At 51.2% G+C, this 142,294-nt stretch overlaps 2 protein-coding genes across 5 annotated transcripts; one reads left to right on the top strand and one right to left on the bottom strand.

The window, feature by feature from the left end:
- Positions 1 to 46,341: 46,341 nt before the first annotated feature.
- On the bottom strand, positions 46,342 to 65,643 carry LOC144929317 (butyrophilin subfamily 1 member A1-like). Of its 4 annotated transcripts, none has more exons than XM_078848497.1 (10): positions 65,395 to 65,643; positions 63,911 to 64,020; positions 57,740 to 58,087; positions 56,234 to 56,365; positions 52,458 to 52,742; positions 50,657 to 50,761; positions 50,006 to 50,026; positions 49,789 to 49,809; positions 49,635 to 49,661; positions 46,342 to 48,362 (listed from the first exon to the last, which is right to left on the bottom strand). In XM_078848497.1, exons 2-10 carry the CDS (start codon positions 64,008 to 64,010, stop codon positions 47,842 to 47,844), a joined length of 1,560 nt encoding a protein of 519 aa, XP_078704623.1. In that variant the 5' UTR covers positions 64,011 to 64,020; positions 65,395 to 65,643; the 3' UTR covers positions 46,342 to 47,841. The 4 variants fall into 4 exon arrangements, with proteins under 4 accessions (XP_078704623.1, XP_078704624.1, XP_078704626.1 ...); XM_078848498.1 differs by having other exon boundaries at positions 63,911 to 64,014; XM_078848500.1 differs by lacking the exon at positions 63,911 to 64,020.
- Positions 65,644 to 83,965: 18,322 nt separating this feature from the next.
- LOC144929316 (E3 ubiquitin-protein ligase TRIM39-like) lies at positions 83,966 to 112,110 on the top strand. The gene is made up of 6 exons (XM_078848496.1): positions 83,966 to 84,448; positions 88,938 to 89,033; positions 92,275 to 92,505; positions 92,999 to 93,021; positions 93,121 to 93,224; positions 110,731 to 112,110. The coding sequence occupies exons 1-6, from the start codon at positions 84,029 to 84,031 to the stop codon at positions 111,288 to 111,290; spliced, it is 1,434 nt and encodes a 477-aa protein (XP_078704622.1). The 5' UTR covers positions 83,966 to 84,028; the 3' UTR covers positions 111,291 to 112,110.
- The last annotated feature ends 30,184 nt before the right edge of the window (positions 112,111 to 142,294 follow it).

The following is a 142,294-nucleotide window of genomic DNA, read 5'->3' as shown; positions in this document are numbered from 1 at the left end:
GGTTTTCACAAGTTAGTTGACTTTATGGCCAGAAGCAACCGTTAGAGCATTTAATCTGATCCCCTGCGTATCCTAAGGCCTCCTGTATATCAGAAGAGCTGGGCTTTTCTTTTACTCAAATGTTTTCCAGAAAGGCATCTAGTCTTTATTCGAAGAGATCAAGAGATGGAGAATCCATCATTTCTCTTGATAGTTTGTGCCAATGACAAATCACCCTCTTACAAATCCGGGTCTTATTGTCATTATACTTTTTCTGATTTCTGCTTCCATCCATGGGGTCTTGTCATGCCTTTCTCTGCTACATAAAAGAGCCCTTTTATACTCAACATTTTCTCTCCATGAAGTCAAGCAACTCACCTCTCATTTGTCTTTTGTGTATACTAAACAGATTGAGCTTTTTCAATGTCTCATTAGAAGGCATCATCCCCATCACTCAATTACGAATCTTTTCTGTACCCTCTCCAATTGTTTTAACATAATATTCAAAATGTGGACACAAGAACTGGATTCAACATTCCAGCATCAGTCTCACCAATGCTCTTTCACTTCCCTTTCCATTCTCACTACTCTATCCATCCAAGAATGGCTTTAACCTTTTTTACCACAGTTTCATATTGACAGACCATGCTGAGCAGCTCGTCCACTATGGCCCCGAAATCCTTTTCAGGGTCAATACTTTCCAGCGGATCGTCCCCCATTCTGTAGGGTGCCACCTGACTCCTTTGTTACTGAAGCTATGGGGTTGCATTTGGCTTTATTAAAACCTAATTATTTAGTAAGTATTTTAGAAGAACTAGCCCATTAGAGAGAGAATCGTGAATTACTCAAAGACAATGAATGGAGAACAGCGGCAAGAGCAATCAAATACATGTTTGGTTATGGCTTATTTCCTTGGTCTTAAAAGAGAGTAACGAGGACCTGAGTCTCCTCCCTCACAATAGCCCCAAACTCCCCCAATCAGCACTGAGACTCTGAGAAGCACAAAGCTGAGAGTCCTCACCAGATGTCCCAGGCCACCACCGGAGGGAGTCACTCTTAGAGCACCATTCCAGCCACATGTCTTTGGGAGGGCCTCCCGCAATGAGAGTTGGAGTGCAACCCCCCATCCCCAACTCTACAGGCACAGACAGGTCCTGGTGGTGAAAGGAAAGCAGGGGAAAAGGACAAAGATGCAAGAGAAGACAAGAAAGGAGGGAGAGGCAGGAAAAGGGAAAACAAAAAGGAGAAACCCCAATGTCCCCAGTAATTCTAAGGGACAAAGTCCTAGGTCGGAAATAAAATGCTGCCCCGACAATCTAATGTTTTCCTTTCCTAAAAATCAGCTGGCACCTGATGGATCAGACTGGTCAGGTTCCAAACCTCTCTGAGGCTCTTACCTTCTATACAGGGACGTCTGTTTTTGAGCAAAACCACTACAAGAAAAGGAGAAAACTCCAAAGAGGGTCCTCCTTGCGCTCACGAATGTGAAAGGGAATGCTCTCTCAGTCCTCCAGGAGAGACCTCGAGAAGGAGACGTGCTGAAGCAAAGCCACAGGGATCTCCGAGGTGGCCCCTGTCCTGCACCCCTGTCCTGCCTGGCTGATGTCAAGATCTCTCTGTGAGGTCATCGCCTCCCCACCACCTTTGTCCAATAAGCTGAGGTCCTGCCAAAGGCCCTTGTGATGTCACTGCCACACCCACCCCTCCCTTGCAGTGCTGATGTCCTGCCCCTGTCCAGCCACATTGGATGTTTCAGCTGCTTCCCCTGGATCACCCCACGCAATGAGCGTTCATTGTGGGCTCAAGCCCAACACAGTAAAACGTCAGAGGCTTCTCCCCATGCTACGCTCAGTTTTTCATAAACTAGCAGACTTTATGGACAGAAGAGACAGTTAGAGCATGTCATCTCACCCCCTGCCTATCACATGCTTTCTGTAGAGCATAGTAGCTAGTTTTTGACTACACACGTTCCAGAAAGCCATCTAGTCTTCATTAGAAGACATCAAGAGGTGGGGAATTCCCACCACTTCCCTTTCTAGTTTCTTCCTTTGGTGATTCATCCTCACGGTTGAATATGTGTGCCCTCTTTCTAATATGAATTGGTCTCTTTTGAGTTTCCAGCCACTGGGTCTTGTTATTCTTTTCTCTGCTAGATTAATGAGCCCTTTCATACCCGATATTTTCTCTCCATGAAGTCACTTCAACGACGTCACCTCCTGATCTTTTTTATCATCGAAACAGGCTGAGCTCTTTCAATAGCTCACTCGCAGGCATTTTTCTCCAGCCCACAAAACGTTTCATTGCTTTTTGCTGCCCCATCTCCAATATTTCCAAATCTTTTTTCAAAGGTGGACGCCAAAACTGGATGCAGGATTCCATGATCAGTCTTCCTCATGGTGTGTCACCTCCCTATGCTCCTCACTGCTCTTTTCATACATCTAATGATGGCTTAGCCCTGTTCACCACAGCATCACCTTGGGTGCTCATGTTCAATGGCTTGCCTAGCATAGCCCTAAATCCTCTTCACACTCAGTGCTTTCCTGGATACACTTCCCCACTCTGTAGGTGTGGCCTACATGCTTTGTCGCTAGCTATAGGACCCTTCATTTGGTTCTTTTCCAACTTGTTTTCTTTGAATGGCTCCAGCTTACCAAGGGATCCGATTGCTCTGTGTCGCTGCCCTTTCCTCATCATTAATTACCACTCTGCTACTATTTTATCACCCACCAATGTTAGCAGAAGTGAAATTTTATTTGGGTTGCGGTTCATTGATATTTATTTTCAAGAAATAGTCCTTGAGAGCCTCTTCATATCCCTCGTGCCCATAACCTGCTCCACACAGCACAGTGAGAAAAGGCCGCCCAGCCCAGCTCTGCCCTAGGGGCTAAGCACAGAACAAACGTAGGAGCTTGTGTCATCCATAGCTTCAGAACAACATGTGGGGGTCATCAGCTTACAAAGACACTCTAGACCGGTAGCGTAGACAGGCCCCAAATGTATCTAAGTGTCCCGCCTTGCAAAACAGGAGAGAAAAAAACATAACCTTGAGTAGCTTTATTTTATAGTCGTGGAAACTGAGGCACACAGAAGCAAAGAGATTTGCTCATGGTCAAAAAGTCAGGAATAGAAAATGGCCCATCTGCTGATAGTCAGTCCTGGGCCCTAGCCGTGTTTGTCCTGGCTTCTCTGCTTCAGCTCCAGTAACAACCCGAGTTGAGGTTTTCTTCCTCTCTGTGTCCTTTAACTTCACGTCACTGGAGAAGAAAGATTGTTTCTGACCAGCTGGGTCTAATGCTTAAAAACCTTAATTTTTTTCTTTCGCTAGGATAACGCTGGGCATTTTCTCTCATTCACTTTCCTTTGGAATAATTTCAATCCAGTCCAAAGGATTTCCTCTTCCATTGTGTCTTCAGCACCTTTCCTAGCAAACAGTTACTGTTCAAGCCCAGGTTTCCAGTTTCAGGCTGTCCCAGGGTGAGATGGCCATGAAAGGGGTAGTAGCTCAACTGAACCTATCCCCAGGTGAAGGGAATAAGTGCAGGGGTCACATGAGAAGGAGCAGGATGTATCTAGGGTCCAGGCCTGTTGGGCGATATAAGAACAGCCTGTGCTCAGCCAGGAGAGAGACCCGCAATGGGGGCAGGCCTGGGAGGGGCTTGGATAGTCCTTTCAAGTCAGTTTCGGTACACATTAGGGGATGGAACAGCCAAGCTGCTAGGGTTGGGAGCTGGGCCTCCTGGCAGTGTCCAGGAACGAAAGCACAGCACCTGCCAGGAGGGGAGTCCCCACAGAGGGACACCGTCATCTCCCAGGAAGGGAAAAGGCTCTCACTGCCATTTCTTAACCTCATGGGGTGTTCTCCTGCTCCGCCAACCCCACCCCTATTTCAGCATCTCCAGGTGCCTGAGGGAGCAGGAACCAGAGGCCATCCTGCAGCTGGGACAGAGATGGAGGTTGATGACCTACCTGCCCGTGGTGACCATGGTGCAGGACAACCCTCAGGACATGCAAATGCAGCTCCAGATCTACAGAATGCAGCTTCCCTTTGCTGGCACGAGACCTTGCAGGTTGCGGGGGGTGAGACAGGCACTAACTTTTGGTAACCCTCAGTGGGATCAGAGGGTAATGGTTTGTAGAAAGTGGTGTTGGAGAGCGTTACAAAAACTAGGCAAGCCATTTACAACACACACTTTGTTTCTCTACAAAAGAAAAAGGACACTAAACTCTCTAAACTACTACATGCCACAAGGGGCTACAACAGTGGTTCTCTTAACGCACCCACCAATATTGTTAATGTATCCACCCATACTTTTAGCCCAGCAGAAGAATCTGTCCTATCTCGGGTCCTCTCCTTCTGCCCCTCCACCCCCATGAATATGATACCGTTCTGTGGTGACCTAGAATCCTATTTTCGACGTCTCCGACTCAAGGAATATTTCTAACACACCTCTGAGCAACATACTAACCCACAGAGACCTTCCTACCAAGACGACAAAAAGAAGGATTCTGGGTGGACTCCTCCTGAAGGTCGAAACAACAGACTGGACTTCTACAGAGAGTGCTTCCACCGACGTGCACGGGCTGAAATTGTGGAAAAGCAGCACCACTTGGCCCATAACCTCAGCCGTGCAGAACACAACGCCATCCACAGCCTCAGAAACAGCTCAGACATGATAATCAAGAAGGCTGAAAAAGGAGGTGCTGTCGCCATCATGAATAGGTCAGAATATAAAAAAGAGGCTGCTAGGCAGGTCTCCAGCACCACTTTCTACAAGCCATTACCCTCTGATCCCACTGCGGGTTACCAAAAGAAACTACACCATCTGCTCAAGAAACTCCCTGAAAAAGCACAAGAACAAATCTGCACAGACACACCCCTAGAACCCCGACCTGGGATATTCTATCTGTGACCCAAGATCCATAAACCTGGAAATCCTGGATGCCCCATCATCTCAGGCTTTGGCACCCTGACTGCAGGATTGTCTGGCTATGTAGACTCTCTCCTCAGGCCCTACGCTACCAGCACTCCCAGCTATCTTCGAGACACCACTGACTTCCTGAGGAAACTACAATCCATCGGTGATCTTCCTGAAAACACCATCCTGGCCACTGTGGACGTAGAAGCCCTCTACACCAACATTCCACACAAAGATGGACTACAGGCCCTCAGGAACAGTATCCCCGATAATGTCACGGCAAACCTGGTGGCTGAATTTTGTGACTTTGTCCTCACCCATAACTATTTCACATTTGGGGACAATGTATATCTTCAAACCAGCGGCACTGCTTTGGGTACCTGCATGGCCCAACAGTATGCCAACATTTTTATGGCTGACTTAGAATAACGCTTCCTCAGCTCTCGTCCCCTAATGCCCCTACTCTACTTGTGCTACATTGATGACACCTTCATCATCTGGACCCATGGAAAAGAAGCCCTTGAGGAATTCCACCATGATTTCAACAATTTCTATCCCACCATCAACCTCAGCCTGGACCAGTCCACACAAGAGATCCACTTCCTGGACACTATGGTGCTCATAAGCGATGGTCACATAAACACCACCCTATACTGGAAACCTATTGACCACTCTACTTACCTACATGCCTCCAGCTTCCATCCAGGACACACCACACGATCCATTGTCTACAGCCAAACTCTACGATACAACCGCATTTGCTTCAACCCCTCAGGCAGAGACAAACACCTACAAGATCTCTATCAAGCATTCTTACAACTACAATACACACCTGCTGAAGTGAAGAAACAGATTGACAGAGCCAGAAGAGTACCCAGAAGTTACCTACTACAGGACAGGCCCAACAAAGAAAAAACAGAATGCCACTAGACATCACCTTCAGCCCCCAACTAAAACCTCTCCAACGCATCATCAAGGATCTACAACCTATCCTGAAGGACACCCAATCACTCTCACAGATCTTGGGAGACAGGCCAGTCCTTGCGTACAGACAGCCCCGCAACCTGAAGCAAATACTCACCAGCAACCACACACCACACAACAGAACCACTAACCCAGGATCCTATCCTTGCAACAAAGCCCGTTGCCAACTGTGTCCACATATCTATTCAGGGGACACCATCATAGGGCCTAATCACATCAGCCACACTATCAGAGGCTCGTTCACCTGCACATCTACCAATGTGATATATGCCATCATGTGCCAGCAATGCCCCTCTGCCATGTACATTGGTCAAACTGGACAGTCTCTACGTAAAAGAATAAATGGACAAAATCAGACGTCAAGTATTATAACATTCAAAAACCAGTCGGAGAACACTTCAATCTCTCTGGTCACGCAATTACAGACATGAAGGTCGCTATCTTACAACAAAAAAACTTCAAATCCAGACTCCAGCGAGAAACTGCTGAATTGGAATTCATTTGCAAATTGGATACTATTAATTTAGGCTTAAATAGAGACTGGGAGTGGCTAAGTCATTATGCAAGGTAGCCTATTTCCCCTTGTTTTTTCCTACCCCCCCCCCCCCCCGCCCCCAGACGTTCTGGTTAAACTTGGATTTATATTGGAAATGGCCCACCTTGATTTTCATACACATTGTAAGGAGAGTGGTCACTTTGGATAAACTATTACCAGCAGGAGAGTGAGTTTGTGTGTGTGGTTTTTGGAGGGGGGTGGGTGAGAAAACCTGGATTTCTGCTGGAAATGGCTCACCTTGATGATCAATCACATTGTAAAGAGAAAAGGAGTACTTGTGGCACCTTAGAGACTAACAAAATAAATTGATTAGTCTCTAAGGTGCCACAAGTCCTCCTTTTCTTTTTGCGAATACAGACTAACACGGCTGTTACTCTGAAAATTGTAAAGAGAGTGGTCACTTTGGATGGGCTATTACCAGCAGAAGAGTGAATTTGTGTGTGGGGAGTGGAGGGTAAGAAAACCTGGATTTGTGCTGGAAATGGCCCAACTTGATTATCATACACATTGTAAGGAGAGTGATCACTTTAGATAAGCTATTACCAGCAGGAGAGTGGGGTGGGAGGAGGTATTGTTTCATGGTCTCTGTGTATATAATGTCTTCTGCAGTTTCCACAGTATGCATCCGATGAAGTGAGCTGTAGCTCACGAAAGCTCATGCTCAAATAAATTGGTTAGTCTCTAAGGTGCCACAAGTCCTCCTTTTCAGTTTGAGAACTGCAAAACTAAGCATCTCTGATGGTATCTTCTAGACTGAGCACTGAATCCCATTGGGTAGATAGAAAGATTAACCTCCATAATCTATACAGAAGCCTGTGGAACCCCATAAGATTGGGTCCTTAATCCATGAAGTATTGGAACTCATTTACAGAACTTTTCTTAAACGTTACATGAATATATTGTCTCGTACTATAGAATTAGAATTTCTCATCCCTATTCCATGATGAGAGATCTTTGAGCTATAATGTATCTTAATTAAAACTATCTTTAGATAGCTTTCTGAGGGGCAAAAAACATTTTATCAAACAAATCCAATTTTTTTTTTTTAAATCATTGATTTTTATCCACCCTGGTTGCAAGTGAATAGCAAAGCTGGTCCCAGCAGGGAGCCAGAGTGTCCCAAATCCTTAGCGGGTGGGAGAGCCTCTCTGTGAGCCTCTGTAAAGCATCTCACTTCAACAGTGACTGGTTGAACGATTTATTGTAAGGGACGCCCTTTCTCAGACCCTTTCCCTTTATTGTCTCCCAACCCTCCACGTCAGTCCCTGACCCAGGATTGCCAAGCCAAACTCAAATACTACTTGTTTGAAATCTCACAGCTCGCCAAGATTACCTAATTGTCCAGGTGGCTGAGCCCGAAGGCAGCTCTGTGAACACCTCCATACCGAATGCCAGCTCCATTTCAGAGACGTCTTTCTTCGTGCAGAAATAGAACACCTCCACCTCTTCGTGGGAAGATGTCGTTTACTCCTCTGATGGGGGCTCCCAAACAGTCCTCAGTTCCGTCAAGGAGACACTCTCCTTTTCCAGTGGATACTTCAAGATGGAGAATGTGAGCAAAGGGGCTGAAGGAGTTTACAGGATTCAAGATGAAATGTACAGGAAGTGTGTGGCTGTCGTAAACTTTACCGTGGTGGGTAAGTTGTGCACTCAGTGACCCCAGAAAAAACTCTGCTCCCCTTGCACTTCTCAGGCCATGTAAAGCCTGTGGAAACATCCTATAAACTCACAGAATATGGAAGACCCCAGCAGATATTGAGCTGGGAGAGCCATCTCCTCTGCAGCCCCAGCCCAAGGGGTGTGTCACATGGGAATGCATGAGGAGAGGGACTAGCCAGACCACAATGCACTCTGGCTCTTCTCAGTGGAAGGACGGTCCCTGAGGGCCCCCTGCCAGCCGGCACACACTAGAGCAGCCCCCAAGCTGCTATAACCAATGACGGGACTGGCATTAGAGCTAGGGCAGAGAACCAGGAAGGTGTAAATCCTGTTGTGCCAGAGCAAGAGTCTTCTCTACACTAGGCCCACCGATGTTCCGACCACTGACTCTAGTAACAATGAACATTTTTTGCAAACATGGTCAGCTAGTGACCCAGCTGCCCCGGGGAGGCTAGTCCCTGGCCCCACCCCTCCCTTTCTGCCCCCTTGCCCCTGCAAGAGCCCAAAGCACCCCCACCGTGGCCCCCGGCCCCAGTGCCGGGCAGCTGTCAGGGAGAGGCCCCAGGCCAGCACGGTTGCTGTGTCCTCAGGCCTGGCAGGGCAGAGCGCTGGGAACAGCAAGAGGGGTCCTGGCCTGTGGCGGAGCGTGGGCAGAGCCATGGTAGGCTGTCTGGCAAGTCACAGGCTCCCCCTGCCTACGATACCTGCTGCCCATATTTGCAAAGTTTCTGCAGTGCAGGCAAGGTTTCAAGCACCCCAAGGGCTCACAGGGAAAGTGGCATGTGTTGTATAGGCCATGGGGTAACTTTTATTTTTATGGTGCCTAGCAAGCCTTTTGTTCATCAGGCTGCTCGTTAACATACCCCTGGCTCTGTCTGACTGCGGGATCAGGAGCAAACATTCATGAAGGGTCTGCGCTGAAATCCCTGGGAAATACGTAGTATGCCGTGACCTGTTTTATCTCTGGCCACTGTCACCCTAGTCTCTGAGGCCCAGATCTTCAAAGATCAATGGGAATCGGATACCTAAATACCTTGTAGGATCTGGGCCTAAGGGCCAGATTGTCAAAGGTATTTAGGCACCTAAAGCTGCAAATAGGCACGTAGGGGAATTTTCAAAAGCATGCAGCTGCCTAACTCTCACTGAAGACGGTAGTTAGTCACTTTTGAAAATCCCATTAGTGACCTACCTGCATCTTCAGGAATGCAAATACCTTTGAGTAGCTGGCCCTAGATAATCAAAGGGCTCCAGGGCAGAGGCTGGAATTGAACCAGGCACTTATGGCTCCTAGATCAGCACCTCCCCCTTAGGCCAACCTTCTGCAGTGCAGGCAAGAAGAGGAGAATCAGGCATGTGGTATACGGAGTCCTCACCAACACTTTCCTCCTTCTTTTCTCGTTCCAGAGCCCAGCTCATTCCCACCTACTGTGTCTGGGACCTCCGGTGCTGAGGAGGAAGCTCATGATGAGACCAAAGGGGATGGGAAGTAGCTTGTGATGGGAGATTTCCTTCCCCAGTAGCCTCTCTCCTCCCAGCCTGAATTTCACACGCCCGTCCCAGGTCCCACTGACATCAGGGTGAGCTTGAGGGCAGTGTCCAGTTGTTCCAGATCTTCTCAGGTGGCCTGAGGGCTTGGGCCACAATTGGCCAAAAATGGACCACGGGGAGCTGGCACAGCAGAGTTGGCTATGGCCAAGGACAAGCCCTTGGCTGATTGAGGAGCCGTGTTTGGGGCCTCTCAACGCGAGTGCAGAGTGTCAATTAAGGGGATGAGTTCAGGGGCAGAAAACTGTGATCCCCAAAACCCAGCATGCTCTGGGGGGGAGCCACCTATGCTAGCCAATGGGAGATGTTGATGAGAGGGGTGTGTCCTAAGCCCTGCCCCTCTCTGTGTTCGATGCTTGTTGTGGCTTGTGATCCTGAGAAAACCCCTCTCTTGCAGTCAGGTGATTTAGATGCTGCTTAAGTCATATCTTGCAGGAATAAGTTAGGTACCTGCCTTGCTCCATGCAAAATGGCAGAGGGGCCATCCTAACCCAGCCCTGTTGTCAGAGCACTCAGCTGGGAGAGTCCCGTTCAATTCTCCATCATTAAAAAAAGAAGTCAGTCCATTCTTCTGAATGCTCTCAGACAGGCAACTCCTGTTTGTCTGGGTTCGGTGAGGGAGTTGCTTAGTCACAGTCAAATAATTTACTTAACAGTCCAATTCATCTAAGTATTATATTTAACGGGTTTCTGGAATTTGTAACCGCTTTAGCAAGGTCATTGCATGACAGGCTGGTGCACCGTTAAAAGAAACAGGTGCTAGGCGGAAGTAAGCAGCAGCATCTTAAAAGCATTTGTCAACCATTCAGCTTTCTTCAAGTTGCAAGGAGAGAGGCTTGTAGATGGCCTAGAGAAGAAATCGCTTTGCATGAGGATTCTGTCGGTGTTTAAACCGAAGGGGTGTTTTCTGCAAAGGGAGTAGGTGGGAAGGAACCTGCTTTATGGCTCAGGCTCTGTCTGCACTTAAAACACGATAGCTGCTGCAGCCCTTCAGTACAGACACTTCCCACAGCAACGGGACTCCGAGTCCAGCGCTCTAGGCCTCGCTGCCTCCATTCGACAGCTGCAGCGGCACAGGAGCTAGCAAACAGAACTGTAAACAGGGGAGTTTGAGTGGGAGTTCTGTTGGAGGAGAAGGTATTTGTGTGTGTTTGGTTTTGTATTGGTAATATCTGTATGTGTAGAGGCTTGTAGGGGCTTTGTGCTGGGAGAGAAGCTGAGCCCTGATTAGGGGGCGGGGCTTCACTGACTAGGGGTCCTATAAAGGTAGCAGCCAGTCAGGCAGCGGCACAGGAGCTAGCAAACAGAGCTGTAAACAGGGGAGTTTGTCTTGTGGTGCTTGTGTGGGGTTTGGTTTTGCTGTGGGTGGTGGTGTTTTGGTGTGGTTTGTGTTTCCCAGATTAACAGGATTTAGGTGGGAAGGCTATGACAGATTCAGAGGTGGCAGTGGGAGTGACCCATGTAGCAGATGACACAATGAAGATGACTGGATGTGGAAGCTGTGGTATGTACATGATCCTGGAGGGGGCACCTGGTAAGAGTTTTGTCTGCATGAAATGCCGTCTGATAGAGCTGATGGAGGAAAAGATCAGAGGTTTGGAGATGCAGGTGGAAAGTCTGGTAGAGTTTAGGAAGGGGTTTGAGCAGATTATGGAGCAAAGACATGAGGTATCTGAAGGGAAAAGCTCAGACTTGCAGATGGAAGCAGGACTAGGGAATTCTGAGGTGAGACTGGGTGAGGAAAGTGGTCAGTGGAAGCATGTGACTAAAAGAACTAGGCAGAGGAAAAGACGGGCTAGTGAAGGAGAAATAGAGCTTCAGAATAGGTTTGCAGAGTTGGAAAATGAAGAAGGGGCTCAGCAGGTAGTCACTGAAGGTGACAGGGCAAGGAAGAAGAGAAGAGCGGTTAGTCCTATAGGAAAAGGGGAAGAGTTAATGGAGATTACACCAAATATGAGCCCCAGGAGGATACAGGATGGGTTAAAAAGGATTACAAGGGAGAATGGGAATGGAAAGAACTTGCAGCCAGAGGGAACAGGGGATAGACTGGAGAATAGCACCGTCACTAGGAAAAGGCAGGTCTATGTGATTGGGGACTCTTTACTGAGAAGAATAGATAGGCCTGTAACCAGAGCTGATCCAGAAAATAGGAGGGTGTGCTGTCTTCCAGGTGCTAAGATACGGGATGTAGACCTGAGGTTGAAAAGGATTCTAAAGGGAGCGGGAAAGAATCCCCTAATTATCCTTCATGTGGGAACAAATGATACGGCTAGATTCTCGCTGGAAAGTATTAAGGGAGACTATGCTAGGCTGGGGAGGACGCTTAAGGAAATTGAGGCTCAGGTGATCTTTAGTGGGATTCTGCCTGTTCCTAGAGAAGGGCAACAAAGGTGTGACAAGATTATGACTATCAATAGATGGCTTAGGCAGTGGTGCTATAAGGAGGGCTTTGGGATGTATGGCCATTGGGAGGCATTCATGGATAGAGGACAGTTCTCTCGGGATGGACTTCATCTGAGTAGGGAAGGAAATAGACTTCTAGGATGGAGGCTGGCACAACTGATTAAGAGAGCTTTAAACTAGGAATTTGGGGGAGATGGTTGGGAGATGTCCAGGTAATCTCCACGCCAGAATTTAGCATAGAGTGGAAAGAAAATGAAGTAAGAGTGGATACAGCTGTAGGTAGGAGGAAGGGCAGTGTAGATACAAGTCTAATAGGTTATACTGGTAGTAAAATAACCGTGCCTAATAGGGTACAGAATGTGAGTGAGGCCAAACAGCAAAAATTAAGATGTTTGTACACTAATGCAAGGAGCCTAGGTAACAAAATGGAGGAACTAGAGTTACTGGTGCAGGAAGTGAAACCAGATATTATAGGTATAACAGAGACCTGGTGGAATAGTAGTCATGACTGGGCTACAGGTATTGAAGGGTCTGTGCTGTTTAGGAAAGACCGAAATAAAGGTAAAGGTGGTGGAGTAGCACTGTATATCAATGATGAGATAGAATGTAAAGAAATAAGAAGCGATGAAATGGATATGACTGAGTCTGTCTGGGCAACAATTAAATTGGGGAAGAAAACTATTAGAGCCTCCCCTGGGATAGTGCTTGGGGTGTGCTATAGACCGCTGGGATCTAATCTGGATATGGATAGAGCCCTTTTTAATGTTTTTAATAAAATAAATATTAATGGAAACTGTGTGATCATGGGAGACTTTAACTTCCCAGATATAGACTGGAGGACGAGTGCTAGTAATAATAATAGGGCTCAGATTTTCCTAGATGCGATAGCTGATGGATTCCTTCAGCAAGTAGTTGCTGAACCGACTAGAGGGGATGCCATTTTAGATTTGGTCTTGGTGAGTAATGAGGACCTCATAGAGGAAATGGTTGTAGGGGATAATCTTGGCTCAAGTGATCATGAGCTAATTCAGTTCAAACTGAATGGAAGGATTAACAAAAATAAATCTGCAACTAGGGTTTTTGATTTCAAAAGGGCTGACTTTCAAAAATTAAGGAAATTAGTTAGGGAAGTGGATTGGACTGAAGAATTTATGGGTTTAAAGGTAGAGGAGGCCTGGGATTATTTTAAATTAAAGCTGCAGAAGCTATCGGAAGCCTGCATCCCAAGAAAGGGGAAAAAATTCATAGGCAGGAGTTGTAGACCAAGCTGGATGAGCAAGCATCTTAGAGAGGTAATTAAGAAAAAGCAGAAAGCATATAGGGAGTGGAAGAAGGGAGGGATCAGTAAGGAAAACTACCTTATTGAGGTCAGAATATGTAGGGATAAAGTGAGACAGGCTAAAAGTCAAGTAGAGTTGGACCTTGCAAAGGGAATTAAAACCAATAGTAAAAGGTTCTATAGTCATATAAATAGGAAGAAAACAAAGAAAGAAGAAGTGGGACCGCTAAAAACTGAGGATGGAGTGGAGGTCAAGGATAATCTAGGCATGGCCCAATATCTAAACAAATACTTTGCCTCAGTCTTTAATAAGACTAAAGAGGATCTTAGGGATAATGGTAGCATGATAAATGGGAATGAGGATATGGAGGTAGACATCACCATATCTGAGGTAGAAGCGAAACTCAAACAGCTTAATGGGACTAAATCGGGGGGCCCAGATAATCTTCATCCAAGAATATTAAAAGAATTGGCACAAGAAATTGCAAGCCCATTAGCAAGAATTTTTAATGAATCTGTAAACTCAGGGGTTGTACCGTATGATTGGAGAATTGCTAACATGGTTCCTATTTTTAAGAAAGGGAAAAAAAGTGATCCAAGTAATTATAGGCCTGTTAGTTTGACATCTGTAGTATGCAAGGTCTTGGAAAAAATTTTGAAGGAGAAGGTAGTTAAGGACATTGAAGTCAATGGTAAATGGGACAAAATACAACATGGTTTTACAAAAGGTAGATCGTGCCAAACCAACCTGATCTCCTTCTTTGAGAGAGTAACAGATTTTTTAGATAAAGGAAACGCAGTGGATCTAATTTACTTAGATTTTAGTAAGGCGTTTGATACTGTGCCACATGGGGAATTATTAGTTAAATTGGATAAGATGGGCATCAATAGGAAAATTGAAAGGTGGATAGGGAATTGGTTAAAGGGGAGACTACAACGGGTCCTACTGAAAGGTGAACTGTCAAGTTGGAGGGAGGTTACCAGTGGAGTTCCTCAAGGATCAGTTTTGGGACCAATCTTATTTAATCTTTTTATTACTGACCTGGGCACAAAAAGTGGGAGTGTGCTAATAAAGTTTGCAGATGATACAAAGCTGGGAGGTATTGCTAATTTAGAGAAGGACAGGGATACCCTACAGGAGGATCTGGATGATCTTGTAAACTGGAGTAATAGGAATAGGATGAAATTTAATAGTGAGAAGTGTAAGGTCATGCATTTAGGGATTAATAACAAGAATTTTAGTTATAAGCTAGGGACGCATCAACTAGAAGTAACGGAGGAGGAAAAGGACCTTGGAGTATTGGTTGATCATAGGATGACTATGAGCTGCCAATGTGATATGGCTGTGAAAAAAGCTAATGTCGTCTTGGGATGCATCAGGAGAGGTATTTCCAGTAGGGATAAGGAGGTTTTAGTACCGTTATATAAGGCACTGGTGAGACCTCACCTGGAATACTGTGTGCAGTTCTGGTCTCCCATGTTTAAGAAGGATGAATTTAAACTGGAACAGGTACAGAGAAGGGCTACTAGGATGATCCGAGGAATGGAAAACTTGTCTTATGAAAGGAGACTCAGGGAGCTTGGCTTGTTTAGCCTAACTAAAAGAAGGTTGAGGGGAGATATGATTGCTCTCTATAAATATATCAGAGGGATAAATACCAGAGAGGGAGAGGAATTATTTAAACTCAGTACCAATGTGGACACAAGAACAAATGGATATAAACTGGCCACTAGGAAATTTAGATTAGAAATTAGACGAAGGTTTCTAACCATCAGAGGAGTGAAGTTTTGGAATAGCCTTCCGAGGGAAGTAGTGGGGGCAAAAGATCTATCTTGCTTTAAGATTAAACTCGATAAGTTTATGGAGGAGATGGTATGATGGGATAACATGGTTTTGGTAATTAAATATTCATGGTAAATAGGCCCAATGGCCTGTGATGGGTTTTTAGATGGGGTAAGATCCAAGTTACCCGGGAAAGAATTTTCTGTAGTATCTGGCTGATGAATCTTGCCCATATGCTCAGGGTTTAGCTGATCGCCATATTTGGGGTCGGGAAGGAATTTTCCTCCAGGGCAGATTGGAAGGCCCTGGAGGTTTTTCGCCTTCCTCTGTAGCATGGGGCACGGGTCACTTGCTGGAGGATTCTCTGCTCCTTGAGGTCTTCAAACTACAATTTGAGGACTTCAATAGCACAGATATAGGTGTGAGGTCTTTTTTAGGAGTGGTGGGTGAAATTCTGTGGCCTGCATTGTGCAGGAGGTCAGACTAGATGATCATAATGGTCCCTTCTGGCCTAAATATCTATGAATCTATGAATCTATAAGTACAGAAAAGGATGAGAAAAATGATGAGGGACGTGGAGCAGCTTCTGTATGAGGAGAGATTAATAAGACTGGGACTTTTCACCTTGGAAAAGAGATGACTAATGGGGGATACGATAGAGGTGTATAAAATCATGACTGATGTGGAGAAAGTAAATCAGGAAGTGTTGTTTACTCTTTCTCATAAGACAAGAACCAGGGGTCACCCAATGAAATTAATAGGCAGCAGGTTTAAAAGAAACAAAAGGAAGTATTTCTACACACAATGGAGAGTCAACCTGTGGAACTCCTTGCCAGAGGATGTTGTGAAGGCCAAGACTATAACAGGGTTCAAAAAAGAACTAGATAAGTTCATGGAGGACAGGTCCCCCAACTGCTATTGGCTAGCATGGGCAGGGATGGTTTCCCTAGTCTATATTTTCAAGAAGCTGGGAATGGGTGACAGGGGATGGATCACTTGATTACCAGAGCTCCTCTGATTCTGGGTTGTTTTTTTTTTTAAATCTCTCCACAATTTTGGTTGCAACTGAAACTTCTAGTTAAAGCGATCAGTGGAGGGGGGGGGCGGGGTCTGGACGCTCTGTCGCCTTGCGCTTTGTTTGTGTCACCTTTACACTGATGCAAAGTGAGCAAGAAATACCAAAAGAACTGCAGGCACTAGTGTAAATGACACACACCAGGATCAGGGTAAGGCTGGATTGGGGCCCAGAACTCTTCCCTCACCCACCCATCACGGCACAAGGAGTTTGATCCTGGGCCTCATGCCAACTGCCCATAAGGGGCAGCTTAGAAATTCTTCGGTTGTACAAAGCTGGTGTGTCTCCCTATGTCACCTGCCTCCTTCCAATCTTTAGTCTGGGGACGTGGTGTGGTAGCAAAGAGAGTGTGGTGCAAAATGCTGGCTCAGAACTGCTGCCACGACAGCCAGTGTAACTTAGAGCAGCCTCAACAGTGCTCTAAGTTTTATGTCAGGTGCTATTTCAGGCACCAGCCAGCCGAATCTTGGGGGAACAAAAGGGTGACTTCAAGCCCCCTTTTCCCATCCCTCTCTGCTGAGCCAAGTGAAAACTTGGCACTGCTGAGAATTCAGACCCAGGCATAAGGCAATGGAGAACCCCAATCTTTCTTCTGCTGTGGAGAGTTGGTAAAACTCAAAGCCCAGATGGCACCGTTATTAAGCCCATTATTTTTTTCTCTTTGCTATTTAAAAATAATGAGATGCAAAACCAATATGAGTGCAGCAGTAATGTTGTATGGTTCGGACACACAAGTTAAATTTCCTGTGACAACACGAACTTGATCAACTTGCATGTGTAGAGCATATTTCTCCTCTTCCTGTTTTTCTTGATGTATTTCAAAATTTACCACCCAGGGTTCTTTGTGGCATGTAATGCGGCTTGTATTAAACACGCCACAAACCCAAACTTACAGGAATGGGCCAGAACTTGACAGCTTACAGGAGTGGCCGCTAGAGGGATCGGGGCTGAATTTAGAGGGCACAATTTTCAAAAGCATCAAAGTGACTTAAGTGCACTGGGAAATTTTACCTCTAGTCTTCCTTATGAATTAATTTTTTATTTTATTTTTTTTTAAAGGGAGCTGTAGCCTGTTTTCCACAGAGTCAGTCTGAGTTCAAGCCAATGCCGTAGGGCATTTCAGGCTGCTGTCCTGTCTGATCCAGCCCAGGGGACAATATCTGATGCTTCCAGGAAAAGCAAGAACCCGCTGTAACATACATGGCTAGTTTTAACATGCTGTAAATGCAGGTGGGGAATTAATTACTGACCTCGGTGGCATTCAGACTATGTCCTGAAGCATGGGATTGGGCCAGAGGGACAGCTAGCGCTGGCCACAGTGTCTAGGGTCTCGGAGTGGGAAGTTCCATGGAGAATTCCACTGGGTGGGAGACTCAGCTGTGAAGGGAGGGGGCGGGCAGGAGCATCTCATCAACCCAAGATTGGAATAACTGAAGTAATGTTCCTTTTACACAGAGCCTCAGCTCCCTGGAACCTCTGCAAATGCTTTAGCCACGTGTTTAACTCCATCCGTAGGAGTAGCCTTGGATCGCAGTGGGAGGGCTCAGGTGCGTAAGTGTTTGCAGGATGGGCGCTCAGGGCAGTCCCTGAGGCCAGGGCAAAGTGGATGTGACGTGCCACTGTCTGGATTTGGGAGCCTGCCTGCACACCAAACTCACTAGGCACTGGGTGCATGACTTCAAGGTGCTGGGCCGGGGAAAATCAGCCCCGGGTGGTTATTTCGAGTAGAAAACCAGAGCCACTTCTGGGGTCTTTCAGCTTCTAATGCCCTTTCCCTTCTGCAGCTGGATTTCATCCTATGATAAAATCCCTCTCAATGCCAAGTCAGTGCCATAAATCACTGGCCTGGGTGCAGGAATCAGTAGGCGACGTTCTCTGGCCTGGGTTATGCCAGGGCTCAGACTAAATTATTCTTCCCAAAACTTTTAAAAGCTGAGCCCCCTCCTCAAGGTAAAGAAACCAATCGTGCCCCTCACCCGTCAGCAATGTGTTAGCGACCCCACCCCCCATTTTCATGGATACGTCTTCAAACCCCACCCTTCCCACCATGGCTAGCCCTTCCCCACGCTTCAGGAGATGCTGAAGGAGATGATCCTAACCATCCCCTCTAACCTTAAGACTTGAGGGATCCCATCATGGAGCATCTTAAAAATCACAGTTTCCAGACTCTGGAACAGGGGCTGCTTTGCCGGGCTCACCTTTCTCCCTGCGTCAGGTTGGCCGATGGGGATAATGAGCCTGGAGATCTCATTCCCGCTGCTCTGAGTGGTGCCCATGTGCACATGACTCAGCTCAGCTCATCCTGTATCCCAGGAACGTCTTCATCTTCTGGGATCCTCATGGCAGCAGTGGGATGATTTAACGGACTCCCTTAGCCATGGGGCCTTTCTCTCGCTTTTGTTTCAGAGCCAGCGTCCTGGAATCGTCTCATGGTGCGTGGAGTGGTGGCAGTGGTGGGGGTGATAGTCTTACTGTACCGATGTGGGTTTTGGAAAGGTAGAGGAAAAGTGTTTGCCGACTCGCAACTCGTCTTCAGGAAGCTGCTGACTCATCCCTCCCCGCAGGATTCCCAGGAATCTAAGCTCCCCGCAGTGTGTGACAGGGACGGGGACCAGGCCCAGGGAACCAGAAACAGGAATCGAGACCCAGCCCTGGAGAATGGGGAAGGAGACCTGATTGCGAATTCGTATCCGGTCTGCTGAATTGCTCACGTCCAGACCCTCCCCACAGTTCTTAAAAAGTCAAAGCATTTCGTTTAGACGCTTTCCAAACAAACCATTTTGATTTTTCAGTTTGAAACAATTTTTTGTTTAAAAATGTCCTTCAATTTTATTTTAAAAATTCAAAAAGTTACAACCCTTGAAATGTTCCTGGGTCTTTTTTTTTAAAAAAAGCTTTTTGGTTCATCAAAAATTTGGAAAAATGTTAATTTTGTTCAACCTGAAACCGGTTTTTTTCCATCTCTTTTTTGGAATTGCCAGGGACCAAAAAATTCTGTTTGCCCAGCTCGAGGGGCAGGTGAGGATTTTGGCAGTTATATTGTGGGTCTCTAAGTCTCCTTGTTGCTCAAAGTTTTCTTACTGCAAGGATGAGGGCAGGATGGGCAAAAGCTTCCTAAAAGTGGGGGGGGCTGCTGGCACCCAAACTGTGGCCCAGCCCCTGTGCCACCCCTTCTCCTCGAGGTCCTGCCCCCTCAAACTACCCCTTTCCCTGAGGCCCCCCTTCACACCGCCTTTCTCCCTGAGCTCCCACTTCATGCCGCCCCTTGCCCCCAAAACACTGCCCCCCGCCCCTCCCTTCTCTCCCCCATCATCCAGTCGCTCACACTTATGGCCAGTAAAAAGTGGTGGGCCCTGGTCTCCCCTGTTCCGGCACCCCTGGATGAGAGTGGGAGAGGATGAAGAACTCATTTCAAATATAACTCCCCCCGCCCCTCAAAACAGCACAATTTGACAGAAACAGCAAAACATGCACCTAACCAACCCGGGCCAGTCACGCTGTGTTGTGTGTGACATTCCCGTCCTGGGGCGGTTTATGTCTTGGAGAATGTGAACCCTGCAGGCCTGGGTGTTTCTCTACGTAATGTGACCTCACTGCTCCTGATGAGAGCCATTGTTTGTAAATGTTTCAGGAGCAGACATATTTATCATTCATGGACAGACAGACATTTATTCATAATTAGAACTGGTGAAAAATGGCGGGGGTGGGGAGGGTCATGAAAATTGAAGAAGAAACCACTTCCTTCCCCCTTCCCCCCATATTCTTCAAACTTATTTGGAAATGTTTTTCATTATCAAATTTTTGTTTTGTTTTGGTGGGAAAAACTCCATGTTCTCTCTCAAGTGGGCAGAGAAATCCAAAATGTTTTTTTTAAAGAGGGAACTTATTTCAAATGATCAATGTAATCCAAAGTGGCATTTTTAGTTAAAAGGTTGCATTGTCAGTGTAAAACCCTTTTGAACCAGCTCTGTTATTGTATAACAAGATGAGTTTACTTTTCCTGATGCATTGTTTGGGCCAGGTTTCCTTGGTCCTGGAAACACTTACATGCATGTTTAACTTTAATTACTGCTGTGAATAATTCCATTTCAATGGGACAACTCTGAGGTCGGGTTTACGCTACGGCCGTATATCGGTGTAACAATGTCTTTTCTTTCTTTTATATGTAAAAGTTCTTGAGAGGTTAAAGCAGGTAAAATACATGAACAGGTTCGGACAGTCCGAGTTTGTCCGTGCAAAGTGACAGCAGAGATGTGGGATCTGCTAGTTTTCCATAAGTCTCTCAGGGTTACCCAGGATAACTTTGGGGATCTCTGTCTCGCATCGGGAATGTTCCCTGAAAGTGTCCAAACAGCTCAGAGATACAGAACCATTCCCTGGATCCATTCTTATAGCTGTCTTCCCCGGAAAGCAGTCTGGCAAGTGTTCCTGTCAGCTCATTGCTAAGTTATCTGTCAAAACACTAGAGTTTTCAGGTGCCTAAGTAGCCCCTGGAATCAGGGTGAAATTATCCTCCCCACCACTATCAAAATTGGAAATGGTGCCCCGGAGTGCACGGTACCCTACCGTAGTTCCCCCGTAGGAACTGCATGAACAGGCAACTCTGCAAGTTATCTGCATGCCTCTGCAAGTGACCCCCATGCCTCTCCATTTCCTTGGCCACATGTATCCTGTCCCCATGCTGGCGGCGAATCCAGAAAAAGAGGGAAAGAGCTCACCACTGCGACCACCTGAGGGAGGTGTTGGGTTGAGATCAGCTGGTCAAAGCAGGCAATAGGGACAGAATCTGAGACTTGAAGCTCCTCGAGTGACCTCTGACCTTTCTAGACCTGCCCTTCAATGAGACACAGCGATTGTAAAGTTGAATGTGATCGTAACTAGACCCATTTGAAACCCTTCACCACAAAAGACAAAGCCCGTAGGATTCATTATGAATTATTTATTTCTCCTCCCCTGGATTCCTGCAGCCACCAGCCACCTTGGAGCTTTCCCTCCTCTCTCCCAGGCTGGGCTCACTTGATGGCAGGAGCTCAGCGCAGGGTCCAGCTTTGCTCTTTCGCTTCCATTCTTCACGTCTTTGGACGGCTGCATTTGCAACTGAGCAGCCGGATGGAAACACTGAGTCCTCTGTCTCGGCAGGTAGGCCCAGCCGCCAAAGCCAAAGACTCCCTGAGAACAGGGGGAGGTTCGCCTGAACTCTCAGGAGTGGCGGCTGGGCCCATAGGGTAGGGTTACCATATTTGAACTTTCAAAAAAGAGGACACTCCGAGGGTGGGGGGGGAGTTGTAGCCCTGCCCCCTATCTACTCCCTCCCACTTCCTGCCCCCTGACTGCCCCCCACAGAACCGCCAACCCATCCAACACCCTCTGCTCCTTGTCCCCTGATCGCCCCCTCCCAGGACCCTGCCCTCTATCTAAACCTTCCGCCTCCCTGTCTCCAGCTGCCCCCTCCTTAGACCCCTCCACCCTAACTGCCCCCCTAGAACTCCACCCCCTACCTGTCCCCTGACTGCCCTGCCCCCTATCCGCACCCCTGCCCCCTGACAGACCTCCGGCTCTCCCACACCCAACCAACCACTCCCTGTCCCCTGACTGCCCCCACAGAACCCCCAACCCATCTATTCCCCCCTGCTCCCTGCCCCTGACTGCCCCCCCGAACCTCTGCCCTGTCCAACCCCCCTCCCCGCTCCCTGTCCCTTGACTCCCCCGACCCCTCTTCATATGCTCACCCTCTGACAGGCTCCCCCCAGAACCCCTCACCCATCCAACCCCTCCTGCTCCCTGTCCCCTGACTGTCCCTTGGGACCCCATGCCCCTTCTCCAGCCCCCCCAGCCCCCGTACCCTGCTGCTCAGAGCAGTGTGTCTGGGGTGCGGAGCCAGACACAGTGCCGTGCTCCCCCGCAGAGCGTGCAGCTCCCCCTCCGCCCCCAGAGTGCTGCATTGGGAGGGAAATCCTGGACCTTTTCAGAATTTTACAAATTCCTCCCGGAGGGCGATTTAGAACCCCAAAAGCCGGACATGTCCGGGAAACTCCGGACGCATGGTAACCCAACCACAGGGACTCCAGGATCTGCAGCTGCTGCCACCTGTATGGTGAATCCTCCGACTCATCACCAAACCAGCTCTTCCCCATTCTCCAACCTGGCCCCACGGTCTGACCGTGCAGGAGAACAGAAACCCTTTGGGACAGCAGGAGAGTCTCCTCAATGCCGCACTCTTCGCATGGCTTCCTGCGGTCACAGTGAAACACGACTACCCTGCCCCCAGGAGTCTCTCAAGGAGCTGCCGGCGCAGTCACTGGGCACCCACTCGTAATGGTCTCGGGCAGTGGCATTGCAGAGGGAGCTGAGCAGACCGTCCCTTCTGTGACTTCCTGAATTGCTGCCAGGACGGATTCTCCTCTGCGCTAGGGAGAGTCCCCGAGGACAAGCAGCTGTGGTGGGGGAGGGGGCAAGACAAGCACTCCCCCTGAGCCCTTGACTAGCAGGCAAGCAGCACTCTGGGAGCCAAGGCATAGGTGTGTCTTGCTGGGAGAGCAGAGCTGGAGAGCAGAAAAGGGCATTGGAGGAATTGTAGAAAAGTCATTGTCATGGCCGGGTCATGGGCAGCCAGACCTAGTGGTCAGAGGCAGAGTCCACACTCACAAGACAGGAGTCGAGAGTCAGCTGGGTGAGGACACTGGAAGAGCAGAAGCAAAAGACCAAATTGTGTTCAGAACCTCAAGTCAGGTGAGTCACCCTGAGTCCGGATGCCAGGAAATCAAGCCTGGGGAGTGGGAGCAGGAACAGCCAACACACGGTCCAGAGCCGGGGAGGAGCTCGGCTGTTCAGACAGCTTCTTCTTCCTGCTGCTGGTTTAAGGAGGTCCCGGGGGCCGATTAGCTGCTCTGGGACTCTGCCAATAGGAGCCTCAAACTGGGTCTGGACTTCGTCAGTACTAGGTAAGCAGTTTTTCTTAGGCTTCCAGGTGGCGTGCTGGAGGGTGGCTGCTCCCAGGAACCCTGCAGACCGGGGTTAATGACCCATCGGTCAGAACAGTGAGTGATCTCTCCCAGCTCAAACCTCCTGCACGAAACAGTCTCCAGGGTCCCGGATGCATCCTCTGAGAAGAAAAAAACACAGTCATGAGGACAAATAGGCTATGGAACAGGAGCCCCCTCTTTGTTGCAACAGCCCCAAGTGTCCAGAAGAGTGGACGGTTCTTACCTCCAGGAGATGCCTGGGATCTTCCATCTAAGCCTCAAGGGGACCCCTGTTGCTTGGTCTGACAGGAGGAGATCATCTGTCCCCACTGCTCCCTGCGCTGGGCTGGCTGCAGCACACATCTGTGTAAGAGGCTGGGCCAGAGAGATGTTACAATCAGGGTCCCCAGAAGGAGAACAGAGGCTCTGAAACCAGAAGACGAAGCAATCAAATCAGCGAATTCGACAGAGAAGTTTTCTACCCTACAGGGACATCAAAGAAGGTCTGTTAGGAAAGCTGAGATGTTAGTCTGGAAACTGCTAAGATAAACATTGTGACTTATTAAGATTCAATTTTAGTCACTACAAAGTGTGTTGTGTTTTGTGTGTCTCTTTGAAATGTGTCTCTTTCTCTTGCTTAGTATCACTTAAATCTCTTCTTTGTTACTATGCTTCCCAAACCACCTCAGTGTTGTGTGTTCCAGTGAAGTGTGAGTCTCCAGCCTACCCAACAGGCTGAGCTGTGCCCTGTCTCTCTGAAGGTAATGAATAATTTCTGAGCGGTGCTGGGCCCAGAGTCCAAGGGCAGTTCACCAGACATCTCGTGGGAAGCCCAAAGAGACCAAAGGAGCAGGAGAGATTCCGGCCCCACTGACCCATGGGAACTTGCCACAGAAGAGCCTACACAGGGCTCCAGACACAGCCACTTTGGGTGTGTACCAGAGTTCACTCACCGCTAGATGCTGGCCAGGCCTCGTGTCATTGCTTTCTCGCTGGGCTAGCAACCCCGCTGATACTCACTCTTGCAGTTTGTCGGCTGGGAACTCAGCCGACCAACCAGGTGACTGTTCTTTACTCCACTCCTTCCTGGGTCGTGCTCCTTGCAAACAAAGTCCCAAAATGTCTTGAACAGAAACAAGGCCTTCCACCCTCGTGGGGAGTTCTTCCTCAGCCTGATTTCGATTCGGCCTGCCCTTCTTGGGTTTCTATGGTCTTCTATGTCCCCTTCCTTAGGGATGGTGAGAGAAGCCAGTCCTACCCTGGACTCCAGGGTTTGGCCCAAAGCCGTCTACTGAACAGCTCGCTCTGCTTCTGGACTTTTGCTGCTGTTTTCCCTTCTTTCCTCTCCGTTGGGGCTCACTTGGTCATCATTTGGCTTAGCCCCAGGCTAGGCAGCCATAGGCCAAGCCACCCTGTTAGATACCCTCCTCCTTCCAATCCTCTCCAGCCCGGCTGACAGGTTTGCTGAGGGGATGGTGAAACCCCATTGCTGATCAGAAGGAGGTCAGAGTCTGTTCTCTAGGAGCTGAAGGTCCATTTGTCCTGCTGCGGGAAGTGGAGCTGGAGAGCGGAGATGTTAGGTGAAAGAGACTGCATGATGGAGTTGGAGACTGAGGGACGGGAGCCTCCTCCCAGAAACGCTCCCAGGAGAACAGGTTTGAGGAGGAGTTCTCTAGGGAGCCTCTTGCTTGGAAAAAAACAAGGGTGGCACATTGATGAAGATGTCTCTGTCCCAGGGATGGGGGAAGCTCCCAGCCAGGCTATGCAGCAGGGATCCCATTTCTCCCCCAAGAAACCCATTTTGCCCAAAGAAGTCAATGGCTCTTACCTCCAAGAGGGAGCGGGCTCTTCCCTCTCAGCCTCTTTGAGAACTACCACTGCTTGGCTTTTTTAGGATAAGGGACCTGTCCCCACTGCTCCCTGAGGTGCTTCAGCTTCTGACTGCACCCATCTGGGAGGCTGTCACATATGCCAGGGCCTAGAAGAGATGCAGGGAGGAGGCTCCTCTTCATGTCAGACTCTGAGAGCCCAGAGAAGGGCCAAAGGAAGAAAAAAGGGCAGGAGATGAAGCTTGCCCGGAGCCTCTGTCCCATCCTCACCTCCTCAAATGTGGAGCTTCCTGAGCTTCAGTTGGGCAGACAGTCTGTAGCCCTGACACAAAGGTCCTTCTGCGCCATATGGGGCAGGAAGATCTCTGCCTGGGAGCACCGGAAATGGGATGGGGGTGAGATCAAGGAAAGAGGGGAGGGATATGGGTGTGAGGGAAAGAGCTCCTGCCCCAGATGAAGGAATTTGGGGGGCCGAGGGAAGGACACAGCTCCACAGAGAGGAGAGAGAGTTTCTGTGAGTGCCAGGGGCCTCCATTTGTGCTTCCACTAGCCCCCCATTTACAGTGAGACAGAGCAGTACCTGCAGCAGGGAGCGGGACTTGCTGAACAGGGAGGGGAACCTTGAAGAGCATCAGATGAACCACAGCCCTTGCAGCGCCTCGGGCATCTGGTGCAAGTGCCGGATGATGTGAAGCTGGCCCATGACCTTGGCTGTGACATCCTCATGCTGCAGGGGAACGAGAACATGTCAGAGACTGAGACACTCCCCAGGAATCAGGGAGGATGAAGGGCACCTGGAACCAGTGCCATCATTTCCACCCAGCAGCTGCTCATGTCTGAGTGGTGGATTCACCCTCCTGACCCCCAGGATGGAGGCTTGCTGTCCTCTCTAGTGACCTCCAGTGCCAACCCCCCTCCTTGTCGGGTGAGCTCCTGCCACTTCCCCATCAGTGCCCCGACAGCTGTTCCACCTCCAACCCACCTGGGGACACCGCTCAAGTTCGGAGAACCCTCTCCTCCACCCCCACCTCCATCCCCACCCAGGTAGGGCAGGGAGGAGGCTCTAGAAGGGTGGCGGGGGGAGGGAGGGATTCTGGCAGCAGTGAAGTGGGATGGGGAGAGCTTGAGACCTTTCCCCAAGACACCCCAGTGCCAAAACCTGAAACCACAGGATGGCAGCCCTGGGGAACGGGACAGGTCAGGAGCCCCTGACGACTGAATCCTCCCAATCTCTCAAGAGTGGGTCCAGCCCTACCAGCAGCAAGACCCGCTTCCCACGCCCATGTGCCTCAGTCAGTCACCATCACCAGTCAGTCCTTGGCCTCCCAGGATGCCAGGGATGGGAGCAACTCTCGATGGTGGCTCGGGTGACATGGACACTAGGCCGTGGGGAAATGGGTGCAGCTCTGTGGGGCAGGAAAGGTTCCCAGAGGGCACTTAGGGGACTCAACTGTCCTTCCCAGGAGTGATAGCAGAGCACCACATCCAAAGAACAGAAGTCCATGAAGGCCAGAAGTCCCCACTAGGCTCCTTGCTACCAGGCCAGCGAATGGCGAGAGGATGGGAAGAAGGCCCTGGGCCCCACCCCAAGCTTCTGAGTCGATTGCAGCTGCTTACCGTGTCCCCCATCAGTTGCTGGGCTTCCCCCAGGAGGGAGTAGACCAGCACCAGCCCAGCCTGGCTGACACGCAGCAGGGGGTCGTGGATGGCCAGCAATGCTGTCTGTACGAAGGATCTTCTCTGCCCGACGGAGAAGAATTTTCCAAAGACCTAAAACCAAGAGGACATGAGGCTCGAGCAGATTGCCCAGAGCCAGCCTCCAAGTCCTGGCGGTACAATGGCATCTCGTGCCCCAAAGGGCGGGGAAGAGAGCTGCTGTGGCCAAGGCACTTCATTCCCTAGGAGGCTTTCAGGGTCCCAGGGCTCAGGGAAGCCCCTTTATTAAAAGGTGGCAGATGCTGAGGGACCAAAGCCTCCAGTGGCTCTTTCGGGAAGGCAATTTATGGCAGGGGCCAGGATGGGCTGGAAATGGATCTCTAATGTGTGTGAGCAGGCCTACTCTGCTGTGCAAGGCACAGAGATGACAGGGGACCCTGTCTTGCTTCCAGCAGAGAGATCTCCTGCACCTCAGTGGCTAGAGGAGTGTGCGTGTGTTGTTACGGGGGGAGGGGGTTGGAGCTGACAGACCAAAGGTCTCTTCCCCCAGCTAAGTGATTTCTCTAGTTGCTGGCTATGGCCTCTGCAGCTCCTTGGTTTCTTCAAGGGGAATCCAACCTGCAGCCTGACAAGAACAAAGAGACTCCTGGCCCAGTCCCAGTGTGGGACCTTTAGCACCAGCGTGTCCCACTGGTTGCTGGATGAGGAACTCTGAGCTGGAAATAAGGAGCGGGCTCTTTTCCTGTCTCCAGGAGGCATCCACTGCAGGGAGCCCAGCCAGCCCCACTCCCTGAGCTGTGTCATGCCCTGGCACAGTGCCCTTACCTCCCCCACTCTGGCTGTGTTCTTGTAGCCCAAGAGCCTGCTGTCCTGGTGCCAGTCATAGCACCAGAGATCTTCCACGTCATGTATGGTCAGGCCTGGAAGAGAGAGAGAGAGAGAGAGAGAGAGAGAGACTTTTCTCCTCATTCTGGTTGCAGTTTCTGTGTCCTTCCAATCGCATTGGTGTCTGCACAGTGGAGTGGAGAAGAACAGAGGCAGAGAGAGACTTGTCCTCCGGCTGGGGTCAGTCTGAGAGAAATGGTCTGGGGTCCCATTATCAACCTGTGGTCACTCTCAGTCCCGTATTGGGTTCCGTCTCCCAGCTGGGTTCCTTACCCCTCTGTCGGAGCAGCAGTTGGTAGAGCCGGTAAGTCCCCTCCCTGGCCTGCCGGCTGATGTCCTTGTCTGGATCGCTGACCAATAGAGCCAGCTGGGCCACATGGTGACCCATCTGAGGGAACTCGGCTGAGATCTAATGGAAGGGAGAGCAGAGGGGACTCCATCAGCATTTTCCTCTCAGCTCCCTGTCCCCCCTGGGCCAGAGGGCTCCTTCCTCTTAACCCCTCTGCAGGAGATGCTGGGGGACAGGAGCTTGAGATCGACCCTTCATTTGCTCTGCTGCCAAGGGAGCCCGCAGCTGCTTTGGGATGCCAAGCAGGGGCTGGAGCATGGTCCCCTTAAAGGCCCAGGGACAACACTGAACCAGGACAAGAAGAACTTGACTCAAGCCGAGCTCAGTTCTGCTCTGACTCTGCCTCCCCATGAAGAACCCTCCTAACCCACAGCCCCGGCAGCAGCAGCAGATCCTGCAGCCCGCTGGAGCCAGCCCGCCTCCGCCTGGAGCCAGCAAGCTGGGCTCGGAGCTCACTTACATCAAACTCAGGGAGGGTGACTGTGTATCTCAGCAGGGCTGTGCTGCTCCTGATAGCCCTGGCTCGCTCCTGCGACACCCGGGACACGACCCAGAGGTTGACATGCTGTGGGGAAAGGAGGCAGGTCAGACTCAGTGGCCAGCTGCTCCTGCTTTGCAAATGAGCCCCATGCCTCCAGCCCCAGGGGCCTGAGACATTCTGCGCAGTCATTGATGGCAGAGCTTTAGAAGGGGATTCTTTCCCCCAGGACGCAGCTTGTACCCTGCAGGTCACAACTTCTCAGCGTCTCTTTAGATTGGGACAATGTTCGGGGTCGGGGCTGGTCCCATCCTCCCAAAACTCCTGATTCCTGAACAGTTCACCAGAAAGACGACTGAACTCTCGGCCCTTCCCTGCTATGCAAATCCTTGGGGGGATGTAGGGAGTGACTGAGAGCACAATCCCCCCAGGAATTTCAGAGCACATCAGAGGGAAGGGCTGATTCCCTGGGCTCCTCCTCTTTCTCTAGGAAGGAGCATGTGCCTCTTCTCTGAGAACCATCTCCCCAATCTCATGGGCTCTGTGTGTTGGAGGGGTGGAGGAAGGGTGGGTTTTCAGACTCTCACTCCCCAAGACAGCCAGGAGCCCTGTGCTTAGTGCTCAGCAGAAGCAGGCAGAGCTCTGGCTTGGAGTCCCAGCTCCTTCCTCTGTCCCTCAAGAAGGAAGGACCTGACACTACATTGCACTGACCTCCCCAACCAAGGACGGCCCACTGGGGACCCAGCAAGGAGGACAGAGTAGAAAATGCATCTTCCAGTCTCTCCTTACCAGTCCCCCAAAGAGTTACGGTCAAATGGGGCTCACCTCCAAGATGAAGTGGAGCCTGTCTGTGTCAGGGTACTCTGCCAGCAGGTTCCCCAGCATGGCATCCAGGACCTCTGGGATGACTTTCTGCAGAGTCTGCAAAGCATGGGTCAGAGTTAGGGAACCTGGGCCTACACCTGCCACAGGATGGGAAGAGGGGTCTCTGGGAAGCACTGGGGAGACTCCCAAACACATCTCCTGGCCTCTCTCCTTCACATCCCACTGCAGGCAATTTGCAAGAATTGATGACCCCTGGACCTTTAATCCATGAGCTTAGCAGGTCTCTGCAGAGGGCCTTGTAGGCAGAAGAGTATGAAACAGCCAAGTTGCTATGGATGGAAGCTTGGCTTCTGGGCCAAACACGGCTTATGAAAGAAAGAAAGAAAGAAAGAAAGAAAGAAAGAAAGAAAGAAAGAAAGAAAGAAAGAAAGAAAGAAATCCCCCAGGGAGGGGTAATCTCTTCCCTGCTGGAGGGAAGGATCCAACCCTGCAGCTTGTTCCATCTCCGCTACCCCACCCCTAAATCTGGAGCTCCAGCGAATCAAGGGAGCAGGGACCAAGGACTGCTCTGGAAGAGGAGGAGGATGGAGGAGGAGGAGGTACCTGGATGCCAGTGGCGTCCTTCTCCGTGCCCAGGGTGAAGACGGAGTGAAGGGCAGCTCGCAAGAGGTGGGTCTCTAGGGCTGGCTCCAGGGCAGGTTTCATGGTGCTGACAAGAGAGAGGAGCTGGTATTTGACTGTGCAGTACGGGGGTGGGACTGTCGCCAACACGGACATCAAGCCACAGGGATAGAGGCACAGGCTGGCGAGAATGGAAACTGAGGCACTTAGCTAGGGAATGACAAGGCCAAGGCGTCCCAGACAGACAGTGGCAGGACAGGAATAGCTCCTGTTCCCTGGAGCCTGCTGCCCCTCCTGTATCTGAGCCCGGGAGTGAGCCCCTCCCCAAGGCCCCTGTCATGTTATGGGAGTGAAAAGAAGAGCCCCGCCAGGAGAGAGTGACCCTCCCCACCCCACCATCTCTGCCAGAGGCACCACTCTTGGGAGGTGACTTGGGAGGGACAGTGACGGTGACTCCCAGCCTTGGGCCTGAGCAGCACTGGGGTGAGAGGAGCCGGCGGGGTGGGGGGGTGGGGCTGTCTCGGTACCAGAGGTAGCCCACTGCAGCCAGGGAGTGGGCGAGGACGGCGCTGGGTGACGAGTCATTGGGAAGCTCCTCGATGAGCTCCTGTGAGAGGCGAAAGAGACAAAGGAGCGTGTGAGATTCAGGCTCGACTGATGCCTCCCAGTGAGGAGATGACACAGCCAGTGCCCCACATGGCCAGCAGGATCCCCCACCACCTCCCGCTCCTCCGATTCCTTCCTGCCCATCAGACTTGTTCCCCTTCCCGGATTCCTGCCCAGCTCACTCCCAATCCCCTTCTCTCCTCCTCCCTGTCAAAACTGCCCCCATTCAGCCCCATCCCGACGACCGAGCTGGGACCATGAGATTCCTTGTCCCCTGTGACGAAGTGGGACTGTTCTTAATGTTTCCTCCGAATATTGTGGGGGGTGCCTCAGTTTCCCCTATGCAGTTCTTAAGTATCTATGTAGTGGGGTAAGGGTGTGTGATCATTGCAGAGCCCTAGAGGGCAGGTGTGTGCAGGGGTCTGGACACAGGGAATGGCCGACACCCTGTTTCCTGGCAACTGATGGCCTGGGCCCTTCCCCCCCCTTGCAAGGTGAAAGCTAAAGGGTTGGAGAACAAAGGAATCAGGTGACCACCTGGCCCAGGAAAGGAACAAAGCCCAGAGGAGGAGGGGCTGGAGGGAGTTTCAGTTTGGGGCTGGCTGGGACATGGAGTGAAGGGCAGACGTGGTTGTCTGGCTCACTGCCCCCCAAAATGGACCCAGCTGAGGGGTCCTGTTCTCTGCGCCTGCAAGCTCTGTTTTAGACCCTGTTCCTGTCATCTAATAAACCTCTGTTTTACTGGCTGGCTGAGAGTCACGTCTGACTGCGGAGTTGGGGGCAGGACCCTCTGGCTTCCCCAGGAGCCCTGCCTGAGCGGACTCGCTGGGGGAAGCGCACGGAGGGGCAGATGATGCTGAATGCTCCAAGGTCAGACCCAGGAAGATGGAAGCTGTGTGAGCTGCGTGTCCTGAAGACAGGCTGCTCACAGAAAGGCGACTGCCCCAGAGTCCTGCCTGGCTTCATGGGGAGCAGTTCCAGAGCATCACCCAGGGACTCCGTGACATCCCCCACTCTCAGCTGCCCCCCAGCCCCACAATTCTCCCCCTCCCTCCAGCTGCCGTATGGCGTGTCTCACTCACCACGATCCTCTTCACCACAGCCGCCTTGCAGCAGCGCGGCTCCAGCGTGTCCTCCCCTCTCTCCCATGCAGCCAGACATGCGGGGTAGATGGCCTGAAGGAACAGGAGCTGCTGCCCCTCGTCCTGGACCCACCGGGAGTGGGGTATAGTGAGAGAGAACCTGTTAGCTAGGGACCTTCCTGCCCCACCCACACCAGCTTCAGGGCTCAGGCTTCAATGGGGGATTGTGGGGACCCGCCTATTGTCCAAATCCCCCCCCCACTCCTACACAAGCAGGATCAGGAACTGGGACAGTGCCTGTGGGGGGAGACGACCTCAGCTGTTGTGGGACACCCCCATCTTGGGGGACCCACATCATGGATGTAAAAGGGCCCTATTGGGGTGGTGGATCAGGAGGGACAAGACCCTTGGCAGGGGGTGGGGATGCTGGGAAGGGACAGGGCAATCTTGGTTCCAGCCCAGGTGGGGAACATTTGTACCTTATCTCTGCACTGGAGCTGCTCTCGGATGACTTTGAGAGCAGCTTCATCTTTGGCCATGTCCACCCCTTCCTCCTGCTCTGAATCCAGGGGGGTCCCTGCACCAGGGAGGGAAGGACAGGGGCGTGGTGGGCAGAGCAGGATTCAAGACCCCCCTTCCCACCTCAGGCACCCAGGGCAGATCGGGCCTCATATCTCCCTCTCAGGGATGCCTTCAGCCCCCAACAGCTGCAGAAGCCCAGAGCAGAGCCCCCCTCCACTGCCCAGGACTCCAGGGGAGGTGCCGATTCCCCCGGCCCCGGAGCAGCAAGGACCAAAGTGGCAGCAGCTCTTCACACCCCCACCCCCAGGTCCCCGTGCGGAAGGGGCAGCTGTGTGACGGCTGCTGCTCTCAGTGGGATTCACGTGGCTCAGGCCAGACACCTGGGCTGGGGACCTCCCCCGCATATCCCTGGGAGAGCGTCTGGGCCCAGGGTGTTCACATCCCGTCCTCACCCCTCCCTCAGCCCAGCCTGGCTCCTCACCTGGAACAAAGCAGTGGCCTCCATCGGCCTGGCTGCTGCCAGAGGCCCAGGTGCTGCCGCTGTCCCAGGCTGAGCTGCCGGTGCTGGGACAGGGACCTTCCACCTCCTGGCCGGCGGGGGCTGGAAGGGCCTCAGAGACCGGGCAGGGCGATGCCTCGTGATGGGAATGAGGGCTGGGCTCCTGGGGCCGCTGCTGCCCACACAACCAGCCCCAGAGCCACCCTGCCCGGCGCCCCTCCTGGGCTGGGTCCTGTCTGCAAAACCGCAGCCTGGGCCAGCTCCACTGGGGCCTGGTCGGGGCCTCTCCCAGCTCGGCGCCTGCGCCGGGAGCTGGGTTCCTTTTCCAGAAGGCCGGGCACTTCCGCCGTCTGGCCTGGACGGGACCTGCTTCCCCGCCAGCAGGGACGCAGGGGTTGCTCTGCCCCTTGGGAAGGTGGCAGCTTCTTCCCTCAGGCTCTGGGGCCACCTGCAGAGCCTTCCTCCGCAACATCCGCAGGAGCCTGGCCATCCTGGAACCGAGCGGGGAGCAGGTGTGAGTCTGGGCTCAAGGCAGCCTTTCACTCCTGGCCCTTTTCCGTCCCTCCTCCTCCCTGCTCCAACCACAGCAGCCCCTTCTGCCCCCACAGGAGTTCAGGGAGTGCCATCTGCACACACGGGCAGGAGTTCATTGCATGATCTGCTCCCAACGTTCCCCCTCGTAATCCCTGCTGCTGCAATATCCAGGAAGTCTCATCCTTTTCCAGCAATGAGGTCAGTCCCAAAGACCATCGGTTCCTCTGCACAAGCAGCCCCCTCCTGTCGTCCCAGGCCACTCTCCCACCCAGGCTAGAGAAGGAACAGAACGCAGGAGTCCGGACTACTCCTGGGAAATCATTCCCCACGTCAAAGACACAAAGACCCTAGGCACAGGAAGACCAGGGCCCTCCTCGTTCCCCATTGATTTCCAGGCTCAGCAGCTCACAGGGTCTGGCCCAGTTCTGAGACTCTCAGCCTGGGGAACAGTGTCCCACAAGGGAAGGGCTGGGAGCCCCATTGCTGGAACCTTTCCAAACACACTGGAGACGGCTCTGGAGAAGCCCCTGCCTGGCCTAAGAGGGAGGGGCTCTTGGGGGCTGTTTGCAAAGGAAATCCCCCTTTGGAGATAGTCTCTCCCCCAGACAGACAGGGGAAGCCACCGAGGAACCTGAATGCCACTCACTTGCTCTCAGTGATGGTACGATGGATGGCGGATGTTCAGGGTCAGCAGACGTCCCACGCCCTCCTCCTCACTCTCCAAGCCCAAGGCAGGCTGGAGAGGGTGGTGACCTCAGGAGTTACCCTGCCCAGCCAGCAGGCAGGGTGATGACACGAGGGCGATCGACTGGCTGTGAAAACAAGAGTCTGTCTGATTGCCAAGGGACGGAGAAACTCAGCCAGCAGCAGGGGGTGCAGAACACGGCCCTAGGGCGGAGGTGACAGCGCCTCCGGGATCCTGACATCCCAGCACTTTACTCACCTTCCTGGAGCCTCCCAAGCCCACTGGGCTGTAGCGACGGGACCCCAACCCTACTGACGGCAAACGGGCCTCAGCTACCGGCTCAGGGTCACATCGAGTGTCAGAGCCATGGATGGACCCCTTCACTAACCACGGCCACACACTGCCTCCCACAGCTGGCAATTGCAACCAGGCCCTAATGTCTGGTCCCCCTGCCTTTGAGAGAGAGGGTCACTCCTGCTTCCATTGCTGCCTATTGATCTGTGGGACTTTGGGCAAGTTGCTCCCCCTCTCTATGGCTCTCTGGGACTCACATCCCTGAATGGGCTTTAAAAAAAACAATGGTTCAAGTTTGGCCCTAACTAGTTCTTGTTTCTCGAGACTAGCCATTTCAGCAAAGTTTAGAATTCTTGACATTCAACACCTGGAAACATCCCTTTCTCCTTCGCAAACGGCCTTAACATCCCTTATCTCACCCAGGCTCCCTGCTGCCTGGAGTTAGAGAATTGACCCTGTTCCCATTGGACCTACCCAAGGTGTCACACAGCAAAGCGGTGACAGAGCCAGAAAGAGAAGACAACAGTCCTGACTCCGGTTCTGACTAACAGACAACAACCCCCCGGAGGCAGGGATAAAGCCCAGGAAATAAGGTGTGAACATTTGCATGGAAACCGTTTTCTGTCAGAAAATCCATTCAGACAAAACCACTTTGTTTCTTGAAATCATAACAAGTAGGATGAAAATTCTTTGCAAAAATATTTGTTTGCAAAACAAGAGCATCTCCTGTTTGTCACAGTGCAGTCAACTGTCTCGTCGTACACAAAGGGGACACACTATGATCTAGCAAAAAGTAAAAGGAGAACTTGTGGCACCTTAGAGACTAACGAATTTATTTGAGCATAAGCTTTTGTGAGCTCCAGCTCACTTCATCGGATGCATCTGTAGCTCTCGACAGCTGTAGCTCACGAAAGCTTCTGCTCAATTAAATTGGTTAGTCTCTAAGGGACCACAAGTCCTCCTGTTCTTTTTGCGAATACAGACTAACACGGCTGCTACTCTGAAACCAACTATGATCTAGAAAATTGTATGAGATGCTTCAGTCTGAGCTAAGTAGTTGCTGCTCTTCACAATTTCAAAAGAATAAAATACAAAGAAAAGAGAATATTAGGTCATAATCGGATATGGCTCAGTGTGATCGGACACCTCCTAGTCTGCACTGCTACGAGTGACACTCTTTAGTGGATCCCCAGCATCCACCCATGGCGAGGTAGGTGGGAGAGGATTGTTCTTTGTACTTGACAGAAGGAGAAACGAAGGCTGAGAAAGGGGCAGGGACTTGTCTTAGCTGATGCAGCCAGTCAGTAGCAGAGTTGCTCTCAAATGAGCTACAGACCAGCAATTGTTCATAGTAATTCTGCAGCAAGTATTTGAGAAGAATTGGAATGTTCGAGAGGATCATGAACTGCTCCGAGACAATGAATGGAGAGCAGCATCCACATTGGTCAGACATATAACTGGTTGTGACTTATTTGCTTGGCCTAAAAGAGAACAACAAAGACCAGAGTTTCCTCCCTGTCAATAGCCCCCTCCTCAGCCAATCAGGGTTGAGACTTTGAGGGGTGGGAGGCTAAGGGTTCTCATTAAATAACCCAAAGAATGGCCCTGGTCACCACCGAGGCAATCACTCTCGGAGCCCTATTCCAGTCTCCTCTCTGTGAGGGCCTCCCACAACCCCCCCGGTCCCCGCTCCACACACACAGCTCCTGGTGGTGTGAGGAGAGCAGAGGAAAAGGACAAAGGAAGCAAGAAGAAAAAGGTAGGAGGGACAGAGGAAAAGGGAAAACAAAAAGGATAAACCCCAATGTCCCCAGTGATTCTAAGGGACAAAGTCCTAGGTCGGAAATAAAATGCTGCCCCCACAATCTAGTGTTTTCCTTTCCTAAAAATCAGCCGGCACCTGATGGATCAGACTGAACAGGTTCCAAACCTCTCCGAGGCTCTTACCTTCTATACAGGGACGTCTGTTTTTGAGCAAAACCACTACAAGAAAAGGAGAAAACTCCAAAGAGGGTCCTCCTTGCGCTCACGAACGTGAAAGTGAATGCTCTCTCAGTCCTCCAGGAGAGACCTCGAGAAGGAGACGTGCTGAAGCAAAGCCACAGGGATCTCCGAGCTTGCCCCTGTCCTGCACCCCTGTCCTGCCTGGCTGATGTCAAGATCTCTCTGTGAGGTCATCGCCTCCCCACCACCTTTGTCCAAATAGGCTGAGGTCCTGCCAAAGGCCCTTGTGATGTCACTGCCACACCCACCCCTCCCCTGCAGTGCTGATGTCCTGCCCCTGTCCAGCCACACTGGATGTTTCAGCCGCTTCCCCTGGATCACCGCACGCAATGACTCTTCCTTGTGGGGTGACACCGACTACACAGTAGAACACAGAGGTTCTTCCCCAGGCCGCAATTAGGTTTTCACAAGTTAGTCGACTTTATGGCCAGAAGCAACCGTTAGAGTATTTAATCTCATCCCCTGCGTATCCTAAGGCCTCCTGTATATCAGAAGAGCTGGGCTTTTCTTTTACTCAAATGTTTTCCAGAAAGGCGTCTAGTCTTTATTCAAACAGATCAAGAGATGGAGAATTCATCATTTCTCTTGGTAGTTTGTGCCAATGACGAATCACCCTCTTACAAATCCGGGTCTTATTGTCATTATACTTTTTCTGATTTCTGCTTCCATCCATGGGGTCTTGTCATGCCTTTCTCTGCTACATAAAAGAGCCCTTTTATACTCAACATTTTCTCTCCATGAAGTCAAGCAATTCACCTCTCATTTGTCTTTTGTGTATACTAAACAGATTGAGCTTTTTCAATGTCTCATTAGAAGGCACCATCCCTATCACTCAATTACGAATCTTTTCTGTACCCTCTCCAATTGTTTTAACATAATATTCAAAATGTGGACACAAGAACTGGATTCAACATTCCAGCATCAGTCTCACCAATGCTCTTTCACTTCCCTTTCCATCCTCACTACTCTATCCAGCCAAGAATGGCTTTAATCTTTTTTACCACAGTTTCATATTGACAGACCATGCTGAGCAGCTCGTCCACTATGGCCCCGAAATCCTTTTCAGGGTCGTTGCTTTCCAGCGGATTGTCCCCCATTCTGTAGGGTGCCGCCTGACTCCTTTGTTACTGAAGCTATACGGTTGCACTTGGGTTTATTAAAACCTAATTATTTAGTAAGTATTTTAGAAGAACTAGCCGATTAGAGAGAGAATCATGAATTACTCCAAGACAATTAATGGAGAAATGCGGCAAGAGCAATCAAATACATGTTTGGTTATGGCTTATTTCCTTGGTCTTAAAAGAGAGTAACGAGGACCTGAGTCTCCTCCCTCACAATAGCCCCAAGCTCCCCCAATCAGCACTGAGACTCTGAGAAGCAGAAAACTGAGAGTCCTCACCAGATGTCCCAGGCCACCGCCGGAGAGAGTCACTCTTAGAGCACCATTCCAGCCACATGTCTTTGGGAGGGCCTCCCGCAATGAGAGTTGGAGTGCAACCCCCCATCCCCAACTCTACAGGCACAGACAGGTCCTGGTGGTGAAAGGAAAGCAGGGGAAAAGGACAAAGATGCAAGAGAAGACGAGAAAGGAGGGAGAGACAGGAAAAGGGAAAACAAAAAGGAGAAACCCCAGTGTCCCCAGTGATTCTAAGGGACAAAGTCCTAGGTCAGAAATCAAATGCTGCCCACACAATCTAGTGTTTTCCTTTCCTAAAAATCAGCCGGCACCTGATGGATCAGACTGAAGAGGTTCCAAACCTCTCTGAGGCTCTTACCTTCTATACAGGGACGTCTGTTTTTGAGCAAAACCACTACAAGAAAAGGAGAAAACTCCGAAGAGGGTCCTCCTTGCGCTCACGAACGTGAAAGGGAATGCTCTCTCAGTCCTCCAGGAGAGACCTCGAGAAGGAGACGTGCTGAAGCAAAGCCACAGGGATCTCCGAGGTGGCCCCTGTCCTGCACCCCTGTCCTGCCTGGCTGATGTCAAGAACTCTCTATGAGGTCATCGCCTCCCCACCACCTTTGTCCAATAAGCTGAGGTCCTGCCAAAGGACCTTGTGATGTCACTGCCACACCCACTCCTCCCTTGCAGTGCTGATGTCTTGCCCTTGTCCAGCCACACTGGATGTTTCAGCCGCTTCCCCTGGATCACCCCACACAATGAGCGTTCATTGTGGGCTCAAGTCGAACAAAGTAAAACATCAGAGGCTTCTCCCCGTGCTATGCTCAATTTTTCATAAATTAGCAGACTTTATGGACAGAAGAGACAATTAGAGCATGTCATCTGACCCCCTGCCTATCACATGCTTTCTGGAGAGCATAGGAGCTAGTTTTTGACTACACATGTTCCAGAAAGGCATCTCGTCTTCATTAGAAGACATCAAGAGGTGGGGAATTCCCACCACTTCCCTTTCTAGTTTCTTCCTTTGGTGATTCATCCTCACGGTTGAATATGTGTGCCCTCTTTCTAATATGAATTGGTCTCTTTTGAGTTTCCAGCCACTGGGTCTTGTTATTCTTTTCTCTGCTAGATTAATGAGCCCTTTCATACCCGATCTTTTCTCTCCATGAAGTCACTTCAACACTTCAATGACGTCACCTCCCGATCTTTTTTATCATCTAAACAGGCTGAGCTCTTTCAATAGCTCACTTGCAGGCATTTTTCTCCAGCCCTCAAAACGTTTCATTGCTTTTTGCTGCCCCATCTCCAATATTTCCAAATCTTTTTTCAAAGGTGGACGCCAAAACTGGATGCAGGATTCCATGATCAGTCTTCCTCATGGTGTGTCACCCATAACTATTTCACATTTGGGGACAATGTATACCTTCAAACCAGCGGCACTGCTTTGGGTACCCGCATGGCCTCACAGTATGCCCATATTTTTATGGCTGACTTAGAATAACGCTACCTCAGCTCTCGTCCCCTAATGCCCCTACTCTGCTTGTGCTACATTGATGACACCTTCATCATCTGGACCCATGGAAAAGAAGCCCTTGAGGAATTCCACCATAATTTCAACAATTTCCATCCCACCATCATCCTTAGCCTGGACCAGTCCACACAAGAGATCCACTTCCTGGACACTACGGTGCTAATAAGCAATGGTCACATAAACACCACCCTATACTGGAAACCTATTGACCGCTATACTTACCTACATGCCTCCAGCTTCCATCCAGGACACACCACACGATCCATTGTCTACAGCCAAACTCTACGATACAACCGCATTTGCTCCAACCCCTCAGGCAGAGACAAATATCTACAAGATCTCTACCAAGCATTCTTACAACCACAATACACACCTGCTGAAGTGAAGAAACAGACTGACAGAGCCAAAAGAGTACCCAGAAGTTACCTACTACAGGACAGGCCCAACAAAGAAAATAACAAAATGCCACTAGCCATCACCTTCAGCCCCCAACTAAAACCTCTCCAACGCATCATCAAGGATATACAACCTATCCTGAAGGACACCCCATCACTCTCACAGATCTGGGGAGACAGGCCAGTCCTTGCGTACAGACAGCCCCCCAACCTGAAGCAAATACTCACCAGCAACCACACACCACACAACAGAACCACTAACCCAGGATCCTATCCTTGCAACAAAGCCCGTTGCCAACTGTGTCCACATATCTATTCAGGGGACACTATCACAGGGCCTAATCACATCAGCCACACTATCAGAGGCTCGTTCACCTGCACATCTACCAATGTGATATATGCCATCATGTGCCAGCAATGCCCCTCTGCCATGTACATTGGCCAAACTGGACAGTCTCTACGTAAAAGAATAAATGGACACAAATCAGACGTCAAGTATTATAACATCAAAAAGCAGTCGGAGAACACTTCAATCTCTCTGGTCACTCGAACTCAGACCTAAAAGTGGCAATTCTTCAACAACAATAAACTTCAGAAACAGACTCCAAGGAGAGACTGCTGAATTGGAATTAATTTGCAAACTGGAGACAATTAATTTTGGCTTGAATAAAGACTGGGAGTGGATGTGTCATTGCACAAAGTAAATCTATTTCCCCTTATTTCCCCCCCTACTGTTCTTGTCAACTGCTGGAAATGGCCCACCTTGATTATCACTACAAAAGTTTTTCTTCACCCCTCGCCCCCTCCCCCCCCCAGCCCCCGCTCTCCTGCTGGTAATAGCTCACCTTTCCTGATCACTCTTGTTACAGTCTGTATGGTAACACCCATTTTTTCATGTTCTCTATGTATATAAAATCTCCACACTGTATTTTCCACTGCAGGCATCCGATGAAGTGAGCTGTAGCTCATGAAAGCTTACGCTCAAATAAATTTGTTAGTCTCTAAGGTGCCACAAGTCCTCCTTTTCTTTTTGCAGATACAGACTAACACGGCTGCTACTCTTCCATGCCTCCACCCACTTTAACCCAAAACAAACTCAGGTTTTGGGTCAAAGGGGGTAGAGGCATGGAAGAGAGTATATAGTGACTAAAAAATTGATTTTAAAAGTGTCAGAACAATATTGTGAAAACAGGAAATTCCTATAGTCTTGACAATCTTTCACGAAAAACCCTTGCATTCCAAAAATAGTCACTTTTCTACAGACAATCCTTCCTTTGGAAAAAGATTTTCAACCGTGTCTAGAAATCGCTCCCAGGTCAGTGTCTCTCTGAGTGTGGGGTGCACTCGTTTGCCCTCCCCTTCCCCTGGGGATGTGTATGAAGCACTAGTTAGAGGGGTACAGAGGAGGTATAAATAAAGATGATTAGGTCTTGATGAATACACATGTGGAGGGTGTTGGGGGAGAGAGATATGACTGATTGTATTGCCCTGAAGCAGTGCACAGCTTCCAAAGATTTGGTGAATGCTTCTCTGGGGGTCTGATTCTGCAAACCAACTTCCAGGAGCATCAGATGTGCATCTGACAAGGCCCTGCTCCCTCCTCATGTCCAGGCCACCTGGCCAGTGGCTTGGCATGAGCAACTCTAAGGCTGGACTGCCATTTTCCTACCCCTGCCTCTATGTGCATTGTGAGCAGCTGCACTGCAGCACATCCAAGTGGCTAAAGAACAATCAACAGGCTTCACTCTTCTTCACTCTCTCATGTCTGTACTCGCGTGACCAAAGTTGCAATATTACAACAGAAAAACTTCAGAAACAGACTCCAACGAGAGACTGCTGAATTGGAATTCATTTGCAAATTGGATACAATTAACTTAGGCTTGAATAGAGACTGGAAGTGGTTGAGTCATTATACAAGGTAACCTATTTCCCCTTGTTTATTCCTCTAAACCTCCCCCCCCCCCCGGTTCCTCAGACATTCTTGTTAAACCCTGGATTTGTGCTGGAAATGGCCCACCTTGATTATCATACACAGTGTAAGGAGAGTGATCACTTTAGATAAGCTATTACCAGCAGGAGAGTGGGGTGGGGGGAGAGAAAAGCTTTTGAAGTGATAAACACCCATTTTTTCATGATCTGTGTGTATAAAAACATCCTCACTGTATTTTCCACTTTATGCATCCGATGAAGTGAGCTGTAGCTCACGAAAGCTTATGCTCAAATAAATTGGTTAGTCTCTAAGGTGCCACAAGTCCTCCTTTTCTTTTTGCGAATACGGACGAACACGGCTGCTACTCTGAAACCTGACTACACAGAGTGCTGTCAGTTGCACAACGATAAAATGGAGAAATGTTGTGTGTGTTTAACCTCTTTCAATCAGTGGGCTCTTAAATGTTGCAAATCATTTCTAGCTCAACCAGAAGTTTGGGTCTTGAGGTAGGAGTCTCCCAGGCATTGTCTTCACTGCAAAAGTGTGTTTACATGGAAATAGCTATCTTGATGTAAAATCCGAGTGGAGACAAGGCACAGGTGGCTTTAACCTCTGTGTCACTTGTCCAGGTAAATTCCAGGCTGAGTGAATAGCATTCCTGGACTAGCTACACCAAGGTAAAAGACACCTCTCCCTCACCTCTACTAGTACTTTACATTGAGTTCGCCAGCTGAGTGTAAACACATACTTTTTGAGCTGGGAGGCTGATTTTTTTTGTTTGTTTTGCTGCTTTTTGGTGGTGCGGGGGGAGGGCACTGAAGCCATAATAGTGACATTCTCTAGCCTGTGTTATTTGTATTACTGTAGCACATAGGAGCCCCAGTCATGGATCAGGACCCGATTGTGCTAGGTGCTGTACAAAACAGTACAAAAGACAGTCCCTGCCCCAAAGAGTTGACAATCTAAGTATAAGACAAGAGACAGATGGAGACAGACAGACAGGGGAGTGCAAGGAAATAATGAGACTGTATTGGTCGGTATGATAGGCAGTGATCTCAGCACCCCAGGAGACAGGCTGTTGAATTTTTGGTAGACACCAGGGCAAAGAAGAGCTTTGATTTGGGAATTGGAGATGGATAATGAGGTAGGTTTGCGAATGTTTAAGGGGCTCTCCTCCCAAGCATGTAGGGCATGTAGCAGAAAGCATGAAGGTGGTTGTCTGAAAATTTAACAAGTAGGTGTTGCTGGCAGCATGGACCGATTGGAGGTGGGAGTCAACACCTTGGTACGGTGAATGAGAGATGTCCGGTTGGGAGAGGACAGTATGTGAAGGGCCTTGAAAGCGAAGACAAGCAACTTCTGTTTGATGCAATAGAGAAGGGGGAGCCGGGTTAAATGGAGGCGGGACTGAGGGCGGGGCGCACGTGGATCGGCCGCTGTTGTGATGACATCGGGCACTGGCGTCTCAGCTGTTCTCTTAGGTCGCGCTGTGGCTGTGAACTCACCCGGCGGGATCCGGCTGTGAGCCGGCCTGGCTGGTGCGCGGGACCTCAGCTCCTTCCCCCCGGCTGCGGCGCTGGGCGCTCTTCCCGCAGGGTGAGACGCTCCCAGTCCCAGGGGTCCCTGCCCGGGCCACCCGGGGCGTGGGTGGGTGGGTGGGTGGGTGGGGGTGCTGCTCGCTGCTCCGCGGTGACTCGCTCGCTGCGCGGCGGGTTTTGCGGGCTGGTTACAGCCGCAGGTGGGCTGGGGCAAGGGGGCACCGCGGGCCCGAATGGGAGCCGGGGCTCGGGCGGGGGCTGGGGACCGCATGGGGAAGGCAGCGCGGTGGCGGGGGCCGGTTCTTCGCCAAAGGGCGGGGATTCTGGGCCAAAGGGGGGCGATTCGGGGGGCGGACCCCGGGCCGAAGGGCGGGGGGGCGGGGTTCACATGTGGCACCAGGAAAGGGATGAACAAAATACCTGAAAGGAGGATAGGTGTGTTACTGCCTCAGTTTCCATAGATCCAGGTTTTTTAGGTCTACTTCTGAGTCCTCAGCTTGCCTAATCCCTATGGTATATCACAGCCCCAGTGCATGAAATGCAGCCACCTCTGGGTTGGGGCAGCTGGTAATAGTCATGCAGCAAGGTTGCCCAGGGATTGCTTGCCAAGTACTGAAATATAACTGCCTCTGGGGTTGGGTGCAGCAGCTGGTTGACAGCCATATAGTAACAATGCGCAGCGATCGCTCGTCCAGTGCCGAAACGCAGCCATCTCTGGGGTGGGACTCATCAAATGTTTAAATGTATATCAACGTTTTTGCAAAAAATTTAGTTGCATTTTTTCACGTAGAACAAACTCAGGTTTTGGGTCAAAGGGGGTGGAGGCATGGAAGAGAGTGATTTTAAAAGTGTCAGAACAATACTGTGAAACCAGGAAATTCCTACAGTCTTGACAATCTTTCCTGAAAAACCCTTGCATTCCAAAAATAGTCACTTTTCTACAGACAATCCTTCCTTTGGAAAAGATTTTCAACCGTGTCGAGAAATCACTCCCAGGTCAGTGTCTCTGAGTGTGGGGTGCACTCGTTTGCCCTCCCCTTCCCCTGGGGATGTGTATGAAGCACTCGTTAGAGGGGTACAGAGGAGGTATAAATAAAGATGATTAGGTCTTGATGAATACACATGTGGAGGGTGTTGGGGGAGAGAGATATGACTGATTGTATTGTCCTGAAGCAGTGCACAGCTTCCAAAGATTTGATGAATGCTTCTCTGGGGGAAGCAGTGAAACTGACTACACAGAGTGCTGTCAAAAGAAAAGGAGGGCTTGTGGCACCTTATAGACTAACCAATTTATCTGAGCATAAGATTTCGTGAGCTACAGCTCACTTCATCGGATGCATTCAGTTGCAAATACAGTGGGGAGATTTATATACACACAGAACATGAAACAATGGGTGTTCCCATACACACTGTAAGGAAAGTGATCACTTAAGATGAGCTATTACCAGAAAAAAAAGCGGGGGGGGGAGAAAACCTTTTGTAGTGATAATCAAAGTGAGCCATTTTCAGCAGTTAACAAGAACATCTGAGGAACAGTGGGGGGGGGGGAGAATAAACATGGGGAAATAGTTTCACTTTGTGTAATGACACACCCACGCCCAGTCTTTATTCAAGCCTAAATTAATTGTATCCAGTTTGCAAATTAATTCCAATTCAGCAGTCTCTCCTTGGAGTCTGTTTCTGAAGTTTTTTGTTGTTGAAGAATTGCCACTTTTAGGTCTGAGTTCGAGTGACCAGAGAGATTGAAGTGTTCTCTGACTGCTTTTTGAATGTTATAATTCTTGACGTCTGATTTGTGTCCATTTATTCTTTTACGTAGAGACTGTCCAGTTTGGCCAATGTACATGGCAGAGGGGCATTGCTTGCACATGATGGCATATATCACATTGGTAGATGTGCAGGTGAATGAGCCTCTGATAGTGTGGCTGATGTGATTAGGCCCTATGATGGTGTCCCCTGAATAGATATGTGGACACAGTTGGCAACGGGCTTTGTTGCAAGGATAGGATCCTGGGTTAGTGGTTCTGTTGTGTGGTGTGTGGTTGCTGGTGAGTATTTGCTTCAGGTTGGGGGGCTGTCTGTACGCAAGGACTGGCCTGTCTCCCAAGATCTGTGAAAACGATGGGTCATCCTTCAGGATAGGTTGTAGATCCTTGATGATGCGTTGGAGAGGTTTTAGTTGGGGGCTGAAGGTGATGGCGTCCAGGATTCCCAGGATTATGGATTTTCGGTAGCAGATAGAATACCCCTGGTCGGGGCTCTAGGGGTGTGTCAGTGTAGATTTGTTCCTGTGCTTCTTTAGGGAGTTTCTTGAGCAGATGGTGTAGTTTCTTTTGGTAACCCTCAGTGGGGTCAGAGGGTAATGGCCTGTAGAATGTGATGTCAGAGATTTGTCTAGCAGCCTCTCGTTCATATTCTGACCTATTCATGATGACGACAGCACCTCCTTTGTCAGCCTTTTTGATTATGTCAGAGTTGTTCCTGAGGCTGCGGATGGCGTTGTGTTCGGTACGGCTGAGGTTGTGGAGCAAGTGATGCTGCTTTTCCACAATTTCAGCCCATGCGTGTCGGCGGAAGCACTCTATGTAGAAGTCCAGTCTGTTGTTTCGACCTGCAGGAGGAGTCCACCCAGAATCCTTCTTTTTGTAGTGTTGGTAGGAAGCTTTCTATGGGTTAGTGTGTGGTAAGAATTCCCTGGGAATGGTGGGTAGAGCTAGACATTAACTAGGGTGTCTTGATAACTTTTTCCCTTAATTTTGAAATGCAACTTTTCTCCTTTGTTCTCACTGGACTGAGCCTATTTTCTTGGAAAAAAACAATGTGGCCAGATGCCGCTGCCCCATTCTGGGAGTGTGAGGTGCCCATTTCCCACCTAAGCCCCCAAGTGAGCCATGGACCGGGGAAGATTGGCATTCAGCTGCCGATCTTGCATGTGAGGCCTGATCCTCCCAGCATGGCTACCAGATTGGGTCCCATTCAAACAGCTGTCCAATGAAAGAGGTGGTGGTGCCCACCTTATAACTTCTAGCCCAGTGGTTAAAGCCCTGAGCTGGAATATGGGGAACCCAAGTTCAGTCCCACCTCCCTACCAGGAAGTATTTGAACTGTGTGTCTCCCACCACTCAGATGGGCATGTTAATCACTGTGACGGGGTCCCCAGACTATGGGACTGCTGAGCCCTCTGTCCCACCAACCTGAGCTTCCCCTCACACCGTGATGCTGATGAGAAGCTACAAACCTCTAGCAGGTGCTGCCCTTACTCTGCCATCCACCGGCAGGGACTCACCCAACCGAGTTACACGAATGCTTTTGCGAGCAACTCATGAACCAACAATAGAGAGGCTCCAGCTGATTCCTCCAGTTCCTCAGCCTTGCACCGCAGAACTTTACCATCTTGCACAGAAGCCTGGCCAGTGTCAGTTCATTTCACCCAGTCCGTCCCCCCTTGATGTGGAGAGGACATACACTAGCCTTTGTAAACTGACCTGAGATTTCCCAAGCACTTCAACCAAAACACACTGTTTTAGGTAAAATATAAAAGAGATTTATTAGCTACAGAAAGATTATTTTAAGGGATTATAAGTAGCAAGTGTACAGATCAAAGTTGGTTTCTCAAGAAATAAAAATAAATTTGCAGTCTGAGTTCTACAAACTAAATAGGATTTCAGTCAAGCAGTGTCTCACCCTGACAGATGGTACAAGCAGGCTACCGATCCTCACTACACAGGCTGGAATTGCTGTCCAGCCCGGGACCCTCTTCCCCCATTCAAAGTCTTTGCTCTTCAAATGTTCCTCCAGGTGTCAAGTTGTTTGGGGGATGTGGGGGTGGGGGGGAAGGAAGAAAAGCCAAGTATTAGGATCCTTCAGCCTCTCCTGTTATAGGTGTTCCACTTGGGATAAATAATGAGAGTGATGGGAACAGAGGGGTTGGATCCGGGGTCTCCCCCTGCTCAGGTGGGTGCCCCAACCATTGGACTACAGAGACATTCTCTTTCTCTCTCTGTCCCAGGGACTGTTCCATGGTAGATAAACACTTAAATGGATACTGGCCAGAAAGTGAGAATGACTCTGGGGTCCTGTGGTCAGGGAGCCCATCTGAGGGGCGGGAGCTCCTGGGGCCAGTCCCCCAGCTCCAGTCGCTCCTTCATTATTTACCCACCGTGAGCCAGCTGCCATAGGGGAGACTGAAGAATCCCACCTTCAGTCTGTACCATAGCTCAGTGGTTACAGCACCCACCTAGAAACTGAGTAACCCCAGTTTAAATCCTTTCTCCTCCTGTAGCAAAGATGGGGGCATTGAACCTGGGTCTCCCACGTCCCAGGCAAGTGTGCTGTCACTGGCTTATAGTTATGAGGTGGCCAGCAGCACCAAAACACCCCCCCTCCCGCCCTCCACCCACAAGTTGTGTGCAGCGCAGCAGGGGCCTAACTCGTTCCCAGAAGAAATGCCTCAGGCGGTGGGTTCCCATTCGTGGATTGCTAAGCAGAGACGGGGGCCCCCCAGCAATGCAGACTTAGGCACTTATCTTTGTGAGAGGGGCGGGGCTTAGGACACAACCCTGTTGTTCGCATCTCCCATTGGCTAGTTTAGATGGCTCCCCACCGAGCATGCCGGCTCTTGTGGATGGCATTGTAAGGTATCTGTCTGTCTCCGTTCATTGTATAGGGAGACTAGGTGCCTAAGTCAGGCTTTGTGGGTCATAGTGTTGTTCTTGTGATGTTCTAGGCACCTAAAGATGACGTGCAGTGACGCCCAGAGTTGCAACATCTAAGTCCCTTCATGGATGCCACCCCTAGTCATTGAAATTAGAAGCTCACAGAAAACAAAGTCACAGCCCTGGCCAAGAGTGGGGTGTCTCCCTTTAGATCCCATCTTTGTGCTGCGGGGAAGGAGGTGGGAGGAGGTTCCAGGGGACATAGAATTAAGAGGCCATCGGACTGGGTGGACAGGATGATGCCAAGATCATAGATGCTTGGGTGTGTGAGGCTAGACAGGCTGATTTCAGGGTCCCCACTGGGATATACCCCCCGTCTCTCAGGGACACAGTTTGAGCTGGCTTTCCATCCCCAGCCAGAGCCAAGGGCGGATTCTCTCCCCAGGGACGGAGCCCGGCGGGAAAGTGAAGATCGGGGCCTCATCTCCAGCATTGATAAATGTCACCTGCCCCTGTTCACAGTCCAGACAAACCCGGATCCTGCTGGGGGCCCGGCTCAGGTCTAGGGGGGTCATAGGGGAGGTGAGAGCCTGGTACTGGCCCTGCCTCTGATCCACAGCCCAGATCCCCTCCTCAGGGCTAAGGCTGATCCCTCCCTTCCTCCTCACAGACTCTCTGGCCACCCCCACGGCCCAGAGTAGCCCCACCCCCACCTCTACCTCCCAGTAATGTCTCCCTGAGGTGAACCCCTCACAGCCCAGCACACAGCGCTCAATGTCAAATCTCTCAGGATTCTTGTGGTGGGGCAGATCCTGCCATGTGTCTGCCCATCTCACACTTTTCCGATCCTTAGACAGGACAAGTTGTGGATGAGCCGTGTCTGGATCCAGCGTCACATTTGCTAGGGGGAGAGAGAATCAGAGCGTTAGGGGCACAGCTCCGCCCTGCGGGAGTGTCTCATCATATCAGTGACAGAATCTGTCCCCGCTGGAGTGTGAACCAGGAAATCTCCTTCCTCCAGGATTTACCCAGCTCTGAATGGGGAGCAGCTCTGAGATCTCAGCATTCACTCCTGAGTTTCACTCCCCAGTCAGAGACAGGTCAGTGACAGAGCATAAAGATTTACTGACCCAGTCCTGAGATAGAATCTTTCCCCTCGTGCACCCATCTATCCCCAGAGTGGGGATTAGAGACCCTGGAATCACAGGGAAGCCCTAGGAGATTTCCCCTCACATCATTCACATGGTCACAACTATCTTTTCTCTGATGTACCCTCCCTCCCTTGTATGTAAAGTCCTGGAGCTTGGACGTCTCTTGTTGACACCAGCCTGACGCCTGCTCCATCCTGCCACAGGTCGGAGATCTGTCGATAGTGACATGATTCCATAGATTCCCTAATTAAAACTCTGTAACTAGTCATCAGGGCCAGACAAAGAGAATTATCATTCTAGATTTTATTTCTAACAGAGAGATTTTTATTTATGAGCAAGGCGCTTCTACAAGAGAAGAGAGTTGGGGTGGAGGGGCTGATATAAATGAATGAATGGAGAACGTGGATGAGATGGTTAAAAACAGCAGAAAGTTGGGATCTGATGGAGAGAACAGAAAGGGGAGATCACTATGAATGGAGAAAAGAAGCACAAGCTGAACACTGATCACAGGGACTCCTTGGTTTGAACTCGTGTGTCTGGTCAGGGCTCTTGTTCCTCTACCTGACACTAGGGCGGGGATCCTAAGAAACAGTAAGTGCTCAGGTTTCAGAGTAGCAGCCGTGTTAGTCTGTATCCGTAAAAAGAAAAGGAGGACTTGTGGCACCTTAGAGACTAACAAATTTATTAGAGCATAAGCTTTTGTGAGCTAGAGCTCCGATGCATCCGATGAAGTGAGCTGTAGCTCACAAAAGCTTATGCTCTAATAAATTTGTTCATCTCTAAGGTGCCACAAGTCCTCCTTTTCTTTTTAGTAAGTGCTCAGTCACTTGGAGCAGGGACGTTTCCAGAGTTATGGGAGCAATGTGAAAGCAGGACATGTGAGGATGGTCCATTCCTCTCCCTCCTTTGAACCTCAGCAACCTCCCTTCTTCCACCTGGGAAATATTATAGTTTTCTCCTTGTTTATTTGCACAGCGAAAGGGAGCAGGATCCCTCATTGACTAAATATGATTTTTAATTACCTGCATCACCCAGGGATCTCCTCCACTCTGGAAGCAAACACATAGATAGGGATGAGAATTAAGCCAGACAAATGCAGTATCAATAGGATTCATTATCATAGAAAAGGCTCTATCAGTGACAGACATGAATAATAATAAAAAAAAACACCCTTACCTAGCTCTGTTCGAAGTTTACCTAAATAATAAACAAAAAAAAAATGCCACACTCAAGACACATGTACAGTACTGGCTTCCTACCCGTTACCGACGTAACAAGTTATGCAATTAGTATTGGTTGTGTCGCTTATGATTTTCAAGTTGACATTGTCACAGTCATTGAAAAATCTTTCATAACGTAACATTGGTTCTGCCAGGAGAAAAACTGAACTTACTGATAGTGTTGAGATGTTTCCCTAAAAAAAGAAAACATAAGTACAATTATTAAGAGACATTTTCAGTGACTCCAGATTTCAAAGGATCTTTTCATTATGAGTCCTCAAGTAATAATAATGTTGCCCCTCCACCAAGCTGTTGCAGCTCTCCAGGGACTTGCATGTTGGGTTCCCAGTGGAAGAGAAATCAGTGACACAGGGTCTGGGTACCTTCTTAGTGTAATTTGATTATTTACATACATAGACCTGACCTAGAACACAGATGGTCACAAACAGCACACAGGCAATCAAAAACCCCATAAGGCAGGGATTTTCATAGGAGCCGAGAGGAGTAAAGAGCCAAAGCATATTGAATTCCAATGGGAGTTGGGAACCTAACTACCTCAGGCCCCACGGAAAATCTAGTTAAACTAGTGCAAACCTAGTTTTAGGCTTATCTTAAGATGAATAGGAACAGTTTTAAACTAAACTGAAGTAAGGTCTTCTTAAATTCATATGTGTCCACATAGGAGCTTGCTCTGGCTTAAAAAAAATCCATTTAAATTCACATCTTAAGCTGGTGTAACTTTCTCATGTAGAAAAGTCTAAACTGTCTGTTCTAAGGAGAAATCTCATTCTGATTACACAGCATTTTCCCCTTTGGAGCTTTACCTTTTAATTTGAACAGAAAAAGAGTAAGGCCGACGAACACCAACAAAATCACCAAAGTCACACTCCAACCCACCATCCAGGGAGATGCTCTTGGGAAAAAAGAATCTGAAACACAAAGCCCACCATTAGTTTGAAAACAGTAATAACCAAAAGTACACTTTTATTGTAGGAAAATGCGTCACATCAGGATTTGCGTCAAATATGTGTGGAAAAATTTGCTCCCTACAATATAAAAACTGGCAGAAACCAATTTTAAAAAGAGGTTCTGGTCACACTCTTTTGGTAGTACTGAATGATGTATTAAATACTAAATACCACCCTACACCTCATCCCCTCCTCTCTCTCTCTCTCTCTAGGTGGAGCTAGTCACATCACTTGTTGTTAAACACATTTCCCATTATAGGGTCTTCTTTTCCTTTGCTCATTACTTTGCCGAACTTTACCATTTGGGGAGAAAATTTTCATGCTGGGTGTCTGCCTCAGGCTGAACTTTTCTTTTTGAAAAGTTTCAGCCAAAATGGTTCCACTATTTCTGAGAATGGGGTTAGGGAACAACACATTGTTCTGATCCTTAAAAAAAGAAAAATCAGTGTGTGTGCACACATGGGTATGTGTGTGAATAATTATCTATATAATTAGTAGTGGGCTTGTTTATATTTTAATTCTGCTTCCCTTACACATGTTCTTAATTTTGTTGACTAACCGGGGCTTCTGACCCCATCACCCAACCCAGGAGCCAATTCAGGGAAAAGTGATTCCTTCTTTTTATGAAATTACTACTACAGTTAAAACATGTAGGAAGAGAAATCATAATTACTCATCAAATTTCCCAACAGAAAACTTACACGTAAGTAAAATTTAAACTTTTGTAACACCGGGGAATTTCAGAGTAAAAGAAAATCTGAGGCTTTACGAGTGGAAATCAATAATTAAGGGAGAGCAGATAAATATCCAAATACTCTTCACTTCAGCACAGGAATTCCTGGCATAGGAACTGATCCACTAAATGGGGGCATAGGAACTGATCCAAATCTTATTGATGTCTTTAACGGGCTTTGGATCACGCCCACAGGGTTTTGTTGTTATGGCAACCCCTTTCCCTGTGAAGTTTGCTAAAGGGTGAGAAATCAAACTTCATATTAAAACGTGGACCTTTTAGTGAGTGACACACTCAAATGATTGTTCCCGGGGCTCCAGACTTTCATGGCCCTGCCTTGCTTCTGACCTGCCATGAGCAGAGACTCAACAAATCTCCTCTGTGTTGAAGAGATCACAGCATATCACTTCTCCCTCTGCATATTCACTGGGGCAAGAAGCCTAGTCCTTGATCCATCAATCCACTAGGAAGCAGAAAGTCCAACCAATCAGTAGGGCCCCCAATATATCTTACCACTGCCCTGTGGTGACTGGATGAGAATGAAAATCTAATGTGACTTTAAATATCCATTTCATGTAATATGGGACTACAAACACTAATCATCCTGTTCGAATCACAATAACATACATATATAGTGTTACTGCAGGGCACTTCCATTCATTAACATGTTTGGATTTCTTTTACATTTAAGCTTAACCCTGAATCTACTGGGTTTAAAATGCTTGTTTTGGGGAGAACTACAATATCCCTGGAATTACAGGGATTCCACTTGGGATAAATATTTTTTACCCTAAAAGTGTGCTCTCCACCTAAACTTTATCTTAACGTAGCTTTTTGTGAGGGAGTATTTTAACTTGTGTATTATTTAACCATCTGATTTCTTCCTGTTGGATATTACAGCGTGGGGTTTTGGTGGTCACTGACCTGATATATAAAATGTTATTGATTCTTTTTCTCGGTTCAGGTGGGTGTTCCTTATGGCACAGGACAAATTCTTGTTTGAATTTTCTGTTATAACGATAGAATTTTTTATTTCAAAGAGACCATGTTGCTCTTCAGATTTGGTTTCAGTTGATGAAGATAAAGGCTGCCCTTTGAGATTTCTCCACAGCGCCTCGGGCTCTGGGTACCATCCGGCCGACTGACACACCACTTGGATCCCTCCATCCTGGTGACCCTCAACAGAGATGCGAGGTGCAGAGCCTGAAGCTAAAATGAATCCATGTTAAATCAGATAAATATACAGCCCAGCATATAAAAGTTTACATTTTCAACAAAAGGATTGAATACACTTTCTTTATGGCTGATATTCATGGAAACATGTCTTCAACGGGACTTGAGCACTTGTTAAACCTTTGCTTAACTGTGCTGCAGTCCTGGGGTCTCCGAGGTGGAAGCGAAAGCCTTACAGAATGTTGGAGCGTGTTATCAGCAGTGTTGTCGGTGATGTGAAGGGAGCAAGGAATTCAAGAGATTTTCCCTTTGAGTTCTGATTTTATAATGTTGGAGGCATATTTGTTATGCTTATGACCTCTGGGTGGCCAATGTGAGGTAGCTATTTGCTCTGAGACGCCTTAATGGTGCTCCGGGGAGTTGTGGCGTACGTGAAGGAGTTTCTCAAGATGGCAGCTCGGTTAGTTGTCACTGTGAACATGTACCAGAATAAAAGATCCCCTTTTTTAGTTCTAATCTCTTTTGGGTCTCCATGTCCACTGAAGACAGGAGAAGGAATGGGCTTAATCTGCAGCAAGGGAGATTGAGGTTCGATATTAGGAAAAGCCTTCTAACTGGAAGGATAGTTAAACTCCAGAACAGACTTCCAAGGTCGACTGTTGAATCTCCGTCATTGGAGGGGTTTTTTAGACCAGGCTGGACAAACCCCTGTCAGGGACGGTCTAGAGTTACTTGGTCCTGTGTCAGCATAAGGGGGCTGGACTTGAGGACTTCTCAAGACCCCTTCCAGCCCTACAAAGGCGATGAGGATAAAATGAAAACAACAGGCACCAAGTTCTACACATTGCGTGAGTAAGTGAAAACCTCTTTTTTTTAATTGTAAAGAAAAAATGGCTGCATGTGGAAAAAATGAAAGAGCATAATGTATTCCAGGAGGACTGGATTCAGTACTCAGAGACAGACTCTCTCTGTACTTCATCACAAATGATACAGATGATGATAACAAGAAACACGCCATTTTATTGAGCGTTTGTGGAGCAAAGACCTATAAACAAATCCTTTCGAGGCCTTTTAAATTATTATGGTAATTTTTTTCCCAACTTGACATCTATATTGGCTCCATTACACAAACTGTTATAGAATGGAAGAAATTCCAGTGGGGTCAAAAAATAGCTTTTGCAGAAGCAAGGAAATTACTAAAGTCATAAGACTGGCCATACTGGATCAGACCAATAGTCCATTTAGTTCAGTAAGCTGTCTTCCAACAGTGGCCAGTGCCAGGTGCTTCAGAGAGAATGCACAGAATAGGTGATCATCAAGTGATAAATCCCCTGTCACCCATTCCCAGATTCTGGCAAACAGAGGCTAGGAACACTTCAGAGCATGGTTTTACATCCCTGCCCATCCAGGCTAATAGCCATTGATGGACCGATCCTCCATGAACTCATCTACTTCTTTTCTGAACCCTGTTATAGTCTTGGCCTTTACAACATCCTCTGGCAAAGAGTTCCACGGGTTGACTGTGTGTTGTGTGAAGAAATATTTCCTTTTGTTTGTTTTAAACTGCTGCCTATTAATTTCATTTGGTGACCCCTAGTTCTTGTGTTATGAGAAGGAGTAAATAACTCTCCCTTATTTACTTTCTCCACACCTGTCATGATTATATAGACCTCTATCATATCTCCCCTTAGTCGTCTCTTTTCCAAGCTGAAAAGTCCCAGTCTTATTAATCTCTCCTCATACAGAAGCCGTTCCATACCCCTAATCATTTTGGTTGCCCTTTTCTGAATCTTTTCCAAGTCCAATGTATCTTTTTTGAGATGGGGTAACCACATCTGCATGCAGTATTCAAGATGTGGGCGTACCAGGGATTTATATACAGGCAATATGATATTTTCTGCCTTATTATCTTTCCCTTTCCTAATGATTCCCAACATTCTGTTAGGTTTTTTGACTGCTGCTGCACATCGAGTGAATATTTTCAGAGAACTATCCGCCATGACTCCAAGCTCTCTTTCTTGAGTGGTAACAGGTAATTTAGACCCCATCATTTTATATGTATAGTTAGGATTTAGTTCATTATGATAGTCAGAAAGGACTAGTATTGTCTGGTGACACGTCACCATACGAGGTGGGTGCGGTACTAGCCCACCAAATGCCAGCTGAATCTGAGCGTCCCATCAGTTATGTACCAAGGTCACCAGCTTCAGCAGAAAAAAAATACTATTCCCAACTAAAATGAGAAGGGCTAGCTGTGGTTTGTGGGGTAAAGAAGTTCCACTCTTACCTATATGCCAGGCATTTTTTTATACACTCAGACCATTAACCTCTGAAAGGTCTGTATGGTGAGAGCAAACCTGTACCCCAATGGCATCTGCCAGAATCCAGAGATGGACTCGCTTATCAGCTTATGACTATGAGTTTGAGTATAAACCTGGGAAAGCATTCACTAATGTGGATGCTCTGAGTAGATACTGAATAGCCTGGCCAAAGTACCTCAGCCTACAGAAACCCTCCTGCTTATTGCACTGCTGTTCACTTCTCTAGTTGATGCAGCGCAGATAAGAAAGACAGAGAGGGACTGTAGTGGGGTGGCTGCCCCACTCCTATGCTAGATGGGGCTTCAGCAGGCCAGAGAGGCTGCGCAGGTGGGCAGCCAATCAGAGAAGGCCAATCAGAGAACTTTAAAAGTTTTGCTTTCAGAGAGTCATAGATTGTAATGCCAGACAGGACCACTGTGATCATCTGATCTGACATTCTACCGAACACAGGCCATAGGGCTTCCATTAATTCATTCTGTTTGCCAGAAGCTGGGAATGGGCGACAGGAGATGGATCACTTGACGATTGCCTGTTCTGTTCATTCCCTCTGGGGGCCCCTGGCATTGGCCACTGTCGGAAGACAGGACACTGGGCTAGATGGACCTTTGGTCTGACCCAGTAGGGCAATTCTTGTGTTCTAACTGTTTAAGTCCATACGCTGGGATTCAGCTAGAGCACATTTGATAACCACAGGTACTGGAGCGGGGGCAGTGTGTCTTGATGCCAATGGAACCGTCACTAAACAAAGATTTTTTTTAAATTATTTTAATGCAATTGAGGTGAGGAAATGTGCTCTCTTCACTACTGTCCCAGCCGAGACCAATTGCAGATCAGCTGATACCTGCAGCAAAAAGTGGCATATTTTGGGAGCAAACTCATCTTTAGGCCTGCCAGAAGCCTGTTGTGGATTTTCAGAGTTTGTTCTGATAACGTTTAACAGCATAAGCAGAACTGCATATGTGTAGTAATCATGTTTGTGAGGAGAAAAAAAGATAAAAGTAACAAAGCAAAAAAAGAGTGGTTTGAAGTAACCCTAAACCTGTACTGACAGAGGAGGAGAGAACATGGAAATGGGAGACTAATTGTCAAGGCTAATTCCCACTCTGGCACTTCGAGTGCAGAGGGTGGGGGCCCGCAATGACTCTAAAAATTAATACTTGCCACTCCAGGCTTGTACTATTTCAAAGATTACAACATTTCTCTGACCTTGGATTGGTAGATGCTGCCACCACCCAAGTGCAGAACCCCTTTGAGAGCCCAGGAAGGCGCACTTGGGAATTCCTTCCTGTAGGGTACCCTTAAGCCCTTTCTCACACACACACCTGCCCCCGGGAACAGCTGAGAAAGAAAAAAATAAAAAATCAGGTGTTGCCATCAGCTAATTAAAAAAAGTGCACAAACCTCTTAAGACACAAAAATCCAATCCTGTTCTTAAAAAAGGTAAATTTTATTTTAGAAAAAGAGAAAACACATCTGGGAACTCAGGCTATTGCTAGATTTTAAAAGAGCAACTACAAGGATTAAGCACCAAGAATAGCTTTCTTGAGGTCCAGCTTAAAGGTTACAAGCAAAACAAAAGCACCTGGGGTTGGCACAGGGGAATCCACAAGCCATAAAGAAATAAAAGGGATAAACCTAATCACGTCTTCCTAGACATTTCCTGCTCTACTTACGTATCTGGGGTTTCAAATGAGTAGTTTCTAGGTATGATACTGATTTTCATGCCTGGCCCAAGCTTCTTACAGCATAGCTGCTGCCCTGTCCGCCTCTCCCTAGGAGAGCAACGACAGACAGACAAAAGGGGAGTCTCTTCTCCATATTAAAAAGTTCTAGCCTTCCCATTGGCTCTTTTGTCCAGCTGCCCATTCACTTCCTTTTACCTACGCATAGCAGTGAGACTCTTTAACCCTTTACAGGTAGAGCAATTAGAGAACAGCTACTAAAAGGGATTTTATAGCGATTGGCTGGCTGGGTGTCCATAAAAGGGAGCTACCGCCCTCCCCCACACCCCATTTATCACACTGATACATACATATAATATAACCAAGTTATAAATAAGCTTGGTTAATAAAGGGAGGTTGAAGCTGTATTGTCCATTGTTGGAGGTGACTGACGGGATCATCCCAATTAGCTTCCAGCCTGTGAATAATTGATTGCTACTTGCTGAGTGTTTTGCCTTAAAGATTTGTTAGACCCACCTGCTGAGTAAGTGAATCTCAATCCAACAACATGAACTGTTTAACTGAAAATGTTTTAGTATGAACAGATAAATTTAAGGATAATGGCATAGAAAAATCTTGCCTCTCTCTCTGGCCCAATGACTTTTCTACTATTTATAAATATTTAAATAGTCATTGGGCCAGAGAGAGAAAAAGAGACTGTAGTCCAGTGGTTGGGGTACAGCCATGGGAGGTGGGAAAACCCCAGTCCAGACCCCCTCTTCCAATGGTTTGTCCAGATTGGATAAATAATCAAAGATTAATTAGAGCAGGAGGACTAGCCCTTGGGTCTCCCACCTACCAGGTGGGTACCCTAACCACTGGACTACAGAGAGTCTCTCTCTCGCGCCTAATGACTATTTAATTTAATGATTACTTTGAGGATCTCAGGGGCACCTAAAATTTGGACTGAAGTGGGGAGTTAGGTGCCCAAGTGCTTTTTTGGGTCTGGGTCTAAGAGCCATCTAAAAAGAGACAGACACATGTTACTAACCTGCTACCTTCAATTCCAATACAGCTTCTTCATGAAAGACACCATCTTGAACAAAACAGCGGTACTGTCCTTCATCAGAAAGTCTGATATTGACAATTCCCAAGGCAACGTTCCCATCCACAATGCCAGCTTTCAAAAGCTCTGTCCTTCCATGATATTCTGGCATCTGCTGCCCATACTCATCCTTCCCATGCTGATACAGGTGCACAAACGAAGTGAACTCAGATCGGAACCATCTCACTTCCATGTTCTCAGCGCTCATCTTGGGGGACAAGTGACAGGGTAAAATAATGTCCTCACCCATGATGGCTGTGACAGGGTGATCAGGTCCAATCACTGTGAACCGGGCTGTAAAACGCACCAGGGCACAGAAAAGATAAAATAAATATATTAAATATTCTGTGCATCTATTGCAGTGCTCTGTCATTGAATAGGATGTGTCCTGAATTTATATATATGAATTTTACAACAAACAATGCATTTGGATAACCATAATTTGTATATCCATAATTTATATGAGTTTAAATCAGTGGTTCTTAACCTGGGGTGCACACACCCCCTGGGGGTGTGAGATGCCCTTTCTGGGGGTGCAAGACATGCCAGATTGTTTTAGAAGGTAAATCATCGAAAACACAAATTAGGCACAGGCACGTAAGTACAACTACTTTGTTTCATCACCTATGTATTTATTAACGATCACTGTAATATACAAACAGAAAATCTATTTTCAAGTTTTTAAGCTAATGGTAGTGAAATTATCTCGCTACAAAATACAGTGTACCGCCACGTTGGGGGGTGTTTCTTGACGCATGCACAGATGATGATGTGGCAGCTTTGTTTGAATTCAGTTAGCCGCTGTTAGCGCGCCGGTTACAGTTTACTTCCACAGCAAAACTCCAACATCTCTGGGTAGTACTTGTAGATTTGTGTGTGCCCACTGTACTATTTGTGGTGAGTAATAACATAAAACTACTTTACATATATTTAATATGCATTTAAAAGTGTATAGGCCCACCATCTCCATTTATATATTTTTTCATTTCAGTAACCCTTGCCATGTTGAAGAAACGCAAACGGAATGATGACTATGTTCGTTACGGGTTCACTTGTACAACAGAGAAGGATGGAAATCAACGACCGCAATGTGTACTGTGCGGCTCGTTATTTTCAAATGCCAATCTCAAACCATCAAAGCTGTCTGAACATTTCAACAAACAGCATGGTGGTGAAGCTGCTGGACATGACATTGACACCCCGAAGTCTACAAGGGCACGATTTGAACATAGCGGAACCTTGAGGACGTTTGGGTTTGTGTCACTTGAGAAGGCCTTGTTACAAGCATCCTATCAAGTGGCATATTTGCGTGCCAAGGAAAAGAAGCCCCCTACAGTAGCTGAGGAATTAGTGAAACGTTGTGCATCGGGAATGACAAAAATAGTATTGGGACGAGATGCACAAAAGAAGCTTCAGCAGGTGCCCTTGTCAAATGACGTGATCCGTTCTAGAATTCATGTGATGAGCCAGGATATCTTGCAGCAAGTTCTAGAAGATATCAAAGCCAGTCCTCTTAAAATGAGTATTCAGCTTGATGAGTCAACTGACGTTGATGGCTGCAGTCAGCTGTTGGTGTCTGAGCAGTACGTGAAGGGGAAAGATCTTAGACGAATTCTTGTACTGTGAACCATTGCAATTAACTACGAAAGGAATCGATGTGTTCAGTCTCATCAAAGACTTCTTTTTGAAGCATAAGATAATGTTTGACGTGTGTGCATCAACTTGCACTGATGGTGCCTCTGCCATGCTAGGAAAAAATTCAGGATTTGTTGCCTACGTAAAGAAAGAAGTACCTCGTATCATGATCACACATTGTATGTTGCATCGTCGTGCCCTTGCCGCAAAGACTTTGCCTACAGAATTGAAGGATACTTTGTCTACTGCAGTGAGCACAGTAAACTTCATCAGAGGACGTGCTCTAAATCATCGCCTCTTCCATGCTTTTTGCAAAGAAATTGGGGCCGAGCACACTGTCCTTTTCCATACAGAAGTGAGGTGGCTTTCCCGTGGCAGAATGCTTACTCGTATTTTTGAAATGTGCGAAGAAATAAGTCTCTTTTAATCAAAGCAGAAATTTAGTTGATGACTTTGAAAATAGAGAGTTTATCCTTTGCCTAGTGTACATGGCAGATGTATTCACACACCTAAATGAACTCAACACATCTATGCAAGGAACTGGGATGAACACGGTAATGACCAGAGAGAAGTTAACTGCTTTTATTCAGAAACTTCCAGTTTGGATAAAGCCTGCTGAGAAGAAATTTCACTAACTTTCCTTTTCTTGAAGAAACAGTTGTTTTGGAAAATGAAGGAATGACCATCGCAACTGAAGTGACAAAGCATTTGCAACAGCTGAGTGACTCTTTCTAAGGATATTTTTCCATGGGAGACCTTGATGTGGCAAAGAAATGGATACTGGATCCATTTCTCTTTAACCCGGATTCCATCAACGCTAGCGATTTCACGAAAGATGATCTCATTGAATTACGAGCCAATGGTCGAATCCGAATAGAGTTTGAGACAATGAAGCTTGAGAATTTCTGGTGTGCTAAACTAGCACCATTTCCACAACTGGCAAAGACAGCGCTGGAGATCCTTGTGCCATTTGTGACTACATACGTGTGTGTGTGTGTGTGTGTGTGTGTGTGTGTGTGTGTGTGAGAGAGGATTTTCATCACTCTTATACATCAAAACAAAGGCCAGAAACCACCTAAATGTGAGTGATGACATGCGTGTGGCTACTTCAAAAAACGTTCCTCGTTTCTTGAACATCATTGAACAAAAGCAACAGCAGAAGAGTCACTGAGCCGGTAAACTTTAAAATGAAAAGTGTGTAATTTTTCATGTATTCTTAAGTTTACTGCGAAATTAAAATAAATATAATTATCTCTCTTTCATTGTATAGTTATGACATATCTAGGTTTAAAGAACTGACCTACTTCAACGATTTTTGATAAGGGGTACGAGAACGTATTTTGAGAACCAAAGGGGTGCAGGCTGCAGTAAAAGTTAAGAACCACTGGTTTAAATGGAAGCTGAAATATGTTTTGCCATTACCCTTACAAGCGGCTCCTGACAGATTTAACTTGCATAGCATTAGCAAACATTTCAAATCACTGCTTTCTGTTGGAGATTGTTTTAAAGTTTTTTGACTATTCTAAAAATATTTAAACTAATTTAAAGAACATTATTAGGGTACCATTCAGGAAATAATTTTTCTTCCGGAAGGGAGCGAAAACACATGTTTAATTTTAAGGAGATGCTTAAATGCTTTACTGAGTTAAAGCCTTAGGTTGGCAAATAAAGCACTGAATATGTTAGGAACCAACAGATTTAATTGGTTTCAGAGTAACAGCCGTGTTAGTCTGTATTCGCAAAAAGAAAAGGAGTACTTGTGGCACCTTAGAGACTAACCAATTTATTAGAGCATAAGCTTTCGTGAGCTACAGCTCACTTCATCAGATGCATATCGTGGAAACTGCAGCAGACTTTATATATACACAGAGAATATGAAACAATACCTCCTCCCACCCCACTGTCCTGCTGGTAATAGCTTATCTAAAGTGATCATCAGGTGGGCCATTTCCAGCGAAAATCCAGGTTTTCTCACCCTCCACCCCCCCACACAAATTCACTCTCCTGCTGGTGATAGCCCATCCAAAGTGACAACTCTTTACACAATGTGCATGACAATCAAGTTGGGCTATTTCCTGCACAAATCCAGGTTTTCTCACATCCCCCCCACCCCCATACACACACAAACTCACTCTCCTGCTGGTAATAGCTCAGATTTAATGTTGCTGCTTTATTTCTCTCCACTTGTGTGTACGATGCAGTCTTCAGTTACGTGATCTTACTAGCCTTGCTCCAGAAGCCCCGCTTCATTCAGAGCCTGTTCAACTGGCATCCATGGAGAGGAAGAGGAGAAGGTTTCCTACAGCCAACCACTTGCTTGACTTGCTGCTCACAGGGCGTACTTTGCACTTGAGCTCTGTGAACTCAGCTGGGGTGTTTGAGCTAATACTTTCCCTCCTCTCTCTGTTTTTCATTTTAAGTATCCTCACACCTTCTTGTCAACGGTCTAAATGGGCCACCTTGATTATCACGACAAAAGTTGTTTTTTCTCCTGCTGATAATAGGTCCTCTTAATTAATTAGCCTCTTACAGTTTGTATGGCAACTTCCACCTTCTCTGTGTGTGTGTGTCTGTATGTAGGTGTGTGTGTCTATATATATAAAAAAATCTTCTTACAATATGTTCTGTTCTATGCATCCGATGAAGTGAGCTGTAGCCCACAAAAGCTTATGGTCTAATAAATTTGTTAGTCTCTAAGGTGCCACAAGTACTCCTGTTCTTTCTTCATCCACCCAAGGAGAAGTATGTGTGGGAGGCCTTGTCCCATCGCTTGGAAAGCTGGAAGAGGGAAACAATGTAGCTGACATGAAGATCCCCAGGGGTTATCTCCTGGGTCCACCCTGACAGACACTTTGAATGGGCAGATCTTTATAACGCTGTCACTCTTAGGATTAAGAGGGTAACTCATTTGTGTATATGTTCACTTCTTTTAACCTGTATATAATTTCTTTTTCTTAGCTAATAAGCCTTTTGATAGCTTATTACAGGATTGGCTTCAGGCATTGTCTTTGGCGTAAGATCTAGGGTACCAATTCACCTGGGGTAAGTGACTGGTCTCTTGGGACTGGAAGCAAACAGTGCATGATTTATGGTGTAAGTGACCTTTTATCACTAAGTCCAGTTTGTCTGGGTGACAAGATAGGCTGGAAAGTCTGAGGGGACTGTCTGTGACTCCATGGTAAGACTGGTATAGTGACCCAGGACTTTACATTTGTTACTGGCTTGGTGAAATCTAATTACAGACCACACCGCCAGCTTGGGGCGTCTGCCTTGTTTGACAGTCTGCCCTGAGGAAGGCACTCATGGCCGTGAGTCACTCCAGACAGCATGACAGTGGCTGAAGAGTTATTAATCCTGAAGTCAGGGGGAGACATTTTAATGTTACCTCATTTCAACCTCATCAGCTAGTCAAATTTTGGAGCCTCAGGGATGTTCCTGTGGGATGTACGCCAGATCTACACTACAGAGCTGGGCCGATTCAGGGCAGCTTAGGCTAACTTAACTATGGAAGTGCTACACTTACATTTTGTGCCTTCTGACATAACTACCCCGCTAGACTGACTTAATAACTCCACCTCCCCAAGCGGCATAGAGTCAAGGTTGACGTAGTTGGGTCAACGCAGTGTCAGTGTGGACACTGCATTGCCTACATTGACTGTTTCCAGCTCTCAGGAGCCTTCTTACAATGCCCTACACTGACAGTCCAGTCGATACAAGCACTCCTGGTGAGGATGCTCACCGCCGATACAAGGAGCAAAGCGTAGACACGCACAAGTATGCCGATGTACGATAGGTCGATGTCATTTCGTAGTGTAGACATGCCTCAACAAATTGGCATAGCCTGGTATTCTCTTTGATGCAATCTCGTTTATTGAAAGGGAATGTACCAAGTCCTGCTTTTCCAAGTGCAGGAGGAACTAAGAACACATGGAACAGTTTCGTAGCTTACACTCCCAACCTTCCCTAACCAACAGACCCAGAAGTTCTCTCTCTCGAGCTTTTCCCAGGGTCGCACTGTGCTCACAGGCTCCTGCTTGGCTTCCTTGCTTGCTTGTCTCCACCTCTCTCTCCTTGTCTGTTCTCAGTTCTGTGTGTTCGTGCTCTCACACCCACATTTGGTCAAAATACCCAGAGGATTCCTCCCTGCCCATGTCCTTTCACCCTTCACATCATTGGTGCTAGTCTCTGGGCAGACTCTATTAAGCCTCGTTTTAGGTGTGGCCCCTTTTATTGCCTCTTACAACTGTCTTAAGTGAAAGGGTGCATTCACATGTCAGTTTGAATAAGATTTAACTCAACCCATAACAAAATTTCACCCAGCTCATAACAATTGTTATTTATATTTTCTTGGTGTTGATACACTTGGGGATTTGTGCTAATTTTTGTTCACTTTGGAATAAACTAGTGAAACAGAGAAATTTTATCAATCAAAACAAATAAATCAATATTCTAAGAAGCAGCAGAAGCCATGGACATTCCTACCTGATTCCAGCTTGTGAACATAAAACGTAATGAAGAAAATGATAAAATGGGGTAGAAGGGTTCTGGCTCTGGAGCTGTGGCAGATTGAGAGAACTTTCATCTCACTGTTACTTGATCCAGATGACAAAAGAAAAGAGAGAAAACAAACAGTGTATTGAATGTAACATAGTTGCAATGATTTAAGACAAAAATGATAGCATAATCCTAACCAGCAAACCATAACCTTGTTTTAGACACTTTATTTGACCCCTTTATACAAGATTTGGTGCCACTACAGGACCTTGGTTGTAACAATGATCTATACGGTCCCAGTTCACGTCAATAACGTCACAACAGGTTAGACCAGTGGTGGGCAACCTGCGGGCCACACGTGGCCTGTCAGGCTAATCCACTGGTGGGCTGCCAGTTTGTTTACATTTGCACGGCCGCCTGCACCTCCCAGTGGCCGCAGTTAAAAAATGTTTAAACAAAATGATGTTTTCATTAGAAAATGAATTAAAAAAAAAACATTAAAAATGAATTTTCCTATGATTGGAATGTTTCTAATTTTTCAATGAAATGATGCTAAATGAGAATATATAGTTCAAATTGATTCCAAAAAGAAATTCTAATCAAATTGATCAAAACAATTTATTGACCCCTCCCTTATTCTTGCTAAAAGAAGAGTAACAATGATTGTAAAAAAAATCTGTTTCAATAATATTTGATTAAAAATGAAAAAGTCTATAAAATATTAAACAAAACAAAAGTTAATTATTGTTGTAAATGTGTTTTAAAATTATTTTTTTACTACCTTTAGTCCTATAGATTTCCTCAGGAAATCTCCCCTCCACACCCTTCACACAGTAGGAGATGATCTGTCAACCGCTGTGTAAATATGCCTCTTTCTAAATTATGTCATGAAGCCCTTATTCAGCAGCACACTTGAGCTCATGGTCTGCTTTAGGCACATGCTTAATTCCCCCTCACTTCAGAAGGAGAACAGGATGCAAGAGTCTGTCTTGATTGATTGTGGAAATACTTTCAAGGGAAAAAAGGAAAATGATCAGAAACAACAGGATTCAGCCCCACAGGCAGAGATAGAAACTGGCACGTTAAGAGGCAGAAGGACAGAACAGCCGGGAGTGTGGCACAGTGAAGCTCGTCCGGTATTCTCAGTACAGGAAGTTACTTGTTACAAATCTCCCTGGGACGTCACTGAGAACAAGGTCGGGCCCAGGGTTCTTGAATGAAACGTACCCGCAAAAGAAACAAATTTCGAACCCAACCTGCCGCGCAAATCCCGAGTTACGCCGCTAGGACAAGAGTCTGAAAGGCATCGGAGTGTCAATCGTTGTGAACCTACTTGTACTGTAGTGTTTCCACAACGTGTAAATCAAATTACACAGGGTTATTTAATCGTTGTGTTAGTAACAATCTGGCCAGGCAATGAGCAGTCCACATGAGGGGATACAAGCAATCATTTTGAAGCGAAATTAACCTACCTGATTGGTCCTTCTGGAGAAATTGTACAATCTCCAGGGTGGGATCAGACTCCGTGGGGTTTGTTGCGATGATTTCCACTGTCGGTGACTCTTTCAGTCGATCCCATTGCAGGGCTGATTCCCTGGCTACCAAATCGCTGCAGTTTCCCCAGCTTTTCCTCGCCCTTCGGGGGAGAAATCTCTGGGCTCCGACCAGAGCCCGGGGCTTCCCTCTGGCAGCGCTGCCCGAAATTGAAAGCGAAAGTCAAGTCACCCAGGCGGTCAGGTGACGAGATTAACATTTTCTCTTAAAGAAACAGCGACCGCCCAGCTGAGCTGGAAGGGCCCTGCCAAGCCAGCAGCCTCCAGCATTCAGGGGGGCCAAGATACCCAGAGCCATGGTAGTTCCCTGCAATCCTCTGACGAAGGTTTCTAGGGAGGGCTGCTTTATTTCTTCCACCCTGGCAGGACCCTTTCCCGCACCCCTCAGGGTAACTAAGTTCAGCAGCCCCCTTGCAGTGCACAAGCCAGCCGCGTCCAGAGCCGGGCGGGTTCCGGGTGCCGGAAGCAGCTGTCTCTGCCTTTGTTTGTTAGTTTGTTTTGGCCATTCCATTTACTCTAGTTCACAGAAAAGCAGGACGAACACTCTCTTCAATCTCATTCCCGGATTCAGATCACTTGGGACACCAGATTGCTTGAGTCTGCAGGGACAGACCCTTCCACCTCAGCAGGACTGGAGCTGTTTCTGTTAGAGAAGACTCGAAGGGCACGGCTACACTGGCAGATGTAGAGCGCTGGGAGTTAAACCAGCCTTCGGAGAGCGCGGCAGGGAAAGCGCTGCAGTGTGTTCACACGGTCAGCTGCAAGCGCACTGGGCGTAGCCACATTTGCGGCACTTGCAGTGGCATTGGGAGCGGTGCATTATGGGCAGCTATCCCACAGAGCACCTCTTCCCATTCTGGGGCTTGTGGGAAGGGGGCATGCGGTGCGGGGCATTCTGGGTCCTGTCCCAACGCTCCATGATGCATCGGTTCACATCCCAGGAATCCCTGTGCTTCTGTCCACATTTGGCGCCATCTTTCAACATTTCTTATACTGCACGCTCTGTCTTCCCTTTCAGTCTGCGGGAATGGAGCCTGAACTGCTGAGGAATGCCAATTTGAATGCTGCCCCTGCGACCTGCTGTTTCTACAACGAGCTGGCCCCAACACTGGGGGGAAGTCGAAACGTCCATTGTGATCCTTGGAGACCCCGCTTATCCTTTAATGCCGTGGCTCATGAAACCCTACACAGGGAGCCTTGAAAGCAGAAAGGAGCAGTTCACCAACAGGCTGAGTTGGTGCAGAATGACTCTGGAGTGTGCTTTTGGCAGTTTAAAGGGCCGCTGGTGCTGCCTGTATGGAAATCTGGACCTGGTCAATGACAGCGTCCCCGCGGTTATGTCCGCGTGCTGTACCCTCCATAATATTTGTGAAGGGAAGGGTGAAAGATTCACTCAGGCATGGAACTCGGAGGTTCAACACCTGGAGGCTGAATTTGAACAGCCAGAGAGCAGGGCTATTAGAGGGGCCCACCGCGGGGCTGCAAGGATTAGGGATGCCTTGAGGAAGCAATTTGACGCTGAAAGCCACCAGTAATGTTTGGTGCCCTGCACGAGAGTGAAGTGCAGTGGTTCCAATGTTAGTAGGAATCTGTGCTTGCAACACTGACTTGCAGTGCCTGTTGCTTTCATGGGCTAAGGTATCTTTTACTTAATGCAATAATAAAGAATGTTTTCAAAGCCAAAAAAGCCATTTATTGAAAATAAAATTCATTTATTGAAAAGGAACACAATTGCTTGGGAAACAGAAAGGGCAAGGGAGTGGGGTGGGGAATAGTTCAATCACAGATTGCGTATGTCCTGTTCTCATACTCAGTCTTCCTGTCTGGAGTGCTGTGCAATGAGTGTTGCACTTCTGGCTGGCTAAAATGCATGGTGATGGGGGTTGAGTGCAGTGGGTAAGGGTTGTAGTTTGCAGGGCTGGGTGGTGTGGTGAAGCTACAGGTGTTGAAGGCAGCTGGTGGCGATAAGAAAGGACAGCTACCTTTTCCATAACTGGTGTTCTTTGAGATGTGTTGCTCATGTCTATTCCACAATAGGTATGTGTGCTTGGCATGTGCACTGGTGCTGGAAGTGTTTCCCCTAGCAGTACCCGTAGGGGGAGCACCCTGCGACCCCTGGAGTGGCGCTTCCATGGCGCGGTATAGGGGGAGCTGCATGCTCCCCCCACCCTCAGTTCCTTCTTGCCAGACATCTCCGACAGAGGGGAAGGAGGGCAGGATGTGGAATAGACATGAGCAACACATCTCGAAGAACACCAGTTACGGAAACGGTAACTGTCTTTTCTTCTTCAAGTGATTGCTTCTGTGTATTCCACAATAGGTGATTCCAAGCTATATCTGTTGGAGGTGGGTAGGAGTTCACAGATTCCCGGGACGGAATACGGCCCTGCCGAACCCGGCGTCATTCCTGGTTTGGGAGACAATTGTATAGGGCGAGGTAAACATGTGAACTAAAGACCAAGTAGTGGCCCTACAAATGTCCTGGATAGGGACGTGGGCCACGAAGGCAGCCGATGAGGCCTGGGCCCAAGTCGAGTATGCCTTCACAATCGGTGGTGGAGGAACACTGGCCAGATCATAACAGGTGTGAATGCATGAGGTGATCCAATGGGAGAGGCGCTGGGTGGAAATCGACCGACCCCTTATGCACTCAGCCGAGGCAACAAACAGTTGAGATGACTTTCTGAACGGCTTAGTCTGTTCCAGGTAGAAGGCCAGTGCCCTACGCACGTCAAGCGTGTGGAGCAGTGTTCCTCATTGGACGAGTGAGGGCAGAGGACAGGCAGGAAAATGTCCTGGCCCATGTGATAGGCGGAGACCACCTTAGGGAGGAATGCAGGGTGTGGGCGGAGCAGAACCTTATCCTTATGGAAGACTATGTACGGGGGTTCAGAGATCAGAGCCCTGAGCTCCGAGACCCGCCTGGCTGACGTGATAGCAACCAGGAAGGCCACCTTCCATGAGAGGTGAGACCAAGAGCACGTGGCCAGAGGTTCAAACGGGGGCCCCGTGAGATGGGATAACACCAAGTTCGGGTCCCACTGTGGGACAGGGGGCCTAGCATATGGAAAAAGACGGTCCAATCCCTTAAGGAAACATCCAGTCGTAGCATGGGAGAACACCATGTGTCCCTGCACCGGAGGATGGAAGGCCGATATGGCCGCCAGGTGCACCTTGACTGATGAGGGTGCCAGGCCCTAGGTTGTCTAGGATAAGCTGGATTAGGGCGGCCACTGGGGAAACACCCTGCTCACCAACCCATCTAGAGGACCTGGACCACTTCACCAAGTAGGTGCGGCATGTGGAGGACTGTCTGCTTTCCAGGAGGATGCACTGGACCCCCTCCGAACATGTCCGCTCCTTCCCGCCTAGCCACTGAGCAGCCACACCATGAGGTGGAGAGCCGCTAGGTTGGGATGGAGGAGATGGCCCCGGTCCTGGGAGAGCAGGTCCGGGCGGAGCAGCAGTGGCCTCAGCATGGCCAGTGTCAGGCCCATGAGGGTCCCTTACCAATGCCGCTGGGGCCATGCTGGGGCAATTAGAGGACCCGTGCCTTGTCCATTTTTACTTTCTCCAGGACCCTGCTGATGAGAGGGAATGTGGGGAAGGCATAGAGAAGCTGATCTGACCAGAACAGGAGGAGGGCATCTGAGATAGCGCCCCGTCCCAGACCCCCCCAGAACAGAACCGGGGGCAATGCCTGTTCTGCGTCGTCACGAACAGGTCCACCGGCAGGTGGAAGGCCCTCTGGGAGAAGTCATGGGCTATGCAGAAGTCCCATAGTCTGAGGTATAAACTGTTCAGGAAGGACAGGTACGGGAGGAAAGGTGGAGGAGTTTCACTGAATGTAAGAGAGCAGTATGATTCCCCTCAGAGCTCCAGTATGAAACTGGAGAAAAGCCTGTTGAGAGTCTTTGGGTTAAGTTTAGAGGCAAGCGCAACAAGGATGATGTCGTGGTGGGTATGTGCTATAGACCACCAGATCAGAAGGATGAGATAAACAAGGCTTTCTTCGGACAACTAGCTGAAATCTCCAAATCACAGGCCCTGGTTCTAATGGGGGACTTCAATCACCCTGACATCTACTGGGAGAGGAATACAGCAGCGCATAGACAATCCAGGAAGTTTTTGGAGAGTGTTGGGGACAACTTCCTGGTACAAGTGCTGGAGGAACCGACTAGGGGCCATGCTCCTCTACAGCTTACAAACCGGGAAGAATTGGTAGGGGAAGTAGAAGTGGGTGGCAACCTGGGCAGCAGTGACCATGAGATGGTTGAGTTCAGGATCCTGAAAAAAGGAAGAAAGGAGAGTAGCAAAATACGGACCCTAACCTTCAGAAAAGCAGACTTACACTCCCTTCGGGAACTGATGGGCAGGATCCCCTGGGAGGCTAATATGAGGGGGCAAGGAGTCTAGGAGAGCTGGCTGTATTTTAAAGACACCTTATTAAGGGCCCAGGAACAAACCATCCCAAAGTACAGAAAGAATAGCAAATATGGCAGGCGACTAGCTTGACTTAACAGTGAAATCTTCAGTGATCTTAAATTCGAAAAGGAAGCTGACAAGAAGTGGAAATTTGGACCGATGACTAGGGAGGAGTATAAAAGTATGGCTAGAGCATGCAGGGGTGTAATCAGGAAGGCCAAGGCACAATTGGAGTTGCAGCTATCAAGGGATGTGAAGGGTAACAAGAAGGGTTTCTACAGGTATGTTAGCAACAAGAAGAAGGTTAGTGAAAGTGTGGGACCCTGAATGAATGGGGGAGGCAACATAATGATAGATGATGTGGAAGAAGCTGAAGTACTCAATGCTTGTTTTTCCTCAGTCTTCACAGAGAAGGGCAGTCCCAGACTGCTGCACTAGGCAACACAGCATGGGGAGTAGGTGAGCAGCCCTCAGTGGTGAAAGAACAGGTTAAGGACTATTTAGAAAAGCTGGACATGCACAAGTGCATGGGTCCAGATCTAATGCATCCAAGGGTGCTGAGGAAGTTGGCTAATGTGATTGCAGAGCCATTGGCCATTATTTTTGAAAATTCGTGGCGATCGGGGGAGGTCCTGGACTATTGGAGTGCCTATCTTTAAAAAAGGGAAAAAAGAGAACCCGGGGAACTACACACCATCCAGCCTCACTTCAGTCCCCAGCAAAATCATGGAGCAGGTCCTCAGGGAATCCATTCTGAAGCACTTGGAGGAGAAGAAGGTGATCAGGAACAGTTAACATGGATTCACCAAGGGCAAGTCATGCCTGACCAACCTGATTGCCTTCTATGATGAGATAACTGGCTCTGTGGATATGGGGAAAGCGGTGGATGTGATATATCTTGACTTTAGCAAAGCTTTTGGTACAGCCTCCAACAGTTTTCCTGCGAGCAAGTTAAAAAAGTATGGATTGGATGAATGGACTATCAGGTGGATAGAAAGCTGGCTAGATCGTCAGGCTCAGCGGGTAGTGATCAATGGCTCCATGTCTAGTTGGCAGCCAGTATCAAGGGGAGTGCCCCAGGGGTCGGTCCTGGGGCCGGTTTTGTTCAACATCTTTATGAATGATCTGGATGATGGGATGAATTGCACCCGCATAGAAAGGTCTATGCTTTAACCCTCAGTTCTCTGTGCTAACCTAAGGACTTCCTATACTGTTTCCAGATGATTAATAAATCCTACTCTTTGGACAATGTTGTTTGAGTGTCCCTGCAAATGCCAGATGAGGTGCATTAGTCTTTGAAGAGTGGACGAGTCTCCCCCAGGAGTCTCTCAGCTGGACTCGCTGAACAGAGCTCCTCGTGTGAAGCAGGAGTCCTGGAGCTCAGAGGCTCAGTGTAAGGAGGCGGTGAGGCCATGTGGCTTACCCTGGAGGAGGAGTGAGACGCCCAAGGGGGTCTGGCACACTGAACTGATTCCTCTTAGAGACTGTTTCAAAGCTGGGGGCATAGCACGGATCCTGTGGATCTGTGACACCTCCTAAGATAGCCAGTGGGTGATGCTGACGAGCAGGATGTGACCTAAGCCCTGTCCCTCTCACAGAAATAGGTGTCACAGTTCAGGACAACTGCACCTGTATCTCCCCTCAGTGAATCAGCAAGGGCACCCACTCTCAGGCTCCCAGCTCCCCAGCCATTGCTTCTGTTGGGTGGAGACCCACGTCATTCTCCCTTCTGACCAGGGTAAGTCCAGGCTGCACAGTGCCCTGCCTTCACTGTGTAATTCCCAGCCCAGACAGGTTGCCCTCGGACACCTGCTTGCTTTCCCTTCAGAGATGGATACAGTGTAATTGCTACAGGAATAAACAACCACCCAGCTCTTTCTAAGCAAGGTTAGCTTTATTCTTAAGGTAAAAAGATGACATTAAAAATAATAGAAGAACCTACACACATGCTAATAAGCTTATCGGGCATCCCCCCACTTAGGGGTTTCCTTGTGGTTCAAGCTCCTCAGAGCTTCAGCTCAGAACAAGCACCCAATGTTATGAGGCCTCAGCAGGCCAAGTCCTTCCAGTCCTCCCCTAAGGATTGGGGCCCTCGGGGGGACCAGGGTTCTGTCCATTTGCTGGACCAGGAAGAAGGCCCTGTGTCATTTTAAACTCAGGCTTTTATACAAAAAGCTTTGCTTTGTCTCTGGGTCTCTACAGAATCCAGTTCCAACTAGCATATGCAGACTTGGGGGGTGGGGGAAAGAGCGACTTCAAGGGTTGATAATGGGGGAAGTTCATTAGCATCCCTCCTCCCTACATACAATGCAACAACAACACTCACACAACTGCAATTTTAAGACAATGGACCCCAAAAGTATTAACCCTAATTCAATGAGGTCTAACTTAATTCAAGAAAGTTTATTCTAATTCCATAAGGTGTGTTTAGATAACAAACATTCTGCTAGTAAGCCAGCAAACATTCTTCCAAAATCCATAGAGTCGCTTGTCAACCATCTTGAATAAGTTCTCAGTTCAGATGCCATGGGGTTGAACTTTCTCATGCCAATTCTTACCCCTGCTAGATCCCCAAACCTTTGCATATAAACTTGACCTGGTTCTCCCCCTCTCTCCTCCCATGCAGTGCCTAGGCTGCCCCAATGCTGGATGGAGGTTCCCCGCCCCCTGAGTCAAGGTGAGCTGAATTCCCTCTCCCCTCTGACTCAGGATCTTTCACCATCTCCCAAGCAGCTTCTGATCCACCGCTTGGGCATTTCCCCCCTGGCTGGGTGCCATAGATTGGCAGTGCTCTGCAGCTGCCTCTGTGTCCCTCCTTGTGGCCTGAGACACTGCCAACCTCATGGTCTGTACAGCTCCTGGGTCCCTCCGATGGGTTAGCAGAGAGCTTAATTCCCAGAGCTGAGCTGTAGGGCCCAGCGGATTTCCCTTTCAGTCAGTAGGTTCTGTCCCTTCTCCGGAGCAGCAGGGATCTCACCCACTTGCCTGCAAACCTGGGGGTGTCACCTAATTGCTCTGGGACATGGGCGGTGGGTGAGTGACCGGCTCAGGGAGGCTAGGCCCCTGGCCACCACTTCCACCTGAGGCCATGGTCCCCACTTCCACTTCCCCCCAAGGCCAGATCCCCCTGCAGCCGTGAGCACCACCCAGAGCGCTGATTGGCCCCCCCCAACCCCAAAGCACTGGGCTGGCAGATGGCATGCAGCCCCCCAGAGCACAAAGCGGTACCCAGCCTCAGAGCAGCAGCCCCCCAGAGCACGGGGAAGGCGCAGACACCCCCCCCCCAGGCCTGGAGTGGCAGGTGGCAGGCAGCCCCCCTTTGCCCCCAGCTCTGGAGCGCTGGGTGGCATGGCCCCAGTGCCAGGGCCCCCCCGGCACTGGGCAGCCCCAGCTATGCCAAGTCCCAGCCACCCTACCCCCAGCCCCAGCCGGCTTCCCTTCCTGGGAGAGGAGCAGCCTGCCTGGGCTGGGGCCAAGTAGCAGCGGAGGGAGGGGGCCTCTGGGCGGAGCATGGGTGGAGCCACGTGGGGCTGGTTGGGCAGGCTCAGCCTTCCCCTGCCTATTGAACGCGCCGCCCATGCTCTGGGAATCTAACCAGGGAATGTGACCCCCCCCCCCGTTCCCCATCAGCTGTTCTGTCTGCGGTTTTGCTCACATCCTTTTGCCTGTTGGAGCTACCTGAGGGGGCTGATCCAGCCCTTCTGTGTTCACAGCCAGAACATCATTCCCCACAAGCAAAGAACGTGGCAAACCGGACAGCACAGCTACAGCCCGCACCCCCGACCCTTCCGGGGGCTGGGTAGAAATCTGTGACACAGGCAGCAGGAAGGCTTTTACACCCGGAGCCTCCATCCATAGTTCACACCCTGGGAGCGTCTGACGGTGTGGGGTTTCACTGCGTGGGGCTTATCTATGGTCTTAGAAATCCCGGTATCTCTCCTTCCAGTGTATGTATGTCTCCCCATTAACCTTCCGCCACTCCGGTCTCCAGAGCCTGTACTCGGTCGCTGGGGGCCAGGGGTTGCTTGCACCTAATGCCCACATACGCCACCTGCCCACAGGGGAGGTAATAACACACACTGCATTCAGTGTAATGAACTGGAGAGCCCCCATCCTGCTGCTGGATTTCTGCCTGCATTACTTTGATTCTCGTAAGGGGGGTTGTATGTTTGCTCCTTGTATGTGTAACCCTTCTGCCCGTCAGAGTTGGCAGCAACAAGGGCCGGGTTCAATATCTAGGGGATCCATTCCAATAACACAATGCAAACCGGCTCGAGCCCCCACCCAGTGACCTGGGACAAATATATACCACCCCCGCTGGGCGCCTCCAACAGGCAATACTTCCCCTCTCGCAAGCACATAGTCTGAGTGTAGGAAAAGCCTTTTAATAACAGAGAGAAACAATGTGGCATTATGTTGGGGAAACACCACCAACAGGATTCCTAACACAACCCATGAGCAAAAAAAACCCACCCCAAGCAAATTGGGGCATGCCCTTTTCCCTTGGGTTCTTGAGTCCAGCAACCCCAAATCACCCAAAGTCCCAAAAGTCCCAAAAGTCCAATGCCCCAAAAGTCTCTGTCCCTGGTCAGGGCAGCCCCAGAGTTTGAAAGTTTATTTGTGGAGCTTTACCTCCCAACCAGGGTGGAAATGGGACGGGGGTAAGAGGCACCTTACATGATCTGAAGCTGACCGCCCCATAGCAGCGCTCCGCTCCGCCAGCCGCCCCACGAACTCCTTCCCTCAGCTGCGCTCTGCTCCGCCAGCCGCCCCACGAGCTCCTTCGCTCAGCTCCACGGCCCACAAGCAGCTCCTGCCATCCACAAACTGCTCCACGTCGAACTGCTTCACCAGCCAGTCCGCAAGGCACTCCAGCTGTCCCACAAACTGCTCCACAATATATCTTCAGGCTCCCCCACTACTTAACACAACACTCAGTGATTTCAGCTCTTAGGTGAATTCAGCTTGTAGTAGTGGAGCCCCAGTGCTGGTGCACTGTCAGCCCAAAGTGAGCTCAGCAGCCTATAACCAGACTTCTAATGAAATCAAAATTAGCTCTGATATTCCACAGTGGAGAGAAGAGGAAGTGCAATCAGCATGTAAGGCCCTCACCAAAGGGCCCATACCACCAAGTATTAATACTTATCCCCAGCCTCTCTTCATTCACACAGTTTTGGAACCCATGACCCTTGCCTAGCGAGTGCTACTTAGTTGATGGTGAATCCCTCTATCATAACAAAAGGCCACATACAGTTCCAAGCACAATTCCCATAATCAGGGTAATAACAATTTATTCTTCCTGCCCCAATAACAGAGACACTGGGGATCCCACAGCAGCCAAAGTGACCATTTGGGCAGCTCATTCTAGGCATGGTGGGTGTGCCTATGCAAATGAGATTGGCCCCTGAAGTTCTTTTCCACAACTTGCCACACCTCACCACCAGATGTCAGGGTGGAGCTCATCCTGACACTGCTTACATATGTGTTTTTCTTTCTTGAGGGCTGGAGGGAGTTTAGAGACTGTTTATTAGGTCTATCTGGCTATCACGCTCCCTTTCTAAATTCCCTCACAGAACTCCCTTGTTTGCTGCTTCTCTTCACTAGCTGCTCTGGTTGTTTATGAGCTGGCTTTTTAACCCCCTGATCTCCCTGAATTAGTCCAGCCCCCTCATCAAGGGATCCTAAAGGGATCAGGGGAGACGTACACGTGCTGGCTTTGGTCAAGGTAGAGCACCTAAAATAGCAGAGTAGCCGTGAAGGTGCGGGTGGTGGGATAGGCCAGACACCCAAGTACGATCCCGCCCCAGACTCTAGGTAGATACTTGAGCATCCAGCCTCTCCAGCTGCCCCCGCTGCCACAGCGACACTGGTCTTTTTAGCTCACAAGCTCAGTCAAAGCTTACGGGGTACGTCCACCCCAGCTGGAAATTCCACCTTCAGCTGCAACGTAGACGTCCCCAGAGAGAGAGCTGGGGCTGTGTGTGTGGGATTCAGTGTGAGGGCAGAAGCAGAGCCGCTGAGCAAGGCAGCGGGCAGGGCAGTAGCAGGAGAGAGAGACAGTTTGTAGTGAAGGAAACTCACATGGTCACCGGGCTTCCTCCGGAAAGCTCCATTGCATGCGAGTGATCAGGAGGGAGCAGATGCTGACTGTCAGCCGGGGCCTTAAGCAACAGTGGCAGGATTCTCCCCTGCCCTGCCCCTCCTGCTGCCATTTACGCCTGGGCAGAGTGGGGGGTAAACCCTGCCAGCCAGAGTTCTCCTCTCACACCAACAGTGGCATTAAAACCAAGTTAGCCCTCACTTTGCACAGGTGTGAACACCGACGCAAGGGGACAGGCAGGGGAGAATCAGACCTGATGTGCACTAGAGGGAACAGGGTGGTGGCCAGGGGCACTAAAAGGGCTGCCACCCCTTCCTCCTGCCCCAGCTTTCAACCACTGCCAGGGACTGCTGCCCTTAGCTCCACTTTGTTCTAGGTCACTAATGTTTTGGCCACTTACTCACTTAATTTTTGTCTTTCCTACTGGTTTCTGCTCTCTGCAGGACACCTTGTGGGCTATTGTCATCAGTCTGGGATTACAGAATTATTGAAATACAGGGTTGGAAGGGGCCACAAGACCTCATCAATCTAGGCCCTGAGCTGTGGCAGGACCAAGTAAACCCTAGACCATCCCTGCCAGGTGTTTGTCCAACCTGTTCTTAAACCCCCCCCGGTGATGGGGATTCCACAACCGCCCTTGGAAGCCTATTTACAGTCCTCTTTGGAGCAGCCCTTAGCAGATTGGAAGGCTGTTCTCAGATCCCCTCTCAGCTTTCTTTTCTCAGGACTAAACATGCCTAGCTGTTTTTTCAACCTTTCCTCAGAGGTCAGGTTTTCTCAACCTTTGATCATTTTTTGTTGCTCACCTGTGGACTCATCTTTCCTAAAGAGGGGCACCCAGAATTGTACTCACTACTCCAGCTGAGGCTTCAGTGCGGGACAATTACATCCCCTGTCTTACAGAACACTCCTGTTAATACTTCCCACACTGATATTAGCCTTCTTCACAGTTCTGTTACATTGTTGACTCCTATTGTTATTTGTGATCTACTATGACCCCCAGATCCTTTGCAGCTGTACTACCTCCTAGCCAGCTATTCCCCATTTTGTAGTTATGCATTTGACTTGTCCTTCCTAAATGAAATACTTTGCACTTGTCCTAACTGAATTTCTTTTAGTTGAATTCTGACCAATTCTCAGCCTTGGTGTCTTAGAAACTGAACCTGCAGAGGACATAAAGGCCGGCTGTAGTCAGAGCGTGAGCCGCACAGCTATAAATTCTCTTTCAGTCATACCACATCCTGTGCAAGGGCTTCGGAAACAAACGAAACAATTCTACAGTTAAAAACAGCCACCTTCCAAAATCCCCTTGAAACTGCACTTATGGTGCAAAGTCACTTTAACTGGCTGAGAGTGATCTGGAAGAGCTGGAGATCAGTGACACAGACAGTCACTGCAGCCGAGTGCAATGAGACCTTCAGCCTTGATACTCTCAGGGAGAACCCAGGCCCCACTTAAGTCAGTGGCAGAATTCCCCTTTGCCCTCAGTACTGTGCTGCGATAGGCAGCTGGAGGAGAGCCATTGGATCATCCCAGTGGTGTCCCCAATGCATCTCTGGAAGGGCCTAGCCACAAGCATCCCACTCTCTGTTTGTTCTGGTTTTGTACAGCACCTAGCGCAATGAGGCCCTGGTCTATGAGTGGGGTCCCTAGGCACTACTGTAAAACTATTACTCCTCCTCTTCCCCTGCTCACAGTCTATGCACCTCAGCTTCACTCCACACCTCCCCTCCTCCCTTCTGCCTCTGCACCTTATCTCTGAGCAATCTCATTAAAAACCATGGCTTTCATTATCATCTTTATGCTGACAACTCCTAGATCAGCCTATCCACTCTGGGCCTGTTTCTGTCAGTCCAGACTGAAACCTCCAGTCTGTCTCCTTGTCTCTGTCCTCACTGATATCCCACCATCAGCTTAAACGCAACACAGTTAAAACAAAGCTCCTAATCTCCCCACATCCAACCTCCCACTCACCCTCCATTCTCAGTCACCATGGGCAGCGGCATAGGGGTGGTCACTCAGGCCATGAACTGGGCTTTGCCTTCGATTCAGCCCTCTCTGTAGCCCCACACTTCCGAGTCATGTCTGAATTTTACCACTTCGTCCTTTACAAAATGTCTTCAAGATCTGGCCTTTCCAATCTGGTAATACAATTGACAGAGTTCAGCAGAAAAATAGAAGTCTGAACTCGCCCCTTGCCTAACCGTTGCCAGATGGTAATGGCTGGATGGGTCTGTGGCACAGGTAGATGAACTATGCAAATCCAGGGGACTGTCAGACTTTAAGGTTTCTGCAACCAGAGACCATGTCTACACTAAAAACACTACAGCAGCACAGTAGGAAATCCAGCTCCCGAGGTCGACAGAAGCAATCTACCATGGACCTAGCGCTGTCTTCGCCGGGGGCGAGGCTGGCTTAGCGGCATCTCTCAGGGGTGTGGATTTTTCACACCCCTCAGCAACGTAGCTGGGTTGACCTAATTTTCAAGTGCAGACGTGGCCTGTGGCTGTGGGCCTGTTCGAGCTCCCGCCAACCTGGAGACTCCGTGAACAAACGCTCATTTAGAAAGAGTCCTCCCCCACAGAAGCCCACTCCGTGCCCAGGACACACACATGGTTCACTGGGGTGGGGGTGAGAGGCTGGTGCTGGCACAGGACAGAACCTGGGTTGTTTGGTGACCTAACTGTGCACTGGCAGACTGTCCAATACTGGGGTGTGTTTTGAAAGGGTCGCCTTCACTTAGAATCTCCAGGCTTTTGAACCTTAGTGGTTTTGAGAAAACTACAATATTCTCTTAGTACGGGGAGCTTTCCCCTTCAGTGAGACTTCTCTCCCCTGCCACCTTTAGCTCCAGTTTAACAAAATCGCTCCCCTCCCCCGAATCTATGAATTTCCTCAGGTCTTTGAGGATGGCAGGGGGTGGGCGGGGGGTGGAGCTTTTCAAAGTTCGTTCTGTAGCAGGAATTTTTGCAGGGTTTTAATCTCCAGATCAGGCCCAGATGGGGCTGAAAATGTCTCCACTGGACTCTGCCCTGGTCCCTTCAGGTCCTGCAGAAATAGCAGCTCAGCCTGGCCCAAGACTCTGGCCCTTTTTGCTCCAGAGTGGGCGGTGAGTGAGCTAGTATCTGCAGCAGCTGAAGGGTTAAAGGAACCATCTCTCATGTGTGGGGAGCTGCAGCCCCGGCACTTCCGCAGGGAGGGTGTTTGTGAGAAGAGGGGAAGTGCCCCAGCCACAGAGAACAGCACAGCAAGAGCTAGGACTGGCAGAGTCTCTTTCCATGTTGAATTAACTTATGGGCTCAAAGTTTCAGAACTGGAGGATGGAGCTTCGTGCACTGAAAATGGGAGCTCAGCTCTGTACCTGCTTCTGCCCTGGAGACTGCAGAATGTGCTTGCGAAGGGCCTTGCTGCACGGGCTGGTTGTGGGCATAATCCCCCCCGTGGGCCCCATCCTGCAGCCCTGGTTCACGTGAGCCATCTCACTGGTGCCCTGACATCAATGGGGCTCCTCCAATGAGTGAGGGAAGAGGAGCCAGGACGTTAGTGTGTGGGGGGAGGGGGGGTTCTGGTAGCTGTGCGTGCAAATGTCTGTGCGCTTCTGCATGTGCATTTCCAGTGCACTCAGATGGGCCTCTACCCTGTGAAACACCAACCGAGATGTTTCCCCTCATCACCATTCGCCCTTATGGCTGGCATCTGCCCGAACCATAAACTGTCACCACATTGATGCTCTGGACACATTTAACTATGTGAATAATGCTGAATATGGGGCCCAGGAGCTACCACTGATCTCCAAGCATGGGTCAGCTCCCCAGGACACTCACACCCCACTGGCTCTAGGTTGTCTTAGCAAACAGGAATCCTGCAAATGCTCAATGCTCCCCATGGCCACAGTAATTCTTGTTATTTACAATGTTGGTAAGGTAGCTTTTGGTAAGTCATTTCCTACTGTTTAAAACATAAAAGTTATTTTCAGTATAATTGGAATATCCTCTACATCATCACAAGGGTTTGAACGCTGGTCTTTCCTCACTGCAGCGCAGCTCTTCACCACTTGAACTAAAGAACTAGTTACAATAGCTGGCAGCAGCAGTAGGCTGTTACCGTCCACACAACATCCACAAAAAATAGTGGGTTACATATGCATGAGTAGCCCCATATTGCAGACAGCTTAGTCAAGCACATAGATGGGACACTGTGACATTCCCCTGGTGTTGTCTAGACCAGTGATCTGCTAGGTCACTCCAATCCTTGAGTCTGGGAGCCAGCCTTACCCTGCTCTGCTGTGGGAATCCCCACTCCTGGGCTGTTCACACACAGCCTCTAGCATGTAAGCTGCTCCCAGCTACATGAGTGAGCACTTTTGGCCAGCCGCTGCTTGCATTTTGCAATCAAAGGACACTAGCCAATATCTCCGGTCCCAGACACAACCCTAGGAACCTCCGTCTTGCAGTGTCCAGTTACGCCTGCTGGACGCTGCAAGCTTATATGAGTTTGTCAATTTAACAAAGAAATTGATATGTACCAGGCTTGAAATCCCAAGGGGAGGCTCTGACATGCTTCAAACCAAACACACTGCTTCAGGTAGAATAAACAAACAAATTTATTAACTGCAAAAGATAGATTTTAAGTGATTATAAGTCAAAGCACAAGAAGTCAGATTTGGTCAAATGAAAGAAAAACAAAACACATTCTAAGCTGATCTTAACACTTTCAGTTCCCTTACAAACTAAGATACGCCTCACCACAGCTGGCTGGCTGCCCTTCAACCAGGCTCTCCCCTTTGATCAGTGCTTCAGTCACTTGGTGGTGGTGTCTGTAGATGTAGGTGGAAAAGAAAGAGCATGGCAAAGGTCTCTCCCTTTTATCGTGTTCTTTCTTCCCTCTTGGCTTCCCCCCCCTCCCGCTTCAGAGTCAGGTGAGCATTACCTCACTGTAGTCCCAAACTGACCAAGGGAAGGGGGGTGACTCACTTGAGAGTCCAATAGATCCTTTGTTGCTGCCTAAGCCAGTGTCCTTTGTTCCTGTGAAGCTGGGCTGGGTTTGTCCCATACATACCCTGATGAGGTGTGTACTGCCCCTCTGCTCCTGGAGAGTTTTGCCTGAGCTTCTTTTAAGCCATGAGGACACATTTTCAGCCTCATAACTATATACCTGAAATTACAACCTATAACATTACTATAACAACAATGCTCAGTGCATCATGAGCCTTCCAAAGACACCCAAGATGACAAACTTTGCATTGGATACCACACAATCATATTATAAGGATGAACATGGGGGTGCAGGGTGTTCCCCTAAGGTACAGAGTGTCACAACATGACGAGTGGCAGTGGAGTTATTCCTTAAGCTACAAAGGCAAGAGGAGTGCAACATTCATCTTCCCATGTGTAGTAGCTACGACACGTGATTCCTTGTGGCATTCATGGAGGTGCTGACCACAGTGGAACACTGCTTTTGGGCTCAGAAAACAAGCACTGAGTGGTGGGATCACATCATCATGCACGTCTGGGATGACGAGCAGTGGCTGCAAAACTTTCAGATGAGGAAGCCACATTCGTGGGACCGTGTGATGAGTTTGCCCCAGCCTTGCAGCCCAAAGACATGAGAATGAGAGCTGCCCTGTCGTTGGAGAAGCACATGGTGATTGCACTGTGGAAGCTAGCTACTCCAGACTGCTACTGATCGGCCACTTACCAGTGCGGAGTGGGAAAGTTGACCATTGGACTCTGAAAGGCCGTGACTCTGGGCAACATGCGTGACATCGTGGATGGCTTTGCACAAATGGACTTCCCTAACGACCACTTCACTCAGCCACTGCCTCTTCCTCCTCCTCCTCCTCTTCAGACCAACCACAACAGCACCTTCTGCCTCAGCACCGCAGCCCCAATCCTAGCCAAGTGCCGAGGGGAGGCCAGAGGGCAGGGGGCTGGAGAGTGAGCCCAGCCCACACTCATTCTGCAGTGCTGTGTCCTGTCCCATGGGGCTGTGCCTGGCTCCCCATTGCAGGCTGAGTGAGGGGCAGGCTCACACTATAGCCCCTCCCCCCATTGCCCCTTTCCACCAGTCTGGGTTTAGGGTCACAGTGCAGAGGTGGAAGGTGTTGCTGCAAGTGGTCAGAGCCCCCAGGTCACAACACCCACAGCAGGGAGCCAAGCCCAGCCCTGTGGGACAGAAGACATCACTGCAGGGTTTTTGCGGACGTCAGTGCGCCCATGAACCCCTGATCAAACCACCCTGGTATGAACTTCTCGTCATGTCTGTGCTCCTCCCATGTTTCATTCTTTACAACCCACTAGATGGGCTCTCTGGCCTGTGAGCCAGACATCAGCAACAACTTGCTGTTAATGGTCAGGATGCTCTTAGCAGGTAGCTGAAGAGATGTGCAGCTTTCCGAGTCACAGCAGACACTGTAAATTCCTCCAACGAAGCCGAAGAGCTCTGGGATCTGTGTGCCCCCAGGAGCGGGTCATGGGGCTCCCAGAGGGGAACGTCCCCAAGGCATTTCCTTCCCATGCCCCCCTGAGGTGTGCAGCTCTGAGCATGCTGAGATCCATGGCTACAGCTGCATAAACTACGAGGGGCAGGGGTCAAAGATAAAACCCGAATCCTCCTACAGCCTGACAATGTGTGTCCCCAGACTGTGCCATCAAAATGGAGAGGCTCAGGCTGTACCTTCAAAATGAGATCAACTTGTCAGCTTGTCAGAGTAAGCCAAAAAGTCTGGACACCAGTGGCTTCTGGGAAAACAATGCAGCAGAAACCAAGGTGCAGCACCTGGACCTTTCTAGCAGTTGGCTCCAAGCCCCCAGGTTGCCTATATAGGGCTTGATCTTGCTTCTATCGGAGTCAATGTCAACACTCCCATGGAGCCCACAGAGAAATAAAGCTACTGTGACTGCACTAAAAATCCTGCCTCTGATGCTCTTACCTGAGCTGTCGACTCTTGATACTGGTGATGTGGCTGTTCAGGCACCTTAATTCTGGCATTTCACAGTGTTTACATGCTTGACTTCGCCACCTGAACTTTTTTTTAATGTTGTTCTCTGCATGGAATTGAATCTCAGCTGTGCCATCACGCAGTGCCAGCCTGCGCTGTACGGCCTGCCTGCAGAGTGCCCTCACTGCGGGCAAGGCAGAGCTCAGGGCTGTAGCTTAGGCTACACTTGCAACTGAACCACAAAAGTTTTGCTGTGGCAAGTGCAAGTGTAAACAGCGCTTTGTTGACACAGCCTTGTCGCTAACAGCTGCACAGTGTAGACATAACCTAAATGGTCTCCGGTTTCCACTGTCTAAAGGACAGGAGAATTTGGCCAAAGGTTGCCACACAAAGCAAAGTGAGGTTCAAAATGACAGGGGCTTTGAATCCTTAGTGTCCTGTAGCATTTATATTTACAGAAATTTCCAAAGCATCCGTAACCCTAACTTTCTACCTGAGCTTTGTGACACCCCCTTTTCTCCTGAGGGAGCCGAAAAATCCCTCAGTGCACTTGTAACCCTCTGGTGAGTGTGTGTCATTCACACCCCCCTTGATGGCTGAGCCACAGGGTTTATGGGTTTTTACAGCTCTGAACTTCACAAACTGACTCTTTAGCTCCAGCTGTAGAGACTTGTGCTAAGCGCTGTCGGTCCCCACTTCAATCCCCAGTGAGTGTTGGGATGGATTAAGCAGTTCCTGCCTGTGGGGCAGAGGATATGCTCTCCCTTCCAGCCTATGTGACAAGCAATACACTTCAGATTGGTTCATATTCTTCCCCCTCTCTTCATTGCCCCCCCGTTCTCCCATCCCTTCTCCCCACCTCCATCCATTCCTTCTCTCCTGCCCTCTCCCTGACCTTCCCCCTCTTTTACTCTCCTTCAGTTTCACTTTCCTGTTTTCTCCCCCTCCCACTCCTGGCTCCTCCTTTTTCTTCTTTTCCTTCTATGGCTGGGACTAGCAGATACTTGCAGGCGGCCCCTCCCAGTGTCAGCTCAAGCCCACACTGTGTAGAGCCACTGGCAGGGAGAACAGATACTCACCCAGCTGCCATGGCCGCTGCAGCTACAGCAGGAGAAATACAAGATGAAGCTATTTGCTCCATCTGCCTGGGGTATCTGATGGAGCCGGTGACTATCGCGTGTGGGCACAACTTCTGCCGAGCCTGCCTCACCCAGTACAGTGAGGAGAAGGGAACGGGGACACCCCTGACCTGTCCCCAGTGCAGAGCCCAGTTCCAAAAAGGGGAGTTCAAGCCCAACGCCCAGCTGAACAACATCATACAAAGGATCAAACAACTGGGGTTAAAACCAGGAAAAGGGCAAAAGGAGGATCTGTGTGAGAGACACGAGGAACGTCTCAAACTCTTCTGTGAGGAGGATGGAGAAACTATTTGCTGGGTGTGTGAGAAATCCCGACACCACAAGTCTCACACTGTGGTTCCCATTGAGGAGGCTGCCCAGGGATGCAAGGTAAGAAATGCTGTTGACTTTGCTTAATTAAACCCCTTAAGGACACCAGGTTTATCCCCCATCAATACAAGGACAAACATTCACTCCTGGCTGCCTAAGGTTAGGCACCTAAATGAAAGGGGCCTGGTTTTCAGAGGGGATGAGCACTGGGGGTTGTAGATAATGAGAAAAGGTCCGAACTTTTTTTGCTCCAACACTGCAAGTTCCAACATGTAATAGAGAGAACAGGGCTGACGGCTCTTTATGCACCTGCAACCCGTCTGCCAGGTGGAGTGGGCAGCAAGAACATAAGACCATAAGAACAGCCATCCCCTGTCGGAGCAAAGGTGCATCTAGCCCAGTATCCTGTCTTCTGACAGTGGCCAATGCCAGGTGCCCCAGAGGGAGTGAACAGAACAGGTGATCATCAAGGGATCCATCCCCTGTCGCCCATTCCCAGCTTCTGGGAACAGCTGATCCGTGGCAGGTGGGAGGCGCTGGGAGGACGGGGCAGGAGCTGATCTCAGGGTCTCCAGCAGGCAGGAGACATTAGGGGGCAGGGGAAGAGCTGATCGGTGGGGCTGCCAGTAGGTGCTGAGCACCCACTATTTTTATTCCATGGTTGCTCCAGCCCTGGAGCACCCACAGAGTTGGTGCCGATGGTAAAAAAGAAACTTTAAATGAGAGGAGGGAAGTCACCCGGCATTAATGAAGGAAAATACCACACGCAGGATTCATAAATATAAAACCGTGAGCAAAACACCCTCTCCAGTGTACGTTGGTCAGTGTCTTCTGCCTCATGTTCTGGAGTTCCATAACCAAAAGTTCCTTTGTTGTGCCCCTCTCTGCTCCCTCACCCCACCCCACTCACAGTGGCTGTCCTAAGTCAGTGAAGACTCAGAGTTCAGAGATGCATCTGTGTGAGCTCACCTCCCACCCTGGTTCGGGGGCGGGGGAGGACGAAGATGGTACCTTGCTTGCTCCAGTGTCCAAGCCAGGGCCGTCCTTAGGCATACGCAGCTGCGTAGGGCACCATGAAATTTGGGGCACCAAATTGCCCCAAATTTAATGGTGCCCTAGGCAGCTGCATGCTGCATACTTGGCAGCACCAGCCCCGGCAACCAGCCCTATCCCTCAGCCAGCCCCCCGCGGGCTGTGCCCACTGCAAGGGGCAGGGCCTTTCCTACGGGGGTGTGGGGCTCCGGACACTCCCTCCACCCTGCCTCTTACCCTTCCCCCCTGCTCTGCCCCCGGCCCGCCCCCATTCCACCTCTTTCTCCAGCAACCCCGCACTCACCAGCAGTGGCGGGAAGTGGAGCAGCTGGGCCCCAGCCCGATCTACTCCGCCAGATCCCAGCCACGGCGCTCCGCTTCCCGCCGCCGGTGAGAGCGGGAGGTGATCCTTTCCGCAACCCGAGCGATATGGCTAGGGCCGGGGCAAGGGAAGCGGGGCGGGCTCCTCCCAGCCCCCCGCTAATCCCCAGGGCCACTCTGAGCCTGTGTGGCCCCCCACAACTCCTGCCATCCATACCCTGGGGGGGGTGGCCTGGGGCCCCACACAGCCCCCCCCCATGGGGGGGGCTGTGTAGGGCACCCAAATGGCTAGAGAAGGCCCTGGTCCAAGTACTTGCTCTAGTGTCACCACCCTACCGCACACCCCACTGTCCCACTCCACCGGCCGCCCTGCCAGCCATCACCTGCTTCTCTGCTATAACCTCTGCAGATCAGGGCCTGTCTACACTTGCAATTTAAAGCAGAAAAAGTCCCCTTTTGCTCAAAACCCTAGTCTCTTGAGGTTCTGCGCTGCTCTTGGTGATTTTCAACTCTTAGTGGGGGAACGTCCTTGCTGAAGCAGGCTGGGCAGAAACACTGTCCCACATCAAGTGATTTCAGCTCTAGTGATCACTTAACAAAACAAAAGACTCCGAATGGAGCCTTAATTAGTTCTGTCTTTGAACAGTGGAGAGGAGCAAGTTAAACCATGCCTAGGACTCTTGGGTAAAGTCCACACTGCCCAGCAAGCACATCTGTCCCCACCTCCTCTTAAACTTCACAGGGGTCTGGCATCCAAGCCCCCTGCTTAGTGAGATCAGTTCAGTGGAGGGTGACCCCCTCAATCAGAACAGGCTAAGCCAGGGGTGGCCAACCTGAGCCTCAGAAGAAGCCAGAATTTACCAATGCACATTGCCAAAGAGCCACAGTAATATGTCATGCATAATGACAGGTTTCAGAGGAACAGCCGTGTTAGTCTGTATTCGCAAAAAGAAAAGGAGGACTTGTGGCACCTTAGAGACTAAGGTGACTTAGAGACTTAGTCTCTAAGGTGCCACAAGTCCTCCTTTTCTTTTTGCGAGTAATATGTCAGCAGCCCCCGATCAGCTCCCCCGTCCCGCTCCTGCGCCTCCCACCCACCTGCAGCCCTGCCGGTCAGAGCCTCCCCCTCCTCCCTGCACCTCCCGATCAGCTGTTCTGTGGCGTGCAGGAGGGTCTGGGACGGAGGAGTGAGGGCACGGCGGGCTCAGGGGAAGGGGCAGGAAGGGGTGAAGTGGGGGCAGGGCCCATGGCAGAGCCAGGGGTTGAGCAGTGAGCACCCCCCGGCACCTTGGAAGGCTGGTGTCTGCAGTTCCAGCCACGGAGTCGGTGCCTATACAAGGAACCGTATCTTAACTTCTAAAGATCTGCATGTGGCTCCGGAGCCACAGGTTGGCCACCCCTGGGCTAAATGCTACTCCGCTGCCCTTTCCTCATACTGTAAAGAGAACCCTATTTCATTACCCCCACATTCCATACTGAAGTGATCTGTAATCCAGCACAGTTGATCACTTTGGCAACATGGCCCTGCTGCTGGCTACCTAGGCAGAGTCGGTGTGTTCATGTAAATACAGTCTGCACCTGAAGCCTTTTCCCCTCCCCAGCCAGCTGTCAGGGGAGAGCTCATTCAGACCCTGCTTGCACACGAAACAATCTGGACCCTGACTCATCCCTGCATGTCAGTGGCACTGAAAGCCACAGCTGGTACCTGTGTCCTGATCTTCTTTCTTTCTTTCTTTCTTTCTTTCTTTCTTTCTTTCTTTCTTTCTTTCTTTCTTTCTTTCTTTCTTTCTTTCCCCATGTCCTGTTCTTCTCTCCTTCTTCAGCTCTTCCCCGTCCAGCAGCCCTGCTCCACTCATATTGATTCCTGCAGCCATTAGCCCAGATAACATTAGTAGGATGAGAGGGGGTTGTACAGCTTAGGTACACCATGGATGTACACACCAGGGTATTATAATTGTCTGACAAAGTTGGGGCCACCTGTGTCCTGACACGGTTGGGTTTTGACAGCGTGGGTGGACAACACGGTTCTGGAACCACATTAAAGAAACATGTCATTGCTCCCAACCCATCTGGGGCTGTGTCTGGGCTGGAGAGTGGGAGGCCAGGGATGAGACGCTGCTGAGGTTCCCTGCCCGCACCCCGGGAGAGAGGGGAGGACATGGGCTGATGTTAGGGCCCTGCCCAGGGTTGCAGAAGGAAGGGAGGGAAATGGCCTGAATTCCCTCCCGACAGGGACCAGACTCACTGACACACTCAGTTTGGCCTGAACTGTCCCAAATTTCTGCTCCAAGTCCCTTCTTCATTGAGCTGCTTCTCTGCCCCAGGATCTCGCAGGCCACGTCGACACTGCCAGGGTTTCAGCAGCACAGCTACAGCCCGGCAGCACAATAGCCAGGGCAACTGAAGTGTCACGTTAAGATCAGGCCCAAGCCTCTGTGCTCACTGACAGGGCTCAGAGACAACCAGGACTCCAGGGCTCTGTGAAAAGAGAGTGAAATGGGGAGATCTCTGGCGGGGGCTCGGGAGAGGGGTCTAGGGCACTGCCAGGGGTGTTGCACAGAGCGGGGCTGACGGGGCAGGAGCACGTTGCTGTGCTGTGTGAATGAATCACACGCTGTCAAAGGGGAAGAGAGCCCTGGGTTATTACAGCTCTGGAGCCGTTATAATTATGGGGGGCCCATTCCCCCAGACTGAGTGTGTTCCCTGTTCCTCACTGACCTCCAGCTACATCACAGCTTCACTCTGCACAGTTAACGGGACTGCACTGGTTCAGGTGCTCAGCTGCTGCCTGAGGGAGGCCACGTGGGAGCCTGGACAGACGAGAGCCCAGTGGGGTCTTGTTCCTGGCCTGGGTCTGGGGTACAGTGGAGCGAGGTGCTGTCCCAACCTCTTCACTCGCACTGGCAGGAGGGATCATTCAGAACCTTCCCAGCTGCTTCACCTCTGGCCTGTGCTCAGGGATGGGAAACTTTAGCTAAAACACAGGCTTTGAGAAGTCCTGAGTGTCTGCACGAAGCAGAGCCCCCGCTCTGAGACTGGCGTCTTGGCTCCCACGCTGCCTTTGGGGCCGGCAGAGCCGAGTCTGCTGCTCGCTTCCAGGGTATTTTACTGCTCCTGTATGAAATGCCAATATGGATAGTGTTGTCCATCGGACAGGCAGATTAATGGCCGTTTATCGCACACGATGCCCTTGCAGGTGAAACTCCAGGGAGCCCTGGACCCTCTGAGGAAGGAGCTGCAAGAGGCCCTGGCTCTGACGTCTAAAGAGAAAAAGAAAACTACAGAGTGGCAGGTGGGTGTCCGGGTTTATTCCTCCCTTCCCCCTTCCCCCTGCAGCATTCCCAGGAATGCCGGGGCCCGTAAAGCTCCAGGATGAGGCTATGAACCTGCTCTGGTTGTTTGCTCCATTGCACAGGCTTGGTGCCGGCCATGGGCAGCGGATGCCTCCGGCATTTGGGGAGGCCGGGCGTGAGTGCCGGAACCTCCCTGGTGCCCAGATCATTGCCCTGCCCACTGCTCCAGACCCATTTGGCCTCCTCTCCCCAAGGCCCCGACCACGCTCCCTTCCTGCTCTGCCCCATGCCCGGCCCCACTCCCTTCCAGCCCCCTCCCCAGTGGCTCCCCGTTCACTGTGCAGCTTTCTCCTCTCCCCCACCCCCTCCCGCAAGGCCCCCTCACCTGCCGCTTGCTCCTTTCTGCCCGCTCCTGCCTTAAGGGTGAGTGACAGGGGAGGGGCGGAGAGGAGCAAGTGGCGGGGTCCCCCACACAGCTGATGGGCGGCAAGCGGCAGGTGCTGCGGGGTTCGGGGGAAGAGCGGGAGCGAGGGCACAGGGCGGAGCGCAGGCAGGACTCCAAAGGCAGCAGGTCTGTAGCCTGCCTCCAAAGGGAGGGGCGCTGCATCCTGTTTGTGGAGCCTCAGCCTCCCCGGCCTATGGTACCTGCCATCCAGGGTGCTGGCAGCATCAGGCTGTGTCTCCGGTGGGGATCTCAGCGCAGCAGCAGCTCCTGTAGGCGGAGGAGGAGGGGCAGTTCCTGGCCCTTGTACAGTGGTGCAGACCCACCCCTGAGATCTCTGATGGGGCAAATTCTCCATACTGGGTGCAGTGTTTTCACTATTCCATGGATCCTGTTTCCCTCCTGCAGGTGGGGAGGATGTGTCGGCCGCTCCAGCCATCGGTTTTCCGTGGCCTCCATGACAGCTCTGTAGCTTCTCTGCAGCCTGGAGGAAACAGATTGTTCCTTCTCTCCCTGCTCCCACAGTCCCTGCAATGAATCTGCCCAGTGCCTGGGCCAGACTCTGGAGCTGGGAGGACGATTTGCCCCCACGGGTGAGGTTCAGATTTGCTCAGCTGGCTGGGCTGGGGGCACGCTGGGAGCTGAGCTCTTCTGAACATCAAACCCAGTGGCGGGTGTGGAGCTCTGTGGAAAATCTGACCCCAGGGTGCATCTACATGGCCCCAGCAGCTAGCTGCAGGCTAGTCCCTGAGTGACACCCAGGGGTCTGGTTGGGTGTGAACAGCCCGTGCTGCTGCGGCTTCATAGCTACCAGTACCCGAGCTCGCTAGATCAAAGCAAACTGGGGTGTGTCTACACACGGTGCTGTCAGACCTTCACTGCAGTGTGGACACCCCCTGAGTGAGCAGAGCCAGGGGCAGGTCAGTGTAAAGCCAGGCAGCACTCGGCCACCTCACAGCCTCTCCTGCCATCACGTGGCCACTTCATCCCAGGCACCTGCTACTGTTACTGTGACTTTACCTGTGCTTGTCTGTAGCCAGCTGATGAACCCAGGGGACAAAATGTCTGTTCTGGTTCGCCTGCCTTTTCCAGTGAAATCCCTGCAGAGAGCGTGGGGGGCGTGAGGAAGATGCCAGCAGCAGGGAGGAGAGGAGAAGCAGGTGTCCCACGATTCAGATAAAAATGGCCATTTACAAGAGCTGAAATGCTCAGAGCTGGGTGCCCCTGGTTCTGCATCTGAAGCCGTATTTAGAGCCCGGCGGAAGTGGGCTGGTTTCCAGAGGACAGAACCGCAGCAGCTCCCACTCTCCGCACCGGAAGCAGTTGGTGCTCAGTTCCTCAGACAGTAGGGATTTAGATGCATAACAATTAACAGCCGTCTTGAATGTGTCCGGCAAAGTTCCCAGCCGGCGCCATGGAGGCGGCTGCACCTTGGGACAGTCACTGGGGTGGTTCTGAAACCCTTGATTATCACCCAGTGAGAGCGAGTTACGTCCCACAGCACCAGAGGTCACAGCCCAGTGATCAGTGTCACTCCGTGCAGAGTAACTGCAGCCCCAGCGACTGTGAGATGAGGCCCAGCAGGGGCGGCCAGTCACCCACTGAGAGGGGCCGTCATGGGCCTGAGCCAGGTGGGGAGTATTCCCATGAGTGGGAGCAGGGCCCAGGAGGTGACAGGCCCCCATGAAGGATGCGCTGCCCATGTCTGATGGGGGGAGATGTTAGGGGATATCATAATACTTGCAGGACTTGAATTAGCTGTAACTCAACAGCTCCCAGGGGGCAGGAGGGGAAAGAGGCTGCAGGTCCATGGCCCTTTGCAGGGTCCAGGCCACATGCACAAAGCCTCGGGCAGGTGCCCACAGGGGCTCCTGAGGCAGCTGGGCCTTGTCAGGGCTGTACCCGAGTTGTCTGAGTGTCCTGTGGCTGCAGCGCTCCCAAGGGCGGGGTGGGGGTTGGTCTGGGGGATGGGTTGGTGGGTGTTGCAGATGGGCCCTGGGGTGCTGGAGGGCTGCGCTGGGGGCTCAGGTAAGAGGGACTTTTCCTAACATCACTGTAGCCCGAATCACGCTGGGGGGCAGGTTCACTCCAGGGTCACCCAGCACCTCTGGGCTGAGTTGCAGGGGAGCTAGAGAGGCCAGTGCAGAGCAGCCAGCCCGTTCCCCGGCCAGGGTCAGCACTGGCTCAGCATCATTCCCACGGCTCCTTTCAGAGAGCAGGTGGGGACACAGCTGGCATCAGCAACCCGCTGCTCTGTGAGCCTAGAGGGCTCCCTAAAGGCTGCAGCACGTGGGTATGGGGCACTCGGCCAGGCTGGGTGAGGCCAAAGCCAGCCCTGACAATGCCCTGGGTGCCCAACACCCATGTGAGCCCCAGGATGGCACCCAAAGGACTATTAGCATCAGCCCTAGGTCCTGAATGTTGCAGCCCCGGGAGCTGGTTGTCAAAGAAGGAGCATTGCCCACATCCCGCTGTGACGGGTCCCCGGGGTGTCTGAGTGCCCAGCACTTGGCACCCAAATCCCCCCACGGACGCCCTGTGCAGCCCCCTGTAAATCTTTACTGTCCCCTCGATTTCTCCCCACTCCACTGTGTCCATCCCGTGCCACCTGCAATAACGTACTGCGTCTTTACAAAGCACCCTAGACAACCCCGTTACGGAACTGGCCATATGAAGTAAATACCCTTCCAAACTGATACTGATCTAATATCCCCTGTTTCATGAACAGAGGCCCAGTCCATGTAACTCAACATCTGGCTCACGTTTTCTCTGTGCCTTTCCTATTTTTCTATCTCAAGGGGAAAGTGAAGAATAAGAGAGAGATGATTGCAGGTGAATTTAACAAACTGCACACACTGCTGAGAGAGGAGGAGCAGCTGCTTCTGCAGAGCCTGGAGGAGGAGGAGAGGGAGACTCTGCAGAGACTACGGGAAAATGTCACCAAACTTTCCCAGCAAAGCTCCTCTCTGCAGCAGCTGATCACAGAGATAGAGGAGAAGTGTCAGCAACCGGTTGCGGAGCTGCTGAAGGTGAGATGGCATCAAAATTCTCCACCCATCCAAAATTATAACTCAGCTCCATGGGTCTGGATTCCAACAATTAGAGTCAATGTGTTCTGTGGTTTACTGACAAACAGAACATGAGGCTAAGGGCTCCATCAGTTCCCAAATATCGCAGTTCATGTTAGAGGGGAATTCTCTTCATGGAGATCCAGTGAGGCCATGGGAGATTAGATGGATGATAGAAAAATGATACTGAGCTGAACCCATCCCTGCTCTGACTTCAGAACATTGGACCCAACACAGTCGATAAACACAGATACTGATGGGTTGTGTCCCTACAAGGGAGAACCCTTTAGCTAAATTCCTGTCTCCTCTATATATATGAAACAAGTGTTCAAAACAGTGAAGCCTGGGAGGGTTGATCTATTTTCTACAAGAAAGTTTGATGCCCAGAGTGAGACTCACTCAGTTTTATGCACATTGTGTTAATACAAGACATTGATTCTCTTTTTCCTTTCAGGATGTGAAAAGCACATTGAGCAGGTGCGTTTCCTATGTTCATTGCTCTTATATTCTTGGTGGTGGTTCTGGGATGATGTGTGCACAGAGCTGCTGAGTGATAATGGGACATTTTCTTCATAGGAGTAAGAATATGAAACTCCAGGAACCAGAAGCTGTTTCTACTGACCTGAAGAACGTGTATAAAATTTCCCTTGACATGAGGGAAGCGCTGAAGAGATTTGGAGGTGAGTGGCGTCGACTGGGACATTCAGCTGTATTGTGCCTGGGATCTGGACAGAGCCTGGGACCCCAGGACACGCTTGCACCCAGCTGACAGGCTTGGAGCTGTGTGAGAGCTGGAGGCTGATGCGCTGAGTGCTGGGCAGTTTCCCTGCTACTTACAGCCACCTGCTGGTACTTGCCCAGGTGTCTGACCAGGCCTCATCACTGTGACATCCTGACCCCTCCATGGCTGAGTTAATGGGTGTCCCTGAGCTAGGTGCTGTGAGGCCTGGATTGGGCACATTGCGCTGGGAGCTGCACAGACTGGTAACGGATGATGTGTCTGTGCCTCTCTCCTGGGATATGTGAGGGCTGCGTTGTGTGGCCACCGCTCAGCACTGCCCCAGCCCCCTTTAGCCAAGGCTGGCCGAGCTTTCTGAGCTGGAGGAGGGGCCGCTCTGGCTGCTGCGGTCTGACCTGGGCCGTGTGTTACTGGGTAACAAACTGAATCCTACGGGCCCCTCGTCTGTTCTGAGCACAGCCCAGTGTGAGGTTGGGTCAGTGGTTTGCTGCTCAGTGAGTGAGATTCACTCAAAAGAATGTGACTCACAACGTCTGAAAGTGAGCTGCCCCCACCCAAACGCCTCCCCACATCCCCAGCGTGGAGACCGGGGGCAAAGGCAGAAACCTGACGGCGAGGAGGGACAGAGAAGAAGCGAAGGCCGAGGAGAGGGGGAGTGGGAAGGTTCAGTGAGCTCGGTCTGTGATTGCTGAACTGGCCCTTTCATCCTACCCCCCCCGCCCTCCTCTCTTCCCACCCCCAGCAGGGGGCAGTCGAAGGGGCCAAGCTGGGTGCGTCTGTCCCGGCCGATGGAGGCTGCGCAGTGGGTGCCGGCTGCAGGGCCAGGATCTCAGGGCTCCGGGGAGCAGGAACCCCAGGCTGTGGGGGAAGCAGCTTCCTCTCTGTGGCTGGCTGGAGCCAGCACATCCCTGCTCCCCTCCCCCCTCGCTGCCCCCAGCCCAGCCCAGTCTGTGCCCACCGGACCCTGAACACGGCTGGGCTCTGGGCCATTCCACAGCCCTGGCCCCTGAGCCTGTCGGGATCCTGAGCCAGTCACCTCCGTGCCTCCTTCTAGGGGATCAGCAGCCCCTGGGGAGCCTCCTGTCACCCCCCGGAAACCCCGTCCTGGGCAGGGCCCCAGGCCCTGAGTCACTCGCTGGCTGCTCCCGGCTGGCCAGGCCCAGGGTCTCCAGCAGGGCCCTTGGTGCCGGCCCCGCGCTGGCTGCCAGAGCTCCCAGCCCCTGGCCCAGCCCGGCCTGTTGTCCCAGCACCGACCCCTCCCCTGCGGGTGGGGGGGGTGGGGACCCTGCTGCTCTCAATGGCTGAGCCCCCCCCCCCCCCCCCCCGCGGCCTCTGGTGCTGCGCTCGCAGGCTCAGCCCGTGCCAGGGCCAATGCGGCGCTGCTGGGGCTGCTCCTCCCCCGGCCCCTGGGTTCTCTGGGTCTGGGCGAGTGGCTGGGCGAGTGGGCAGGGACCTGCTCAGAGACACGCGCCCTGTGCTGCCCCCGGAGGGCAGAGACCAGCCAGGGCCGGGCAGCAAAGCGCCACCGCGCTGGGATTAACCCTTTCCTGCCACCCACCCCAGCAGCCCCGGCCGGTCAGTGCCACTTGACTGCCCGCGCTCAGGCCCTAGGGACCCGGGTCCGGCAGCTCGGGGGAGTCGCTGGGTGAATGTGTGGGGCAGAGTAACCAGGGCTCCCTGCTCCCCAAGGTCTCCGTGTGCAATGGGGAAGGCCCCGCGCTGTCATGCAGCCCTTTGGAGCTGGGCCCTGAGTGTTATTATTGATATAGCGCCCACGAGTGAGCCAGGCACTGCAGAGACAGAACACGGGGCTGCCAGCCCCACAGGGCTCCTGGTCTGAGCGCAGACAAGGCCCAGCAAGGGCAGCAGCAAGCATTGGGGGAGGGGACACGAGGGTCCCATTGTGGGGCCAGCCACTCCCTGAGCCCACCCTGTGCCTGTCTTCTGGGTGTGGTAGACAGTATTGTAGTGACCCTGATGGCTCCATGCTGGGCCCTGGGTCACTGCCCAGGGAACAGGGCAGGGCAGAGGCAGCCTGAGGTCGGGGGGAACTGGAGGCTGTGGGGGAGCGGGAGCATCCTGGGAACTGGGACAGGGACACTGGATGCCAGGTGGATGGCCCAAAACCCTGAGCTGTGTTTGCTCCAGGTTCCCACTCTGTGCTGCAGGCTCTGTTGGGGTCAGATGCTGTGGTGAGGGGCCCGCCCAGACAGACTGAAGAGAGCAAGGCTCTGTCTGCATGGGGAAGGGGCAGCAGTTCTGTTAAATTGGTTCCAGTTTTGTAGACTCATCGTGGGGTGGCCCCCTCAGGTACCACCCTCAGTCATTTCAGTGTGTCTTGGCAAGCATCTTGTCTCAGTTTAACCTCTTCAGCACTTCTTAAATTGCGCCTCATTGTCCAAAAGATCTGAGAGAAAAGTCCCCTCCTGGGGTCCACTCTGAGTCCAAGTAAACCCCAAAATAAAATCTTTTCCTTCACTCTGCTCCAGCCTCCAGCTCTCACTCAAGCTCCTCACTGTCCTCAAGACAGGAGTCCTAAGTCCTCCTTCCCGGAGCTGGGCTTGGATTAGTTTCCGTCGTGGAATCAGATGACGCCAGCCCTCCTTCCGGGAGCTGGGGTCATTTCAGACTGTGCCTTTATTCCCTGCATCCACTTTCTCCAGCCGGGGGCAGCTCTCCAGGGCTCTGTCCTTCTACAGCTGCTGCTGTCATTGTCATCTCTGGCAGCGCCTCCCCCTTAGGGGAGCTCCTCTTGTCTAGGACAGTGCTTCCCAAACGTTTTTGGTCATGCCCTCCCTTACCTGGTTTGTGCCCCCACCCCGGGAGCTGCGGTCGGGAGCTGGGCCAGGAACAGGGCTGCAATTGGGGCTAGGACCTGGGGGCCGGGTCTGGAACTGGACCCGCTGTTGGAGTTGGAGCTGCAGCTGGGGTCACAGCCTGGAGCAGGGCCAGGAGTCGGTGGCTGAGGCTGGGGCCAGAGCTGCAGCTGGGGCCAGAGTGGAGGTGGGGGCAGAGCAGGGCTGGTCGGCGTTCCCTTCCCGCCACCCATAGGGGCTGGTCCAGGCCCTGCCATGCCCCCAAATGTTCCTCCACACCCTCTAGGGGGCCACAACCCACAGTTTGGGGACCACTGCTCTGGAAGCACCCCTTCCAGGCTCCTTGCTCTGGAGAGCTCTCCTGGGAGCTCCTCTTCTCGGCAGCTTCCTGTCCCTAGGATTCCTTCGGCTGAGCCCCGGTAACCCTTTTTCAGGCTCATTAATTATTTAGCTGCCAACTAGCCACATAGGGATTTAATTACTTCCAGGTCGGTCTGGGTTGTCTCATTCTCCCTTACAGGAGCCTGTCACAGGTAGTCTGGTCCCTAACTCCCATAAAAGGGCCAGCCCTCTTCATACATTTCCCCCCACCCCCAGAGCCAACCTATATTCCAAGGTTGGCTTGACCATGGCTGACACTTGGTTATGTTCTGCAGCTGGGGTGGGGGGTACTTCCTGCCCTGCTGCCACAAGGAAATCTGCAAGGCCCTTGGCGATAATTTTCTTCTTGTCACCGAAGTGTGAAGAGACCAGGAGTTTGATTCCCCAACTTTCTATGTAGCTCATGTCATGGGTCAAATCCCCCATAGTCTTCAGCATGTCATAGTTCAGAACAACTCTTTGGCCAGAGCAGAGGTAGTCAATAACACTGGGCTTCATCATTGGTGTGATGGTCCTGTCACAGATATGGGCTGGCTACGGAGCTTCCCTCTCAGCCAGATAAACACCAGATGTGTTCATCACAAAATCCTTGAATTTTCCACCAAGCATGACTGAGATCAGTTTTAAGATGGTATTTTACACCCAGCACTACCTAGGGGTTGAACAGCATAATATAGTTTAGCGTTCCATTACATCTTCCCCGTTAAGTTCTACATTCCGACCATTTATAATATTTACATTATCTCACTGTCTTTGAAGTTCAGTGCGGATTAGTCTGTTAGGTGTCTCTGGAAGGTGCTGGTCTTTTAATTACACAACCCGAACAGGTAACAGCTTCGTCATCTGGCTGTCCATTAGTTCCAATGACTGACTGTGGTCAGTCTGAAATCCTTGAGTCATCTTCTTGTTCTGCATCCATCATCTGCAGAGTTTGCACAGTTGATTGTTCTTTCTGAGGAACAAATTGTAGATGTTGACAGTTTCTGTTGAACTCTCCTCTCTGGGTCTTGATCACATACAACCTGAGTCTTGAATTCTTTTTCTTTACAACAGCTGGAGTATTCCATTCTTTTTCTCCATCCAGTTTGACACAAGCATGGTCACTGGGTTCTAGGCCTGGTAGTTTTCTAAGTGATGTCTGTTGTAAAAGTGTTTGCAAGCTCTTTTTGCCTTTTTGTTCAATTTGACTACTCTTTACATGTCTGACAACTTTGGAGATAGATTCTTTTCCAAAGTTGGGAGGGTAGTTCTGAGTTGTCTTCCCATCAGGAGTTGTGCTGCACTATATCCAGTAGCTGCTATTGGGGTTGATCTATAACTCAGTAGAGCAAAGAATGGATCTTCCTGTTGAAGGATATTCTTCACTGTATGATTCTTCACAAGATCATATTTTGTTTAGATAAATTAAATTCTACGTCAGTGAATTATGGTCCATGCTCTGTCACAAGTTCTTCTGGAACCCTGAAATGACCAAAAGTGCCCTTCAGTTGCTCTATAACACTGTGGTCCATTATGTCTTTCAAGTACACTCTTTCTTTCTATATACCTGGAAAAATAGTCCACGACTACCAGGTAAAGATGTCCCCTGAATTCACATAACTCTGCAGCTAGTCTCTTCCAAGGTCTCTTTCATTCAGACTAGTTCCTTGTTAGTGTCACTAATTACTACTGGCCATATCTCTTTCCCTGCAGCCTTCGGTAAAGAGCTATGGGAGCCCATGGGGAAATGTTTCTACCAAGGGCAAATTTAACAGCAGCTCTGGAGTGTTTCATAGCTGGTGTCCTGAGCCTGGCCTGGCCGTACCTGTGCGTTTCTGAGGATGTTGACAGTCACTCACTGCAAGTCACTGGGATTTGGGCTCCTAAGTTTCTGGGACATGTTTGAAATAGAGCTGGGTGTAATTTGGGGGGTAAATAGTTTATTTGCTGAAAAATTATATTTTGGGTCGACAGAAACTATTCGCGAATCCATGTCGAGTTTGCTGACTAGTTTCAATGAACAGAGAAAGGTGCCACCACTTCCCTTCCAGCCTTTAGCCCCGTGGCTGGGCCCTCAGTGGGGAGCCCCCGGTTCAATCCCCCTGTGGGATGTGGGGCAGGAATTGGAATGTGGGAATCCAGGAAAGGGCTGAAACTGCTGGGCTCCGGGTGTCTGATGTGGGGCTCCCACAATCTCTCCTGCTGAAGACGTCCCCCTGTGTCTAAACACTGCCCTGGGCACTGGGCCAGAGCGTGGGAGTGAGAATCACTCTGCAGGCCAGTGGGTCGGGCTGCACCTGGCAGCCCAGAGTCCAGCTCCGCTGCTCCAATGACCCTGTAAATACTGATCAATAACCCCCATGAGGGGAGGGGTTCTGGCCCCTGGCGCACCGGTGTCTCAGCCATGTCGGTGCCCCACTGAAAACCCCAAGTACAGATGCACTGCACTGGTATGAACTGGGACTGGCCCCTGGTGCAGCTTCTCCCAGATGGAGTGGGCAGCAAGTGGGGAAATGCTCCCTCCCCTCCCCACTGCCCCAGCCTAATTAGCAATGGCCCCTGTTCCCCCCAGCACCCCTCAACTCCTATTTCCCACTACCCTGTCCCCTTCCAGCGAGCCCAGACACCCTGCCCGTGCCCTAGTATGGAGAGTGCCCCAGCTGCGCCCCGTGGGTCAGGGCTGCACTCCCAGTGTGTGTGGGGATGGCACCAACCTGCTCTTAGCAACAAACCAGCCACACACGACCCCAAAGCAACAGAGATTCCCTGGGGCCTGTCCCCTTCACCTTCCCTCTTGCCCCCCTTCACCTCCCTCTATCCTCCTAGCACCTGCCCCTCCCTTACCCTTCCCTCAATTCCTGTGCCCACCTGACCCCCACCTCTATCCTGTCCCCTCACCCTCACCCCAAACTCCTGCTTCTCCCCCTGGGACCCTGCCCCTCTCCCCATCTTTGTCTCCCTGGCATCTGCCCCTGCCCTCCACCCACCTCTGCCCCCTGGCACCAGCCAGTCTCCTCATTCCCCTGTGCCCCCTGGCTCCTGCTCCTCCCTAACCCCTGTGTCCACCTGGCCCCTGCCTCTATCCTCACCCCTCCCCTTTTTCTCACCCCCTTTCTGCTCCCCTGGGCCCCTGCCCCTCTGCCCCCACTTTGCCTCCCTGGCATGTGCCCCTGCCCTCCACCCACCTCTGCCCCCCTGGAACTCACCCCTCCCTTCTCCCCCTGCCGTCCTGCCCCTCTCCCCCAAACATCCTTTGCACCCTGGAGCCCACCCATCACTTCACCCCCCTGCTACCCCTCCCCTCTCCTCTCCCCTTTCCCCCTCTCCTGCCATGTCTCCTTCCCCTCCCCTCGCCCCCCCTGCCCCGCTGGCGCCTGTACTGCCCTCACCCCTCTGCCCTTTCATGCCCCCCCATCACCCTCCTCTGCTGTCTTGGCTCCTGCCCTTCCCACCCCCCTGAGCCCTGCCTGTTACCCGTCCCTCTCCCCACCCTCTCTGACCACTGGCACCCTACTCAACCCCCTCAATCCCCCTGGTACCTGCCCTTTTCCTGACCCCCCTGCACCCTCCTGGTGCCGACCCCTTCCCTCATTCACCCTGGCCCCCTGGTACCCGCCCCTCCTCTTGCCCCCTTTCTCCCTGATGCCCACCCCCCTCACTCCGTCTGCCCCCTGACTCCACTCTCCTCACGCCCCTCTTCCCCCATCACCCATGAGTTGCCCCACCCCCTGCCTTTCTCGTGACCACCCCTCCTTTCACCCCCCATCTCCTGGCACCCACTCCTCCCCACCCCCTTCCCTCCTTTTTGACTGCCCCCTTCCTTTACCCCCTTCTGTCCCCCGGCACCTGCCCCTCCCCCTGCCCCTCTGGCACCCACCTCTTCCCTTGCCCCCCTCTGCCCCCAATACTGCCTCTTGCCTCTTGTTGTCCCTGGTGCCTGCCCCATTCCATGCCTCACCACTGTCCCCCTGGCACCTTCCCCTCCCACTGTCCCATTGCTGCCTGCCCATCTGCTCACGCTCCTGTGCCCCCCGGCTTTCACCCTTCCCCTCGTACCCCTCTAGTCTCCCGGCACCCACCCCTTCCCTTGCCCTCCTACCCACTGACGACCACACTTTACCTCACCGTCCCGCCCATTTGCCCCTGGTGCCTTCCCCATCCCATGCCCCACCACTGTCCCCCAACCCCCCAGCATTTGTCTCTCCCCCACTCTGCCCCCGGTTCTTGCCCCTTCCTTCTCCCGCCCTGGCCCCCACTTCTCCCCTCAGTACAAGCCACTTCCTGCACCCCCACCCCCTGTTGCCTGCCCCTTCCCTTGCACCCCTCCCCTGCCACCTTCCCCTTAGTTCTTCCCCCTTCCCTTCCCTCACTCTCTGCCTCCCTAAAACCTGCACCCCTCACCCCCCTCTAGTCCCCTGGTGCCAGCCCCTCTGTTCACTCCTCCTCTGCCCCCCTGAGGCCCATCTCTACCATTGCCCCCATCTGCCTCCTTGGTGCCAGCTCCTTCCTTTGCCCCCTCTACCTACCTGGTGCAAACCCCTTCCCTTGCCCGCCTTTGGGCCCCCTGGTATCTGCCCCTCCCCTCCCCATCTCCTAACCTCTGGGTCCCACCCCACCCCAAACCTCCCTCTTCCCCCCTCATGCCCACATCTCCACACCCCGCTGCCCATAGGGTGCGCCATTCTCCACACTCCACTTTCTGCCCCCCAGTGCCTGCCCCTCTCCTCTCTCCACTCCTTGTATCTACCCCTCTGCTCATCCCTCCGCATCCGTCCTGGTGACTACCCCTTGCCTCCTCCCACCTCTGTCTTCCTGTCACCCACCCCTCATGACCCTCTCTCCCTTTATGACTGCCCTTTCCCTCGGTCCACTGCTGCCCCCTGGGGTCTGCCCCACCGCTTGCCCCGGCATGTCCCTCTGAAACCTGTCCTACCCCCACCCCTCTTTGTCCCCTTGTCACCTGCGCCTTCTCCCACCCCCTCCTCTTCCCCTGGTGCCAGCCCCTCCTTCTACTCCCCCTCTGCCTCCCTAGCGCCTGACCCTCTGTTCACCCCTTGTGTCCCCTGGTGCAAGCCCCTTTCCCTCCTCCCATCCCCCAGTTCTGCCCGCCGCTTCTCTATCCCACCCTTTGGACCCCTGGTGTCCACCCCTCTCCTCATCTTTCTCTTTTCCTTGGCACCAGTCCTGCCCCTCACTCACACTCTACAGCCCTGATGCATGTCCCTCATAGAATCACAGAATATCAGGGTTGGAAGGGAACTCAGGAGATCATCCAGTCCAACCCCCCACTCAAAGCAGGACCAATCCACAACTAAATCATCCCAGCCAGGGCTTTGTCAAGCCTGACCTTAAAAACTTCTAAAGAAGGAGATTTCACCACCTCCCTAGGTAACGCATTCCAGTGTTTCACCACGCTCCTAGTGGAAAAGTTTTTCCTAATATACAACCTAAACCTCCCCCACTGCAACTTGAGACCATTACTCCTTGTTCTGTCATCTGCCACCACTCAAAACACTCAAGAGCCATCCTCTTTGGAACCCCCTTTCAGGTAGTTGAAAGCAGCTATCAAATCCCCCCTCATTCTTCTCTTCCGCAGACTAAACAATCCCAGTTCCCTCAGCCTCTCCTCATAAGTCATATGTTCCAGTCCCCTAATCATTTTTGTTACCCTCCGCTGGACTCTTTCCAATTTTTCCACATCTTGTAGTGTGGGGCCCAAAACTGGACACAGTACTCCAGATGAGGCCTCACCAATGTCGAATAGAGGGGAACGATCACGTCCCTGGATCTGCTGGCAATGCCCCTACTTATACAGCCCAAAATGCCATTGGCCTTCTTGGCAACAAGGGCACACTGTTGACTCACATCCAGCTTCTCGTCCACTGTAACCCCTAGGTCCTTTTCTGCAGAACTGCTGCCGAGCGATTAGGTCCCTAGTCTGTAGCGGTGCATGGGATTCTTCCATCCTAAGTGCAGGACTCTGCACTTGTCCTTGTTGAACCTCATCAGATTTCTTTTGGCCCAATCCTCTAATTTGTCTAGGTCCCTCTGTATCCTATCCCTACCCTCCAGTGTATCTACCACTCCTCCCAGTTTAGTGTCACCTGCAAACTTACTGAGGGTGCAGTCCACACCATCCTCCAGATCATTTATGAAGATATTGAACAAAACCGGCCCCAGGACCGACCCTTGGGGCACTCCGCTTGATACACCGGCTGCCAACTAGACATGGAGCCATTGATCACTACCTGTTGAGCCTGACAATCTAGCCAACTTTCTATCCACCTTATAGTCCATTCACCCAGCTCATACTTCTTTAACTTGCTGGCAAGAATACTGTGGGAGACCGTGTCAAAAGCTTTGCTAAAGTCAAGGAACAACACGTCCACTGCTTTCCCTTCATCCACAGAGCCAGTTATCTCGTCATAGAAGGCAATTAGATTAGTCAGCATGACTTGCCCTTGGTGAATCCATGCTGACTGTTCCTGATCACTTTCCTCTCCTCTAAGTGCTTCAGAATTGATTCCTTGAGGACCTGCTCCATGATTTTTCCAGGGACTGAGGTGAGGCTGACTGGCCTGTAGTTCCCAGGATCCTCCTTCTTCCCTTTTTTAAAGATGGGCACTACATTAGCCTTTTTCCAGTTGTCCGGGACTTCCCTTGATCGCTATGAGTTTTCAAAGATAATGGCCAATGGCTCTGCAATCACATCCACCAACTCCTTTAGCACTCTCAGATGCAGCGCATCCGGCCCCATGGACTTGTGCTCGTCCAGCTTTTCTAAATAGTCCCGAACCACTTCTTTCTCCACAGAGGGCCGGTCACCTCCTCCCCATGCTGTGCTGCCCAGTGCAGTAGTCCGGAGGTGACCTTGTTTGTGAAGACAGAGGCAAAAAAAGCATTGAGTACATTAGCTTTTTCCACATCCTCGGTCACTAGGTTGCCTCCCTCATTCAGTAAGGGGCCCACACTTTCCTTGACTTTCTTCTTGTTGCTAACATACCTGAAGAACCCCTTCTGGTTACTCTTAGCATCTCTTGCTAGCTGCAACTCCAGGTGTGATTTGGCCTTCCTGATTTCACTCCTGCATGCCCAAGCAATATTTTTATACTCTTCCCTGGTCATTTGTCCAGTCTTCTACTTCTTGTAAGCTTCTTTTTTGTGTTCAAGATCAGCAAGGATTTCACTGTGAAGCCAAGCTGGTCGCCTGCCATATTTACTATTCTTTCTACACATTGGGATGGTTTGTCCCTGTAACCTCAATAAGGATTCTTTAAAATACAGCCAGCTCTCCTGGACTCCTTTCCCCCTCATGTTATTCTCCCAGGGGATCCTGCCCATCAGTTCCCGGAGGGAGTCAAAGTCTGCTTTTCTGAAGTCCAGGGTCCGTATTCTGCTGCTCTCCTTTCTTCCCTGTGTCAGGATCCTGAACTCAACCATCTCATGGTCACTGCCCCCCAGGTTCCCATCCACTTTTGCTTCCCCTACTAATTCGTCCCGGTTTGTGAGCAGCAGGTCAAGAAGAGCTCTGCCCCTAGTTGGTTCCTCCAGCACTTGCACCAGGAAATTGTCCCCTACACTTTTCGAAAACTTCCTGGACTGTCTGTGCACCGCCGTATTGCTCTCCCAGCAGATATCAGGGTGATTGAAGTCTCCCATGAGAACCAGGGCCTGTGATCTAGTAACTTCCGTGAGTTGCCAGAAGAAAGCCTCGTCCACCTCATTCCCCTGGTCTGGTGGTCCATAGCAGACTCCCACCACGACATCACCCTTGTTGCTTACGCTTCTAAGCTTCATCCAGAGACTCTCAGGTTTTTCTGCAGTTTCATACTGGAGCTCTGAGCAGTCATACTGCTCCCTAACATACAGTGCAACTCCCCTGCTTTTTCTGCCCTGCCTGTCCTTCCTGAACAGTTTATATCCATCCATGAGAGTACTCCAGTCATGTGAGTTATCCCACCAAGTCTCTGTTATTCCAATCACATCATAATTCCTTGACTGTGCCAGGACTTCCAGTTCTCCCTGCTTGTTTCCCAGGCTTCTTGCATTTGTGTATAGGCACTTGAGATAACTCGCTGATTGTCCCTCTTTCTCAGTATGAGATGGGAACCCTGCCCTCTCGCGTGCTCCTGCTCGTGCTTCCTCGCGGTATCCCGGAGTCCCTCCCCTTCCCCCTTAGCCCCACTCAGTGCCTGCCCCTCCCATCATCCCATTTTCTCCCCTGGCATATGCTCCTCTGTTCACCCTTCCCCGTAGCCCCCTGGGAACCTGCCCCTCCTCTTACCCTCCTCCACCCACTGGTGACTCACCAACCTCACCAAGCAGGACATGGCGCCAGATCTACCCCACTGCCCCCGGCAGTGACCCCCGCAGCTGGTACCTGCACAGGGGTGACTGGGCCCTGCTGGCCCTGAGCTCCCGATCTCACTCACTGCTCCAAGCTGCCCCGTCTCTGCAGCTCCCAGGCACTCTGGACCCAGAGCTCCCTTTGCGTAGGCATGGTCACCCCGCAGCTCCCCCATTACAGCCACTGACACACCTGGGACTTGTCACGTCCTGGGCAGACTCACAGATTTCCCAGGAGAGTGACATGGACAAAGGGACAATCCTGGGAAAACCTGGACAGGTCGGGTTGCCAACTTTCTAATCTCACAAAACCAAACACCCCTGCCCCGCCCCTGCCCTGAGGCTCTGCCCTTCCCCCTCTCCGGGGCCCTGCCCTCTCTCCCTCCATCCCTCCTCCCTCCCTCGCTCACTCTCCCCCACCCTCACTCACATTCACTGAGCTGGGGCAGGGGTTTGGGGTGTGGGAGGGGGATGAAGGCTCCGGCTGGTGGTGCGGACTCTGGGTTAGGGCCAGGGATGAGGGGTTTGGGGTACAGGAGAAGGCTCCAGGATGGGACAGGGGATTGGGGTGCAGCAGGGGGATGCGCTCTGGGCTGGGGATGTGGGCTCCAGGTGGGGCCAGAAATGAGGGGTTCAGGGTGTGGGAGAGGGCTCTGGGCTGGGGTAGGGGGTTGGGTGCAGGGGTGCTGAGGACTCCAGCTGGGGGTGCAGGTTCTGGGGTGGGGCCAGAGATCAGGGGTTTGGGTTGCAGGAAGGGGCTCCGGGCTGGAGCCGAAGGGTTCAGAGTGAGGGAGGGGTGCGGGCTCTGGGGTGGGGCTGGGGATGAGGGATTTGTGGTGAAGGACAGATGCCTGGCAACCTTGTGGACAGTCCTAGGTCCTGTCCACACGGCCCAGTATCACCCTGCTGAGCTGGGTACAGGCAGCCACATGCCAGCCCAGGCCCCTGGCAGGGGCACTGAGCTGCTATGGTTACTAACAGTGTTAACTCTGCCACTTGCCACACACCACACCCCAGGAACAGCTGTAACCTAGACTCGTGGCACTGCAGGGCTGGAAGGGACCTGGAGAGGTCACCTAGCCCAGCCCCTGGTGCTGGGGCAGGGCCTAGACCATCTCTGGCAGGGGTTTGTCCAATCTGTTCTTACAAACCTCCAGTGACGGGGATCCCGCAGCCTCCCTTGGACCAGGTCCAGAGCTTCACTGCCCTGAGACTTAGAAAGTGTTTCCTCATCTCCAGCCTCAGTCTCCCTTGCTGCAGCTTGCACCCATTGCTCCTTGGACAGGCCCTCGCCCTGCCCGCTGCGGGCACTGGGGGTGTCACCAGGTGTGAGCATCGCTGTTATCGCTCTGAATGGCTGGGGGCGCTGGGCTGGCTCAGGGGGGCAGTGAGGGAGCTGGGGCCTTTCACTCCCCAGTCACCGATCTCAGCCCAGGCTCAGAGTCCGGCTCCTAGTGAACAGGAGCTCATGTCATAATTCTTGTCAACGGCAGCCTGACCGGCCACCTCCGCAGGGAGGCCAAGGCCTGAAGGGGCCGCAGGGACGGTTCCTCCCCAGGGAGAGGCTCCAGCAGGTGTCAGGGCTGAGCCACGTTGGCAGGACAGTGCGGGGCTCACAAGGCCACTGTGACACCCTCGTACCCTCGCTACCCAGAGCTCCAGCAAGAGGGGTGTAAACCCCACTTGTACCCCCAGCACTGAACTCACTGACACTGCCCCAAGGCCCCCGCTCCTCCCGAGGTTGGGGGGGTGAATAAATGGCACTGGAAGAGAGGGGCCAGGAGACCATGGCCCCATCACTTTTACTGATAGGAGGGCTAGGTCTCCCACTTTTTACCGGCTGTAAGGGCTAGCGATGGGGGGCGGGAGGGGGCAGAGAGGAGCGACCTTGGGGGCAGAGTGTTGGGGGGAAGAGGCGGTGCGGGGGGTGGAGTCTTGGGGAGAATGGGCGGTGCGGGGGCGGGGTCTTAAGAAGGAGCTCCCGGAGAAGGACCCACATGGGAGGGCGGGGCCATGGTACAGGCACCGGTGGCCCCTCTACTTTTAGGGAGTTTCCATCACTCCTGGGGAGAGGACCATCCCGGATCCTGATCCACGGGCACATCTGTGTATTTGCCGGGTGCACAGAGCTCTCCAGGTGGAGACACTTTCTCACTGACCCAGGAATCGGTGCTGGGAGGCCCCACTGCCCAGGAGGCCAAGGGCTCTCGCTCCCCTGCCCTGCGGGTGAAGGGAGGGGCCCAGGGGCTGCTGTTCCCTGTCCCAGGAATGGGGTGAAGGGGACGTGGACACAGACAATCTCGTCGCTTGCGCTGTGAGGGGCAGACCTGGCTCCACGCTGGGCTTCAGAGCCTGAGCTCCAGCCTGAGCCTGAACGTCTACATGGCTATTTTTAGTGCCAAAGAGGGAGCCCCACAAGCCTGAATCTGTCCACCCTGTTCGGAGACTCGCTGCCGCGGGCTGTGTACATGAACCCAGAGTGTGTCCAGAGTCTGGGTCTGAAAGTTCCCAGCGCGTCTGATCCAGGGCTGGTTAATGAGAGCGAGGGGGGTGGCTGGCGCAGTGGTTAGATGGAGACACCGGGGCCCCTGGGGCTCTGGGACGGTCTCTGTGACCATTGTCTGCTCTGGGAGACGCCCAGGTGCAGCTGCAGAGGGTCTGTGCCGCCAGCATCATCCATGGGACAATCGCTCTGGGCAGAGTTCAGGCTGATTTGTGGGGGTCTCCATTTTCAGCCTGATTTTGGGGGCGAGATCAGGGGCTCGGGGAATTTTTTTACCCAGGGCAAATTAAATAGCAGCTCTGGAGTGTTTCATAGCTGATGTCCTGAGTCTGACCTGCCCGTAACTGCGTTTCTGGGGATGTTGAGAGTCACTCACTGCAAGTCACTGGGATTTGGGCTCCTCAGTTGCTCAGACAGGTTTACAGTGAAGCTGGGTGAAATGTTTTGGACAAATACTTTATTTGCTGCAAAATTATATTTCGGGTTGACAGAAACGATTCACGAACCCCTGTCGAGTTTGCTGACGAGTTTCAATGAACAGAAATGTGCCGCCGCTTCCCTTCCAGCCTTTAGCCCCGTGGCTGGGCCCCCAGCGGGGAGTCCCCGGTTCAATCCCCCCGTGGGACGCCATGAGGGCTTGAGCTGCTGGGCTCTGGGGGTCTGATGACGTCCCCCTGTGTCTAAATATTGCCCTGGGCACTGGCCAGAGCGTGGGAGCTAGGCTGACTCTGCAGCCCAGTGTGTCGGGCCCCGACCTGGGAGACGCAGAGTCCACCCTCCCCTACTCCAGTCACCCTGTAATCATTGATCCATAACCCCAGTGACGGGAGGGGTTACGGCCCCTGGCACACCAGTGTCTCAGGCCATGTCTGCCGGGGTTTCCTTGCATCGGTGCAAACCCCCAGGGTAGACTGGCTGTGCGGATGTGAACTGGGACTGGCGCTTGGTGCAGCTTCTCCCAGATGGAGGGGGCAGTAAGTGGGGAAATGCCCCCTCCCCTCCCCACTGTCCTGGCCTCATTAGCAACAGCCTATTAGTACGCATTTGCCCCCCCCTCCCCCAGAATCCTCCACTGCATGGCCGCCCCAGTGAGCCCAACCCAGAGCACTGCCCCATGGCAGACGGGCTGGGCCAGGAAAGGGGCGGGGCTGGCTGTGGGGTTTGCCTGGCTGGAAGGTGGTGCCCATGGGGCCCGCCAGCATGGAGAGTCCCAGCTGCGCCCCCTAGGGCAGGGCTGCATCCCCAGTGTGTGTGGGGCCAACACCAACCTGCTCTTAGTGAGAAACCAACCACACATGACCCCAAAGCAAGAGAGATTCCCTGGGACCTGCCTCTCCCTCACCCCTCTGGCTCCTGCCCCTCCCTTACCCTTTTCTCACCCCTGTGCCCACCTGGACCCTGTGTCTATTCTGACCCCTCCTCCTTCCCCCTCCCCTTCTTCCCACCCACTTTCTGCTTCCCCAGGCCGCTCTGTCCCCTACTTGGCCTCCCTGGCATGTGCCCCTGCCTTCCACCCACCTCTGCCCCACCGGAAACCCCCCTTTCTTCCCCCCTGCCCTCCTGGCACCTTTCCCTCTCCCCCAAACATCCTCTACACCCTGGAGCCTACCCATCACTTCACACCCCCGCTATGTCCTGGCATCCACCTCTCCCCTTTCCCTCCTCTGCTGCCAGGTCTCCCACCCCTTCCCTCATTCACATCTGCTTCCCTGGTGCCTGCCACTGCCCTCACCCCCTCTGCCCCCTGATGGCCGTCCCACCCCTCACCCTCTTCTGCTGTCCTGGCTTCTGCCCTTCTTACTCCCCTCAGCCCTCCTGGCACCTGCCTCTCTCCCCACCCTCTCTGACCTCTGGCACGCACCCCTTCCCTCACCCCCCTGTGCCCACCCCTCCTCTAGCCCCACTCTGACCCCCCGGCACCTGCCTCTCCCCAATGTCGTCTCCTAACACCTCCCTCTACCCACCTGCCCCTGCCTCTCTCCTCGCCCCTCTCTGCCCCCTGGTGCTTGTCCCTCCCCTCCTCTGCCCTCCCTGTGTCTGCCCTTCTGCTCAACCCCCTCAATCCCCCTGGCACCTACCCTTTCCCTTACCCCCCGCACCCTTCCCTCCTTCCCCCTGCCCCCCCAAAAACCTGACCCTCCCCTTGTCCCCTTCCTCCCTGGTGCCTACCCCCTCACCACCCTCTGCCCCACTGACCTCACTCTCCTCTCGCCCCTCTGCCACCATCATCCATGCCACCTTCTCTTTATTTCTCACTCTGCCCCTCCCCTCGCCCTCTGGCTCCATGACACCTGCACCCCTCAGCACCCCTCTAGTCCCTTGATGCCAGCTCCTCCTCTGCCCCAAGTCCCAGCTCTACCCTTGCCCCATCTGCCTCCCTGGTGCCTGCCATTTCCTTTGCCCCCTCTGCCCGCCTGGTGCAAGTCCCTCCCCTCGCCCCCCTTTGGACCCCTGGTCTCTGCCCTTCCCCTCACCTCAGCACTGGCCCGCCCCTCCCCTCACCCTCTCCTAATCTCTGGGTCCCACCCCTCCCTTCACCCTCCCTTTGCCCCTCTGGTGCCCACATCTCCCTTCACACTCCTCTGCCCCCCTAGGTCCTGCCCTTCTCCACACCCCTCTCTCTGCCCCCCTTCTGCTCACCTGCTCCCTCACCCCCCATTCTGCCCCCCGGCACCAGTGCCTGCCCATTCGCTCCCCCCATGGTTTCACCTCCCCACTCCTCATCATCTCACCCCCTGGCAGCTCACCCTCCCCTTGACTTCCCCTGCCCCATTGGAGCTCCCCCATTCCCTCACACCCCTCTGCCCCCTGGTGCCCGCCCCTTCCCTTGCCCCCCGCAGCCCCCTGGGGTCCGTCCCCTTCTTCTCCCATGGAGCCCACCCCTCCCCCCATCCCCTGCAGCCCCCAGGATCCTGCCCTTCGCCCCCCCTCTGTTCTTATGGTGCCTGCCCCTTCCCTTGTCCCCACATTGCCCTTCTCCCTGCCCCTCCCCTCTACCCCTCCCCCCTCTGCTCCTGTCACCTGCCCCACCCCTCTACCCCTCCCCCCTCTGCTCCTGTCACCTGCCCCTCCCCTCTACCCCTCTCCCCTCTGCTCCTGTCACCTGCCCCTCCCCTCTACCCCTCCCCGCTCTGCTCCTGTCACCTGCCCCACCCCTCTACCCCTCCCCCCTCTGCTCCTGTCACCTGCCCCTCCCCTTTCCTCTCCCAGCATCATCCTCCCCCCTCCCCACTGACACCTTCCCACCCCTCCCCCGCTCCTCCTGCCCCTTCCCCCCATTGTCTCCTCACAGGCAGAAGGGCCCTGACTCCCCTCAGGCAACAACCCCCCCCCCAGTGATTAACGGGGACGCAGGTTAATTTCCCTTCGATCCCAGTGACCAGCCCCTGCCCCCGGCCCTGACTCTGTGACTCTCTCCCCAGTGGACGTGACTCTGGATCCAGACACGGCAAATCCCTACCTCGTCCTGTCTGGGGATCGGAAACGTGTGAGCGATGGAGACAGACGCCAGGATCTGCCCGACAACCCTGAGAGATTTGATCCTTGTGCCCTTGTCCTGGGCGCTGAGGGGTTCGCGGGCGGGAGGCGTTACTGGGAGGTGGGGGTGGGAGACAAGACGAGATGGATTCTGGGGGTTTGTTGGGAATCTGTGAGCAGGGAGGAGTGGGTCACACACACACCTGAGGATGGATACTGGGCCGTGCGGCTGTGGTATGGGGGATACGAGGCCCTCACCGACCCCCTAACCCCCCTCCCCGTGAGCGTCCCGCCCGGCCGGGTGGGGATTTTCCTGGACTATGGGGCGGGCGAGGTCTCGTTTTACAATGTCACTGACGGGTCCCATCTCTTCACGTTCACTGACACCTTCTCCGGGATGCTCCGCCCTTATTTCTGTCCTGGTTACAGTGCTGGGGGTGAAAACGCGGCTCCCCTGATCCTCTGCCCGGTCCCGGCTCTGGCCGGGGGGAATCTCGGTCCCTGACACTGACCCCGCGGCACAGACCGGCCCCCCCAGCGCTGCTGCTCCTCTGTGGGGGGGCCGGTTACTGCAGCTACTGGAGTTTTTGTGCTGACCGGACGCTGCCAGTTTCCCTTTTCCACTGGAGGGTCCAGACGAAAACCGGACACCCGGCAACCCCCAGCCCTCACCTTGCCCCGTCCCCTGCCCCGGGGGTAGCAGATGGTGGGGGATGGGGTCATTCACTCCTGCCAGAATTTTCTATCCCTGTGAAATCTCAGTGTAAAATAGGAAAGAAAAAAGATTAATCTAATTTAGAAAATATTATTGTAACAAGGTGAAAATACAAGAATATTTCACTTACATTTCAACAGTATTTCAAAAGTCAAGCATCTAAACATATTTTTAGAAATGGAATTATTTACATTTATTTTTTGATTCTTCCCTCAAATCTGTATTGAAGTTTAACTTCTCTAACTAATGTCATTTGTATTTCAACAGTGGAATTTCAAGAAATCCAAAATATTTATCTTCACAAAATAAACTATTAAATTGTCAGACGGGGTTGTTCCGTTACAATGTACGTGTGTCATAAACATCACAACTACACACATGTGCAGCTGCTCTCTCGCTCTCTCTCCCCCCCCCCCCCCGCCCCCTTTATTGTCTTGACTGGTTCTCTCTGGGAGGCAGGGCACATACACCCACCTCCTGCACTGCACCTTTGAAAATTAATAGCTTAAAAATGATAGAATTAATGAAGCAATATATTTAAAATAACCCATACAAGATTATATAATATTCTTTGAAGTTCTGTCAGCATTAATTCACTTTCTAGCTGCACATAATCGGTAATCAAGATATGACCCTTCCTTTCTTTTTCTCACAAAACGCGGTACCCAACCTCAAATGCTGTATTCTTAGATACCAGGGGTCGGCAACCGTTCAGAAGTGGTGTGCCGAGTCTTCATTTAGTTACTCTAATGTAAGGTTTTGAGTGCCAGTCATACATTTTAACATTTTTAGGAGGTCTCTTTCTATAAGTAAATTATATATAACTAAACTATTGTTGTATGTAAAGTAAATAAGTTTTTTTTAAATGTTTAAGAAGCTTCATTTAAAATTAAATTAAAATACAGAGCCCCCCCGGCCCTTGGCCAGGACCCGGGCAGTGTGAGTGCCACTGAAAATCAGCTCGCATTCTGCCTTTGGCACACGTTCCATAGGTTGCCTACCCCTGCGAAATACAAAAATGTCTTCTACAATCTCATTTTTTTTGGTTTATTTTTCTTTAGAAATATTATTTGCAGGCAATGTACTTTGAGTGTGCACTGTTGATTTCAAAGTACTGCCAGGCTTTCCATGTTCTTGGTTATAAGGACACAACAAATGTAGATTGAGAAAGAAATAGAGAAGGGGTTGTATTCCTTTACTGAATCATCACAAATTAACTTAATATACTGGCACTTAATGACACATAACATGAAATTTGGTGACGTTTTATTGGGAGACCTTTCTTCTCGGCCATAAATCAGTTGAAAGGGTGACATTTTTGTTGTCATGTGAGGTTTAGAGTACAAAGAAAAGAAAGTTGCTCCAGGAAATTCATCACAATTCCAATGGGTTCTGTCCACCACTTTCTAGAATGCTCTGTAAAAATAGTGACCGATTGGTCCAATTCCTTGATGTTAGCGATTGAACCTAATTTCTGGAAGAGCTGGCTGAGCTGCGTGTGAGAGGAGGCACATCACATGGCATTGCTAGGACCACTTTTTGTTTTAAACGTGACGCGTTATGAACATTTTCAATGTCATCATTCAGTTTTGAAGATTTATTCACAATACGCCATCCATGGCAGAGGGCCCTAAACTTACGCTGATTATTTGAAAATAAATACCCTCACGTTATCTTGTGATGGATTCATTTGTGGTTTTATCAAGTCTGCTGCTGTCTAGGTGGCATGGTCTGCTGAAGCTCTGTGTCACCCCACCATGATTGTGTAATTGACCATCTAGTGAAAATATCACCAAATGTAAACTGTTACCTCATTATTCAATTCAGAACCTAGATCTGCCAGTATCTGCTCTGGACAGCCATGTTAATATATCATTTCACATGTCTTCTTCTCCACCTCATGTGCTTTCATAGTTCTAAGTGGAAATTCTTCTACCTATTTTGAAAAATCATCTGTAGCTCTCAGTACATACTGGTATCGCTTCTGAGACACTGGATAGAGCCCGATTAAATCTGCTCTCAGCAATTCCCAGGTTTTAACAACCTATGTGCAACAACACAGGCGAGAGTTCTCATTTGGATCTTTCCTATGACATTTTTATTATAATCCCATCTATAGTAAGAAAAGTAAACATTATAATGTGGTTTCTGTAATAGTTGATGTCTCCACACAGTCAGAATCTAACTTTTAGTGTTTTTCAGAAGTAAATAAATACCGGACAAATTTCTGCAACTGAGAACGTGCATAAATACACCTTGCAGGGTCGGCGAGTTATATGGGCCCATGGTGCTCGTGCTCCAGCAATATTCAGGGCCCGGGAGCCAGGGTCCACCAATGTTTGGGGCCAGGTCTCTGCCCCGGCCCCATCTGCTGCCCCCATGGGCCTCCCCTGGAGCGCCCCCGGCCCCGCCAGCTGCTCCGCGCAGTGCTCCCTCACCGGCCACTGCTGGCTACAACACAGGGACTGGCGCGGGCGGCAGGCTGAGGTGGCCGCTGCGCCTACGGAGGGGGGAGAGGAGGAGGTGCACATGTGATGGCAGCCCCCCTGGCACCTACTGGGAGACGACTCCAACTCCGAGGAGGCTTCCTGGAGTCTGGACCTGAGCAGCTGGGGCATGGGTCTGTGTTGGACTCGTGCCCCCGCCCGCAGTCACTTCTCCTGCCCCACGCTTGGCAAGGTGATGCCCCATCCCCCACCCCCAGTGATGCTATGGTGACAGGCATCAGCAGGGGAGGAGGTGCACACGTGACAGCAGCCCCCCCCCCGCCACCTTCTGTCACCCACCACAAGGGAGGCGAGGGGGCTTCCTGGACCTGAGCAGCTGGGGGTTGGGTGAGTGTCGTGACACCCTGCCCTCCCCCGCCCTCCGCAGTCACCACTCCTGCCCCAGGCTGGGCAAGGGGCAGCCCCATCCCCCACTGGACAACGACGAAAAGTGTTTGCTGCCTCCTGAAGAACATCGCAAAAGAAGGGGAGACATTTTGTTTTAATTTTATGTAAGCAGAGTCAGGATGGGCTCCACCCTGACATCTGGTGGTGAGGTGTGGCAAGTTGTGGAAAAGAACTTCAGGGGCTGATCTCATTTGCATAGGCACACCCACCCCGCCTAGAATGAGGCCATAACTGCCCAAATGGTCACTTTGGCTGTTGTGGGATCCCCAGTGTCTCTGTTATTGGGGCGGGAAGAATAAATTGTTATTATCCTGATTATGGGAACTGTGCTTGGAACTGTACTTGGCCTTTTGTTATGATGGAGGGACTCACCATCAACTGAGTAGCACTCGCTAGGCAAGGGACATGGGTTCCAAAACTCTGTGAATTGAAAGAGACTTGAGACAGGTATTAGTATGTGGTGGTGTGGGTCCATTTGTGAGGGCCTGAAGCACCAATTGCACCTCTGTCTCTCTCCACTGTAGAATGTTAGAACTAGTTTTGGGTTTATTAAGAGTCTTGCTACAGATACTGTGCTGCATTCACTTTGGCCTTATGGTGCACCAGCACTAAGGCTCCCACTACTATGAACTGAAATCACTGAGCACTGTGTCAAGTAGTGGGGAGCCAGAAGATCTAGAGTGCAGTGGTGCTGTTTGTGGATAGGCTGGTGGAGTGTTTATGAGACAGCGAGCTGTGCAGAGCGGAGCTGGTCGTGAGACAGCGGTGTGTTCATGAGATGGCGAGCTGAGCAGAGCTGTTCGTGAGATGGCGAGCTGTGCAGAGCGGAGCCGGTCGTGGTGGAGCAGAGCTGTTCGTGAGACAGCAGAGCAGAGCCCTGTGGGGCAGTCAGCTTCAGGACACATAAGGTGCCCCTTACCTCTTTCCCCCACACACAGGCACATTTTAGCCAACTGGGGAGTAACACTCTGCAGATGAACTTTTGAACTCTGGGGCTGGACTATTTGGACTTTGGGTGATTTGTGGATTGCTGGACTCAAGAGACGTTTGGGTTCTGGGACTCAAGAACCCAAGGGAAAGAATGTGGCCCAATTTTCTGGGGTGGGTCTTTGCTCATGGTTTGGTTAATGAACACTAGTTGTGGTGTTTTCCCAATTTAATGCTGATGTTGTTTACCTCATGTTATTAAAGATTCTCTACTACACCAAGACTCTGTGCTTGGGAGAGGGGAAGTATTGCCTCTTTGAGGCACCCAGGGGGTGTGTAAGATTTTCCCAGGTCACTGGGTGGGGCTCGAGCCAGTTTTGCATTTGCTTTGATGAGAGGGAACCCCTGTGTACTGAACCCGGCCCTTGCTGCTATGAACTTGGCCTGGCAGAAGGGTTACATTTAGAAAGTATTTGCTTTTGAGGGCTATTGATCCAAGAGTGCTGGGTTGTTTCTGTATTCAAAAGAGTATGAATAAAGTTGATATTCTTCGTTAAATACATTTTCCTTATGATGGTGATATTGTGGAATAGAGGGAAACTGTTAAACGCTTCCTGTTTCCAGTCCACTTTTACATTATTTTAAAAAAATATAAATCGGCTTACAAGGCAGGTGTGAACGTCCCACTCGGTTCCTCTCTGCATCTTTAGGAGCCTAAATAACTTTGCAGATGTGGCACAGAGACTAAGGGACAGATTTCAGAAGGTCTGTAGACACCTAAAGATGTAGCTTGGCTTCTAGTGGGATTTTCAAAAGCACTTAGGTGCCTAACTCCCATTGGAAGCGAGGTGCTCAGGCACCTTTGAAAATTCCCCTGAACGACTCGGCCAGCTCACCACAGGCTGCTTCCCCCGGACAGGGTCCCACATGGGCACTTGCAATGTTTGGCCTCAGCTTTTTTTTTATTATTGTGTCAAATTCAGAAAATTGCAGTGGGATTTCAGAATGTTCTAGGGGAGGAGACCTAAGTCCCCTCATTTTAAAGCCTCCCCCACAGCCTCCCGGAGAAGCCCAGTGGGGTCGGCTCCAGGCCTGGCTTGGGGGAATTCCCAGGTCCCGTCAGGACCAATAATTGCATGGTCTGACTCCCAAAGACAAGACAAGCCCAGGATCCCAGTGAGTGCGATGGGGCCAGTGAACAACAGGGAATGTCCCGGCATTTACTGCCCTAGGGACTCATTGCCCATGGCGAGGAGTGAAACAGCCACAGGGGCCAAGAGTGAGAGCGCCAGGCCCTGCTGTACAGGCTGCTTTGTGCTGCCAACTTAGCTGTGTCAGGGAAACTGGTCCCAGAGCAATGGAGGGAGGGGTGGGGATGGGGAGTGGGGAGAGCTGGGGAAGGGGAGGGAGAGCCCAGCCCCAGGGTTGTGTGTGCAAGGGATCCAGGATGGGCGAATGGGACCTGGGAGCCCAGGAAGCTCTTCAACCCTCTCCACACCTCAGCCTCTTACCTAGCTTATACCCCACCCTATATTCTTTTATCTTTGCACCTGCCTCCATGCCTGGATGCCCACCCTGACCTATTGCCCTGGGCCTGCAGACTTCTCCTTGCATACACCCATTGGTGAGCCCCTGAGACCAGCCCTGCTTGGGAGCACCCAGGGCAGGGACCATACAACATGCCCAGGGTACTGAGGGAGCTACAGAAATAATATGGAATAAATAGTAACAGTAATTCTCCAGGCAGAGTAAAGGCATAAATAAAAGTCAAGAGACCAAGACCAGGTGGGGCAGGGGCCGGGGGAGGACAGAAGGTCTGAAAACAGAGCTGGGGAAATAATGTGCAGAATGTGACGTGTCCAGTGAGCTCAGTTTCTGTTCCTGTTTGTCAGCTGCCCACACACTGATCACAATTTTCTCACATTTATTTGTTCAAATACATTTGTCATATACATTGATTTCTGTGGGGTTAGTTATGATTACACACACAGGTCACATGGGATTGTTTCTGTTTCTTGATTGGCTGAATTTAACTCTTAGAAACAGGTTTTTGGTGCAAATATTTGTGATTAATGCTTTGGTGGGGTTCCTTGCTTGCTGAAATTTCTACACATACTTAAGGACCTTGTTGGGTCGGGGCCTAAATGTTCAGAGATTGCTTCCCAGGAATATTTTACAACATTTAGTAGAAATCCTTTGTTTGCATGGACATTCCTGCTGGCAAGCGCCGTCGATGGAATATGCATGGGATGAATGCAGAAGGGGCAGGAGCTAAAGGGAGTTCATGTGGAGTCAGGCACCTAACTCACGCAGGCACTTTTGAAAGTCCCACCAGGCTCCAGTCTGCATCTTTAGGAGCCTAAATAGCTTTGCAAATCTGGCACAGAGACTAAGGGGCAAAGTTTGGAATGTCTGTAGTCACCTAAAGATGTAGTTAGGAATCTAGTGGGATTTTCAAAAGCACCTACGTGCCTAAATCCCATTGGAAGCTAAGTGCCCAGGCATCTTTGAAAATTCCACTAGGCGCCTATCTGCCTCATAGACATCAAAACACCTTGGAAACTCTGGGCCTAGGTGACTTGCCTAAGGCCACACAGGGAGTCTGTAGCGGAGCAGGGAATTATGCACCTTACCCTGGAACTCCCTACAGAGCCACACCTGAAGCGTCTCAGATCCCCTGAGCTTGGTCAGCACAGGCAGCGGGGTGTTTAATGACTGTTCCCTGTCAGTGTGTTCTGGGGCACACAGGCTCAGCGTCGCTGGTGCCCTGACTCAGGGTCCGTCTGTCAGGCAATAGTTCAATAATGTGCAATAAAAAAGGAGACTCTGACCTCAGAGGCTCCCCTCTGCATTAGAGTGGAAAATACAGGAGCAGGTATAAATACATAAAAAGATGGGAGTTGCCTTCCAAGTGTGAGGTCAGTCTAATGAGACAATTCAACTAACAGTAGGATACAAAGGGAAGAAACATCGCTTTTGTAGTGTTAGTGAGAGTGGCCCATTTCAAACAGTTGACAAGAAAGTGTGAGTAACAGTAGGGGGAAATTAGTATGAGGAAAATTAGGTTTCGGTTTTGTAATGACCCAACCAGCCCTAATTCAGTCTTTATTCAGGACTAATGTGATGGTGTCCAGTTTGCAAATTAATTCCAGTTCTACAGTTTCACATTGGAGTATGTTTTGGCTGTAGAAAATGGATTGTGTGATTTGGTCTGGATGAAAGCTGGAGGCATGTAGGTAAGTCTAGCAGTCAGTAGGGTGGTGTTTATGTGACCATCGGTTATTAACACTGTTGTGTCGAGGAAGTGGACCTCTTGTGTGGACTGGTCCAGGCTGAGGTTGAGGGTGGGGTGGAAATTGTTGAAATCCTGGTGGAATTCCTCAAGGGCCTCCTTCCCACGGGTCCAGATGATGAAGATGACATCAGTGTAGCACAAGTGGAGTAGGAGCGTTAGGGGACGAAAGCTGAGGAAGCGTTGTTCTAAGTCAGCCATAAAAATGTGGGCATACTGTGGGGCCATGCAGGTACCCATAGCAATCCCGCTGACTTGAAGGTATAAATTGTCCCCAAATCTGAAATAGTTGTGGGTGAGGACAAAGTTACAAAGTTCAGCCATCAGGTTTGCTGTGATAGTATCGGGGATGCTATTCCTGACGGCTTGTAGTCCATCTATGTGTGGAATGTTGGTGTAGAGGGCTTCTACATCCATCGTGGCCAGGATGCTGTTTTCAGGAAGATCACCAAACGATTGTAGTTTCCTCAGGAAGTCAGTGGTGTCTCGAAGATAGCTGGGAGTGTTGGTAGTGTAGGGCCTGAGGAGAGAGTCTACATAGCGAGACAATCCTGCTGTCAGGGTGCCAATGCCTGAGATGATGGGGCGTCCAGGATTTCCAGGATTATGGATTTTGGGTAGCAGATAGAATACCCCTGGTCAGGGCTCTAGGGGTGTGTCACTGTAGATTTGTTCCTGTGCTTCTTTAGGGAGTTTCTTGAGCAGATGGTGTAGTTTCTTTTGGTAATCCTCAGTGGGGTCAGAGGGTAATGGCCTGTAGAATGTGGTGTCAGAGATTTGTCTAGCAGCCTCTTGTTCATATGCTGACCTATTCATGATGACGACAGCACCTCCTTTGTCAGCCTTTTTGATTATAATGTCAGAGTTGTTCCTGAGACTGTTGATGGCGTTGTGTTCGGTACGGCTGAGGTTATGGGGCAAGTGATGCTGCTTTTCCACAATTTCAGCCCATGCACATTGGCGGAAGCACTCTATGTAGAAGTCCAGTCTGCTGTTTTGATCTTCAGGAGGAGTCCACGCAGAATCCTTCTTTTCGTAGTGTTGGTAGGAAGCTTTCTGTGGGTTAGTGTGTGGTTAGAATACTCTGGGAATGGTGGGTAGAGCTAGACATTAACTAGGGTGTCTTGATAACTTTTCCCCTTAATTTTGAAATGCTATTTTTCTCCCTTGTTCTCACTGGACTGAGCCTATTTTCTTGAAAAAAAAATAATGTGACCAGATGAAACAATAGCCGATAAAATCACATTGTTAGTTTCCCTCTGCTCCTTCCTCTTCAGTTACCTGGGGTGTGCCACGTTCACCTGAAAGCTGCAGCCTGAGGCTTATCTGGCACCTGGCTTGGGCTGGGGTTTGCACTTCAGCCTCGGGAGCAGGAGAACTCGCAGGGCCTCTGCAGAGTCACTTGGAGCAGCCCCAGGGCTGTTGTTACTTTCTGACATTTTCATTTTCAGGGCAGGATGGCGGAAGCCCGGAGGAGATTTAACAGCCAAGACAGAACTCTGTGAGCTCAGCTCAGTGTCTCCCTGTAACAATAACCCAGGGGGCCGCTAGGCCCCTAACGACGCACAGTGCACTCAGGGCCGGTGCAACCCTTAGGCGAACTAGGCGATCGCCCAGGGCTCCAAGATTTGGGGGCACCAAAAAGCGGGCCCCCCCAATTTTTTTTTACATTTTAACTTGTCTTCTCTCCGAGGAGCAGGGGCGCTGCCTGGCCACTGTGCAGCGCACGGAGCCGGGGGATGGACCGGCGGGGAGGGGCGGGGCGGGTCCAGCTTTCACTGCGGCGGGCGGGGCAGCACCGCGGGCAGTAGCAGATTTACCATGGCGCCAGCTAATGCGCCAGGCCCACACTCCGAAGGGGCCCCAGCGGCCACTCTTCTCCGTCCCCTGCTCTCCCCTGCTGCGGCAGAAGCTTGGTGCTGCGGCTCCCGGGGCTCTGTCCTGCTTCAACAGGGCAGGCTGTGCCGGCCGCCAAGCTCCCCCGTCCTCCGCCTCTTCCCCAGCATGCTGGGTTCCCGCCTCCCCCCTCACTCCCTCTCCCTCCCTGCCACCCATCAGCTGTTGCCTGCGAGAGGGAGAGGGAGGAAGCGGAGAAGAGGCAGGAGCGGGGCCTTGGGGAAAGGGGTGGAATTGGGACATATCCCCTCCAGGCCCCTGCCATGAGCCTCTCAGGGCAGGGGGCTGGGAGCATCCCCAAGACCCAAGCCCACACCCCCAGCCCTCTGCCCTGACTCCTCTACCCCCGAGTCCTCTGTCCTGACTCCTGCACCCCCCACACCTCCCATCCCTGACCCCTGCACCCCCCACACACCCCCATGACCCCATCCCTGACTCCTGCACCTCCTCACACACACCCAGCCCTCTGCCCTGACTCCTGCACCCCCCACACCCCATGCCCTGACTCCTGAACCCCTGAACCCCCCTCACACACACACAGCCCCCAGTCCTGACTCCTGCACCCCCACATATACCCTGCCCCTCCACCTCATGCCCTGACTCCTGCACATCCCCGCCACCACCCTGAGCACCAAATGGGAGCTCCTGAACCCGGCCCCCCACATACCCACCTGCACCCCTCGCACCGAACGGGAACTGCCCCAGGGAAGCACTCCACACCCCAACCTCCAGCCCCAGCCCTGAGCCCCCTCCCTCATTCTAGCTGCTGGCCAGACCCTGAACCCCAACCCCCAGCCTGCTCCTGCACCCTAACTCCCTCCCAGACCCTGCACCCCCACCGTCAGCTCGGTGCAGAGAGAGATGAAGAGAATGGGCTAGAACCAGGGAGAAGGTAGGTTCCAGCTCTATGTGGGCAGGGGTGAGGGAGGGATCCTGTTTACCCCCTCCCCAGGCCTGCTGCACTTGCAGTTTACTCCCAGCCCCTCCCTTGCTCCAAGGACCAACCCTAGCTCCCACCCCGCTGTGCTTTTGCCTCCGGCCCCTGCCTTGCTCCAGTCAGCAGGGACTAATTCTCCCACCATGACCCACTGTGCTCATCTTGCCCCTGGCCCCTGCCTCGCTCCAGCTGGGGACCAATCCTTCCCCCCCACCATGCCCAGCTGTCAGGGTGGATAAAATTCAATGACTTTAAGAAAAAATAAAAAAATTAGATTTTAATTTAACTTGGATTTTTGAGGGAAAAAACGATCTAAAGACAGTTTTAATTAAGATACATTATATCATGGAATAGGGATAATAAATTCTAATTCTATAGTATGAGACAATATATAATTGTAATCTTTAAGAAAAGTTTTGTAAATAAGTTCTAATAGTTCATGGATTAGGGACCCAATCTTATGGGGTTCCAGGGGCTTCTGTATAGATTATTTAAGTTAATTTTTCTATCTACCCAATGGGATTCAGTGCTCAGTCTGGAAGATACCATCAGAGATGCTTAGTTTTGCAGTTCTCAAACTGTGGATTTGTGTCTCCAGAGGTAACATGCTTGTTAACAGCAAAAATGTTTTTAAATAAATAAATATTGTATAGCGGTGAGAAATAACAGACCTCAACTCTATTGTCCCTCTGCAAATTTGTGTACACAGGGTCAACCCTTTACCTCTCTTTAAAAGTGAAAAGTTTCAAAAAGTTCAATGAACAGAAGATTGTTGGGGGCAGAATAGATCTGGAAAAGGAGAAGAAGTCTGGAGATAAATGTGAGAAGTGATGGACATATGCTTTTTTATTAAAATATTATGTTTGCTGTTGAAGAAAAAAATACTTAACGTTGTTGTTTTAGTTAAATAAAACAATTTAAATGTCTGTCTGGTAGTGTTCTCCTCTTAATACAGCCTGACAAGAAAATCCTCCAAATATTCATGATTAACCTCTTGAATTGGAGATAGTTCACCTTCCAATGACTTCATAAATATCTGCTTCAATTATCTTTGACAAATGAAATAACCAAACAATCATTCATTTTCTGATACAGCCGTAAAACTCATCTGAAAAGTTTTCAAAATAAATCACGGTTTACAAATGTATAGTGAGTGCCTTCTAGAAATGAAACCTACATCTGTCTCTGAGTTGTGAAGAATATGTATTAAGGTTATAACAACCAACAAGAATGCACTTTTATGTAGAAACCCATGATTAAATCAAGTCTTCCTAACTAGTGATTTAAGTCATGATTTAAATCAAATCTACCCTGCCCGCTGTGCTCTTGCCCCGGCCTCTTCATTCCCCAGGGGGGCCCACAAATATGTTTGGCACCGGGCCCACAAAAAGTTAATTCGGCCCTGGGAGGAGCCAGGCCATCCCCCTCCGGGGCAGAGAGCACGGGGCCCAGTCTGCTCTGGGGCAGAGCACAGCCCCCACGGGCCCATGAGGTGGGACAGGCTCGTCCCCCTATGGTGGGACTGTTCATGGAGCAGGGCTGTGGTGAGACCAGATGGGAGCTGAAGGCAGGCGCAAGGAGGATGGAGCAGGACTCCTGGCCCAAAGCCTGAGGGTACCTGGGTACCTGCCACTGCCTCCCCGTGTGCCCCCCGCAGCCTTCCCGCTGGTGCCCCAGCTCCCCATAGTGAGCAGCCTCGGAGACCCCTGCCTGCCCCCTTCATTCTACATTTGGCCCAGGACATTTTTAAATTTCTTGGGACAGTTTACCCGTCTCAGGATTTCTATGGGAAGTGCTCACCTGGAGCCACAGCTGGTCAATGCAGAGACAAGCGGGCATCATGAGGCATTATAGTTACCAAACATGGAAACCTCCCGCTCTGTGTGTGTGTGTTCGTGTGTGTGTGTGTGCGTGTGACGTTGTTTCCTCATTGCGCACGGCCGTCACCCGTTCTGACAGGCTGGTTATCGTGCTACGTTGACTCGTTTTCGGAGGTTGTCGACTGAGGCTTACGATGTCTGTGGAGTTGTTTCAGATCTCAGACTCTGGCAAGTGCTGCTGCATCACTTCGCGAATATGTTGTGTCCATTGTGTGGGTATGCTCAGTATTTGAGTGTGTCTGTTTACGTGCCGATATGCGTGTGTTGTTGAAATTTGTCATATTGATATTGTCCTTGCCACTTCGTACCGCAGTGAAGCAGTACGCGGGGAGGGGAAAGGAGGGGGAGGGTGGGCACAAGGTGGAAGTTTCCTAGGGCGCAAAATATCCTTGCGCCGGCCCTGAGTGCAATACACAGGTGATGGGATGTGCGCGAGGGCCAGATCAAACGGCCAATGGGAATCTGACCATTGACTGCAAGGGGCGCCGGATCAGGCTCCAAGGCCCGGAGAGTCTCAGACAGGCCAAAGCTCACGGATAGAAATGTGGGGCTGGAAGGGTCCGGAGAAATCACCACATCCAGCTGAGGCAGGGCCCAGTAAACCGGACTGCTAGGGCTTCACCCTGGTCTGTGGGGGGTGTGGGGGGAGAGGGGGGTTAAGCATCCTCAGACCATGCTTCATCCAGACCCTATTTTGTGGGTTTTTACAGCTCTGAACTTCACAGACTGACTCTTTAGCTCCAGCTATAGAGACTTGTGCTAAGCGCTGTAGGTCCCCACTTCAATCCCCAGGGAGTGTTGGGGTGGGTTAGACAGTTCCTGCCTGTGGGGCAGGGGATATGCTCTCCCTTCTACCCTTACAGCAATACACATCAGATTGGTTCATATTCTTCCCCCTCTCTCCATTGCCCCCTGTTCTCCCATCCCTTCTCCCCACCTCCATTCATTCCTTCTCTCCTGCCCTCTCCCTCTTTTACTCTCCTTCAGTTTCACTTTCCTGTTTTCTCCCCCTCCTGGCTCCTCCTTTTTCTTCTTCTCCTTCTGTGGCTGGGACTAGCAGATACTTGCAGACAGCCCCTCCCAGTGTCAGCACAAGCCCACACTGCACAGCGAAGGGCAGAGAGAACAGATGCTCACCCAGCTGCCATGGCCGCTGCAGCTACAGCAGGGGAAATACAAGATGAAGCTATTTGCTCCATCTGCCTGGAATATCTGACGGAGCCGGTGACTATCGCGTGTGGGCACAACTTCTGCTGAGCCTGCCTCACCCAGTATAGTGAGGAGAAGGGAACGGGGACACCCCTGACCTGTCCCCAGTGCGAGAGCCCAGTTCCAGAAAAGGGAGTTGCAAATTAACACACAGTTGAACAACATCATACAAAAGATCAAACAACTGGGGTTAAAACCAGGAAAAGAGCAAAAGGAGGATCTGTGTGAGAGACACGAGGAACATCTCAAACACTTCTGTGAGGATGATGGAGAAACTATTTGCTGGGTGCGTGAGAAATCCCGGGACCACAAGTCTCACACTGTGGTTCTCATTGAGGAGGCTGCCCAGGGATGCAAGGTAAGAAATGCTGTTGACTTTGCTTAATTAAACCCTTTAAGGACACCAGGTTTATCCCCCATCAATACAAGGACAAACATTCACACCTGGCTGCCTAAAGATAGGCACCTAAACGAAAAGGGCCTGGTTTTCAGAGGGGATGAGCACTGTGGGTTGTGGATAATTGGAAAAGATCCGAACTTTTTTTGCTCCAAAACTGCAAGTTCCAACATGTAATAGAGAGAACATGGCTGACGGCTCTTTGTGCACCTGCAACCCGTCTGCCAGGTGGAGTGGGCAGCAAGACCTTAAGACTGTAAGAACAGCCATCCCCTGTGGGAGCAAAGGTCCATCTAGCCCAGTATCCTGTCTTCCGACAGTGGCCAATGCCAGGTGCCCCAGAGGGAATGAACAGAGGAGGTAAACATCAAGAGATCCATCCCCTGTCACCCATTCCCAGCTTCTGGGAACAGCTTCTGAACAGCTGATCTGTGGCAGGTGGGAGGCGCTGGGAGGATGGGGCAGAAGCTGGTCTCCGGGCCGCCAGCGGGCAGGAAGCATTGCGGGGCAGGGGCAGAGCTGATCGGTGGGGCTGCCAGTAGGTGCTGAGCACCCACTATTTTTATTCCATGGTTGCTCCAGCCCTGGAGCACCCACAGAGTTGGTGCCGATGGTAGAAAAGAAACTCTAAATGAGAGGAGGGAAGTCACCGGCATTGACAAAGGAAAATGCCACACGCAGGATTCATAAACATAAAACCGTGAGCAAAACACCCTCTCCAGTGTACGTTGGTCAGTGTCTTCTGCCTCATGTTCTGGAGTTCAATAACCAAAAGTTCCTTTGCTGTGCCCCTCTCTGCTCCCTCACCCCACCCCACTCACAGTGGCTGTCCTTGGTCAGTGAAGACTCAGGGTTCAGGGATGCATCTGTGTGAGCTCAGCTCCCACCCTGGGGGGGTGCAGGGGGAGGAAGAAGGCACCTTGGTTGCTCCGCTGTCCAAGCACTTGCTCTGGTGTCACCACCCTGCCGCACACCCCACTGGCCCACTCCACCGGCCGCCCTGCCAGCCATCACCTGCTTCTCTGCTATAACCTGTGCAGATCAGTCTCCTGAGGTTCTACGCTGCTCTTAGTGATTTTCAACTCCTAGGGCTTGGCTACACTTGCAAGTTAGAGAGCATTAAAGCAGCCCCGGGCGCCCTAACTCCTGAGGTGTCCACACTGGCAAGGCACGTAAAGCACCTGGATTCTGCAGCTGGAGCACCCCTGGTAATCCACCTCCACGAGAAGCATAACGCTCGCTGCGCCCCGGCTGAAACGCCCGGGTGTCAGTGTGAACTAGGTGTTGCATTACTGCGCTGTGATTGGCCTCCGGAAATATCCCATAATCCCCTGAAATCAAATGGCCACTCTTGTCACTGTTTTGAAATCGGCTGCAGGCAAGTGGATATCTCCTTTCAAAGCTCCGTTTCTGACAGCCGGCTGCCTCTCTGCTCTGGGGCAAAGCAAACCATGAGTGTGGAATGCTGCTGCTATGAGTGTGTGAGAGAGAGAGGCGGGGGGCGGGGGTCTGCTGCTGTCTGAACTGAGAAGACAGCCTGCTGACAAGCTCTCAGCCCCCCAAAACACACTGTCTCTCCCCCCACATACACACAACACACTCCCTGTCACACTCCACCCCTCCCCATTTGAAAAGCAGGCTGCAGCCACTTGCACACTGCGATTGCTCCCACAATGCACTGCTCTCTGTGGTGTTGCACGAGCTGCTAATGTGGCCAGGCCAGTGCGCTTGCAGCCGACAGTGTGAACACTCGGCAGCGTTTCCCTGCTGCGCTCTCCGAAGGCTGGTTTCACTCCCAGCGCTCTACATCTGCCAGTGTAGCCAAGCCCGTAGTGGGGGAACTTCCTTGCTGAAGCAGGCTGGGCCGAAACACTGACCCACAACAAGTGATTTCAGCTCTACTGATCACTTAACAAAACAAAAGACTCCAGTTGGAGCCTTAGTTAGTTCTGTCTTTGAACAGTGGAGAGGAGCAAGTTAAACCGTGCCTAGGAGCTTGGCTACACTTGCAGATGAAGAGCACTTTGGGTTAAACCAGCCTTCGGAGAGTGCACGAGGGAACGCGTCGCAGTCTGTCCACACTGACAGCTGACAGCGCACTGGCGTGGCCGCATTTGCGGCACTCGCAGCTGCATTGGGAGCGGTGCATTATGGGCAGCTTTCCCAGCATTCAAGTGGCTGCAACGTGCTTTTCAAATGCGGGGGTGGGGTGGCGTGTGACAGGGAGTGTGTTGTGTGTACGTTGGGGAGAGAGAATGGGTTTTGGGGTGCTGAGAGTGCGTCAACATGCTGTCTGGTCAGTTCAGACCCCCCTCCCCTCTCTGCCTCTCTCTCACTCACTCATAGCAAATAGTAAATGTTCGCTTTGTCTCGGGGCAGAGAAGCAGCTGGTTGACAGAAACGGAGCTTTGAAAGGGCACATCCGCATTCCTACAGCTGATTGCACAACAATGACAAGATTGGCCACTTGCCTTAAGGGGATTATGGGACGTTCCCGGAGGTCAATCAGAGCGCAGTAATGCAACACCTCGTTCACACTGACACTGGAGCTTCTCACCCAAGACGCATCAGACGTTATCCCTCTTGCCAAGGTGGAGTACCAGGAGCGCTCTAGCCAGGGCTCAGAGCACTCGACCTGCCTTGTCAGTGTGGATGGGGAGTGAGGTAGAGCGCACTGGGCGGCTTTATTGCGGTATAACGTACAAGTGTAGCCAAGCCCTAAGACTCTTGGGTAAAGTCCACACTGCCCAGCAAGCACACCTGTGCCCACCCCCTCTTCACCTTCACTGGGGTCTGGCATTGAAGCCCCCTGCTTAGCAAGTTCAGTTCAGGGGAGGGTGACCCCCTCAATCAGGACAGGCTAAGTGCTACTCTGCTGTCCTTTACTCATACAAGAAAGATAACACAATTTCATTACCCCCACATTCAATACTGAAGTGATTTGTAATCCAGCACCAACCACAGTTGATCACTTTGGCAACACGGCCCTGTCTGCTGGCTACCTAGGCAGAGTCGGTGTGTTCATGTAAATACAGTCTGCACCTGAAGGCTTCTCCTCCCCAGCCAGCTGCCGGGGGGAGAGCTCATTCAGACCCTGCTTGCACCCAAAACAATCTGGACCCTGACGCATCCCGGTACATCACTGGCACCGAAAGCCACTGCTCATACCTGTGTCCTGCTTTTCTTTCTCTCCCCATAATCTGTTCTTCTCTCCTCCTTCAGCTCTTCCCCGTCCAGCAGCCCTGCTCCACCCACATTAACTCCCGCGGCCATTAGCCCAGATAACATGAGGAGGATGTGGGGTGGCCTTATAGCTGACATACGCCTGGTATTGTGCACCAGGATGTACACGCCAGGGTATTATAATTGTCGGAAATGCTCAGAGCTGGGTGCCCCTGGTTCTGCATCTGATGCTGTATTTAGAGCCCGGAAGAAGTGGGCTGGTTTCCAGAGGACAGAACCGCAGCAGCTCCCATGGCCCGCACCGAAAGCAGTTGGTGCTCAATTCCTCAGACCTTAGGGACTTAGGTTCATAACAATTAACAGCCAGGTTTGAATATGTTGGAGAAAGTGCCCAGCCAGCGCTATGGAGACAGCTGCACCTTGGGACAGTCACTGGGTGGTTCTGAAACCCTTGATTATCGCCCAGTGAGAGCGAGTTAAACCCTAGAGCACCAGAGGTCACGGCCCAATGATCAGTGTCATTTGGTGCAGAGTAACTGCAGCCCCAGCAACTGAGAGACAAGCCCCAGCAGGGGCGGCCAGTCACCCCCTGAGAGGGGCTGTCATGGGCCTGAGCCAGGTGGGGAGTATCCCCACGGGTGGGAGCAGGGCCAGGGAGGAGACAGGCCCCCATGAAGGATGCGCTGTCCATGTCTGGTGAGGGGAGATGTTAGGAGATACAATAACGCTGCACCACTCGAATTAGCTGTAACTCAACACCTCCCAGCAGGAGGTGGGGAAGGAGGCTGCAGGCCCACGGCCCTTTGCAGGGTGCGGGGCATTCCGAGTCCTGTCCCAATGCCCTGTGATGCATCACTTTGCATCCCAGCAATCCCTGTGCTTCCATCCACATTTGGTGCCATCTTTCAATGTTTTTTGTATTGTGCGCTCTGTCTTCCCTTTCCGTCTGCGGGAATGGATCCCGAAGTGCTGAGGAACATGCTGACGAGTCTCACCAGCACTTTACATTTGGCATTCGAGTTACTCCTTAAGCTATAAACTGACAGTGAGGATTCCGACGATGATGTTGACTCGCAGAACGCATACGACATGAGATGGCTTGTGGCATTCACGGACATGCTCACCGCAGTGGTAAACAGCTTTTGGGTTTGGGAAACAAGCACTGAGTGGCGGGATCACATTGTCATGCAAGGCTGGGATGACGAGCAGTGACTACAGAACTTTCAGATGAGAAAAGCCACTTTCCTGGGACTGTGTGATGAGCTTGTCCCCACTCTGTGGCGCAAGGACATGAGATTGAGAGCTGCCCTGACAGAGGAGAAGTGAGTGGCTATTGCAATCTGGAAGCTGGCAACTCCAGACAGCTACCGATCGGTCGCTAACCAGTTTGGAGTGGGAAAGTCGACCGTTGAAATCGTGTTGATGCAAGTTTGCGGGGCCATTAATTGCATCCTGCTCAGAAAAACCATGACTCTGGGTAACGTGCATGACATTGTGGCTGGCTTTGAAGAAATGGATTTCCCTAACTGCAGAGGGGCGATCGATGGGATGCATCTACCAATTCTGGCACCAGACCACCAAGCCACCGAGTACGTTAATCGGAAGGGTTATTTCTCTGTGGTTCTCCAGGCGCTTTTGAATTACCGTGGGGCTTTCATTGACATTAACACAGGCTGGCCCGGAAGGGTGCATGACACACACATCTTTTGGAACAGTGGCCTGTTCAGGAAACTGCAAGCCGGGACTTCCTTCCCAGACCAGAAGATCACCGTAGGGGAAGTCAAAATGCCCACTGTGACCCTTGGAGACCCCGCTTACCCTTTAATGCTGTGTCTCATGAAACCCTACACAGGGAGCCTTGACAGAAGCAAGGAGCGGTTCAACAACAGGCTGAGTCGGTGCAGAATGACTGTGGAGTGTGCTTTTGGCCGTTTAAAGGGCCGCTGGTGCTCTCTGTATGGGAAACTGGACCTGGCTGATGACAACATCCCTGCGGTTATATCAGCATGCTGTACCCTCCAGAACATTTGTGAAGGGAAGGCTAAAAGATTTATTCAGGCATGGACCTCGGAGGTACAACACCTGGAGGCTGAATCTGAACAGCCAAAGAGCAGGGCTATTAGAGGGGCCCAGTGTGGGGCTGCAAGGATTAGGGATGCCTTGAGGGAGCAATTTGAGGCTGAAAGCCACCAGTAATGTCTGGTGCCCTGCATGGGAGTGAAGTGCAGTGTTTCCAATGTTAGTAGGAATCTGTGTTTGCTACACTGACTTGCAGTGCCTGTTGCTTTTCCGGGCTAAGGTATCTTTTCCTTAATACAATAATAAAGAATGGTTTCAAAGGCAAAAAAGCCATTTATTGAAAAGAAACACAACTGCTTGGGAAACAGAAAGGGCAAAGGTTGGGGTGGGGAATGGTACAATCACAGATTTGGGCATGTCTTATTCTCATACTCGGCCTTCATGTCTGGAGTGCTGTGCAATGAGTGCTGCCCTTCAGGCTGGCTAAAATGCATGGTGATGGGGGTTGAGTGCAGTGGATAAGGGTCACAGGGCTGGGTGGTGAAGCTACAGGTGTTGGAGGCAGCTGGTGGCTAAAAGAACCCAGATGTTGGCATGATACAAAAATGATCCTGAGCAAAACCCATCCCTGCTCTGACTCCAGAAAACTGGACCTAACCCAGTCGATAAACACAGACTCTGATGGGTTGGGTCCGGAGAAGGGAGAACCCTTTAGCTAAATACCTGTCTCGCCTCCACAAATGAAACAAGTGTTAATGCAACATAGAGTGTGAGATTTTACCACAAAACAGTGAAGCCTGAGAGGGTTGATCTCTTTTCTGGATGAAACTTTGATGCCCAGAGTGAGACTCACTCAGTTTTATGCACATTGTGTTAATACAGAACATTGATTCTCTTTTTCCTTTCAGGATGTGAAAAGCACATTGAGCAGGTGCGTTTCCTATGTTCATTGGTCTGATATTCTTGGTGGTGGTTCTGGGATGAGTACACAGCAGCTGAGTGATGATGGGATGTTTTCTTTGTAGGACTGAGAATGTGAAACTCCAGGAACCAGAAGCCATTTCTACTGACCTGAAGAATGTGTATAAAATTTCCCCTGATATGAGGGAAGCGCCGAAAAAATTCGGAGGTGAGTGGCATCTACTGGGACATTCAACTGTACTGTGCTGGGGATCTGGACAGAGCCTGGGACCCCAGGACACGCTTGCACCCAGCTGACAGGCTTGGAGCTATGTGAGAGCTGGAGGCTGATGCGCTGAGTGCTGGGCAGTTTCCCTGCTACTTAGAGCCACCTGCTGGTACTTGCCCAGGTGTCTGACCAGGCCCCATCACTGTGACATCCTGACCCCTCCATGGCTGCGTTTATGGGTGTCCCTGAGCCAGGTGCTGTGGGCCTGGACTGGTCTGTTCGTGCTGGGAGCTGCACAGACTGGTAACGGATGATGTGTCTGTGCCTCTGTCCTGGGACATGTGAGGGCTGCGTTATGTGGCCACCACTCAGCACTGCCCCATCCTCCATTAGCCAAGGCTTGGCTGAGCTTTCTGAGCTGGAGGAGAGGCCGGTCTGGCTGCTGTGGTCTGACCTGGGCTGCATGTTACTGGGTAACAAGCTGAATCCTACGGGCCCCTCGACTGCTCTGAGCACAGCCCAGTGTGAGGTTGGGTCAGTGGTTTGCTGCTCAGTGAGTAAGACTCACACGCAAGAGTGTGATCCTGTCACAGTGTCTGAGCGTGGGCTGCCCCCATCCAAACCCCTCCATCATAAATATAAAGGGAAGGGTAAACCCCTTTAAAATCCCTCCTGGCCAGAAGAAAAATCCTCTTACCTGTAAAGGGTTAAGAAGCTAAAGGTAACCTCGCTGGCACCTGACCAAAATGAGCAATGAGGAGACAAGATACTTTCTAAAGCTGGGAGGAGGGAGAAAAAACAAAGGGTCTGTGTCTGTCTGGGTGATGCTTTTGCTGGGGACAGAACAGGAATGGAGTCTTAGAACTTAGTAAGTAATCTACCTAGAGATGCGTTAGATTATGATTTCTTTAAATGGCTGAGAAAATAGCTGTGCTGAATAGAATGAATATTCCTGTCTGTGTGTCTTTTTTGTAACTTAAGGTTTTGCCTCGAGGGATTCTCTATGTTTTGAATCTAATTACCCTATAAGGTATTTACCATCCTGATTTTACAGAGATGATTCTTTTTTTAACTTCTATTAAAAGTCTTCTTGTAAGGAAACTGAATGCTTTTTCACTGTTCTAAGATCCAAAGTTTGGGCCTGTGGTCACCTATGCAAATTGGTGAGGATTTTTACCAAACCTTCCCCAGGAAGTGGGGTGCAAGGGTTGGGGGGATTTTGGGGGGAAAGACATGTCCAAACTACGTTTTTCTCAGGAACCCAGATAAAGTTTGGTGGTGGCAGTGGAAATCCAAAGGTAAAATAATTTGTACCTTGGGGAAGTTTTAAGCTAAGCTGGTAAAAGTAAGCTTAGGAGGTTTTCATGCAGGTCCCCACATCTGTACCCTAGAGTTCAGAGTGGGGAAGGAACCTTGACACCCTCCCCACAATCCCAGCACAGAGACTGGGGCAAAGGCAGAAACCTGACAGCGAGGAGGGACAGAGAAGAAACTAAGGCCGAGGAGAGGGGGAGTGGGAAGGTTCAGTGAGCTCGGTCTGTGATTGCTGAACTGGCCCTTTCATCCTACCCCCGCCCTCCTCTCTTCCCACCCCCCACCCCCAGCAGGGGGCAGTCGAAGGGGCCAAGCTGGGTGTGTCTGTCCCGGCCGATGGAGGCTGCGCAGTGGGTGCCGGCTGCAGGGCCAGGATCTCAGGGCTCCGGGGAGCAGGAACCCCAGGCTGTGGGGGAAGCAGCTTCCTCTCTGTGGCTGGCTGGAGCCAGCACATCCCTGCTCCCCTCCCCCCTCGCTGCCCCCAGCCCAGCCCAGTCTGTGCCCACCGGACCCTGAACATGGCTGGGCTCTGGGCCATTCCACAGCCCTGGCCCCTGAGCCTGTCGGGATCCTGAGCCAGTCACCTCCGTGCCTCCTTCTAGGGGATCAGCAGCCCCTGGGGAGCCTCCTGTCACCCCCCGGAAACCCCGTCCTGGGCAGGGCCCCAGGCCCTGAGTCACTCGCTGGCTGCTCCCGGCTGGCCAGGCCCAGGGTCTCCAGCAGGGCCCTTGGTGCCGGCCCCGTGCTGGCTGCCAGAGCTCCCAGCCCCTGGCCCAGCCCGGCCTGTTGTCCCAGCACCGACCCCTCCCCTGCGGGTGGGGGGGGACCCTGTTGCTCTCAATGGCTGAGCCCCCCCCCCACGCCGCAGCCTCTGGTGCTGCGCTCGCAGGCTCAGCCCGTGCCAGGGCCAATGTGGCGCTGCTGGGGCTGCTCCTCCCCCGGCCCCTGGGTTCTCTGGGTCTGGGGCAACTCTTTCCTGCCACCCCCCCCAGCAGCCCCGGCCGGTCAGTGCCACTCGACTGCCCGCGCTCTGACCCCAGGGACCTGGGTCTGGCAGCTCGGGGGAGTCGCTGGGTGAATGTGTGGGGCAGAGTAACCAGGGCTCCCTGCGCCCCAGGGTCCCCGTGTGCAATGGGGAAGGCCCCGCGCTGTCATGTAGCCCTTCGGGGCTGGGCAGTGAGTGTTTTCATTCGTATAGTGCTCACGAGTGAGCCAGGCACTGCAGAGACAGAACACGGGGCTGCCAGCCCCACAGGGCTCCTGGTCTGAGTGGAGACAAGGCCCAGCAAGGGCAGCAGCAAACATTGGGGGTGGGGACACGGGGGTCCCATTGTGGGGCCAGCCACTCCCTGAGCCCACCCTGTGCCTGTCTTCTGGGTGTGGTAGACAGTATTGTAGTGACCCTGATGGCTACATGCTGGACCCTGGGTCACCCCCCCAGGGAACAGGACAGGGCAGAGGCAGCCTGAGGACGGGGGGAGCTGGAAGTTGTGGGGAAGCGGGAGCAGCCTGGGAGCTGGGACAGGTGTGGAAGTTCAGTGTGGAAGCCAGGGGGGTGGCCCAAAACCCTGTGCTGTGTTCTCTCCAGGTTCCCACTCTGTGATGCAGGATCTGTTGGGGTCAGACCCTGGGGTGAGGGGCCCACCCAGACAGACTGAAGATAGCGAGGCTCTGTCTGCATGGGGAAGGGGCAGCAGTTCCGTTAAATGGCTTCCAGTTTTGTATAATGACAGGTTTCAGAGTAACAGCCGTGTTAGCCTGTATTCGCAAAAAGAAAAGGAGTACTTGTGGCACCTTAGAGACTAACCAATTTATTAGAGCATAAGCTTTGAGCTGTAGCTCACGAAAGCTTATGCTTTAATAAATTGGTTAGTCTCTAAGGTGCCACAAGTACTCCTTTTCTTTTTCCAATTTTGTAGACTCATCATGGGGACGCGCCCTCAGGTATCACCCTCAGCTGTTTCAGGGTGTCTTGGCAAGCATCTTGCCTCAGTTTACCATCTTCAGCACTCCTTAAATTAAGTCTTACAGTCAAAAAGATCTGAGAGAAATATCCCCTCCTGGGGCCTGCTCTGAGTCCAAGTAAACCCCAAAATAAAATCTTTTCCTTCACTCTGCTCCAGCCTCCAGCTCTCACTCAAGCTCCTCACTGTCCTCAAGACAGGAGTCCTCAGCCCTCCTTCCCAGAGCTGGGGTGATTTCAGACTGTGCCTTTATTCTCTGCGTCCACTTTCTCCAGCCAGGGGCAGCTCTCCAGGGCTCTGTCCTGCTACAGCTGCTGCTGTCATTGTCATCTCTGGCAGCTCCTCCCCCGTAAGGGAGCTCCTCTGTCTAGGACAGTGGTCCCCAGACTTTTTTGGTCATGCCCTCCCTTACCTGGTTTGTGCCCCCACCCCAGGAGCTGCGGTCAGGAGCTGCGGTCAGGAGTTGGGCCAGGAACGGGGCTGCAACTGGGGCCAGGAGCCGCGGGCCATGGCTGGGAGTGGAACGGCATTTGGGTCCAGAAGTCGTGGGCTTCAGCTGGGAGTGGAAGCACGGTTGGGGCTGGAGCTGCAGCTGGGGTTTAGGATGGGGCCAGAGTAGAACTGGGGGCAGAGCAGGGCTGGGTGGCGTTCCCTTCCCACCACCCATGGGGGCTGGTCCAGGCCCTGCCATGCCCCCCAAATGTTCCTCCATACCCTCTGGGGGGCACAACCCACAGTTTAGGGACCACTGCTCTAGGATCACCCCTTCCAGGCTCCTTGCTCTGGTGAACTCTCCTGGGAGCTCCTCTCCTCGGCAGCTTCCTATCCCTCGGATCCCTTCAGCTGAGCCCTGGTAACCCTTTATCAGGCTCATTAGCTATTTAGCTGCCAACTAGCCACCTAGGGATTTAATTACTTCCAGGTTGGTCTGGGTTGGCTGGTTCTCCCTTACAGGAGCCTGTCACAGGTAGCCTCTCCCTAACTCCTGTAAAAGGGCCAGCCCTCTTGACACATTCCCACTCTTCCCCCCGAGAGCCAACCTGTATTCAAAGGTCGGCTTGATCATTGCTGATACTTGGTTATGTTCTGCAGCTGGGGTGAGGTGGGGGGTACTTCCTGCCCTGCTGCCACGAGGAAATCTGCAAGGCCCTTGGCAATAATTTTATTCTCGTCACTGAAATATGAAGAAACCAGGAGTTTGATTCCCCAAGTCTCTATGTAGCACATGTCATGGGTAAAATCCCCCATAGTCTTCAGCATGTCATAGTTCAGAAGAACTCGTTGGCCATAGCAGAGGTAGTCGATAGCACTGGGCTTTCATCATTGGTGTGGTGGTCCTGTAGCAGATATGGGCTGGCTACAGTGCTTCCCTCTCAGCCAGATACACACCAGAAGTGTTCATCACAAAATCCTTTAATTTTCTACCAACCATGGCTAAGGTCAGCTTAAATATCGTATTTTTACCCAGCGCTACCTAGTGGTTGAACAGCAGAATACAGTTTAGCGTTCCATTACATCTCCCCCTTTAAGTTCTACATTTCTACCATTTATAATGTTTACATTATCGCACTGTCTTTGAAGTTCAGTGTGGATCAGTCTGGTAGGTGTCTCTGAATGGTACTGGTCTTCTAATTACATCACCCAAACAGGTAACAGCTTGGTCATCTGGCTGTCCATTAGTTCCACTGACTGACTGTGGTCAGTCTGGAATCCTTGAGTCATCTTCTTGTTCTGCATCCACCATCTGCAGAGTTTGCTCAGTTGATTGTTCTTTCTGAGGAACAAACTGTAGATGTTGACAGTTTCTGTTGAACTCTCCTCTCTCGGTCTTGATCACATACAACCAGTGTGTTGAATTCTTTTTCTTTACAACAGCTGGAGTATTCCATTCTTTTTCTCCATCCAGTTTGACACAAACATGGTCACCAGGTTCTAGGCCTGGTAGTTTTCTAAGTGATCTCTGTTGTAAAAGTGTTCGTAAACTTTTTTTCCCCTTTTTATTCGATTTGGCTATTCTCTACGTGTCTGACAACTTTGGAGATAGATTCTTTTCCAAAGTTGGGAGGATAGTTCTGAGTCGTCTTCCCATCAGGAGTTGTGCTGCACTATATCCAGTAGCTGCTGTTGGGGTTGATCTATAACTCAGTAGAGCAAAGAATGGATCTTCCTGCTGAAGGATATTCTTGGCTGTCTGTACAGCTCTCAGCATCTCCATTCGCTTGTGAGTAATATGGGCTTCTAGTAATATGAGGAAGATCATATTTTGTTTGGATAAATTAAATTCTATGTCAGAAAATTATGTTCCATGCTCTGTCACAAGGTCTTCTGGAACCCCGAAATGCCCAAAAGTGCACTTCACTTGCTCTGTAACACTTTGGTCTGTTATGTCTTTCAAGTACACTCTTTCTACCTACCTGGAAAAATACTCCACGACTACCAGGTAAAGATGTCCCCTGAATTCACATAACTCTGCAGCTAGTCTCTTCCAAGGTCTCTTTCATTCAGACTAGTTCCTTGTTAGCGTCAGTAATTACAACTGTCTGTATCTTTTTTCTCGCAGCCTTCAGTAAAAGAGCTATGGGAGCCCGTGGGGAAATGTTTCTACCCAAGGCAAATTTAACAGCAGTTCTGGAGTGTTTCATAGCTGATGTCCTGAGCCTGCCCTGCCCGTAACTGTGCATTTCTGGAGGTGTTGACAGTAACTCACTGCAAGTCACTGGGATTTCGGCTCTTAAGTTGAAGTCAAGCTGCATGTAATTTGGGGGGTAAATAGTTTATTTGCTGCAAAATTATATTTCGGGTCGACAGAAACGATTCGTGAATCCATGTCGAGTTTGCTGACAAGTTTCAATGAACAGAAAGGTGCCGCCGCTTCCCTTCCAGCCTTTAGCTCTGTGGCTGGGCCCTCAGCGGGGAGCCCCTGGTTCCATCCCCCTGTGGGATGTGGGGCAGGAACTGGAATATGGGTGCCTCCCCGAGGTAAGGGCTGGAACCACTGGGCTCCAGGTGTCTGGTGTGGGGCTCCCTCAATCTCTCTTGCTGAAGACACCCTGAATGTCTAAACACTGCCATGGGCATGGGCCAGAGCGTGGGAGTGAAACTGACTCTGCAACCCAGTGGCTTGGGCCCCTGCTGGGAGCCCAGAGTCCAGCTCCCCTGCTCCAGTGACCCTGTAATTATTGCTCCATAACCCCAGTGAGGGGAGGGGCTCTGGTCCGTGGCACAGCAGTGTCTCAGCCATGTTGGTGCCCCACTGCAAACCCTGAGTGCAGACGCACTGCACGGGTGTGAACTGGGCCTGGCCCCTGGCGCAGCTTCTCCCAGATGGAGTGGGCAGCAAGTGGAGAAATGCCCCCTCCCCTCCTCACTGCCCCAGCCTCATTAGCAATGGCCCCTAATCCCTCCAGCACCCCTCAACTGCCATCCCCCCACTACCCTGCCCATGCCCTAACATGGTGAGTCCCAGCTGCGCCCTGTGGGTCAGGGCTGATGGGACTCTCCACTGTGGACTGTTGATCTCAATGTATTGCCAGGCTCTTCATGGTTTTGGTTATAAGGATCTCATTATCTCATTCCCGCTGCTCTGAGTGGTGCCCATGTGCGCACGACCCAGCTCAGCTCTTCCTGTATCCCAGGAACGTCTTCATCTTCTGGGATCCTCATGGCAGCAGTGGGATGATTTAATGGAGCCCCTTAGCCATGGGGCCTTTCTCTCACTTTTGTTTCAGAGCCAGCGTCCTGGAATCGTCTCCTGGTGCGTGGAGTGGTGGCAGTGGTGGGGGTGATAATCTCACTGTACCGATGTGGGTTTTGGAAAGGTAGAGGGAAAGTGTTTGCCTACTCGCAACTCATCTTCAGGAAGCTGCTGACTCATCCCTCCCCGCAGCCTGGAAGTCGGCAGGATTCCCAGGAATCTGAGCTCCCCGCAGTGTGTGACAGGGACGGGGACCAGGCCCAGGGAACCAGAAACAGGAATCGAGACCCAGCCCTGAAGAATGGGGAAGGAGACCTGATTGCGAATTCGTATCCGGTCTGCTGAATTGTTCATGTCCAGACCCTCCCCACAGTTCTTAAAAAGTCGAAGCATTTCATTTAGACGCTTTCCAAACAAACCATTTTGATTTTTCAGTTTGAAAAACTTTTGTGTTTAAAAATGTCCTTCAATTTTATTTTAAAAATTCAAAAAGTTACAACCCTTGAAATGTTCCTGGGTCTCTTTGTTTTTTTTAAAAACTTTTTGGTTCATCAAAAATTTGGAAAAATGTTAGTTTTGTTCAACCTGAAACCGTTTTTTTCCATCTTTTTTTTGGAATTGCCAGGAACCAAAATATTCTGTTTGCCCAGCTCGAGAGGCAGGTGAGGATTTTGGCTGTTATATTGTGGGTCTCTAAGTCTCCTTGTTGCTCAAAGTTTTCTTACTGCAACAAATTAATTTGGGATGAGGGCAGGATGGGCAAAAGCTTCCTAAAAGTTGTGGGGGGCTGCTGGCACCCAAACTGTGGCCCAGCCCCTGTGCCACCCCTTCTCCTCGAGGTCCTGCCCCCTCAAACCGCTCCTTTCCCTGAGGCCCCCCCTCACACCGCCTTTCTCCCTGAGCTCCCACTTCACGCCACCCCTTGCCCCCAAAACAGTGCCCCCCCACTCCCTTCTCTGGGTGTTTCTCTGCGTAATGTGACCTCACTGCTCCTGATGAGAGCCGTTGTTTGTAAATGTTTCAGTAGCAGACATATTTATCATTCATGGACAGACAGACATTTATTCACAATTAGAACTGGTCAAAAATAGCGAGGGTGGAGAGGTTCATGAAAATTGAAGAAGAAACCACTCCCCACCCCCATAGTCTTCAAACTTATTTGGAAATGTTTTTAATTATCAAATTTTTGTTTCGTTTTGGTGGGAAAAACTCCATGTTCTCTCTGAAGTGGGCAGAGAAATCCAAAATGTTTTTTTTAAAGAGGTAACTTTTTTCAAATGATCAATGTAATCCAAAGTGGCATTTTTAGTTAAAAGGTTGCATTGTCAGTGTAAAACACTTTTGAACCAGCTCTGTGACTGAATAACAAGATGAGTTTATTTTTCGTGATGCATTGTTTGGGCCAGGTTCCAAGTGGCATTTCAGTTTTTGCACAGCTCTTCTCTTCTTGCGTCTGCACCTCTCCTAAGCTGTGGCCTTAATCTTGGCCCTGGAAACACTTACGTGCATGTTTCACTTTAATTACTGCTGTGAATAATTCCATTTCAATGGGACAACTCTGAGGTCGGGTTTATGCTACGGCCCTATATCGATGTAACTATGTCATTTCTTTAATTTTCTTTCTTTTATATGTGAAAGTTCTTGAGAGGTTAAAGCATGTAAAATACATGAACAGGTTCGGACAGTCCGAGTTTGTCAGTGCAAAGTGACAGCAGAGATGTGGGATCTGCTAATTTTTCATAAGTCTCTCAGGGTTACCCAGGATAACTTTGGGGATCTCTGTCTTGCATCAGGAATGTTCCTTGAAAGTGTCCAAACAGCTCAGAAATACAGAACCATTCCCTGGATCCATTCTTATAGCTGTCTTCCCCGGAAAGCAGTCTGGCAAGTGTTCCTGTCAGCTCATTGCTAAGTTATCTGTCAAAACACTAGAGTTTTCAGGTGCCTAAGTAGCCCCTGGAATCAGGGTAAAATTATCCTCCCCACCACCACCAAAATTGGAAATGGTGCCCTGGAGTGCACGGTACCCTACCGTGCTTCCCCCATAGGAACTGCATGAACAGGCAACTCTGCAAGTTATCTGCATACCTCTGCAAATGACCCCCATGCCTCTCCATTTCATTGGCCACATGTATCCTGTCCCCATGCTGGCGGCTAATCCAGAAAAAGAGGGAAAGAGCTCACCACTGCGACCACCTGAGGGAGGTGTTGGGTTGAGATCAGCTGGTCAAAGCAGGCAATAGGGACAGAATCTGAGACTTGAAGCTCCTCAAATGACCTCTGACCTTTCTAGACCTGCCCTTCAATGAGACACAGCGATTGTAAAGTTGAATGTGATAGTAACTAGACCCATTTGAAACCCTTCACCACACAAGACAAAGCCTGTAGGATTCATCATGAACTATTTATTTCTCCTCCCCTGGCTCCCTGCAGCCACCAGCCACCTTGGAGCTTTCCCTCCTCTCTCCCTGGCTGGGCTCACTTGATTGCAGGAGCTCAGCGGAGGGTCCAGCTTTGCTCTTTCGCTTCCATTCTTCACGTCTTTGGGTGTCTGCATTGGCACCTGAGCAGCCTGATGGAAACACTGAGTCCTCTGTCTCAGCAGGCAGGCCCAGCCGCCAAAGCCAAAGACTCCCTGAGAACAGGGGGAGGTTCGCCTGAACTCTCAGGAGTGGCGGCTGGGCCCATAGGGTAGGGTTACCATATTTGAACTTTCAAAAAAGAGGACACTCCGAGGGTGGGGGGGGGAGTGGTAGCCCTGCCCCCTATCTACTCCCTCCCACTTCCTGCCCCCTGACTGCCCCCCACAGAACCGCCAACCCATCCAACCCCCCCTGCTCCTTGTCCCCTGATCACCCCCTCCCAGGACCCTGCCCTCTATCTCAGCCTTCCTTCTCCCTGTCTCCAACTGCCCCCTCCTTAGACCCCTCCACCCTAACTGCCCCCCTAGAACTCTACCCTCTACCTATCCCCTGACTGCCCTGCCCCCTATCCGCACCCCCGCCCCCTGACAGACCCCCAGCTCTCCCACACCCATCCAACCACTCCCTGTCCCCTGACTACCCCCGCAGAACCCCCAACCCATCTAATCCCCCCTGTTCCCTGCCCCTGATTCCCCCCCCCGAACCTCCGCCCCATCCAACCCCCCCGCTCTCTGTTCCTTGACTCCCCCGACACCTCTTCATATGCCCACCCCCTGACAGACTCCCCCCAGAACCCCTCACCCATCCAACCCCTCCTGCTCCCTGTCTCCTGACTGCCCCTTGGGACCCCATGCCCCTTCTCCAGCCCCCCCGGCCCACGTACCCTGCTGCTCAGAGCAGTGTGTCTGGGGTGCGGAGCCAGACACAGTGCCGTGCTCCCCCGCAGAGCGTGCAGCTCCCCCACACCCGCCCCCAGAGTGCTGCATTGGGAGGGAAATCCTGGACCTTTTCAGAGTTTTACAAATTCCTCCCGAAGGGCGATTTAGAACCCAAAAAGCCGGACATGTCCGGGAAACTCTGGATGCATGGTAACCCGACCACAGGGACTCCAGGATCTGCAGCTGCTGCCATCTGTATGGTGAATCCTCCGACTCATCACCAACCAGCTCTTCCCCATTCTCCAACCTGGCCCCACGGTCTGACCGTGCAGGAGAACAGAAACCCTTTGGGACAACAGGAGAGTCTCCTCAATGCCGCACTCTTCGCATGGCTTCCCGCGGTCACCGTGAAACACGACTACCCTGCCCCCAGGAGTCTCTCAAGGAGCTGCCGGCGCAGTCACTGGGCACCCACTCGTAATGGTCTCGGGCAGTGGCATTGCAGAGGGAGCTGAGCAGACCGTCCCTTCTGTGACTTCCTGAATTGCTGCCAGGACGGATTCTCCTCTGCGCTAGGGAGAGTCCCCGAGGACAAGCAGCTGTGGTTGGGGAGGGGGCAAGACAAGCACTCCCCCTGAGCCCTTGACTAGCAGGCAAGCAGCACTCTGGGAGACAAGGCATCGGTGTGTCTTGCTAGGAGAGCAGAGCTGGAGAGCAGAAAAGGGCATTGGAGGAATTGTAGAAAAGTCATTGTCATG

The sequence above is a fragment of the Lepidochelys kempii genome, chromosome 14 (assembly GCF_965140285.1).
Source record: "Lepidochelys kempii isolate rLepKem1 chromosome 14, rLepKem1.hap1, whole genome shotgun sequence".
Lineage (NCBI taxonomy): Eukaryota > Metazoa > Chordata > Testudines > Cheloniidae > Lepidochelys > Lepidochelys kempii.
This window is presented reverse-complemented; position numbering and strand designations above follow the sequence as displayed.

Excerpts from the sequence above, each read along its gene's own strand:
- LOC144929317 (XM_078848497.1), bottom strand. The coding sequence starts at position 64,010 with ATGAAAGTTCTCTCAATCTGCCACAGCTCCAGAGCCAGAACCCTTCTA. Across the intron at positions 52,743-56,233 it reads GCAGCATCTACCAATCCAAG|CTTCAGGCTCTGCACCTCGC; the intron begins GTCAGAGAAATG and ends GATTCATTTTAG. Across the intron at positions 49,662-49,788 it reads TAAACTTCGAACAGAGCTAG|AGTGGAGGAGATCCCTGGGT; the intron begins GTAAGGGTGTTT and ends GTTTGCTTCCAG.
- LOC144929316 (XM_078848496.1), top strand. The coding sequence starts at position 84,029 with ATGGCCGCTGCAGCTACAGCAGGAGAAATACAAGATGAAGCTATTTGC. Across the intron at positions 89,034-92,274 it reads AGAAAACTACAGAGTGGCAG|GGGAAAGTGAAGAATAAGAG; the intron begins GTGGGTGTCCGG and ends TTCTATCTCAAG. Across the intron at positions 93,022-93,120 it reads GTGAAAAGCACATTGAGCAG|GAGTAAGAATATGAAACTCC; the intron begins GTGCGTTTCCTA and ends TTTTCTTCATAG.